Genomic DNA, 144,179 nt, shown 5'->3' on the forward strand with positions numbered 1-144,179 from the left:
CCCAGTTCTAGTATTTGTGTAACTCTCGATGCCAAAATTTGGGACAAGTCCTTCCAGGATCTTCCAGATGTATATTATGGCATATCTTTCTTGCCTACACTCTAAAGAAAAGAGTCTTAATCTTTTGTGTCTTTCCCAATAGCTTATATGCTGCATAGAGGTTATCTTCTTCATGTAGCTTCATTGGATTGCCTCAAGTTGAGATTAATTTGACACTTGTTGGTGACCATAGGTGGGAGCAATAGTCAAAGTGGCTTAGGACAAGTGTCCTCCACAGCACCATTATGGTTTCCTGATCTCTTGTTCTGAAATTCTAAGAATTCATCCGGTCAGCTACCTACATTTCATAGCCAGTTTAGCAACATGCACATGAAAGGTTACTTCATTACTCATGTAAATGCCCAGGTCTCGCACTGACTGTGCCTCTGGGATTGCAGTCCCTCCAGGTCCAGTGTATTTAATGGGTATTGCATTTAGTTTTGCAAGGAAGCTCTGAGAGAGGGACTTGCTTACATACTTTTAGAAGGATTACTGGGAATCCATCAGGGCCAGTAGCTGAGTTTGGGTTCGTTTCATCTATAGCCCTTATTACATCGTCTTCCTTTATATTGATGTAATCAATCATCATTGCCTCTGTTTTTATATCTGCAGTGTGTATATGTGTGTGTGTGTGTATGTTTGTGTGTATGTGTGAGTATATATATAAGGAACAACTATATAATGGCTACCGTCCCAGCCACCGCATTCATTTTTTAGACCCAATATGCAAACACAGAGACACAAGATAGCACCAAACAGGCAGGAGGAACCAAAAGTGATAAAAATTATTAATCTAACTCACAATGAACTAATAGCAAACCAAATAAATATACTCTCCAAAGGACTCAAGTTTACACCCACCCCACAACACCCCAACTACAATGAAATGAAAGAAGACATCGCAGAATTCTGTAGAAAATTACGACTTACTGAGGAGCTATATGACAAATTCAACGAGGACGAATCGTTGGTCAGAAATAGGAGTATCTACACCCCCTCAAAAGGTAAGAACAAAACACTTAATCGTTTCTGTGAACACATCTCGAATTACCCATATCAACACATGCACAAACAAAAACCCAAACCAAACTTCAGCAAAAAAGGATGGGCTGAGCTGAACAAATTAAAAAATGACAAAGCAATAACAATCAAAGAGGCCGATAAAGGGAGTACAGTTGTTTTAATGGACACGACATTTTACATAACTTTAGTACTATCTATGTTGGAAGACACAACATATTATGGAAAGGCACAAAACTACAGTCAACAAAAAATAATGAGGGATCTAAAATCCATGTTAACCCCATACAAAGAAGGGCTCACCGACAAAGAATATGACTATATGACCAATTTCACAAGTAAAACCAGTCAATTCTACGGTATTCCCAAGATACACAAAAGTGAGAAAATAAGTAATGCATGCAAGATAACCAGACAAAATAATTAAAGTCCCTAATCCTAATGACCTCAAATTGAGACCTACAATAGCAGGTCCCGCATGCGAAACCCACCGCCTGAGTAACTTTTTAGATACCCTCTTAAAACCACTCCTCAAACATGTCAAAAGCTATATAAGGGACGACCTGGATATGCTCAATCACCTACCTAATACTATAAACAAAAACACCCTACTAGTATCCTTCGATGTAGTCAACCTCTATTCCAATATCCCCCACAACCTAGGAATAGAGGCAATTCAATTCTGGCTAGAGAATCACGCCAACGAACTCCCACATCGCATCAAAAAAGAATTCGTGATAGAAGGGGTTAAATTCATCCTGGAAAATAACTACTTCGCCTTCAAAGACAACTTCTACCGACAAAAATCGGGGACTGCGATGGGTACGCGAATGGCCCCCTCCTTTGCCAACCTAGTCATGGGATATCTAGAAATCAGTCTGTATCGTAAGGTTCTAGAAAGATATGGCAGCCCTTTTTCCCTCTACATAGAAAACAACTGGAAGAGATACCTAGATGACTGTTTCATCCTTTGGCATGAAAATATTGAGAAACTCAAAGAATTCCAAGCAATTTTAAATGGACTGGACGTAAACATCCAATTCACGATGGAATTTAGCCAGCAACAACTCCCCTTCCTCGACATCCTCATTAAGAAATCTAATAATGTAATAGAAACAGATATATGCTACAAGCCTACGGATTATAAGCAATATCTTCCTTTCAATTCATGCCACCCCAGAATTAATATTCCCTTCAATCTTCGTCGAGATTTTCAATGGGTTTTCGTCATCGCTGACATCCCGCATCCTATTCTCGGCGCTGATTTCTTGGATAGGTTTAATCTATTGGTGGATGTCAGGCGTCGGAGGCTTCTTGACAGCACGACGTCGCTCTCTACGCCGACTAGGAGTTCCACCAATGCGGTCCTTAGCCCGACATTCTTTGTTGCTACCTCTGGAGACGCTTTTCACTCTCTTTTGGCTTCATTTCCGGAGCTAGTGGACATTGCCTTTCAACCGGAAAAGCCTACCCACTCGACCCTTCATTTTATCACCACCACTGGGCCGCCTGTATTTTCGCGCCCACGGCGCCTTGCGCCTGACCGTCTAAAAGCGGCTAGGGCCGAGTTTGAGCACATGCTCCAACTTGGCCTTATGAAACAATTATGAGCTATTCCATTATACACTTTATTATAAAAAATTCTTTTTGATAAGGTTCGTTATTTCAAGAGAAGAAACATGTAAAAATTAAAATTTATCTAATATAGTGGCATTTTCAAACTTCTTTTTTACAAATATATATATATATATATATATACATATGTATCCACACATATACAAATCCAATAGTGACCACAATATGTTTAGTACATTGACTCGTACTATGTACATAACTATGTACTAAAAGCCAAAAATCAATAAATATCAATATACATAAATATAAAGATAAATTTACACACAAGTACCAGTATATAAAAAATACAAATATGTACACACAAAAAACACTTATATCAAAATATATAAATACACAAACATTCATATACAAATACATATATTATGCACTTATACATAGATATACAAAAAATAATATGCCCATAACCCTTTACAATTTTGTATTTCTAAATATAATAAAGTAAAAAAGCTCTTAACAACTATTTATATCTATTTTAAAGGGTATTTAGAAATAAGTATTATTTGTATCTAGAGAAAGTATACGCCAGTCTATGAAGGCATGAAACATTTCGTTCCTTAAAATTGTTAATAATTGGTAAATTAGCCCTAATTATAAAGAAAATCTCATTAATGCATAATGAGCATTTTCTATTCCTATTATTATACGCTGGTGCAGATATAAGTATTTTCCATTGCAAATTATAATTGATTTTTTTTGCCCTTAAGCTCCCATATATATGCACCTAACCCTGTAGAATTAATCCTATTCCTATTTTTAAAAGTATATCTGTGATAATTAAGTCTCTGTTTCAAATTATTCTTAGTAGCCCCAATATATACTCTATTATCATATTGTGTACTTACTATGCATTGGTATACTACCTCCTTTTTCAAACAGTCATTATTGAAGACACAATTTTCCTTAATTCTACAATTGCACCTATTATCTTGCTGTAATTGCTTTACTTTATTATGATTACTTGCTGCTGTATTCTTATCAATATTATGATTATTAATATTACTATCATTATTACTTATTATTCCCATATGCATCGGCATATTATTATTGATAATATTGCTCTCGTTATATTTTACGTTATTATTATTATTATTATTACATACAGAGTTGTATATACATATATATGTATGTAGATATGTGTTTTTGTTTGTATATTTGTTGACAGTACATGATGGTTTTCTCGTCCACTTTCATGTGTGCATGCTTGTGTATGTGCGATTGGATGCATAAATATATTTGTATGTGTTCCATTAAATGCAAGTTTGCGTTGTCCACTGTATACTTTTTTGTGGAAGTGTGCGTGGATGTGTATGTGTGTGTAGGTGCAATTCGGGGGTGTTGGGTGAGATAGAGGATATGGTTGTTTATGTTTACGTAGTGCGTAGCTATATGTAGGTTTGCCTTGTCCATCGTTTACTTTTTGGTGCAGGAGTTCATTAAGTTGACCAAAATTACGACAACCAAGAATCACTACTGTTGCTCCCATCGGAACACAAGGTAAAATCTATAATGAACTCCTGCACTACACTTGACAAAACAGTGAGGAACGACTTACAGCTTATAATATATTTTTCGCCTTTTCAAGAACATGGATTCTATTGAATGTATATAGCATGGACTCTATTGAATGTATGTAACAATTATGAACTGTTCCATTATACTTTTTATGTATATAGCATGGACTCTATTGAATGTATGAAACAATTATGAACTATTCCATTATACTCTTTATTATAAAAAAATTCTTTTTGATAAGGTTCGTTATTTCAAGAACCGAAACATGTAAAATTTAAAATTTATCTAATATAGTGGCATTTTCAAACTTCTTTTTTACAAATATATACCCACTCGTATACGATCTATATTATATATATATATATATATATATATATATATATATATTCATATATTTCATGTGGGTTTAAAGGACACCTCTAAAAAGGACGGTCCACTCATCCTCTCTGCTGAAGTATTATCTGCTTTCGAGTCCATCAAGAAGGAATTAGTTTCTGTCCCGTTGCTAGCACATCCGATTCCCGATGCTTCACTCTCGTTAACAGTGGATGCATCGGACACTGCGGTCGGCGCGGTACTGCAACACACAGTGGACGATCAGACTCGACCTCTAGCTTTCTTCTCTCGCCAGTTACAACTGGCTGAGCTGCGGTACAGCACTTTTGATCGCAAACTCTTGACGATCTACCTGTCAATTCGTCGTTTTCAACATCAACTCGAAGGGCGAGATTTTGTGATCTATACTGATCACACGCCTCTTACGTTTGCCCTATCGTCTAAGACGGACAAACTCTTGCCTCGTGCTTTCCGTCACCTGGATTTTATTTCACAATTTACCAGTGACATTCGTCACATACCTGGAAAAGAGAACGTTCCTGTTGACGCTCTTTCTCGTCTTCCAGTCTGTTCCCTTTCATCACCTGCTGAAATCAACTTGACTACCATTTCGCAGGACCAACCAGCCCTGGCGACGTTAGATTTAACTTCGCCAAGGTTTTCTTGTTGCCAATTTGCATATTTTCCGCTTCCATCGGCTGAAGGAACTATTCTTTATGATACTTCTACTGGTTCTCCCAGGCCACTGGTGCCTGAGAATCACCAACGCTCAGTGTTTGAGGCCCTGCACTCCTTGTCGCATCCGGGCATCGCTGCCACACTTAAGCTTATCACTGCTCGGTTTTTCTGGCCGAATATGCGTCGCACAATTACGTCTTGGACACGTAGTTGCTCCCAGTGCCAACGCTCCAAGGTCCAGCGACACATTCGTGCTCCGCTTGGACAGTTTTCTCCTCTGGAGGCCCGTTTTCGCCTTGTCCACATTGACTTGGTTGGACCATGGCCTGTGAGTCGCGGGTTCTCTTACATCTTGACTTGTATCTATCGTTTCTCCCGTTGGCCGGAAGCCATTCCTATAGCAGACATTTCTGCTGAATCTGTTGCTCAAGCTTTTGTCTCTAACTGGATTTCCCGTTTCGGAGTTCCGTCCAGTTTAACTACTGATCGTGGACGCCAGTTTGAAGCTTCCTTATTTCGTGAATTGTCACGTATTCTAGGTGTGCATCATATTCGCACGATCAGTTACCATCCAGCTTCCAATGGGAAGGTCAAACGGTTTCATAGGCAGCTCAAGGCCGCTCTTCGTGCCTCTCCAGATCCGCAGTCCTGGACTGAATTTCTGCCCATTGTGTTTCTTGGTTGTCGTACTGCTGTCATAGCAGACTTGGGTTTTTCCTCTGCAGAGCTATTGTATGGTACCACACTAGCGTTGCCTGGTACGTTGTTGGTACCAGACATTTCACGGCTTAATGATCCGGCGTCATACGTCGCCAGACTTCGCACCTATTTTTCTAATCTTCCTCCCATGGGTTCCCGGGACCAATCTTCACCCTCTAATGTCCCGTCAGATATTGATTCTTGGTCGCATGTTTTTATTCAAGATGACTATGTCAAGGGACCTCTTGTTTCTCCTTACAGAGGACCTTTTCGTGTGCTTTCTCGCACACCCAAAGTTTTTAACAATCGATGTGAATGGTCGCTCGGAGACCGTTTCTGTAGATAGACTTAAACGAGCATATTCTGAGGTGTCCACATCTTTCGATGACACCGCTGCCACGCCCACCTTTGAACCTACACGTGCACCTTTGTCAACACCATCACTTACACATGCACCTCTGACAACACCAGCACCTACAACACCACCTTCGTTGTCGCAACCTGCCTCGATCAAATCCTATGTTACCAGGACTGGCCGAACTGTTCACTGGCCTAAGAAACTTGCAAAGACTATTTACATTTGACATTTTCTATTGTGAGTACAAACAATGGTGTATTCGTGACTGTCATTGCGTGATATTCTCTCAGAGAGGGATAAAGTATTGTACAAACGCTACAGAGCTCCCTTATCAGACAAAACGACAATTATAAAGTAAATGGGCATAACTGTAGCGAAAAGGTGAAATTAGAACGCTTGGACAATTAGACATGGCGGTCGTGCATACATAATGTGTACGTGTGTACACATTATATTCTCTTGTGTATTGGACATTTCAATGTTTTGTTATTGAACATTTCTTGAAGAAAATTTTTGTTTTTCTTTTGCATGCTCATTTATATTGTAATTACAATTTTTCTTGAGTTGTCATATTTTGTGCCTCATCTGTGGTAGATCGGTAGCTATCTTGTTTCTGGTGCCACTACAATCTTTATATTCTCGTGCTCCGCACTCAATGGGGAGCCTTGTAGTGACGCCATTTTGGGATGTTCATCTGCGCATGTGCAATGTTTGGTGTCTTCCGGTAGGCCTGCTGGGAGCCCCCTTATGCGCACGCGCAGTAATCAGCAGTAGTTAGCTTTTCCCGCTACTCGATCTCAAGACGGTCGACGAATTAAGACGTGACCCGACAAGGCGCCGAGCGGAGGCGAACCAGACTCGGCGGGCGGTGAAGACTGTTTCAACCATGGAGATTTAATCCAACTCTTCTGTTTCCTATCCTATCCCTGGCGTTCACGCTACCGATGTTCAGCGATGAAATATCTCCTTCGGTGAAAAATAAACTATTATTGTTATTTGTTCAGAGATTCGTGTTCCTGCCGTTTTATTCCTTTCTACAACATTGTAGGGAAATGTGTGAAGCACCCAACAAATGCATATATCACACATAGATAGATAACAAATCCTACAGGTATTTATATTAAATTTCATTTTTCAGGGAAAAACTCGGGTCTTGTGAATTTTGGAAGTCTGCCCCGCGCAATTTTTTTTTTCTTTTTCATACTCGTTTCCTACACATTTTTTTCTTACATCCGTTGCATTATTTTTTCTTTATTATGTTTACGGGTAAGCATTAACCGAATTTTGAATAACAAAAATTAAATATCACAAGGGGCATCAGAAATGATTGGATGGGGCACGGCCAAAAATCGATTGGGAACCACTGATCTAAGCGATTATTTGCTGAAAATTTCGTTAAAAAGTAATCTAAAATGGATACTATTTAACGAAACTTTCAACAAATAATCGCTTAGATCCTGTAGATTGATGTATGTAAAGATTTGTTGGAAGATGGGGTATACATCTGTAGTAATGCCATACAATAAAATATTAATTCTTTATAAACGAACAAAGAAGAAGTGAACGCCCTTACCTTGAAAGCCATGAGAGATCGCGTGTGTATGTGTGTGTGTGTATTTGCGTGCGTGCGTGCCTCTGTGTGTGTGTGTGTGTGTGTGTGTGTGTGTGTGTGTGTGTATTTCTCTGTCTTTCAAGATATGGAAAACGCAATTCGGATCTTTCATTCGCAAAATGTACCCCCTTTAATTTTGCTCAGATTGCTTTCAATTTTGGTGTATCGATGCAACTCTGAATTTTGATTACGATCAACCAATTACTTTGTCTCGTAAATTAAAGAATCTGTAAGGGTCTAGCATGACTCTGCCTGAGATTTGAAACCCAAATTCATCGGCTTGTTGCTTGTCAAAACGAGCGGGAAACCCTCCACACTAGGAGCTGTACTGGTCAAGGAAAGGTCATTCCTTTGTTTAAGGTTAACAGAGAGAATTTTCTATCTTACTCTCATGTGTCAGCTATGACCCAGGAGCAATACCGGCTGTTAGGTGTCAGCCAGACCAAGGAGCAATATCCGTTTTTGCATCAGCCTTAACCAAGAACAGCACTTCCCTTCGCTCGACATGCGAAGAGAGGCTTTCGGCCGCAAGAAAGACGATGCCGCCTCAAGTGAGAAAAGAATTTGCAAACTTACAATGCTGAGCATAATAAAAACTAACTTTGTTTTCTTTCTGGAGAAGATTCTAGCTCTTTAATCTGGAACCCAGAAGTTCAGTCTGCTTTTTTGACAAGTTTAAATCCTGCACAAGATCATTCAGATCTCCCTGACTCAACAAATGTGGTTCGCTTGTAGAACAATTAGGCTCAAAGTCTATGTCTTCTGTTTCTTTCTCCATATTTTCATCACTTGACTTGTCATCACTAAGTGTCATTTGTTTTTGAGGGTCAGGTACAGGGATGTGTTGACTGTGAAGTACTGGTCTCATAACAGATTGTAAATTAGAATATCTTACAGTATGCTCGGATTTAATGTTATATCTTGCATATTCGTCATGCAGAAGTAGCAACCTGAAGTGTGATCTTTGGACTCCCTCCAAATCAAAAGGACAGCAAAAGGCATACAGCATGAACCTTTGGCCCATACAGTGAGAAGCCTGACACAGGTTACACAACACACATGAGGGGCCCAGCTTTTATCCTGGTCACCCACTTTGCAATCAAAATAATGCACATAGCACTTTTTAATCAATAGTATGAATCACTATCTTTGTGACTTTGAATGTTAAGCCAACGCAAATATAGCAAAAGTTGCTTGCAATACTTATACAGTTTCATGGCATTATGAAGGTGAATGGAACATGTGAACTTAGTACACAACTGCACACCTACACTTCATGCACAGTACTGACAAAGCATCAATGATGCATCAACTCAGTATTGCCAAGCTTCAGGGACTCATTGACTCAGCTAGCTGGATTTATGATTTCACTAGGTTAATTCTATTCATAAACATTTAAATTAGCAGTATTTCTTAAACCGTTAGCTTCATATTTCAACAGCTTAACCGAAATATAGCTCACATAACAGGAACTGAGATGGATATCATGGAAGAGAGAAACTGTGGGTGATACAGATAATTTGACATTATTTTTGCATTCTGCATGCAAAAACATATAAGATACAGGTATTCTTTTTCTTGGAACAAATTCTTTGTTGACCAGTGTTATTCTTATTGTAGTTTACAAATCCAACCATGAAAACGTTAATCAACTTTGAAGTTTTAGAAACCGACACCCCCTTTCACACACACACACACACACACACACACATATATATATGAATGCATGAATGTACATATAAACTTATATTTGAATACATACATCCTCATACACTTATATATTAATGATGTACACAAATATATGACCAGTATACATATTATATTACTGAAATACGCATAAAGTAAACACATATAGACAAATATATAATACAAAATCAATATTATAAAAATCAATGAAGGGACAAAAGAAATAGTAAGATGACTTGTGTTGACTTTATTACGTATTTCAGTTTATTTAGAAACCTACAATGAACACATCATTTCACTTGACTCTTCCCTGCTTCTAGCTTTCGTTTCAGTTCATCAATCTTGTCTACCAATGTAAACCAGAAAGCCATTGTTCCCTGCATGGAGGTTTTGAGATCATTAAAGAGGGCAAAGATATCAGTCAAATGAGCCAGCTTGGCTAACCAATTCACATCTCTGAGCAATTGTGACCAATTTGGATCTTTGTCCTGAAGAACTTTCACAACCTCGCTGAGCACACTGTTTAGTTCTGTTGACATTTTTTTTTTCCAAAATTTTCTCGGTAAAGAAAGCAGCATGTTGACTTGCATTCTGGGGCAAGCGCCTTAATCTGGGTGACCACTCCTGAATGCTGTCCAGTCATTGCAGCAGCACCATCAAGTGGAGGTGCAATGGCCCAATGGTTAGGGCAGCGGACTCACGGTTTGTGGATCACGGTTTCGATTCCCAGACCAGGCGTTGTGTGTGTTTATTGAGCAAAAACACCTAAAGCTCCACGAGGCTCCGGCAGGGGGTGGTGGTGACCCCTGTTGTACTCTTTCACTCCAACTTTCTCTCACTCTTTCTTCCTGTTTCTTATCCCCGACTTCCTACGCAACTGCTGAGCCTGGATGTACATTCATCCTACCGTCGATGCTCTCGGTGTCGGGGGTTGACCTGCTTTCTCTTCTGCGGGTCTTACGAATAGCAAAGGACCACGTTTCGGACTTCTCCCACTCTGGGACGAAGACCACTTCGCTCAACAAACAAACAAGCAGCACCATCAGAACATACACCTACACAAAACTCGAAATCCAACCCACATTTGTTAACGATGTAATCGCTCACAGTCTTGAACACTTCAGAACTAATTGTTTTACTTGGTGGTGAAGCAGAGAAAAAAAAAGAACTCTTCCTTCAAATCACCTTTATGTTCAAAGTGCACATACACCTTCAGGATTGCTTGATTAGCAAAGTCTGTACACTCATCAAGTTGCTAAGGAAAGTACTTTGCTAATTTAATCTGTCCTATGAGCTGATCTTCCGTATCATGAGTCAGATCATGAATTCATCGAGCTATAGTGTCATTTGAAAGTGGTACCTGAGCCACTTTCTCTACCACCAGCTTGCCTCGCATTTACATACAGACATCTTGAATACAGCCTATTACTAGCATCCCACCAATTATGTATGACTTTTTAGCCTTTGCAATTCGAAGTGCTACTTTATAAGAAGCCCACCATGCACAAGTATTTACGTATGACACTTCAAGTATCTACTTTCTTTCAAAGAACTCTTTCAGCTTTGAACTCATTTCTTTATGTTTTGTATTTAAATGTCTCTTGAGATTTGATGGCTTCATTGAGTCTTTAGCCAATACATCTCCACAAATAACAAACAGTGGTTTTTGCATTCCCCCCATCATTTGTGTCTACAAAAGCAAATTGAATGTATGAGGAGTCATTTTTCCAAGTGACACTAGTATGAATTCTTTTTGCCAGCAATACTTCAGTTTCATTTACATTGCCGTCATCTGATTCAAAATTGCATTCAGCAACTGGATGTCTCGGCTTGATAAATATGTCCATAGGACCTTGCTTTGCCATCTATAAATTAGGAATAAAAGTAATTAATATTGTCGCAAATATTTCAGTGTTTCTATTATTTAACTTTATTTAGTTAAGGTAATTAGTTTTTTCTTTAATTATAATTATAATTGAATTTTTCTTCATTTCATTGTGTATTAAAAAGAAAATTATTATTCTGGTATAATCTTTGGAATCTGGTGAATGCATTGTTCTTAAATTGTATTTAAAAATTAAAGTTTAATATTTTTTTAATGTAATAATAATAAAGAAGCCATTTGTGTATTATTAAAGGGTCACATTCACAGTACACACATTATTACACCCACAATAACAATACACTTGTCCTGATTGATTTTTTTTTTCAGCCATTTCAGAAAACGGAAACGATAGGTAATGAATTTAATTAAAATTTTGTTCTCATAATTTTAGTTAAAATTTATCATATTACAAACAGGATAAAAATGTGAAAGTTAAAATTATTCGTACTTACATTCTTAGATCAGTGGGTTATGACAAGGCCCCAAATGACAAACGTATGATGCTCTCTGTTCAACTTCTTGATATAATTGCGGGTGATCAGCCTATTCACAAGGTTGCCAGATATCACCACTCACCAGAGTTTCAATACCTCAACTCACTCCCTTTTGATCTCTCCACATTGCTTGAAATAACTTCCTTTCTACAACTGCAAACACTAATATAATCTTAATACTACACCAGTAAGCTATGGTAAATAGAAAATATATTGTCGTATCACAAATATGCTACATTTACTTACACAATCTCTACCACGGTTGGTGAGTACCATGCTCCACCGACCAGCTGGTATGTTGTTTACTGTAGTGCATAAGGCAAAATTACTGAAATTATGGTAAACTGTTTGAAGCATGACAATTGTTTCAGCCTCCGTTTTTCCTAGCAAAATACAAAATTTCACGGAAGCATGCTGTTCCTTCGTTTCAGCCATTGTAAAAATTGATGAACAAGGGAGAAGCACTGCAAAACAAAGATGCACCACATGCCAATACAACGTAACCTGAGCATGCTGGTCGGTAGACTGATGCCTGGGGGTTGCATCAAGTTGCCTTTAGCGGCAGAAGCCTGAACTACAACAGGCTACCCACAGAGAACGTTTCCAGTTACTTTTGGAGACCTCCTCATGTATCATCAACATCATCATCATCGTTTAATATCCGTTTTCATGCTGGCGTGGGTTGCACAGTTTGACCGAGGTTTGGAGAGCCAGCAGCTGCACCAGGCTCCAGTCTGGTGTGGCAATGTTTCTACAGCTTGATGCCCTTCCTAACGCCAACCCCTCCAAGAGTGTAGTGGGTGCTTTTTACCTGCCACCGGCACAGGAGCTAGTCAGGTGGTCCTGGCATCGATCATGTTCGGATAGTGCTTTTTACGTGCCACCAGCACGGTAGCTAGTCAAGGGGTACTGGCATCAGCCACATTTGGATAGTGCTTTTTATATTCCATTGGCACGAGGGCCAGTCAGGCGGTTCTGGCATCGATCACGTTTGGATAGTGCTTTTTACGTGTCACCAGCATAGGATCCAGTCATGCAGACCTTGCATCGACCATGTTCGGATGGTACTTTTCATGTGCCATCCAGACAAGAGCCAGTAAGGGGACACTGGTATCAGCCACGTTTAAATGATGCATTCTACATGCCATGGGAACAGAAGCCAATCAAGGAGCACTGTCCATAGCTATGATTTTGGTTTTACTTGACTCAATAGGTCTTCTCAAGCATATCATATCGCCCGACACATCAGGGCTACTCTCAAATGGGCTGGACATGCAACACTGGCAATGGCCATGGCTGCGATCTTACTTTAGCTGCTGGGTCTTCTCAATCACAGCATATCTCCAAAGGTCTCAGTCTCCTGTCATTGCCTCTGTGAAGCCCAATGTTCGATGGTCATGCTTCACCCCCTCATCCCATGTCTTCCTGGTCTACCTCTTCCACTGGTTCCTTCCACAGTTAGGGAGTGGCACTTCCTCACACAGCTGTCCTCATCTATACATAACACATGACCATACCAGTGCAGTCGTTTCTCATGCACACCATATTTGATGCTTCTCAAGCCCAACATTTCTCTACTATCGTGCATGTAGACTGACATACATCCAGCGGATCATACTATTTTATTTAATTTGCTTTGCAGGAAGTACTGTTTCAACAAAGTCGTGTCTCGCCTTTACCTTCGAAACACAGAGTAGATGAAACAGAGGCTGCTGAAGAAGGGGGATTTTCCTTGTGTTGTATGTCTTGTACTCTGTTTTTCGTTGTTTAAAAAAATGTCCGTTTCCTTGGTTTTGTTTTTATGTTTTCGTTTCTTATTGTGTTCAACGTTTTTTTGGTGTCCTGTACCCATATATACATGTATATATACATATAGATGTAGGTAAGTACATATATGTATGTATATATGCATGTGTTTTATTTATTATTTTGTTATATATATATATATACTAGCAGTATCGCCCGGCGTTGCTCGGGTTTGTAAGGGAAATAACTATATAACCATTTTTAGAGAGTTATAGCCAAAAAATAGAAAAAAAATGCATTAAAAATGGAAAAAAAATTATGGTAAATTTTTTTTTAAATCGTTGACTCATCGTAGACATTTTTAGAGAGTTACTTCCCTTATATAATAGCGAAAAATGCATTAAAATGGAAAAAAATGATGGTAAATTTTTTTTTTAAATCGTAGACTCATCGTAGACGCGCGCTAATACCCAGAAGGGCTCGATATGAATCACGACTATAAGATACCCGGTTTTGGTTAAACTGCACTGCAAAATGTGGGAGTAGTTAGGAATCTAAATCATAGGAGACAGACACACAACTTCACTTTTATATATAAAGATATATATATATATATATATATATATATATAGAGAGAGAGAGAGAGAGAGAGAGAGAGGGAAAGAGAGAGGGAGGGAGTTGAAAATATGTAGAGAGAAAAAAATAAAAAGGAGAAGAGAAATGCCTTTGTTTCTTATAGTTTAATATCTATTTATAAATATATACATATTATATCAATATCGGGAATTCCAACCGGTTTTCACTATTTAAATTAGCTTTTCAAGGAACATTGTACAGTAATCAGTTCTCGTGACAGAGGGGTTTCGTCATTTTGGATGTTTGAAGAATAAGAAGAATGAGTCTAGGGAGTGAACCAAGGGAAGGCAACGTGGTGTATACTGAATCTTCAGTATCTTTACACCTTGTATATTTCTATATTTCTCTCTCTCTCTCTCTCTCTCTCTCTATGTGTGTGTGTGTGTAGGTAGGTAGATAGACAGACAGACAGGCAGACAGACAGGAAGACAGACATGCAGGCAGGCAGGCAGGCAGGCAGGCAGGCAGACAGACAGACAGACAGACAGATAGATAGATAGATAGATAGATAGATAGATAGATTGTTTATCAGATAACTGGTCAGTGATCGAAACATAGCCAAAATCAGAAGATCAACAGCTGCACAAACTTATGTTTCTGAAGCTCGGCTACAGAATGCGACAGTGACAACGACTACTGCTACTGTCATAACTAACATGCACTCACACATCTACCATAGACAGACACAAACCAAATTACTTGGTTTAAACATTGAGAAATTTGTTTTTTGTATTGTGTTTCATTTGTCACAACATTTTTTTAAGGACAAATAAATATTTTGTTTTGCAATTTTTTCCGGTTGATAAAAGATATACTAGTCACGCATTGTTGTCAGTTATTTTGACTGCACTCCTCCCTGATGTTTTATTATTTTCACCAAAACAAGAAACCGTGAGACATTGAACAAACCAGGTCATTCAAACTTAGATATCAAATCTCTTATCACAATATGAGATTTCAAATATCTTTTCCTCGCACTTGTTATGTCACAGGAATGTTGTACTGTGATGAACCAATCAGAGAGCTTCTAAAATATTTCTTAAGCAACTGTATAAGGATAAACAGGCTTCAAAACCAGAGACCTGGTTACTGTAACTAAACACATCAGTCTCAGTACAGAAATTCTATAGTGATTGGATCAGCGAATTAGCTAAGTGAGAGCTGATTGTCAGGTAGTGGTGAGTCATCAGAATAGAATCAATAGATTATAGTAAAGAAGTAATGACAAAGAACAATAGATTGGTTGGATAGTAAGAAAATTAGAAAAAGACAGTTAAAAATGGTATCGCAACCGATATGCTGGTATTACAAATGGCTCTCCAGCAGTTCTTCGATGCGAAATACGAGAGTTGAGTCGTGGAGCTAAGGCACATGTTCACAGGACATGAGAGTAGGAGCACCACTAAATGGGTCTAGATCGAAGAGATACGACATGAAAACAAAGTTACAAAGAGGGCTCTGTACAAAATGCTTAACAGTATTTCCCCCATTGCTACGTTCTGAGTCCAAATTCCGCCAACGTCGACTTTGCCTTTCATCCTTTCGTGGTTGATAAATAAAGTACCAGAAACACTAGGGTCAATGTAATCAATTAGTCACTTCCCCCAAAATTTCAGGCCTTGTGCCTTAAGTTGAAAGAACTATTATTATTATTATTATTATTATTATTATTATTGTTATTATTATTAAGTCGACAAGCTAGCAAAATCGTTAGCACACTGGACAAAAATGCTTAACGTCATTTCTTCCGCTTTTACATTATGAGTTTAAATGCCGGCATGATCAACTACTTTACCTCTCATTGTTTTGGGATCGACAAAATGTGTTTGGCCCAAGCTAACCCCTTATTGAAGAGAAGGGTTCTTCTGGCGTGTGTGATAATGTGTATGCCCTCATCACTAACTTCGGTGTATGACCTAACGAAATCCAGTGCCTTATAAAGGATCTTCCTCGATTTAGATATATATATATATATAGGTCCACTATGTCTAATTGGTTAAACTGAACCCTATCTCTTCCACTATTGGTTATAAACCATGTTATGTCTTCACTGAGGTGACGCCATAGGGCGCCAGAAGCCCTTCTAACAGCGTTATTGATTTTCTGATGAGCTGCTTGGTTTATGATCCTTGATCCTAATAAAGGCTTCTTTCTTCACTAGTGTCTCTACTCTATCCTCTAACTGTCATATCCTTCACGTCATAGTTAATGCCATCATAAGCTTGAGAGGTAACAGTCCAATTATGTAACCCTGCACTCTTCAGAGATGGCAATTATGGAATGAAATATGCCGACTGCTCTCCATTGTTGGCGGTGAACAGACACATCTGGTTTGTGGTTGCTCTGAAAAAGATGATGCAATGAGCCAAGCAAGGGTTTAGAGTTATGTCCCTTGATACCAAATCAACACCTCTGGGGGTGTTGCAAGGCGACAAGAGTTTTCAAGGAAAAAGTGTATGGAAAATATCTGTATGTTTTATGATTGGTGTTCTTCTGGGGTGAGGGGCACCAAAAGCCGCATATTTTATATTTTTTCTTTTGGGCTTCTTACAGTTTCCGTCTACCAAATCCATTCCTAAGGTTTTGGTTGGCCTGTGAATACAGTAGAAGACACTTGCCGAAGGTGCCACGCAGTGGCACTGAACCCAGAACCATGTGGTAGGGAACCAAACTTCTTACAATACAGTCACGAATTGTTCTGTTTCCCATGTCTGTCATTTTGTTAGTATTAGAACACATGAACAACTACTGGCCACTGCAATTTGCACAATTTGATTACAGTTTTGCCAAAGCTCTAAAATCTCAGAACCATCTGAATTCCATAATTGCTCTGAAAACTGTTGGGCAGCAACAAATTGATACAACAATTGATCACTAGAGAGCTGCTCCCATTCAGTTCCATAATAGATCAGTAGAGAAAAATCATGACATATTGAAAAGTTTAATTTGTTGTATTGCAATTTTGGCTTGCCAAGAATTATCATTTGGGGAAAACAACGAAACAGAACAATCAGACAATAAGAATAATTTTCTGACTATATATGAAGCAGTAGCAGAATACAATGATTGTGTAAGATCATATTTAGATTTCTATTTCTTTACTACCCACAAGGGGCAAAACACGGAGAGGACAAACAAGGACAGCTAAAGGGATTAAGTCGATTATATTGACCCCAGTGCGTAACTGATACTTATTTAATCAACCCTGAAAGCATGAAAGGCAAAGTCAACCTCGGCAGAATTTGAACTCAGAACGTAACGGCAGACAAAATACCGCTAAGTATTTCGCCTGGTGTGCTGACGATCACCAGTTCGCTGCCTTAAATCATATTTAGATTTCATGAATAAAAATGCCAACTGTACATTATCTGGACTTTCAAGTGATGTTCAAAATGAGATCATTAATAGAATAGCTGCTACAACTGAAGGTGAAATGATCAAACAAAACATTATTTGTTGCTGTTATGTTTGATGAGACTACAAATCTTTGAATGAAAGCTCAATTGTTATGCATCTTGCAATTTGTTGACGAGATGGAAAAACCTTGAGAAAGGGTTTTGGGATACACCAATGTCAGTAAAAATAGAAAAGCTGAATCGCTAACAGAAGTTCAAATATTTGTTAATGAATTCAATTGTGGCCAAAAATTCATTGCACAAACTTATAATGGAGCTGGGTATTTAAATCGAGTACAAAGCGCAACCACCATATTTGTAGATTGTTGTGCACATTCACTTAATTTAGTACTCTCTCAATTGGCTTCAAGTACTAGTGGATATCGAATTTTCTTCCATATTTAAAAGGAATTTCAACTTTTTCTTGAAGTCAATGACTACTGGATGAAATCTTTGGAAAGCGATTTCCAAAGTTACATAAGACATGTTGAAATTATTCATCTCGAACAGCATCCATTTTGTCCAACAAATTTCCTGAATTTTCTTAGTTATTTTCAACTATATTAGAAAATCCAGATGATAGCACCTCTTCATCGATTTCTTCGTCTGCCGTAAGGCATTATTTTTCAAACACGCCAGCTAAGTTGAATTGTCTAAAGTCGAAATACGCCTGTTGTTTTTGTCCTGTTATTATTATTATTATTATTGTTTTATGTATTTATATTCATATTACTTTTTGTTTTTTGTATTTATTTTCGTGTAACATCATCCATTTTTCTCTCCTTGTTTCGTATACATTCGATCCTTTTTCCAAGAAATCTAATGCTCGTAGCTTAGTTTTTCCTTGGGGCTGGCCAGATCAGAGCAATCTCAAGATTAATCAGCCGAAATTGTGAGGATGATCCGGTTCTTGACTGAAGATTAGAGGCTTCGAATGACCCGTCCGTTTTTGTATCTTCTATTTGAATGTTTTGCGTTCTTATCCCATTTTGTATTTTTATATATATATTTTATACATATATATATATATGTATGTGTATGTATATATATATATATATATATATATATATATATATATATATATATATAAGTATGTATATATATATGTATGTATGCATACACACATACACATACACAAGCATACACACACATACAAAAACACTAAAGTTAAAATTAAATAACTAAATAAATAGGTGGTCTAAAAATAAATAAATGATTAGATGATTAAAACTATTGCATAACGCTTTGCACTTAATGTGTTGTATCTGATGAAGTATATTATATTATACTATAAACATATTCTAACAATGAATAACAACTTATCTAATCCCTTATAATATCTTATCCATCGATTAAAAAATTTGTACTTATAATTTCCATCATAGAATTTCCCACTGTATTGCTCATATATTTTGGTAAATGCACATTTAATCCCCCTAATTAGACAGATACACGTTTTCACATTTACAATATACGGTTTCATACATTTGTAATACCTTCATCATCATCATCATCATCATCATCGTTTAACGTCCGCTTTCCATGCTAGCATGGGTTGGACGGTTCAACTGGGGTCTGGCAAGCCCGAAGGCTGCACCAGGCCAGTCAGATCTGGCAGTGTTTCTACAGCTGGATGCCCTTCCTAACGCCAACCACTCCGAGAGTGTAGTGGGTGATTTTATGTGCCACCGACACAGGTGCCAGACGAGGCTGGCAGACGGCCACGCTCGGATGGTGTTTTTTATGTGCCACCGACACAGGTGCCAGACGAGGCTGGCTGACGGCCACGCTCGGATGGTGTTTTCTTATGTGTCACCGACACAGGTGCCAGACGGGGCTGGCGGACGGCCACGCTCGGATGGTGTTTGTTATGTGCCCTCAGCACGGAGGCCAGTCGTTGCGGTACTGGCTACGATCACGTTCGGATGGTTTTCTTATGTGCCACCGGAACTGGTACCACAAGGATACAAATTCCATTGATGTTCATCTATTTTGATTTGGTTCGATTTGATTTGATTTGATTTGATTCGATTCTCACCTTATTTCTCGTAAATAATCTAAAAACCACATCCCCTAGTCATATCACTATAACCTATTAGATTATATTCACTAACCTATACGCTCATCAACTTTCTATTTCTATAATTCTTAATTTAATATAATTTAATTTAATTTAATCTAGTCTCAATATCAATTTTTACTTTCATATCTACCCATAGTTAAATGTGAATTATTTGTTTCTGTTTTCATACATATAATTTTTTATATAGTTTGTTTGTATTATCTGTTAACCACTAACTAACCATAGCAGTGCCATGGCCTTTAGCTGACCAATTAAATTACGTGAATGACCACAACCCCCTCCCCGTTACTTATAGGGATTCAGCAACTTGTTAACTATAAAATAGTGGAATAAATAACGGAAGGTAATACAGTATCTTGTTAACTGACCAGAGATTTAAAGCATTTACTAACTTAGTACCAAGTGCGGATGTTTACCCTTTGAACGGCAGATTGAGAAATTAATTTTTTGTAACTAAACACTTTCAAACTTCAGACACTGGTAGAATGTGTCGTATAAAACATCTTTCTAGAAACAAATACTGCCACCACATTTCCACTATTGAAACACTATTACCAACTCTACCACCACCACCATTGTAACTTTCAGCACTGCTACTAACATAACCACCAGTACCACTATTAATACCACCAGCCCCACAACTACCACTACTCCTACAACCAACACCAACACCACTCCAAATACCATGAACATCATCACTATTTCTAGTGTTATCACCACCACTACTACTACTCATACCACTATTTCTCCACCTCAACAACCACTACTACTACTACTAGCATCACTACCACCACTGTTACCACTGCAGACATTTAAAAAAAAGTGATAAACAAAACATCGAAAAACAATACTTTTATATTATTTTAATTTTATAATACAATTTGTTAGAGAGCAGCTTCCAATAAACAAACACTGGCTGTTAGAATCACAGACAGAAGATTGGTACTAACTGTAGCATCAGCAATAGATGACTAGTGCCAATTGTTAGAGCCAACACTACAACTTGTATGGGTCATAGACATAGGCTAACACCAACTGTTAGAATCACAGCTAATACACAGCTAGTACTAGCCCTAAGAGTCACAGCCAAAACACTGGCACCCATTATTAGGGTCACAAACAAAACACTAATGTCAATTGTATAGGCTACAGGCAAAAGTCCAGTGGTGCTTATTATAATGCACAGCAGTTCATCAGTTGTCACACAACAAAGACAACAGCCTGCTACCAGCTGTCAGAGAATAAGGACTGACTTGGTGCCAAGCATCAGACAAAAGACCTCTTGGTGCCAACTGTCACACAGCAGATGAGACAACAGTCTGGTGCTAAGACAACACAAACAGCAGTCTGGTATCAGCTGTCAGGTAACAGAAATATCAGTCTGGAGCCAACTGTGAGGCAACAAAAACTGATTTGGTACCAGCTATCACCTAACAGATGAGAAAATAATCTGGTGTCAAAACAACAGAGACAGCAGTCTGGTGCCAATAGTCAGACATCAAGGACTAACCTGGTGCCCAGCATCAGATAAAAGACCTCTTGGTGTTGTCACCCAACAAATGAGACAAAAGATGGGTGCCAAGACAACAGAAGATGCAAGCAGTCTGGTGTCGTCAGATAACAGGAATACAGCAGTCTGGTGCCAACTGTGAGGCAATAAAGGTTGATTTAGTACCAGGCATCAAATAAAAGACCTCTTGGTACCAGCTGTCACATAACAGATAACCAGGGGCCGGGACAACACAGACAGAAGTCTGATGCCAACTGTAAGACAATAAACATTGATAACATGCCAGGCATTAAATATATGACTCTTTGGTGCCAACTAATACACAACAAAGAAGTAGCCTGGTGCCAAGACAACAGAGACAGCAGTCTAATGCCAGTTGTTGCACAACAAAAACTGATCTGATACCAGGAATCAATAGCCCTCTCTTGTTGCCAGATGTCGCATAAGAGACAGCCTAGCAAAATATTCCCAACAATGTGATGTCGTCAATTTGATTGAGTGGTCTGGCTGGCTGGCTGGCTAACTCATGAGCCAGAAATGGGTGAAAGGGATAGACACAGAATTGAGCTAAGGTGAAGTTTGTGATGAACAACAGATAAATGACAAGATAAGTGAGAGAGAAAGTCTAAGTGTTGAATAATGTCCTCAACTGATCACCATATTAGCTGCAGGCTCTCCATCAGTAGATGAGGGATTAACCTCAGTGAGAGTAACAGTAACTTGTTGCTCCGGCTGCTGTTCCTGTTGTTGTTGTTGTTGATGTTGTTGTTGTTGTTGTTGTTGCTGCTGGTCTACTGTTTCATTTGTGGTTGCTAACTCTGATGTTTCTGCTACAGTTGCTGCTACTGCTTCAACTTCTGTGGTTGTTGTTGCTGCTGCTGTTGTTGTTGCGGCTGTTGTTGTTGTTGTTGCTGTAGTTGCTACTTCGGCAGTAGTTTCCATGACTGTTTCTGCAGCTGACAATGTTGTTGATGTTGTTGTTGTTGCTGTTGTCAATTCCACTGTGTCTGTTGCAATTGCTGCCTCCGCTGTTGCTAATATTGCCGTTTCTGTTGTGGTTGCTACAATGGCCTCTGTTGACTCCACTGGAGCTTCTTTCACTTCCATCCCCAACACCAGACCCGACCCTTCCACAACACCTTCAGTCAATTCCGACAATGACTGTTCAACAACAGGCGCTACCATCGTTGTTGTTGTTGGTGTCGTCGTTGATGTTGTCATGACATCAGCACTGACGAATGTCACCTGGCTAACTGTGATAGCCTCGCTGATTGGTACCGCGATGTGATGTTTCGTCATCATCAGGCTTTCTGTGAGATTCTGCCCAAGTTCCTTCACGTCAAGCACTCCTTCTTCTACTTCTCCATCCTCTTGTCTCTCCCCCCCACTTACTTCCCCTTCTTCTCCCACCGATTCTGAAACCCCTGTCCCTTCAGTCAGCACACAGCTGGGATCTGCACTGATATCCTCAAACTGCTCCGTCTGAGATGCAACAGCAATTTCGGAGCCACCCAAAGGATTGCTTTCAGTCAGCGTTATTTCACCATCTTCAGAATTTCCTACAAGTGAAAAGAGGACCGGATTAGTAAAGAGGGAGACATACAAAGAAAAATTTGGTAAAGAGAAAGATGAAAAATTGAAAAGGAATAGCTAGAGATTAAATAGACAAAACAAGAAACTATGACATTACAACCAGCCAGGAACAGTCTTCGCTACATTTGCGGCACCTGCCAGAGGGAGTGTTTGTCCAGGATAGGACTACACAGCCACAGCAGGAAATGTATTAGGACATGAAATGTAAAAGCCGGACTAGACTATTTTATGTGCAACTCCATTGTCTCCTGAGACAAAAAGGATGCCAACCAATATACAAACATAAAGGAAGACAAGCAGAGAGGCAGAAGAGACTACAAAAGAGAGTGAGAGGATTCATTGTGGCTATATTCCATAATCTGCCATATATATGCTATAACACCTCACCTGTGAGGTTATAAAATTTCACCTGTGAGGCTCACAATATCTTCAGAACAGATTTTAACACCTCTTTGTCTCTTCTTTTGTATTGTCTTTTTGTTGCTTTTAGAATTGTCCAACACATAGTGCTCTATGAACCCCATTTCATGCCCATCACAGTGCAGATAGGAAACCAATTTCAAGTCAGTGTTTCACTCACACTACCAAAATAGACATTGTGCACCCAATGAACCAAAGTGAAGTGAAATAGTGATCTCAAAATATAAAGCTGAAGTTGTCTGTGTATGGCAGGTTTGGTAGCCTTCAACTAACACTATCTCCTCTGAGACCCTGCAGCGCAAGTTGACCAAAATTGAGAGTATGATAGAAGAAGGCTTGCTCTTCATTCCATAGAAGAAAAAATTCAAATCGGACCATGTTAACACCAAAAATTATTTACATCAAAAAGGTGCTTTTTTTCTATGAAAATCCCTACTTTTTACGATTTTTTGACTGCTGTGTCACCATTTTTCGGTGTATTTCAACCAGAAAAATGTTCACTTAAAGAGAATAACAAGCTACATAATGCAAAATTTTTACCTTTCAAAAATTCCAATTCTAAAGGGTCGAAACAAACCCGAGCAACACCGGGCAATCCTGCTAGTAAAACATAAAAGGACCAGACACAAAGTAGATAGACAGTAAAATATAAGGGAATGGGGAAGAGTGGGGCAGAAGACGGAAAGAGAAAGTAAAATATAAAGGAACAAAGAAGACAGTGAGAGAGAGAAAGAAAGAGAGTATGATATAAGGAAATAGAAGAGAAAGGAAGAGTAGGAGGAGAGAGAGAATGAATAAAATATAAGGGAACACAAGAGAGTAAGAGGGGAAGAAATACATAAAGGAACAAGAGGAGTGAGAAAGAGATACAGTAAAATATAAGGGATCAGAAAAGAGAGACAGAGAGAGAGAGACAAAAATCATCATCATCATCATCATCGTTTAACGTCCGTTTTCCATGCTGGCATGGGTTGGACGGTTCAACTGGGGTCTGGGAAGCCAGAAGGCTGCGCCAGGCCCAGTCTGATCTGGCCGGGTTTCTACAGCTGGATGTCCTTCCTAACGCCAACCACTCTGTGAGTGTAGTGGATGCTTTTTATGTGCCACCTGCACAGGTGCCAGGGGAGGCTGGCAAACGGCCACAATCGGTTGGTGCTTTTTACATGCCACCGGCACAGGGGCCAGGCGAGGCTGGCAACGGCCACAATTGGATGGTGCTTTTTACGAGAGAGAGAGAAAAATGTAAGGAAACAGTAGAGAAAGGAAGAGAGAGAGAGAGAGAGAGAGTGAAATTTAAGGGAAAAATGAGAGAGAGAAAGGGTGAGAGATATAATAAAACATAAGTGAACAGAAGATAATAAGAGAGAAGAAACAATAAAATATGATGGAACAGAAGTACAGGGAAGAGAGATACATTTAAAATATAATAGAAGTGGAGGGAGGAGGAAGAGAGTGAATGAAGTATAAGTGAGTAGGGGAGCGGTAAAGACAGAAAAGAGAGAGGGTAATATGAGAGAGAGAGAAAATAATTAAATAAAACAAGAAACCTTACAAGAGACAGACATAATGAATCAGAATAAATTTCATCATCATTATTGTCGCTGCCAACATCACTAACATTATCATTACTTACCTGTGAGGTTGAGTTGTTCCACAGTGATGTTGACCTGCTGTGAAGTGTCCATGGGTATCTGTTGGGACCCTATTGTGATGTGCTGGCCATCAACCGACAGGGATGTAGGGATCTGGATTCGAGCTTCTGTCGTCCCTGTTGACGTTGCAATGGTTAATGCCTGCTCAATCATGGTAACTTCACATTTCTGCTTTTGATGTTCCTGTCAAAAGTGAGAGGTGGAGAGAGAGAGAGAGAGAGAGAGAGAGAGAGAGAGAGAGAGAAAAGAAAAAAAAAAGAAAACAAATTATATCACTTGGCCAATGAATAACATAATGATAAATCTTCAGAGATTTCCTAGAGGGTCCTAACTTTGGAATATTCTTTTCTACTCTAGGCACAGGGCCCGAAATTTATTTGGCAGGAGGGGGGCCAGTTGATTAGATCATCTCCATCATGCAACTGGTACTTAATTTATCGACCCCGAAAGGATGAAAGACAAAGTCTACCTCGGTGGAATTTGGACTCAGAACATAAAGACAGACAAAATACCTATTTCTTTATTACCCACAAGGGGCTAAACACAGAGAGGACAAACAAGGACAGACAAATGGATTAAGTCGATTACATCGACCCCAGTGAGTGACTGGTACTTATTTAATCGACCCTGAAAGGATGAAAGGCAAAGTTGACCTCGGCGGAATTTGAACTTAGAACATAGCGACAGACAAAATACCAATAAGCATTTCGGCCGGCATGCTAACGTTTCTGCCAGCTCACCACCTTCTAACTTTGGAATATTGACATAGACACAAGTATGGCTGAATGGTAAGAAGCTTGCTTCCCAACTACATGGTTTGGAGTTCAGTCTCACCGTGTGGCACCTTGACAAGTGTCTTCTACTATAGTCTCAGGCCGACCAAAGCCTTGTGAGTGGATTTGGTAAATGGAAACTGAAAGAACCCCATTGTATATATTATTTTATTCTTTTACTTGTTTCAGTCATTTGACTGTGACCATGCTAGAGCTCTGCTTTGAAGGATTTCAGTCAAACAAATCAACCCCAGGACCTTTTTTTTTGAGTTATGGAGATGTAAACGCACCAACACCAGTTGTCAAGCAGTGATGAGGAGACAAACAGAGACAGAAACACACACACACATAGATATATACATACGCACGTACAAATATGCACACACACACAAACACATACAACAGGCTTCTTTCAATTACCATATACCAAATCCACGCTTTAGTCAGCCCGAGGCTATAGTAGAAGACACTTGCCCAAGGTGCTGTGCAGTGGGACGGAATCCAGAACCATGTTGTTGGTAAACAAGCTTCTTAAGACATGGCAATACTTCTACCTATATGCATGTGTGTCTGTGTTTGTCCCCCTCACCACCACCACCACCACTGCTTGCCAACTAGTGCTAGTGTGTTTACATCCCCGTAATTTAGCAGTTCAGCAAAAGACACTGATAGGATGAGTACAGGCTTTAAAATAATAAGTACAGAGGTCAATACATTTGGCTAAAAATTCTTTGAGGCAGTGCTCTAGCATGGCCACAGTCTAATTACAGAAACAGTTAAAACAGAAGAGATAAAAGATACCAGGTAACAGTACTAACCACCAACCTATATTATTAATTTTTTTATAACTTGCTTTGTTTTGACTTTAAACAAAAAATAAATGAAATCATTTATATATATCAGACAATGCTTCTTCAAAACTACATTACTCTATAATGATAAATAATGGCAACAACAACAACACTTTCTGATTTAGATACAATGCTAACAATTTAGATGGGAGGAGGTCTTGGCTGGAATCACTGACTCCAGTAACAATTTGGTACTTTTTCATTGAGCCCAAAAAGACAGAAAACAAAGTCAACCTTAGAAGAACATTGGCAGAAGGTTGCACATTTGGGGAGTGGGGTTTGTCAGTTAAAGTGACCCCTGTACTTGACTCGGACTTTGTTTTATTAATGCTAGAAAGACAAAAGTCAAAACTGACTTTGGCAAGATTTGAACTTAGAACATAAAGAGCTGGAACAAATACTTCAAAAGCTTTTTGTTCAATACTCAAATGTCTCTGCCAATTCATCCAAAAATTTCTTTTGACTAAACAAAAGATTGTTTGTAATTTGTAATGTGGCTGATAGGAAATGTGCAGAAATCTGTTTTTTTTTTGTTTTTTTTTTTGTTGATGATGCTGTTGTTGTTGTTGTTGTTTGTGTGTGTGTGTACGTGCATGTGTGTAAAAAAGGAGGTGGGCTGTAAAGTTCATATGCTGACTATGAAGGTGTGATTCTAGAGTTGTGAAATCATGCATGCATTAATTACAACTCCTTTTATTAATAACTGCATTGTTTCTTCCCAGGTAAACTGACATTTGACTGTTCAAAGAAGACTTCAAAAGTAACAAGTAGTGACTTCTCTTGAAAATTGACAAAATTTGGAATTGTGGCATTATCAGGTACCTGCAGAAAAAGGGTTTAGCCCCCAGCAACATTTATGCTGACATGGTTGCTACATTACGGAAGGACACCCAGCTTTATCAACAATGCAAAAGTGGGTAGAGGAGAAGGGAAAACCTTGAAGATGACACCACCCTCCACTAAGACCTTGATCATGCTCACCACATGGTGATAAATGACAGGCATTTGACTATAAATCAAATAGCCAATGCTATAAGCATATTCCATGAAAGAGTTGAGAATAACCTGCACAATGAACTTGGCATGATGGAAGTTTCTGTTCAATAGGTGCCATATCTTCTGATACCTGATCAAAATGGCACTAGGCTGATCACACCACAGAAAAATCTGACATTGTCTGAGGCAGATCCAGCTGGTTTCCTAGAATGTTTCCTAACCCAGGATGAGTGTTGGGTTCATCACTTTGAGCCAGAAACAAAGACAATCTGTGTAGCTGAAACACCTCTCCTCACTTACTCTAAAGAAGACCATGGTAAAATTCCCGATGGTCAGACATGTTTTTGCAAAATTTTAGATATGAATATTGATTTTAAATTTTGGCCACAAGGCCAGCAATTTCAAAGGAGGAGGTAAAATGATTGCATCCTCCACAGTACTCAACTGGTACTTATTTTATTGACCCTAAAGGGATGAAAAGCAAACTTGACCTCAGCAGAATTAGAACTCAGAATGTGAAGATGGATGAAATATTTATTTCCTTATTGCCCACAAGGGGCTAAACATAGAGGGGGCAAACAAGGACAGGCAAACGGATTCAGTCGACTATATCGACCCCAGTGCATAACTGGTACTTATTTAATCGATGCCAAAAGGATAAAAGGCTAAGTTGACCTCGGTGGAGTTTGAACTCAGAACGTAACGGCAGACGAAATACCGCTAAGCATTTCGCCCAGCGTGCTAATGTTTCTGCCTGCTCGCCGCATTAAGATGGATGAAATACTGTTAAGCATTTCACCTGGCATGCTAATGATTCTGTCACCTCACCACCTTACTGGAAATGAATATTGGCAATGAATAATGGAAGTGAAGTTGAAAACAAAAAAGAAGCAATAAAAAAATTTAAAAAAAGAGAGACTTACAATGAGTAAACTTTCATTATGGAAAGTCTGACTACATTTATCACAATCCAAGGTTTTCAGATCAGAGTGCTTCCTCTCAATATGTTTCCGAATGTCCGTGAACGTGTAACCGAAGAAATCGCAAACTCCACATTTGTAATCTCGTTGACCTTTATGTCTGCTCAATGAAAGTGGCAGTGGAGAGAGTGAGAGAGAGAAATAAAGAGAAAATAAGAAGTGGAAGATACTTTTTGCATGGTCCGGGACTCCAAAGTGGGTCCAAGAACCAGTAGGGAACAACTGTTACAAAATAAGGCATTAAAAAACTGTTATGGATAAGTAGTTAACACGTGGCACCAAAGTCTTTCAACCATGAAGGAAAGAATAACACATTGCATCTTTTCACAGCTGAATGCTTAAATCATACCTTTTGACATGTAGCTCTTTGTTCTTTATGTGTCGGAATGCTTTTCCACAGACCTCACAGATGTGCTTCGGTTCATCATGTATGAGAACATGTTTGGAGATGTCTGACCTTTCACAACCTCTGAGAAGACAAACGGAAAAATTGTTGTTAGCATTATAAATCATAACAAACCTTAGTCCCTTTATTAACAACCCAACTGAGGCTATATCATGATATCTCTAATATTAAAACATTCCAAGGCAACATTCAAACTCAGAATGTTAAAAACCAGAGACAGTATAACATTGTATCTCTTTCTACTGTTCTAATGGTTCTGCCAACTGTTTCTAATTTAGACATAATCCCATGAATTTTCAGGTAATGGGGTTAATCAGTTACATCAATCACAGTACTTGGCTGGTTCTTTATTTTATTAATACCAGAAGGATGCAAGACAAAGCAAACATTAGCAAATAATAATAATAAAAATAAGAGTAATAATAATCCTTTTTACTACAGGCACAAGGCCTGGAATTTTGGGGAATGGAGAAAATCGATTACATTGACCCTAGTGTTTCACTGGTACTTAATTTATTGACCCCAAAAGGATGAAAGGCAAAGTCGACCTCGGCGGAATTTGAACTCAGAACTTAAAGATAGACAAAATGCTGCTAAGCACTGTGCCTAGCGTGCTAATGATTCTGCCACCTTGCCACCTTTAATAATTTCTACTTAAGGCACAAGTACTCAACTGGTATTTATTTTATCAACCCTGAGAGAATGAAAGGCAAAGTCAACCTTGGCAGAATTTGAACTCGACACATCAAGATAGACGAAATGCTACTATGCATTTTGCCTGGTATGCTAACAATTCTGCCTGCTCGCCACCTTAATAATAATAATAATAATAATCCTTTCTACTATAGGTACAAGGCCTGAAATTTAGGGGAGAGGACTAGTCAATTACATCGACCCCAGTGTTTCACTAGTACTTAATTTATCGACCCCAAAAGGATGAAAGGCAAAATCAACTTCAGTGGAATTTGAACTCTGAACGTAACAACAGACGAAACACCACTAAGTATTTTGCCTGGTATGCTAACAATTCTACCAGCACGCCACCTTAACAGGAATAATAATAATAATCCTTTCTACTGAAGGCACAAGGCCTTGAAATTTTGGAGGAGGGGACTAGTCAATTACATCAACCCCAATGTTTCACTGGTACTTAATTTATCGACCCCGAAAGAATAAAAGGCAAAGTTAACCTCAGCAAAATATGAACTCAGAACATAGCAGCAGACGAAATACCTATTTCTTTATTACTCACAAGGGGCTAAACACAGAGAGGACAAACAAGGACAGACAGATGGATTAAGTCAATTATATCGACCCCAGTGCGTAACTGGTACTTATTTAATCGACCCCGAAAGGATGAAAGGCAAAGCTGACCTCGGCGGAATTTGAACTCAGAACGTAGTGGCAGACGAAATACTGCTAAGCATTTCACCCGGCATGCTAACGATTTTGCCAGCTCACCACCTTAGTAATAATAAAGATGATAGTAATAATGGCTGTTATAAGATTAGAGCAATTAACAAGTGGGCTGTTGCTTTGATGAGATATGGGGCAAGGAATAGTATCTTGGAAGAAGCATGAATTACAAGAGATAGACCAGAGAACATGTAAATTAAGGACAATGAACAAGGAACTACACTCCAAGAGTGATGTGTCAAGATTGTATGTAAAGAGAAGGGAGGGAGGATAGGGATTAGTGTGTTGTGAAGGTCTCATAAGGGAAGAAAAAAATAGCCTGGTCTGGTATGTCAAGGGAAATAAAGAAGAAATGATTGAAGCAGTAAAAATGTGGGGAACCTTAAAAGTGAACAAAGCCATACATCCAATACAATTTTAAAAAGACAAGAGAGAGCAGATGAAAAGAATTTGGCAGGACAAGAAAATACACAGTCGGTGCTTGAAGAATAAAGATGAGATTGATTGGAATAGAACCTGGAAATGGCTGCAGAAAAGAGACTTAAAAGGGCCCACTGAGGCATTAGTGTGCAGCACTCGAGAACAAGCTCTCAGAACCAACTACTCCAAATAACACATTGATAAAAGCACTAGGATGTGCTCTGAGAAGTGAGAAAGTATAAGCCATATTGTTAGTGAGTGCTGTAAGCTTGCACAACGTGAATATAAAAGGAGACACGACAATGTGGCCAGATATGTCCACTGACTGTTGTGCGGTAAAGCAAACTTTGAGAGAGCCAAACAATGCTATGAACACAAGCCAGAGAGGGTAATGGAAAACGAACATTACAAAATACTCTGGGATTTTAACATGCAGTGCAGCCAAGTCATAGAGGTGAAACAACCAGATATCTTGACTCATCCATAAAGATGAAAAAGAAGTAAAAATAATATTGGGTTGGCAACTAAGTTCCCACCGTTGTTTTTTAATTTTGGAATTTATTACGTTTTTAAATTTTGGAATCTATTTTTTTTCAAGAATTCTATTTTTGAATCATTTTTTAATCTATTTTGTTTTTTGTTTTTTTCTAGTTAATTTTGGTTAATTTTTGTTTATTTTTAGATCATTAAAATGGAATGTCAAGTTAAGAAAGACGAGCATTTTCGACATCGCCTTCTTTTTGCTTTTAATCAAGGTTCTAAGGCCGCAAAAGCTGCTTGTGACATTTGTGCTGTGTATGGAAAGGGTGCCATAGCTGAAAGAACCACTCGTGATTGGTATGCCAAGTTCAAAAGTGGAAATTTTGATCTCAAAGACGCACCTCGTTCTGGTCGTCCAGATGAGTTTGATGAAAAACGATTAAACCAAATTTTGCACAAAAATTCTCATCAAACGACAAAGGAACTGGCAGAGAAAATGGAATGATCCCACACTGCTATAGAGAAGCATCTTCACTCGATGGGAAAGGTTCAGAAGTATGGAGCATGGGTTCCGCCTGCTTTAAGTGACAACAACAAAAACCAACGAGCCACAATCTCCACTGGTTTGCTTGCTCGTCACCACTCAATTCATGGACACAAGCAAGGATTTCATTACCAAATTGTTACTGGTGACAAAAAATGGTGCCTGTACATCAATATGAAGCAGCATAAGGAATGGCTTAACCTCAGTAAACAAGCAATACCACGCGTGAAACAAGATCTTCATCCGCATAAAATGATGTTGTGCGTATGGTGGGACTGGGAAGGGATTATCCATTACGAATTGCTTGAATGGAACCAAACGGTCAACGCGGAACTCTATGTTCAACAAATGGAACGACTCAACATGGCTATTCAAGAAAAAAGACTTAATCATCAGCAAGGAGTTCTTCTGCTGCACGGCAACGCCTGCCCTCATATCGCCAATATGACCAAGGAAGCCATTCAAACACATGGCTGGGAAGTGCTGCCACACCTGCCATACTCTCCTGATTTGGCACCAATGGATTTCCACCTTTTTCAATCTCTTTCAAATGCTATGAGCGGAGTTTTGTTCAATACTAATGCAGAATTGAGAGCTTGGTTGGAGTCGAAATCGGGTGATTTCTACCAATGAGGTGTTGAAAATCTTGTTGAATGTTGGGAAGAAGTTGTAAACAACAAGGGTGAATGCATTATTGATTAATTAGTTGTTATTTTTTATTAAACCTTTTAAAAAATTTTTATTTATTAGTTGCCAACCTAATAGATGCTGCAATACCAGGCAATTCGAGGGTGAAATGTAAGGAAACAGAAAAAGATTGGAAATACCAACCACTGCAGGATGAGATAGGAAAGTTATGGGGCATAAGGAAAGTAATGGTGATACTGGTGGTAACTGGAGTATTAGAAGCAGCTTCCAAGGGCTTTGAAAAACATATCAAGAATATTGGAGCTGCTGTCAGGCTCGAGGTCACCCAGAAGACAGCACTACTTAAAACCTTTGGTGATTTGTTGTTCCTGCTTTCAAGTAAAGAATAACCAGTAATTAAGAACTATCCAAGAGGCTTTCATCATCATCATCATCATCATCATTTAGCGTCCGTTTTCCATGCTAGCATGGGTTGGACGGTTCAACTGGGGTCTGGGGAGCCCGAAGGCTGCACCAGGCCAGTCAGATCTGGCAGTGTTTCTACAGCTGGATGCCCTTCCTAACGCCAACCACTCCGAGAGTGTAGTGGGTGATTTTATGTGCCACCGACACAGGTGCCAGACGAGGCTGGCGAACGGCCACGCTCGGATGGTGTTTTTATGTGCCACCGACACAGGTGCCAGTCGAGGCTGGCAGACGGCCACGCTCGGATGGTGTTTTTATGTGCCACCGACACAGGTGCCAGATGAGGCTGGCAGGTGCCAGACGAGGCTGGCAGACGGCCACGCTCGGATGGTGTTTTTATGTGCCACCGACACAGGTGCCAGATGAGGCTGGCGGACGGCCACGATCGGATGGTGTTTGTTACGTCCCCAAAGCACGGAGGCCAGTCTATGCGGTACTGGCTACGGCCACGTTCGGATGATTTTCTTGTGTGCCACCGGCACTGGTACCACAAAGATACAAATTCCATTTATGTTCATCTATTTTGATTTGTTTTGATTTGATTTGATTTTCACTTGCCTCAACAGGTCTTCACAAGTGTCACTTGCCTCAACAGGTCTTCACAAGTGTCACAAGAAGGAAGGTATGCACAGGTGGACTGTCTACGTCGCCGGGTCTTCGGATGGTGTCTTTATGTGCCACCGACACAGGTGCCAGATGTGGCTGGCGAACGGCCACGATCGGATGGTTTTCTTGTGTGCCACCGGTACTGGAACCACAAAGATACAAATTCCATTGATGTTCATCTATTTTGATTTGGTTTGATTTTCACTTGCCTCAACAGGTCTTCACAAGTGTCACGCGTGTCACACACTTGCCTCAACAGGTCTCCACAAGTGTCACACACTTGCCTCTGCCTCAACAGGTCTTCACAAAGTGTCACACACTTGCCTCTGCCTCAACAGGTCTTCACAAGTGTCATAAGAGGGAAGGTATGCACAGGTGGACTGACTACGTCGCCGGGTCTTTGGATGGTGTTTTTATGTGCGGTGCCAGGTGAGGCTGGCGAACGGCCACGATCAGATGGTGTTTGTTGTGCCCACAGCACGGAGGCCAGTCGATGCGGTACCAGCTACGGCCACTTCGGATGGTTTTCTTGTGTGCCACCGGTACTGGAACCACAAAGATACAAATTCCATTGATATTCATCTATTTTGATTTGGTTTGATTTTTGATTTTCACTTGCCTCAACAGGTCTTCACAAGTGTCACACACTTGCCTCAACAGGTCTTCACAAGTGTCATAAGAGGGAAGGTATGCACAGGTGGACTGACTACGTCGCCGGGTCTTCGGATGGTGTCTTTATGTTCATAATATAAAAAACAATGATGATGATAATAAAGATAGAACCCCTACAAAAATCAGCTCTGCCTGGAACTGCAAGAATCCTTCATAGGGTTCTGGAAGCATGATCAGTAAACAAATGTCACCTTAGTCTGGTGGCTGTGGACAGCTGACACTTTCCATCATACCCAACAAAATAAACTGAGGAGGTTTCATCAAATAATAATAATAATAATGGCTTCAAATTTTGACACAAGGCCAGCAAATTCGGGAGGCAGGAACAAATTAATTACATTGACCCCAGAGCTCAACTGGTACTTATTTTTATTGACCCCCAAAAAGATGAAAGGCAAAGTCAACCATGACTTAATAATAATAATAATAAAAAATACCCTGATGGAGTAGCAGGCACTGGCTTTCATGGCTTTTGATCTTAACTGATTGGAAATGCTATCATATACATGCTTTGTCTTGGTATACATGATGGACTACAGCAAATATTCTGCTCTATACCATAGATTTGATTGTTAGTTGCTTAACCATAACCAGTCAAGCACATATTGTCAGCCCTTAATGGCTTTGGGGTTTGAATAATTCACTTCTCGAAATATGGGTGTTTCATTTATCATCCTTAAACAAACCTTATTGCAGGACCTTTTGAGCAGGATGGGCTACTTAACATTAAGAAAATTCTAACTGGGCCCCACCTGCAGTCATGCACTGTTTATCTTGATATGAGATCACCAAGTCACACACATATGGTTGTGACGCATGTGCCTGGTGTACCTTTATCAGATGAGGAGTCAAGATTGGTATATTGGGCTTCGTATATTTGATAATGATAATGGTCTCAAATTTTGGCAAAAGGCCAGTAATTTTGAGGGAAGGGGTCAAGTCAATCACAATGATCCCATTACTTGACAGGTACTTTATTTTATCAGCTCCAAAAGGTTGAAAGACAAAGTCAACCTCAGCGACATTTGAACTCATGACATAAAAAGATGGAAGAAATGCCACCGAGCATTTTGTCCAAAATGGTAATGATTCTGTCAGTTCACCACCAACACAAACACCACCAGTTGTACTAGTAAAGTAAGTAACTGCAGAATATGGGTGAATGGAGAAACAAACAAGTATACAATCTAGTTGACCAGTCTTACTCAAGAAAGAACACATCCCTAGACATGATAACGATAAGACTTACATAATTAGAAGTTGTGTCAGCACTATGAAATACCAACAAAAAGAAAATAGCAGGAGGCAGACACCAGAAAAGGCTTCCAAGAGTGCTAAATCAATTATACTCTGGGAAATGCCAGTACACACAGGCAGCGATATCAAGGCTAATCTACCAGATATTGCTACCACTGACAACTAGGATGAGAAATGATATTTTTAACAAAGCACATTCATTAGCATAACTAAATAACCAGGTGAAGCATTTAGTCTGCTGCTCTAGTAGTTCTTATTGCAAGGCCAACACTTAAGTTGGAGCTTACCTGTATTCACAGTGTGGACATTTATAAGGTTTCTCTGGGTCGTGTATTCGGAGATGTCGCTTTAGATGAGCTTTCCTTGTGAACTTTTTGGCACATATTGTACATTCATAAAGCACTTCTGCAGGCAGGTGAACCATTTTCACATGCATCTTCAATATATACTGGTCCTATACAAATAATGAAATATATACATATATGTGTAAATATGTCAATCTTCGATATATACAGGTCCTATACAAATCATGGTGATGATGATATATATATATATATATATATATATATATAAAATAATATTAGGGAATATCATTCCAAACTTACAGGGAAAAATTCAATTTAGTAATACTAAGTCAAATTTCACAATATATAATATATGTATATAAATTAGAGAAAAACCACTTTTTATCAATTCAACAATGAAATAACAATGATATAATTAAATTATACCATATAGTAAAAAATTAAATATACAATAAAAACATATACCAATAATTAAGTAATGTACAAAATAATAAATAAAATGTATATAATTGGTAAAAGTGTTTCGTAGCTATATTTTCAAACTGATAATAGTAAAATCAATTCAATTTAAATAAAGGATTATAATATAAATGATTTTTATAATAATAAATCTAATTATCTGAATTATGATAAGCCTTATTTAGGTAACTATGGTCTTAATAAAAATAGGTATTATGATAATATAAATCATACATTTAATAATGGAATAAAAAATAAAAATAAAAATAAGATAAAACTTCAATTAATGATAATAATAAATTTAATAATATTACAAAAATATTATGTTTTTGTTTCTCATTGTGTTCAACGTTTTTTTGATGTCCTGTACCCATATATGCATGTATATATACATATATATGTAGGTATGTACATATATATATTAATCTTGGATCACAACATAATAGACCTGTCTATGTTTGGCTCAAAAGTAGCCAGAGACATACAGCCTAAAGGAAGCACCCCAAATCTCTCCAATCTGAACTTCCACAAAGCAAACTGGAAATTGATACAAAATGTGATCCTCAGATAGGACTGGCCTAAATGTCTCTCTACACTAGACTTTGGCATGAAACTAGAATATTTTATGTCTGTTATGCAAACCATATGCCAGAAGTATGTCCCAGAGCACAAGGATAACACAAAAAGGAACAAGATTCCATGGGAGAGGAAGATCCTCATATGACAGGCGATGGTTGCAACATTTGTGCACATTTATTAGCTTTGTTTTTGTTGATAAGAATTATCAACAACATTTCCTATTACCATGATTTAAGAAGGCATACAGAAGTATGCTAATGATCAGACATAATCTCTTGTAGGAGAGAAATGTAAAATAAAGTTTGTTATAAACAACACAAACACTTCATAATTTAATAGCTTTCAATGTTATACGTGTTAAACAGGAATCATTTTTATTTAATAAAATCTAATCATAGGTAAGCAGATTAAATCATAGGTAAGCGGCTAAATACAACTAAATTGAAAACCATTTCCCCTGACCATACTGGCAATTCTGAAAACTTTTGAGTGCAAATTTTATATGAGTAGAAGCTTTTTTTTAACAATTTTTATCCTGAAAATCACCTGCGTAAATTACACAGGTGTGCAAATTGCACAGGCTTTTACAATATACATTTATTTATTTACATATATATATATATATATTAATTCTTTAATGTTTCAGCTTCAAAGCTGCAGTCATGCTGGGCCACCACAGTTGACTGAGCTATGCCATTATTTGAGACCTCTGATACCTGGCATTTGGTCAATGAGGGAGTTTGATGCCTCTGCCCTCATCTGTGTTTTCTGACGTGAGGTAGGCTTGTCTGGAATCCCTGACACGAAGAGATCCAGTTTTGTTTTAAAGACACTTTAGTCACTGTCATGAGTCCAACACCCTAACCACTAAGCCATGCACCTCTGCTAGTTGTACAGTAGCACAACTACACTACACAATACATCCATGTTTTACAATTCCTCATACTAAAACACCAACGTTATCACATACAACATTCTAATATGTTCACACTAACACTTCCTATACAACACACTAACACTACTGGACAACTGAAATCAGTATCTATCTATCCGCTCAGTCAAAGTCGACTCTCGGTTACTCGTTGGATCAGTGTCCTCCAGTCAGTTCTATCCTGCGCTGCTTCTTTCAGATTGGCTATGTCCATTCCGGTATGCAACCAGTATAAAACACACTTATAGCCATATATCGTCACCACACAATGTAGCAAAAGATCAACTACATGGTCCTCTCAATCAGCTAAAAATAGCAGCCACATATCCCTGAAATATCATCCCACGGATTTTTTAAAAAATGGGGGGAAAATCCATACAAAAATAATGGCCACAGTCAAATGACTGAAACAAGCAAGAGAATAGTGATATACAATAAAAGTCAGGATAGCCACAGCTGGAATGCCTCTTGTTCACAGGCCTGCTCATTCAGGAATGGATTGGGATAAAGATCAGCAATAACAACAACACTAATATATACAAAATAGCTGCTCAACCAAAACTACATAAAGTATATCTACACAAATCACCATGTAATATTTGCCACTCAACTCACAATTGAGAGGTGTTAACAATCAACTCTCTCAACCATCTAAACAACAACAACAACAACAACTACTACTACTACTACAAATATTACCCTACACCACTGTTCAACTCACCTTGTATGTTTTTCCACACAACTCACAAGTGCAACCATCAGCACTGTGCCTCATCATGTGACGCTTGATTACATATGCATGTTCTGATGTGAATCCACACACGTGACATAGACACCGAGGGTGGTTCTCCTGCAAAGACACAAACAACAAGAACATAACCTTTTGCTTTACACCCGGCTTTCAAAGATAATAACAACAGTAAAAATGCAAAGTAACCACAAAACCGCCCTCACCGCCGCCGCCGCCGCCACCACCACCACCACCACCACCACCACCACCACCACCCTCATTACCACCAATACCTTTATTATCATCATCACCATCATCATTATCAAAAAGGTAAACATGAAGAATTTAGTCACACTGGTAGAAGTTTCTCCTCTGTTGAAACTAGGAAAATTATTGAACGATACATTGCTATAGTAATAAAATGATGACGACAACAATAAAGATGTTGATATCAATGATGATGATGATGATCATCATCATCATCGTTTGACGTCCACTTTCCATGCTGGCATGGGTTGGACGATTTGACTGAGGGCTGGCGAACCAGATGGCTGCACCAGGCTCCAATCTTGATCTGGCAGAGTTTCTACAGCTGGATGCCCTTCCTAACACCACTCCGAGAGTGTAGTGGGTGCTTTTATGTGTCTCCAGCATGGGGGCCAGTCAGGTGGTACTGACAACAACCTCGCTCAAATGTTTTTACATGTGCCACCAGCACAAGTGCCAGTAAGGCGGCGCTGGTAACGATCACGCTCAAATGGTGCCTCTTACATGCCACCGGCACGGAAGCCAGTTAGCCACTCTGGCAACGATCATGCTCGGATGGTGCTCTTAGCACCCTACTGGCACGGGGCACAAGTACCAGTAAGGCGACGCTGGTAACGATCACACTCAAATGGTGCCTAATGATGATTTCTGTTATTAGCCACAAGAGACAAAGGCATTTTGAGTACAAAACTAGAGTTATCGTCATAAGCATCATCATTTAACGTCTGTTTTCTGTGCTGGCATGAGTTGGACGGTTTGACAGAAGCTGGCTAGGCTGAAGATTGCACCAGGATTCACTGTCTGTTTTGGCAGGGTTTTTTATGGCTGAACGCCCTTCCTAACACCAACCACCTTATAGAGTGGCCTTTTTTTATTGAGTGAAAAAAGGAAAAAAGTCAACAAAACAAAAGATACAACAATAAAAAGTCTCACAAGAAACATTAGAAGAGATACTATAAAGTGGTCCGTAATCAATACAGCACGTGCCACATCTGCTGGTTTCCTCCAGTGGTACTATAACACTTCCTACACAACATCTAAAATGTCAATATAAAATCAATATTCGCTTAATTGTCTGTAGCGGCCTTGTTGCATGGCAAAGAAAAAAGAATTACATGAGTGGAAAAAAAAAAACTCTGTTTTGTTTTTTCAAGCAAATGATTCTGCAGTATTTATTCAGGCTCATTACATTGAGTTCAAATACTGCTGAGGTCAACTTTGCCTTTCATCATTTTGGGGTTTGATAAATAAAGTGCCAGTCAAGTACTGGAGTCAATGCTCTCAATTAATCCTGGTTTCAGGCCCTTGTGCCTATGCTAGAAACAATTAATGATGAGACGGATGCGGGGGTGGGATATTTCACTAGTATTTGATGAAGGGGTGCTGGTACCAGTCAACTTGTAGGATCTTCTTCTTCTTCTTCTTACAGCATTCACCCAGGGTGGGTTGAGCTGGCTTCATTCATCCTCAATGCTGTATCTCTCACAAACGCTGACCAGGCCTGGCGATTTGGGGCTAACGACCGCGTGATCTCCAACCACTCCTTATTCCAGCGGCGAACGCCATAGATATGGGGGGCCTAGGTTGGGTTCCAGATCAGCTTTGACTGTCATCAGCCAGGTTTTTCGTTGTCCACCACATCGCTTTCGCCAACCCTGAAGAGGAGCTGGGGCAATTGTTTCATAGATGAATTCTCCTGGCTGACGACGGAGGGCATGACCCAGCCAACGCAGATGTCTCGTTAGGATGACTTGTTGAAGGGAGGTGATTCTGCACTGGTGTCGCACCGAATGTGGGATCCAGTAAAATGTCTCTGTAATGACTGGACTTGACAGAAATGACAGCCAAATGACCTTCCAATCTTACTTTACTATCTTTGTGAAAAGCGGATACATTAAATAATGTATTCCTTGAGGAACTAAAAGACAGGAGAGGAAAATCTGGAGTATCTTTCGTTATAAATCTCTCAGATTGAATCAGGGCTCACTCGGGAATATGAAATCTACTAAGGGTTGCAGAGTTGAGAATCATGACTCTGTATCAGCAAACAGATATGTACATCACATACACACACACATACAATCGCATATACATACACACAATGTCACATACATATCAGGGCCAAGGGAAGCAGGGACAAATTGAAACAGAAAAACAAAGCAAAAATCTTGTGTTTCAGAATTTCGCTTTGTAACCACATGGTTTCAGGTTCAGTCGCTTTGCACAGCACCTTGAGTAAGTATTTCCTTATACAGGCCTGGGACACTCAATACTTAAATGAATTTATTAGATGGAAACTATGCAGAAGCTCGTCATATATGTGCATGCGTGTGTGTTTTGTGCATGTATGTGTATGTGTGTTTTGTGCATGTATGTGTGCGTGCATGTGTGTCATTGTGTACATCTCTATCTCTGTCCTTTCATTGCTTGACAACAGATGTAGATTCTTGTACAAAGACCAATCATCATCATCATTTAGTGTCCGCTTTCCATGCTAGCATGGGTTGGATGGTTCAACTGGGGTCTGGGAAGCCAGAAGGCTGCACCAGGCCCAGTCTGATTGGGCAATGTTTCTATGGCTTGATGCCCTTCCTAACACCAACCACTCCATGAGTGTAGTGGGTGCTTTTTACGTGCCACCGGCACAGGTGCCAAACAAGGCTGGCAAACGGCCACGATCAGATGGTGCTTTTTACGTGCCGCCAATAGAATAAATAAAATAGACTTAAATGCTAGGATCAATTTGTTCAACTGAACCCTTCAAAGCAGTGCCCAGCATGGCAGCAGTCCCATAATTAAGACAAATAAAAGACAGAATAAAAAGAATTAAATTCTTTGGAAACCTTACTTTGAAATGATTGTATAAATCTGTTTTGTCGAGGGAGACGTATGTACAACACTTGCATTTCTGAACAGTCTCCGGGTGGTTAGTTGACAGATGTTCCTGGAACTGCTGTTGGTAGTATGCCTGGAACTGGCATTTGTTACAACGCAAACGTTCCAAGTCATTCTCTGTTGCTTTCAAACCTGCCAATGAGATGAAGGAGAAAAGAGAAAAATATGTGATGATAATACTAAAAATAAAAATAATAATAATAATAATAATCCTTTCTACTGTAGGCACAAGGACTGAAATTTAGGGGAAGGGATTAAGTCGATTTCATCGACCCCATCATCATCATCATCATCATTCATTTAGCGTCCGTTTTCCATGCTAGCATGGGTTGGACGGTTCAACTGGGGTCTGGGGAGCCCGAAGGCTGCACCAGGCCAGTCAGGTCTGGCAGTGTTTCTACAGCTGGATGCCCTTCCTAACGCCAACCACTCCGAGAGTGTAGTGGGTGATTTTATGTGCCACCGACACAGGTGCCAGACGAGGCTGGCGAACGGCCATGCTCGGATGGTGTTTTTTTTTTTTTATGTGCCACCGACACAGGTGCCAGACGGGGCTGGCAGACGGCCACGCTCGGATGGTGTTTTTATGTGCCACCGACACAGGTGCCAGATGAGGCTGGCGAACGGCCACGATCGGATGGTGTTTGTTACGTGCCCGCAGCACGGAGGCCAGTCGATGCGGTACTGGCTACGGCCACGTTCAGATGGTTTTCTTGTGTGCCACCGGCACTGGTACCACAAAGATACAAATTCCATTGATGTTCATCTATTTTGATTTGATTTGATTTGATTTGATTTGATTTGATTTTCACTTGCCTCAACAGGTCTTCACAAGTGTCACAAGAAGGAAGGTATGCACAGGTGGACTGACTACGTCCCAGGTAGGGGCCACGGGTTATTGCCTGACTAGTCTTGCCGGGTCTTCGGATGGTGTTTTTATGTGCCACCGACACAGGTGCCAGATGAGGCTGGCGAACGGCCACGATCGGATGGTGTTTGTTATGTGCCCACAGCACGGAGGCCAGTCGATGCGGTACTGGCTACGGACACGTTCGGATGGTTTTCTTGTGTGCCACCGTACTGGTATCACAAAGATACAAATTCCATTGATGTTCATCTATTTTGATTTGTTTTGATTTTCACTTGCCTCGAAAGGTCTTCACAAGTGTCACAAGAAGGAAGGTATGCACAGGTGGACTGACTACATCCCAGGTAGGGGCCACGGGTTATGGCCTGACTAGTCTTGCCGGGTCTTCGGATGGTGTTTTTATGTGCCACCGACACAGGTGCCAGATGAGGCTGGCAAACGGCCACGATCGGATGGTGTTTGTTACTTGCCCACAGCACGGAGGCCAGTCGATGCGGTACTGGCTACCGCCACGTTTGGATGGTTTTCTTGTGTGCCACCGGCACTGGTACCACGCACAGGTGGACTGACTACGTCCCAGGTAGGGGCCACGGGTTATGGCCTGACTAGTCTTGCCGGGTCTTCGGATGGTGTTTTTATGTGCCACCGACACAGGTGCCAGATGAGGCTGGCGAACGGCCACGATCGGATGGTGTTTGTTATGTGCCCACAGCACGGAGGCCAGTCAATGCGGTACTGGCTACGGCCACGTTCGGATGGTTTTCTTGTGTGCCACCGGCACTGGTATCACAAAGATACAAATTCCATTGATGTTCATCTATTTTGATTTGTTTTGATTTTCACTTGCCTCAAAAGGTCTTCACAAGTGTCACAAGAAGGAAGGTATGCACAGGTGGACTGACTACGTCCCAGGTAGGGGCCACGGGTTATGGCCTGACTAGTCTTGCCGGGTCTTCGGATGGTGTTTTTATGTGCCAACGACACAGGTGCCAGATGAGGCTGGCGAACGGCCACGATCGGATGGTGTTTGTTACGTGCCCACAGCACGGAGGCCAGTCGATGCCTGACTAGTCTTGCCTGGTCTTTGTGTGCCACCGGCACTGGTACCACAAAGATACAAATTCCATTGATGTTCATCTATTTTGATTTGTCTTGTTTTTCGCAGGTCTTCACAAGTGTCACAAGAAGGAAGGTATGCACAGGTGGACTGACTACGTCCCAGGTAGGGGCCACGGGTTATGGCCTGACTAGTCTTGCCTGGTCTTCTCACGCACAGCATACTTCCATAAGTCTCGGTCTCTAGTCATTTCCTTAGTGAGACCTAAAGTTCGAAGGTCGTGCTTCACCACCTCGTCCCAGGTTTTCCTGGGTCTACCTCTTCCACAGGTTCTCTCAACTGCTAGGGTGTAGCACTTTTGCACACAACTATCTTCAGCCATTCTCGTCACATGACCATACCAGCGCAGCCGTCTCTCTTGCACACCACAACTGACGCTTCTTAGGTTCAACTTTTCTCTCAAGGTACTTACACTCTGACGATTATGAACACTGACATTACACATCCATCGGAGCATACTGGCTTCATTTCTTGCGAGCTTACGCATATCCTCAGCAGTCACGGCCCATGTTTCACTACCATGTAGCATGGCTGTACATACACATGCATCATACAGTCTGCCTTTTACTCTGAGCGAGAGGCCTTTTGTCACCAGCAGGGGTAAGAGCTCTCTAAACTTTGCCCAGGCTATTCTTACTCTAGCAGTTACACTTTCAGCACACCCACCCCCGCTACTGACTTGGTCTCCTAGGTAGCGGAAGCTATCAACTACTTCTAGTTTGTCTCCCTGGAACGTGGTAGAAGTTGGTCTCTGCACATTTCCAGTGTTTATTGCTCCTGAGCATCTGCCACAGACAAAAACTATTTTCCTAGTTAGCCTTCCTTTGACATTGCTATGGTATTTAATCTACTGACCCCAAAAGGATGAAAGGCAAAGTCGACCTTGGCGTAATTTGAACTCAGAGCATAAAGACAGACAAAATACCACTAAGCATTTTGCCTAGCAGCTAACAATTCTGCCAGCTCACCATTAATAATAATAGTAATAATAAATGACTTCAAATTTTGGCACAAGGCCAGCAATTGTGAGGGGAAGAGTAAGTCAATTACACTGACCCCAGTGACCAACTGGTACTTTATTTTATCAACCTCCAAATGAATGAAAGTAAAAGTTCACCTCAGTGGGATTTGAACACAGACTGTAAAGAGCCACAAGAAATACTACAAAGCATTTTACCCAACGCTCTAGTAATTCTGCCAATCCACCACCCTTTGATGAATTACATAATTAATTACATAAATACATGAGAGGTGTGGTGGTGGTGGTGGGGAGGACAATCTTTTATATCAACCTCTGTAGTGGGGGATTACTTTATTTTATCAATCCCAGAAGGGTGAAAGTCAAAATCTATAAAACTATATATATATAATGTAAAGTATAGAAGCCATCTTATCATGGCTAACCACATTGGGGAGGGGGTGTTACTGTAGCTTTATAGCCCCAAGAGATCTTCGCCTCTAGCTGGCTTTAGACATAATATCTGTGTCCTTGGAGTATTTGCAAAGGGAGGCCATCCCTTCCTTGAAAGCCTGAGTGATACGCTCGAACTAGTTTCGGGATTGTTGTCCCTCGTCAACGGGCGGTAACCACCAGGTAGCGATACTATCTTTATTATAGGCACGATGGCCTGAAAAATAGAGGGGACGATACAAAAACGGGACGTGGGGTACATAGAATAAAATAAAATATGTCATGAAATGAATTATGTATAATGAATTTGTATGAAATGTTTACAAGCCCCCCAAAACTTGTAAAATCATTGAAAATACAGTTCTGTTATACTGGCCGTTCATCTGTTAAGTACTCTAAAATATCTTCCTGTTCTATTAATGCAGGCAAACTCTCGTATCGAACATATTGCGTTATGTAAACACTTGAAAAAACACTTTTCAATTTTACAAATGTCTCTTTATCTACTATTGCCGACTTTACTTTATCATCAAATATTTCTGGGTTTAGCCTAACTCTTATTAACCCTTTCTTACCTGCCAGTCTTTTTTCTATTTCTTTATCTTTCATGTATAAAATTACTGCCTTGAGATTCTTTCCTACTGGTCTTCTTCCTTCTTTACATGCTTTTAACTTCTCTGACACTTTTCTATCCCACTTTTGTTCTATCGATAAACGTTCCTCTTCTATCTCTGGCTCTTTTATTCTCTTATCTTCGTACATACTATTATCCTTTTCCTCTATAGTCTTATTTTTCGTTTTTTTCTTTTTTTGAGTTGTAGGTGGTGATTCCACCCTCGCTCTTTTTCTATCTTCTTTTCCATCTGTTTTTTCTTCACCACTTTCTGCAATTTCTGTGTTTACACATTCCACCGTTTCCGCTTGCACCACATCTGTCTTATTGTTGTTCGATGTTCTAGTCGGACATGCATCTTTCATGTGTCCTCTTATTTTGCACTTGTAGCACACTGGTGGTCTCCCCTCCACCATGACTCTCAGTCGAGTCTCGTCGGGGAAAACCAACTCTTCTGGGATTTTATACAGATCAGGTATGGTTACATGAATCACAACCTGCACTGCATAACCCCACCATTGTACATCTTGAGATCTTTTACATTTAAAATTTCAACACCTTCTTTGCAGTTAAAGACAACTGCTGCTAATATTCTCTCCATTTTTAGCTCTGGCGAAATCTTACTTATTCTTATTCTAACTGCTCTTTTCCCACAATAACTCGGTAATAAAATCCATTTTTCTGATTTTAATATTTGCGTACCGTTCTTCTTCGCTTCGCCCTCGCTTTTAAAATGGACGACAACTGTCGCATATTTTCTACCTCTGTTATAGAAGGTAGGCTCTCCTTCAAGTTTCTGCAGACAACATTCAATCTCGGCAGTTTCTGCCAATTCTAATTTCTTTGACTCTACCTTCCATGTTCTGTATATTATTATCTGTTTTTCAGCTTCTTTAGCTTCTTCTTCAGGTGGTGTAATCCTTACACAGTCACCTTCCCTTTTCAAGCTGTCGAAGTAACTCTTCAAAATATCATTTTCTATTGTGACGTCTGCCAACTGTATTTCGCTTGTAGACAATTTCTTGCTTGCTGCTCCTGCATATGATTGGGTTTGCATTTTGAAGAAGAAAATTTCCCAAAACCCCAAACACTTCCAATAAATCACTCGAACTCACCACCTCCACTCAATATCAACGCAATCAACTCCAACGGGCGGCGGTCATTCAGCGACGACGCAGACGACACGAGAAGCAAGACTCAAAAACCAGGTAGCGATGAAAGTGAAGGCTCCTTTGCAAATAGATATAAGTTTTTCTAATGGCGTCTGCCACTGATGTCGAAAAAGGAACAGTAAGCATAATTAAATCTCAGAATGAGATTGAAACAGTAATCGCTCGATAATGTAAAGTATAGAAGCCATCTTATCATGGCTAACCACATTGGGGAGGGGGTGTTACTGTAGCTTTATATCCCCAAGAGATCTTCGTCTCTAGCTGGCTTTAGACACAATATCTGTGTCCTTGGAGTATTTGCAAAGGGAGGCCATCCCTTCCTCGCAAGCCTGAGTGATACGCTCGAACTAGTTTTGTTTTTCGACATCAGTGGCAGACGCCATTAGAAAAACTTATATCTATTTGCAAAGGAGCCTTCTCTTTCATCGCTACCTGGTGGTTACCGCCCGTTGACGAGGGACAACAATCCCGAAACTAGTTCGAGCGTATCACTCAGGCTTTCAAGGAAGGGATGGCCTCCCTTTGCAAATAATCCAAGGACACAGATATTGTGTCTAAAGCCAGCTAGAGGCGAAGATCTCTTGGGGCTATAAAGCTACAGTAACACCCCCTCCCCAATGTGGTTAGCCATGATAAGATGGCTTCTATACTTTACATTATCGAGCGATTACTGTTTCAATCTCATTCTGAGATTTAATTATGCTATATATATATATATATATATATATATATATACAGGTTGCAGTGAATAAACTGTCCTCCAAACGACTTCGGAATTTCCTGCAACTCTTCTAGGTGGCCTCCTTGTTTAAGTTGTTGAATGTTGCCATAAACCTTGCTTTCAGTTCATCTCTTGCTCAACTGCACCCCAAACATAATGATCAAGGGGGTTACAGTCTGGGGAGTTAATTGGCCAAATATTAGAGGTGATGTGGTTACAGGAATTGTCTGACAGCCATGATTCGGTTCCCCTGCTTGTGTGGCATGGTGCAGAGTCCTGTTGCTAGACATAGAGTCTTCCAGCAACCACTCCCGTGACCCAGTGCAGCACTACCACCTCCAAGCACTTGATGTAGGCCTCCGTGTTGAGTCTGATGCCATGTGGGAAGATGAATGGATGCATATCGAAATCACTAGTTATCACTCCAAACACCATAATGTTGACAGGATGTTTGATTTTTATCACTCTTGGTACATGTTTTGGGGACATGGCAAGCTAACAGTTGTTATGTGTGTTCACCATCTGATCCCAGCAGAAATTTTTCTCGTCTGTGAAAAAACAAAGCATGTTTGGTTGGAGGGGATGCTTGAGTTTGTTCAAAAGCTTTGTAGCACAATCTGCTTTCTTTTCCTTGATAGTTTGGGATAAAAATTGGCACTTTCTCATCTTGTATGAGGAATACCAAATGTTTTCATGCACTACCTGTCTGATAAGAAACTTAAACGCTCCCATGTCCCTGGCAATGGACCTGATTGACTTCGAGGGATTATTGTCAATCATGGCCTAGATCTCACCAACAAATTCAGGAGTTCTTTCCTTATCAGAACAGAGTGAGTTTTCCGAACTGCCATACCTTCGAAATCACTTTAGACTCATCCAACTCTTTTCAAATTCTCTGCAAAGCGATACAGCATGTTGTTTCCAAATTTCTGGCAGAGTAAATTGTGTCATGGTGCTGTTTTTCTCATAGATGGTGCCCAACTGACCCTACTATACTGTGAAATCGACAAAATCAAAAACAAACAATGCACAGAATGATTGCCTGTGTTGATGGTCACAAGACCATATATCACTCATGTGCTTTGTTTTCAGTTTTGGTATCTACAGCTCAATGCCATTCTTACCAGCAACCACATTGCAAAGTATACTGAATGCACTTTATCCTAGCACCAGCACTAGAGAGAGTGTTGTGACCTCAACAGGACTAAAGGTCGCTTGCAATCTTATGCTGTCTCCACTCAATCAGAACAGTATACTATTTGCATTTTATCATAGTACCAGCACTAGTGAGGTTGACTTGTAACAGATTGGCTAGAGAGTCCTTGCTATAATCTATCATGTGTTTCTATGCAAAAGATAACATCCAAGAAAGTGAGTGGAAGAGAAAGAGACAACAGAGAAATCAAGGAGGACAAGGAAGGTTACAGGAGGAAGAGAAGCATGTCACTAGAGAGTGGCTTGGGGAAGAGGGAGAGAGGACCAGCAGAACTGAAGGATTGATGCTATGGATTATCAGGCAGGGTAAAGGATAAAGACCCCTTTCAGTCACCTAGACAGTACCCCTCTGAGGCATAAGTCTGAGCAAGGTTGTTATGAAAGACCAGCAGTTGTCCATGCATACCAGACTCCATTCTCCATGCCACTGATGTTGTCGAAGGAAAAGACAAAGGTCAATACAGCTTGGCACCAGCAACATTGCAACTTATTTCTACGTCTAAGTGAACTGGGGCAATTATCAGCATCATCATCGTTTAACGTCCGCTTTTCATGCTAGCATGGCTTGGACGATTTGACTGAGGACTGGCGAACCAGATGGCTGCACCAGGCTCCAATCTGATCTAGCAGAGTTTCTACAGCTTGATGCCCTTCCCAATGCCAACCACTCTGTAGTGGGAGCTTTTACGTGCCACCGGCACAAAGGCCAGTCAGGCGGTACTGGCAATGGCCACGCTCAAATGGTGCTTTTTATGTGCCACCTGCACAGGAGCCAGTCCAGCGGCACTGGCAATGACCTCGCTCAGGTGTATTTTCACGTACTACCGGCACAAGTGCCAGTAAGGCAACGCTGGAAACGATCATGCTCAAACGGTGCTTTTTATGTGCCACTGGCATGGAAGCCAGTCAGCTGCTGCTCAAACGGTGCTTTTTATGTGCCACTGTTTTTGTGTGCCACCTGCACAGGACCAGTCCCAGCCACGGGCAATGACCTCGCTCAGGTGTATTTTCACGTACTACCGGCACAAGTGCCAGTAAGCAACGCTGGAAACGATCATGCTCAAACGGTGCTTTTTATGTGCCACTGGCATGGAAGCCAGTCAGCTGCTCTGGCAACGATCACACTCGGATGGTGCTCTTAGCGCTCCTGTAGCACGGATGCCAGTCATTGAATTTGATTTCAATTTCGCAAGCAAAGTTTAGTGTCCAATGAAGGAAAGGTACACATGAGTGGGCTGGTTACACCCCTGGCATAGTCCATGGGTTATGGTCTCACTTGGCTTGCTGGGTCTTCTCAAGCACTGCATATTTCCAAAGGTCTCGGTCACTAGTCATTGCCTCAGTGAGGCCTAATGTTCGAAGGTTGTGCTTCACCACCTCATCCACAGGTTCCCTCAACCGCTAGGATGTGACACTTTTTCACACTGCTATCCTCATCCATTCTCGCCACATGACCATACCAGCACAGTCGTCTCTATTGCACACCACATCTGATGCTTCTTCGGTTCAACTTTTCTCTCAAGGTACTTACACTCTGTTGAGTATGCACACTAACATTACACATCTAGCAGAGCATACTGGCCTCCTGAACATTGCCCAGGTTATTCTTATTCTAGCAGCTACACTTTTCAGCGCAACCCTCCCCTGCTACTGACTTGGTCACCTAGGTAACAGAAGCTATCAACTACTTATAGTTTTTCTCCCTGGAATGTGGCGGAAGTTGTTCTATGCACATTTTCAGTGTTTATTGCTCCTGAGCATCTGCCACATACAAAAGCTATCTTCGCAGTTAGTCTTCCTTTGATATTGCTGCACCTCTAATGTGTCCATAGCTTACACTGGGTACATCTTATAGAGTTTCTACCTATGCCTTTTCTACAGATCAAGCAGGGCTATCTACCAGAAGGGATTTGTGGTTTGTCTACCTTCCTACCTATTAGGACTTTGGTTTTAGCATAGGTTGACTCTAAAGCCCTTTGATTCTAATCGTTGTTTCCACACCTGAAACTTCTCCTCCAGTTCTGATAGTGACTCAGCAATTAGAGCATGGTCGTCGGCACAGAGGAGCTCCCAGGGGCATCCTGTCTTGAATTCCTCTGTTATTGCGGACACATTTCTCTCCTACAACATCACGATTCTTTCTCACACACTGTCTTGCAACATGAAACACCTCAAGTCTTTGGTCCTCACAGCACAGAATACTGGCAAATTTTTTCTTATCTGCTTCCCCTCTGGCTAAATAAACCTATGTCCTAGCTTCCCTTCTGGCAGGATGACACAATTCTCTGCTACCACCGTTCTTCCAGTTCTTCCAAGCCTGTTTCTTTTCTCTAATAGCCCTGTCAACAACATTGTTCCACCACCATATTATTTTGGATCGAGAGGGGACTTGGAACATCCACAGATCTGGTCAGCGGCCCTCAGCAGGTTGTCTTGTAGAAACCTCCAGTTGTCTTCTACATCGTGTGAAGCTATATCCCCTTCTATTTCAAAGTCTTCGAGTAATATGTCTCTAAATCTCTGTCCATTCGCAGGATCTTTAAGCTTCCAGGTGATGTGAAATAAAGTGATGTGAAATCAGGCATTGCTTACATTAATGAGACTGACAGAATAATAGAGCAAGTAGAGAAGAAACAGTGAATGATTGATGAGCAATGGGAAATTGATAAATTTGGTAAGGGATGGTGGAGCAATAAGGAGATGGATCATAGGGAGAGGAAATGAAATGGACATTAGGAAGATGGTGGGCAAATGCAGACAAGTGCACAATGGGTAGGAGACACAATAATGTACACATACAAGCATGTACATACAAATACATATACATGCATACATCTATACATATCATGCCTCTTCCCAGCACCCCATATATATATATATTATATATATATATGTTATATATATGTATATATATATTATATATATGTTATATATATATATAATATATATGTTATATATATTATATATATATATATATATATATATATATATGCTAGCCGTATGAAAGATGGCAAATCCCCAAGGACATACTCTCCGGAGAGCTTGCTAGGGGTACTAGGTCTGTGGGTAGACCGATCTTACGTAACAAGGATGTTTGCAAAAGGGACATGAAGGCCTGCAACATCAATATTAGCGGTGGGAGGCATTGCCGCAACCGCGGAGAATGGCGACGTACCGTAAAAAGGGAATACAAAGGAGTGACAGAGAGAGAGAGGAGAAATGGAAAGAAAGAAAGAGACGTAAACAAGAGACTATGGCACTACAACCAGCCAGGAACAGTCTTCACTACATTTGCGGTACCTGCCAGAGGGAGTGTTTGTCCAGGATAGGACTACACAGCCACAGCAGGAAATGTATCAGGACATGAAATATAAAAGCCGGACTAGACTACTTTATGCGCAACTCCATTGTCTCCCGAGACAGAAAGGATGCCAACCAACCAATATATATATAGTGACTGCGGGTGCTGGGTAGCACCTACATTGCTAGAAACAAGAGTCAAAAACTTTTTTTGTGGCTATAAGGGTCTTTGACTCTTGTTTCTAGTAAAGTAGGTGCTACCTTGCACCCTCAATCACTATTAGTGACAATTGAATTTTTCCTTTTTAGTTTTATATTGCATCTGGCCACCTTTGTTATTTTATATTATATATATGATACATCTCTATTAACTTTGGAAGTTGTGGCATTCATCCCCTTCCAAAGTAATTAGAAGAGTAAATGAAATAGCAGTAGGTAGGAATTGAACTTTTGTTGCTGGCTCAATATGCTTTTTCTAAAACAGTTCACCCTTAAAAAATTATAAAGTATGTAAAATAATAGGTATTGAACCCAAAAATGTATGATGCAATAATTACCGAGTTTGATTGGATCTTTCTTTGGTAAAAACATTGGTAAAAAGTTCTCTGGAATCTGGATAATGGTTGGCGGAGCACTACTAGTGATAACCTCTGTCGAAGACTCGCTGACACTCTTGCCTTCGTCTGAAGTAACTGAAACATTTCAGTTAAAGAATGAGAAAGGCATGAGAGCCGCATAACAATGCAGAATGAAGAGAAAAATATGTTTTAGTTAATCCAATATTTCAGCTTTAACAATGCCTAATCTTGAACTGAAAGATTCAAAGTGAAATGATAACAGTCTCATTTACTGATAGACTTGACAGAGGAAAGTAAAGGTCTGAGAAAAGAAAAGATGGAGAAAAAAGATGTTAGTGTTGTTAAATAGCTCTAGGTTAGTCTTGATGAACCAGGCCAGTAACGAGTAGAGAGCTGGTCGAATGACTAAGAGCAACCCTCAGGTCCAGTGCTCCAGATATATGCAGACTCCATCTAACTGAAGATCACATTATGTGCTAATGTAGGCTGCTGTGCAGCAGCCCTAGCAGATTCATTCTTTTTTTATATCTCTGTATGATAGTTGGTGGAGGCACATTCCAGGGAAAAAACTATAAGTAGTTGATAGCTTCCATTACCCAGGTGACCAAGTCAGTAGCGGGGGTGGATGCTCTGAAAGTGTAGCTGTTAGAATAAGAATAGCCTGGGCAAAGTTCAGAGAGCTCCTACCTCTGCTGATGACAAAGAGCCTCTTGCTCAGAATAAAAGATAGACTGTATGACGCCAGTATGTTCTGCTGGATGTATAATGTTAGTGTGCATACATGACAGAGTGTAAGTGCCTTGAGAGAAAAGTTGGACTTAAGAAGCATCAAACGTAGTATGCAAGAGAGACAACTGTGCTGGTATGGTCATGTGTTGTGAATGGATGAGGACAGCTGTGTGAAAAAAGTACCCATCAATCATTGGGCAATAAACTGCGCTTGCAAAGACCTGTTGAGGCAAGTGAAATCCTTGTTGTGGCCGATGACCGTACCGCCTGACTGGTACCTGTGACAGTGGCATGTTAAAAGCATCGTTCAAGCGTGATCATTGCCAGTGCCACCTGACTGGCTCCTGTGCTGGTGGCATGTAAAAAACACCATTCAAGCATGGTCATTACCAGTGCCACCAGACTGGCTCTTGTGCCAGTGGCATGTAAAAAGCACCATTTGAGCATGGTCGATGCCAGTACCGCCTGACTGGCCCTCGTGTCGGTGGCATGTAAAAAGCATCCGCTAAAATCTCAAAGTGGTTGGTATTAGGAAGGACATCCTGTTGTAGAAACTTTGCCAGATCAGATTGGACACTGATGCAGCCTTCTGGCTCGCCAGTCCTCAGTCAAACTGTCCAATCCATGCCAGCATGGAAAGCGGACATTAAACGATGATGATGATGATGATGACGATGATGATGATGATGATGAGTGTAAACTGAATGCTAAATGGTTAAAAAAAAAACTCAGGAACTGAAAGATTAACACAGAGGAACTGCAAAACTGAAAATCTCAAGGACTGAAAAACTGAAAGATTGGAGGATTAAAAAACTAAGGAACTGACAAATTTTTTTTAAAGAATTATGAAACTGAAAGATTGAAAAAGAAAAAGAGACTTGAGAAATTGGAGAACTAAGGAACTGAAGGATTAAGAAAAAAACTAGGGAACTGAAGAATTAAGGAACTGGAAAATTGAAGACATGAAGAACCGAGAAACTGAAACACTCACCTGATTGACTTGTTGAATTTTCAGCAGTTTTGGAATGTACTTTTGAAATTTCTTCATTATCATCTGTGGACCCATCTGTCTTTGCATTCTCGGTTGTATTGTCTGTGAAGCAAACAGAGAGGACATTGAGATAAATATATATATATATATATATATATAAGTTCAGCAAAAATTTAGATTCAAATGAATATGGTACTTAATTTAGATGCACCAGAATTCTGTATGGTGTTATCCATAAAAATCAGTGGGGTGATTATAATCAAAATAAGCAACAAGAATGACTCCGGTAAGTTGGTACGATCATTTCGTACTACATCATTTATTAATGTTGTAAGTATTACAACGTTTTAAAATGCTGAGCACTCATCAGCCAATTATAGAGGTTTTCCTTAATACAAAATTTTCATATCAAGTGGCAACATTAGAGAAGGTAGATATATAGACAAAGATGTGGATTTAAATTTTAAACATTTGAGGTAGTGGCCCATCAACTGACTGACTAAGATTCAGTTGTTCCAGACTACTGTAAGGTTCTGTATATATACATATATATATATATATATATATATATATATATATATATATAAAAAACACATCATGTTCATCAACATTTAAATGCCCACTTTCCATACTGGTATGGGTTGGATGGTTTGACAGTATCTGACAAGTTACAATGCCATGTCAAGCTCCAATGTCTGAAGTGAAGATGGCGCTAGCAACTGGCTGATACCTGTTTTCATCATCTGAGCAGAATGGAGTAACATAGTTTCTGTGGCTGGATACCTTTCTTAATAGTTGCCATGATAGATCGTTAGCCACTACACACATTTTTTTACTCTCCTTGTTTTTTCTGTGTCCCTTTCTGTATAAGAGCATAGGCTCGAAACGTAAAAGACTTTTTCTATTCCTGAGCATTATACTAATGCATCTGTTTGTTTTGTACACCACCTGTTTTCGTCTTTTGTTTTTTTCGTAAACTTTTCCTACCTTTCTTAATACCAATCACTTTACAGAGTATACTGGGTACTTTTTTCATGCTAATGACACAAACACACACATACACACACACTCATACATACATGTATGCTTTGTGAGGAGAAAGAAGAGAGAAAAAGATGATGGGATAAGGGGAGGCGGAGGAAGACAGAGTGGAGAAACAAAGAAAATGATAAAAATTCGAAGAAAAGGATGATGATAAAGAAGAATAGATTTAAAAAGAAAAAATGGAAGAACAGTAAAGACAAATGCATAGCGGTCACTTGCAAGCAAATGTGACTTGATAGTAAGTATCATGGTTCCGATAATTGTTTTAGGTGCCTATGAAGTCATGAGTAGAAGCAGATACCCTTCACATCCCTCCTATCTCTGACCATGCAGAATGTCAAAAATGCAACAACATGAGGGAGCGAAGACAGTACTAGCAACTGGCTGATACTGATTTTCATCATCTGAGCTGGATGGAGTAACATGAAATAAAATGCCATGCACAAAGATGCAATGTACCACCTAGCCCAGGAATTACCGTATGGTCAACAGCCAAACTACTAGGCCATATGCTTTCACTGCTGAGGATCAATGAGATAAAAGGAATGGTGGATCTTTTCATTTTGGCTGCCAATTTTCAAAAATTCTAAGTTTATTCATCATCATCATCGTTTAACGTCTGCTTTCCATGCTAGCATGGGTTGGACAGTTCAACTGGGGTCTGGGAAGCCCGAAGGCTGCACCAGGCCAGTCAGATCTGGCAGTGTTTCTACAGTTGGATGCCCTTCCTAATGCCAACCGCTACGTGAGTGTAGTGGGTGCTTTTTACGTGCCACCGGCACAGGTGCCAGACGAGGCTGGCAACGGCCATGATCAGATGGTGTTTGTTACATGCCACCGGCATGGAGGCCAGTCAGTGCAGCGCTGGCTACAGCCACGTTTGGATGGTTCTCTTACGTGCCACCGGTACTGGTATCACAACTACAAATTCCATTGATGTTGATCGATTTCGATATTGAAAGTTTTAAAATTTGGTACATTAATGTAGTTTTTGAAGCTGAATCTCAGGAGATATTTCACTTTGTCCAGAAAAATTTCTAAAATAGGTTATAGAGGTTTAAAGTTTGATCATTTTCACTCAGTCAGAAAACAGGACTTGGAAGCTGTCATTTTGTGCGTGACGTGTTTTAATATGAAACTGTAAATAAATCAACTTCTACTTTGAGGGGGATTTGTACGATTATGTAAAAACCAAAAAAAAGAAATTGGGGGGGGGGTGATTTAGGGCCTATTTGGCTGTTATTTTTAACATGTTTTAACAGCAGAACACAGCACCAATGCACATGCTTTTGCATAGAATATATTTGTCAGCAAGAGTTCTCATGTTTGGTTAGTTACTATGGAAACAGGCATAAATATATCAGTAGCTTATAATTGGCTAAAATTACCCAAAATTTTCGAACTTTAAAAGCTGATAATTCTTTATTTATTCTGTTGTGTCTGGGGAGAGTCATTCTCTTTTAGTGCCTTATTATTTAACACACTCACCGGTAAAATTTCCACTTATTTCCTATTTTTATTTTCTAAAATTTTCGTTGCGTCTTGCAACCTTTTCATGTGAAAATGAATTTCAAAGAAGTGATTAGCATATAAAATCATATCATTACAACAAATATGAGATCATTTTGAAGAGGATCTGAAGAGATTGAGAATTGACAGCCAAAACTAAAAAGATCCGAAAGGGTTCAGACAAAGAAGAAAATGGCTTTGAAGCAAGAGAAAGCAAAAGAAAGAGAGAGTGAGAAGCAAACAAAGATTGTGATACCTGTTGCTGAAATTACAAGGCTTTCTTGTTGTTTTTGCTGCTGCTGCTGCTTTGAAGTGGAGTCAGTGACAGTGATTCCTTCGGTATTCAATGACACTGGTAACATCTGATTATTATTGTCTTCGGTCCCTTGACCTTCTACTGATTTATGTAATATGGTTGGCAGTTGCTTTATCTGCTGCTGAAATGCCTGCATGTTCTGGATTCCCTGAGAGACAAAGACAAAGACAGGAGTAGGAAAGAGTTCTACAAACTGACCAACAGAGGATAATGGTGACATAACGATAATACGACACTTAATAGCAGTGGTGGTGGGCAGGATGCTGCAGTGACTGCAATGATGGCAATGGTGGTGTTGACAACAACGGCAGCAGCCATCCAAGAATTTGGACCGGGTGATCTTCATTTCTAGCGACTTCGAGGGACACCTTCCAGTGATGTCGGGCATCAACGAAGAGCCCTCAACTACAACAAGACGACCAAAGTCTTTTTTTTTCCAAGGTCTGGGGTCTCTTGCCCCTAAGCCCTAGACCATCACCTAATCGCCCTTACCCGTCTTTTCGCTTAACAACAACAACAGCAGCAGCAGCAACAGCATCAACGACAACGAGGATGATAATAGTTATGATGCTGCTGTTGTGTAGCCCTAGGTCAGCTGTGATTGAACAAAAGAACCACAATCAAAGACATTCACACTCCAGCCATAATCATTATGCCTTTTTTTAAGAGAATATCTAGGACTATAGTAACTAATGTATGTTTGTCTTCTCCTTTCTTCAAGACAGTAGGGCATTATTTGGCAGCTTATTTCTCGCATAACCAGACACATAAGGGCATGCATCCAGCTGTAAAAACCAAGCCAAAGCAGACCTCGCCAATGCTGGTGCCATATAAAAAGCACCCAGTCCACACTGTGGTTGGTGTTAGGAAGAGTATCCAACCGTAAAAATATGCCAAGGCAGACCTTGCCAGTGTCTGATGTCACATAAAAGCACTCAGTCCAAACTATTTAAAATGGTTGGCATAAGAAAGGGCATCCAACAATAAAAACCATGCCAAAGCAGACTTCACTGATACTGGTGTCACGTAAAAAGTGTCCGGTTCACTCTAAGGGCATCCAGCTGTAAAAACCATACCAAAGCAGACCTTGCCAATGCTAGTAACAATAGTGTGGAGTAACAATATGGGAGGAGGAGGAAGAGACAGCATCAACAATGATGACAATGACGCTATTGGTGATTGGTGGTGGTGATGGTGGCGTTAGTTGCAATGGGGCTAATTAGCAATTACTGTTCATAGATAGCGGACAGCTAAAGCCCAGAGAGGTAGCCAGGTTCTAAAGTTAGTGGTATGAAGTACATAAAAAATAAAAGGAGTGCCATGACATACAACAAATTTTTAATTCATTTCTCTTATATTACGTGTAATATTTCATTAGTTATAATAAATGTAATTGTAGGATCTTTTCCTTTTGAAGGCCAGATTTCAACACAATTTCTAGTTAACTAAACACTTTAAAACTTCGTATACTGGTAGAATGTGTCAAAAGAAAACATTATTTTCACTTGGCTTTCTTGATAAATTTGTAATTCGTTTGTTTAACGTAGTTTAATTTTTCGAATTTTAACCAATGAATCACCTCTATTTGAGCTGAAATCATTTGCTGCGTCTAAAAACCTGAGACAACATCCTGTAACTAACCCTCCCCCTCCCCCTAACCCTAAATTCTTTTTTCTTAATTGTTAAATTAATTTAATTGTTACGTGTGTAAAAAAAACTAAAGCAATGGAAAATAATTTAAACAATTAACATACAAAATAATTCTATGATTTTTATACACACGCTTTCCGTATACGTAAGGAAAGCATGTGTATAAAATTATAGAATTATTTTGTATGTTAATTGTTTAAATTATTTTCCATTGCTTTAGTTTTTTTTATACGCGTAACAATTAAATTAATTTAACAATTAAGAAAAAAAAATTTAGGGTTAGGGGGAGGGTTAGTTACAGGATGTTGTCTCAGTTTTAGACGCAGCAAATGATTTTAGCTCAAAAGAGAGCATAGGATTGGTTAAAATTCGAAAAATTAACTACGTTTAACAAACGAATTACAAATTTATCAAGAAAGCCAAGTGAAAATAATGTTTTCTTTTGACACATTCTACCAGTATATGAAGTTTTAAAGTGTTTAGTTAACTAGAAATTGTGTTGAAATCTGGCCTTCAAAAGGAAAAGATCCTAATTGTATTATACATTCATTAATTTCATGTTTCAATAAAATATAGGAGTGGCTGTGTGGTAAGTAGCTTGCTTACGAACCGCATGGTTCCGAGTTCAGTCCCACTGCGTGGCACCTTAGGCAAGTGTCTTCTACTATAGCCTCGGGACGACCAAAGCCTTGTGAGTGGATTTGGTAGATGGAAACTGAAAGAAGCCCGTCGTATATATGTATATATATATATGTATGTGTGTGTATATGTTTATGTTGGTGTGTTTACGTCCCCGTAACTTAGCAGTTCAGCAAAAGCGACCGATAGAATAAGTACTAGGCTTACAAAGAATAAGACCTCGGGTCGATTTGCACGACTAAAGGCGGTGCTCCAGCATGGCCACAGTCAAATGACTGAAACAAGTAAAAGAATATGTATGAGACTTACAACTACTGATACAGGTAACTAAAGAGTTAAAATAAATTCCTGGAAAGGTGCCAACTTTGAAAAACCATGGCTTTTGTGACCAGTAAGTAGTCAATCTTAATCTGCCAATGGTATCCCAAGATAAACATTCTACCTGACAGTTTTTCAAAGTTCAGTTAAACTTACTGGAACAGAAGCCATCATCAGTGTTTGACCACCGGATGTTGGTATAATCACAGCGGGAATTTGTGTTGGCAAACTGCTCGGTCCAGCCGGTGGAAACCGTCGAGGCCGACCACGTCCTCGTTTCATCCCTGTCAAATAAAAAAAAGAAAGATAATTTAGTAAACAGTAAAAACAATAGCCACTGCCATTTCTTTGCATGGATTTGTTAAAAAAACAAAAGACAGAATGAAAACAGAACATTAATCTTTATATATAAGGCTGAAGTTGTCTGTGTATGGCAGGTTTGGTAGCCTTCAACTAACACTATCTCCTCCGAGACCCTGCAGCACAAGTTGACCAAAATTGAGAGTATGATAGAAAAAGGTTTGCTTTTCCTTCTGTAGAAGAAAAAATTCAAATCGGACCATGTTAACACCAAAAATTATTTACATCAAAAAGGTGCTTTTTTTCTATGAAAATCCCTATTTTTTACGATTTTCTTACTGTTGTAATGTCATTTTTCGGTGTATTTCAACCAGAAAAATGTTCACTTGAAGAGAATAACAAGCTACATAATACAAAATTTTTACTTTTCAAAAATTCCAATTCTAAAGGGTCGAAACAAACCTGAGCAACGCCAGGCGATACTGCTAGTTACAATTAAAAATTGCAACATACATACAGGCATACCTCAACTTATTTTGTTTCAAATTACGTCTTTTTTGGCTTTGGGATTTTTCTTTATAAAGAAATTAAAGGGGGTAAAATAAACTTTGACTTCAGTTGATTTAACCCACTTTATGTTGGTCTCAGCAAACATATTAAAAGCATGAAACTTTGAAAATACATAAAAACCAATAATGAATTGCAAAATCATGAAATACATAGAAAAATAAGCTCAAATATTTTTTTTAATAGTTTTTCATGTTACATTGTTTATCAATTTAAGTTGCATATCTTGGAACCAATTACCAACATTAAGCTAGCACCAACCGATCGTGGCCGCTGCCAGCCTCCCCTGGCACCTGTGCCGGTGGAACGTAAAAAGCACCCACTACACTCACGGAGTGGTTGGCGTTAGGAAGGGCATCCAGCTGTAGAAACACTGCCAGATCAGACTGGAGCCTGGTGCAGCCTCCTGGCTTCCTAGACCCCGGTCGAACCGTCCAACCCATGCTAGCACGGAAAACGGACGTTAAACGAAGATGATGATGATGTATTTTCGTAAAGAGAAACAGGGGGGAAAGAGAAAGAAAGCGTGTGCATAATAATGAACTCAGTCCAACCCGTACCAGCATGGACAACGGACGTTAAATGATGATGGTGATGATGATGATGCTCAGGTGCACTACAGAAAAGATAGCCAAAACTCCTCCCTAAAATTACTGTCTTTATGCCAAAAATTTGAAACAGTAATTTCGTTATGTTTTTCAGCCTATAAAGCTGTGTTGTATGGTTGGTTACATAGTAACATTACTATCCTTGATCGTAAATTTTGTAAGCTTCTAAGTACGTTTTGCAGTGGTGAGTGACAGCACGGCAACTTAAGCAAAAAAATGTGGATCTTTTCGGTTTGAACGGCAGTTTTTAACATAATTCCTAGGTAACTAAAAAATTTTAAACTTCGTATGCTAGTAGAATGTGTTTATAAAACATCTTTTTCTCTTGGCTTTATTGAGAAAATTCTATAGTTGTAAGATATTTGTTGTTGTTTTTTTTCTTCTCTTCGATTTCTGCAATTTCAAACCAATCACTGACGTCTATTGAGGGAAAAAAACATTCTCTGTGCCGTATGAATATGTCCCACGTTTAAGAAACAGATTGGGTTTATTTACATTTGTGAAGAAAAAAATATACCCTTCCCCCCACCCCTAGCCCTAACTAACCCTAAAACAGATTGAAATGCAATAGATCGATACTAGGGTCATAATTATGGGTGACAATTTCATATGACACCGCCAGAAAAAACTGCCGTTCAAACCGAAAAGATCCAAAAATGTCAGCTTTAAAACTTTTTATTTCTAATTACTTCACGCGTTGAAAAGAGTTATTTCCCTTATATCAATAAACGCATACATTTACTTGAAGAACGGAAACAAATAATCTGTCGCAATTAAACCGATGTTGTAATTAATACTAATTACTACTAAATGGTGCATTTGAGCCATAACATAAAGGTAAAATTCTTGACGAATTTTCAACCTAGTTTCGATTGCCAGATGCCGTTATTTAACACCGGACTTTCAGAAAAGACAAATAACAATATAGAAATAAAGGGGTCGAGGTTTTTACTTTTTATATTAACTAGCAGTATCGCCTGGCGTTGCTCGGGTTTCTTTCGACCCTTCAGAATTTAAATTTTTGAAAAGTAAAAATTTTGCATTATTTAGCTTGTTATTCTCTTTAAGTGAACATTTTTCTGGTTGAAATATACCGAAAAATGGCGACACAGCAGTCAAAAAATCGTAAAAAAATAGGGATTTTCATAGAAAAAAGCACCTTTTTGATGTAAATAATTTTTGGTGTTAACATGGTCCGATTTGAATTTTTTTCTTCTACGGAATGAAGAGCAAGCCTTATTCTATCATACTCTCAATTTTGGTCAACTTGCGCCGCAGGGTCTCGGAGGAGATAGTGTTAGTTGAAGGCTACCAAACCTGCCATACACAGACCACTTCAGCTTTATATATAGAGATTTACAGGAGAGTTTTCTTTCTGCTTGGTATACTGGCAATTACCAAGGAAGAAATGATATGTTGACAATATTTCAATCAACGGTTTTTTTTTAACAGTGTACAATAGCCATATGTCTTTATTTTTTACCATTCAAGCTTAGTCAGTACAAAACAAGCCGTGAACATACGCCTAGTGACATGGATCCCAACCAAAAAGATAATTCATTCACCAAAACAAGAGAGTAACAACCTGTCAACTTTTTTCAGCACAACTCTCTCTTCTCCCACCCCCATTTTACAGTGAATGTGTCTGTGCGATGCCACGTAAAAGCACACGTGTGGTACCACGTAAAAATGTACGTGCAGCATCATGTAAAAGCGCCCGTGTGATGTCATGTAAAAATGCCCGTGCAGTGCCATGTAAAAGCACCCAGCACACTCTGTAAAGTGGTTGGTATTAGGAGGGGCATCCAACCATAGAAACCATACCAAATCAGACTGGAGTCTGGTGCAGCGCCCCCTCTCCCAGCTTGCTAGTTCTGGTCACACTGTCCAATCTATGCCAGCAGGGACAATGGACATTAAATAATGATTGTGGTTGATGGATGATGATGGTGGTGGTGGTGGTGGTAGTGGTAGTGGCGGCGGCGACGACGACGACGATTCAGGACTTTCTGAATGGTACACCGAATGAAAAGTTACTTTGAATATTTTTAGTAGTGCAGCCTGCCTGATGGTGAGCCCTGTCACAAGGGGTCTTTTTTTTTTTCGAGAAAGGCTGTCCATGCCAGGTATACAATTAAGATTAAAGAATTATTAGAAATATAAGATTTGAATTAGGACTAAAGGACTACAATTAATAATAAATGCATAGAGTTAGAACAGCATTTAAAAGATTAGGGTTATGACTAGAAGAAAAGTATCAGGATTAAAGGACTAGATTCGGAGTTGAGATTACAGGAGTGCTGTATTGTTATGCTTGGATGTTGACACTGATTATGATGCTAATGGTGTTGTTGATGATGATAATAGTCCGACTTACCAGGTCCAAGTAAAAATGGTGCAAGTGTAGTAGCATCCTTGGTGCCAGGTCGTTTCCTTTTTACTCCAGCAGGTGTCACTTCTTCGTCATCTGGGGCAGTAGCTCCTTCATCTTCACTTGAAATCTCCAGTATTTCGTAATCTAAAAGTGGAGACAAATATTTAGAGCACAGAATTTACGATGTACATCTTAGCGGGAGTGGAACAGGTAAAATCCAGGCCACATATGTCTCCTAGCTAGCAGATCCTCTGATCATCATCATCATCATCATCATCATCATCGTCGTCGTTTAATGTCCGCTGTCCATGCTGGCATGGTTTGACCGAGAACTGGCAAGCCAGTAGGCTGCACCAGGCTCCAATCTGATCTGGCAAGCTTTCTACAGCTGGATGCCTTTCCTAATGCCAACCACTCCAAAAGTGTAGTGGGTGCTTTTTACATGTCACCAGCATGGGAGCCAGAGAGGGGGCACTGGCATCGACCACGTTCGCATGGTGCTTATTATGTGTCACCAGCACAGGTGCCAGTCAGGCAGCACTGGCCACAACCATGATTTCGATTTCACTTGACTCGACAGGTCTCCTCAAACACATTCTGTCGTCCAATGATTCAAGCGTAGTTTTAAACAAGCCAATTATGCAACACTGGCATTGGCCGCAGCTGCGACCTCACTTTACTTGCCAGATCTTCTCAAACACAGCATATCACCAAAAGGTCTCAGTCTTTTGTCATTCACTCTCTGGTGAGAATGAAATCAATCTGGCAAGTAGAGTCACCTGATTGATAGGCTATCAAGTGGTTGGCTGGCTTCCTGAAGTTGGTGTTGCAGATCAATAGGTTATTTGCATCACATAACTCCAGTAGCTAAGTTCCCTCTTCATTTTGGGTACTAATTCCATGGCCCCCTCATGTACACCATGGAAGATACCAGGTTACTGTCCGACATGCCCATTAAAATCTCCAGCCACAAAGATGTGATCATTGTCACTCATCTTTGAGGTAGCTTGCAGAAGAATATCAGAAAAGTGGTTCTTCTGTTCATTTTGTAGGCTTGTGGGTCGAAGTCAGAGATAATTGTAGCTAAACTATTCTGCAAGACTAGCCTGAGCTTAAGCACTCTATCACACACCCTGACTATTTCTATGACCTTATCCACCCATTCCTCTGCAAGAAGTACGCCTACACCACCTACTCCACCACTGTTCCCTTCCCAGAAGATTTTATACCTATGTGCCTTGCTTGTGAGGACCCTGGCTGAAACTCCTCTCCAGCTTACCTCTTGTATACAGCATACATCAACACACCTCCGTTCAAGTATCTCTACAAACTTGTTAGACCCACAATACAATGTGCCTACATTGACAGTGCCAACTCTGAAAACTGGAAAAGGGATGTGGGAGGAAACATGGGAAGGAGAGATGTTATTCAGCACCTGAAAAGGTTTCCGTGATCATTTGATAGACATGTCACATTAGTTGTTCTTGCTTTTCACCTATCGTCATTCAAACATGTTAAAATTGTTGCCCCTACTAGAGGTGAGAGTAAGAAAGCATTGTAAATGAAAGTGTTTTGGGCATTGTAAATATATGTATTACTGGTGCTGCAGATCTAAATATAAATATGCCAATGTTAAATTAAGTAAGTGGGCTGCTATCTGGTTGGGTTAGTCCAGAGAGGGAGAGACAGTGAGGGGGTGTGCATTTTGGTTGGGTTAGTCCAGAGAGAGAAAGGAGAGGGGGTCAAAATTACCAGTATAAGAGAGGAGACTACCAGAATGAGAGGGGGATTTCCAGTAAGAGAAACGGGATTTCCAGTATTGGTGGTGGGGACGGAGAAGGGTGGGTGCATCCATGAACAAGAAAGAGTCATTTTTAAGAGAAACAGTACGAAAATATTTAGCCATAGTGAGAAATTAGGAAAGGATTATTTTAGAGAGAGAGAGATTACAATTTAGAAGCAATTTGAAGAATTAATATAAATAATTACAGTTTATAAAAGTACATATTAGTAATGATGTGGGTTAGTGAAGGGAGTGGGTGCATCCATGAACAGAGAAAGAGTCATTTTGAAGAGAAAACAGTAGACCCATATTTAGCCATAGTGCAGAAATTAGGAAAGGATTTTTTTAGAGAGAGAGAGATTACAATTTAGAAGCAATTTGAAGAATTAATATAAATAATTACAGTTTATAAAAGTACATATTAGTAATGATGTGGGTTAGATGAATGAATGAATGAAGCAATTACGTCATAACCAATTGGAAAGTCCATCATGTCATGACTATAAATAAAAAGTTCACATCATAAGTGTGTGATTATAGTAGACAGAAACTGAAAGAAGTCCTCTCTCTCTCTCATTCACTTTCTCTCTCTTTCTATGTGCATTATTTGTTTATATTTATGCTTCTTTGAAAAGGGTGAGATACAAACAGTTACATTGTTCTCATTTCCTCTGTCATCAAATCATAATCTAATGGCTTTGAAGCATCAAAGTTGCCCGGAATAAGATATTCCTTATTTGAAAAAAAAAAAGGTAAGGGTTAGCGCCAAGAGGAACATCTGGCTGCAAAACAAAGCCTTGATAATACAGTCATCTACCCCAGGGGTTCTTAAGACCCCTTTTTATCTATAGACCCCTTTGATTACTATTTTATTCTGTTGGACCCCAACAGCCAATCGATGTTTAGAAACTTCTTTCAAAATTCCTATTTTATTTTTTTCATTAACTAATGTAGGTTGTTTGGTTTTGGATTTGTTTAGCAAGATTCTTTATGTGTGTTCATGTACTGAAGCAAATTCTGTTGTGTCTGGGGAGAGTCATTCTCTTTTAGTGCCTTATAATTTAACACACTCACTGGCAAAATTTCCACTCATTTATTTTCCACATTTATTTTTCTAAACTTTTCATTGCGTCTTGCAACCTTTTCAGTAGTCGTTGACTTTGTCCATTATTCAAGCTGTGTTCTTTTTGTTTGTGCGCATGTGTGTGGGGCAGTGTGTGTGAGTGTGTGTGTGTGTGCATACACATGTATGTATGTATGCAAGTGTGTGTATGCATATGTATAAATGTATGTGTGTATGTTTGCATGTATGTATTCTCCATATTTGTGTGTTTGTGTTTCTATGTGTATGTGTATGCATGTGTGTGTGTGTGTGTACCGCTGTCTCCTTGTGTGTGCATGTTTGAGTGTGTCTGTGTGTGTGTATGGTTTTTGTTTCTATGTACTGTGTCTGTATGTATGGATGTGTATCTCCATATGTGTGGACGTGTGTCTCCATATGTGTCCTTGCGTGAAGTGAAGTGTGTGTGTGTGTATGGTCATTTGCATGTGTGTATGTGTGCTTGTTGTTCATATTACCTATGTACCTATCCATCTGTATGTCTACCTGTTTACTTTCATATCTATTTGCCTACATACATGTGCATACACACACACACACACACTTAGATTTACATAACAGCCCACTAACTATTCTACTTGCATATAAATATAAACTGTGGGTATGGGGGTATGATTATCTACAACATATATTTTCTATTAAGTACTGGGGATGTTTCATTTATGAGGACGTACTCCTGTATTTGTCTGAGTGTTGGGTCCTTTGGATGCTTGGATAAAATGCAGATGTCAAGTTGACCCAGATTGCCTCCATGTTGGCATGTTGGTAGAGTATGGAGGACTGGTTTTTGTCATCATATTGTCTCAAATGTTCATTTAGTCTTTCCACAATGCTCCTAGATGTCTCCCCTATGCATATCATGTTCATGTCATTACAAGCGCCTACTTTGCATCTTATGCTGTAGACTACATTTCTAGTTCTACAGTTAAAGCCAGGGCTAATCTTACATACCATGCAGTTATCATTGGTGCATATGGTATTCTCAAAGGGAGTTGTGATCTGATGGAGTTCCCTGGCTTTTCAACAATTTTAATGAGTTTGATCTCCTTCAGAGCATTCCTAAATCTACGGGCTAGTTCTCCATGGGCTGTGGCCTCAACAAACATCACTCCTTGATATTTGTCAGTTTTATACCACGTGTTCACCCTGTTTGCTTCGTCACAAGTTCTTTGTATCCTATTAAGTCTTTGCTTCTATATCTAGGGCTGGTACCACTGGTATCATTACGTATAATGTTATCTAAATGCTTCCTAGCACCCCTGTATACTTAAGCCCTATCTTTCTGATCATGTCCAGAGAATTGCATGTGGTGCATGAAGTTCTGTACATGTTTCTTCATTTCATAGGGTTTGCATAGTGAGAACACATTGTTCATTATCCTCACTATGTCTGCTATCAGTATGTTAATTTTCAAGTTGTGTGCCAAAGCTGAGTTCTTGTGAACAACATATTTCAAAGCTATGGGTTTCATGTAGGTTGAACTATATAAAATGTTAGAGAAAGAAAACTGTTTCTTTGAGAAAGAGTGTGAAGATTGGGATGATGAGAAGAAAATTCACTTAATCTTGAGGAAACTGGTACCAACAGAGCATGAACAATACAGCAATTTTGTACTCTCAAGAAAACCGTCTGACATAAAGTTTAACGATACAATAGATATATTGTGTAAAATTTTCAGGAAAAAAGCTCCTTGTTCAACACACAGTGGAAGTGTCTGAACATAGACAAAAATAGTAACAAGGACTACATCACAAACAGGAAATGCGAGAAGTTTAAGTTGGATAAATTAAGTCCAGATATGTTCAAATGCTACATTTTTACACAGGGTCTAACTGCTGAAAAGGACACAGAAGTCAGAACTAGAATTCTTGAAAAGCTGGAACAAAAACAGGATGTAACCCTACAAAAAGTGTCTGAAGAATGTGAAAGGGTACTTAAATTAAGACACGACATAGAGAAAATTGAACACAAAGGTTGTTTCCAAGTAAAACCAGTGCAGAATAGTCTGAATAGAGATAAAGTGTTTTCTAAAAAGCACAGTAAACATTAGGATATAAACCCACGTTTTGCATGTGGTGGTATGCACTGCACCTGAGGTAAAACAGTCCATTTAAAAAAGCAGAGTACTTTCATTGTGGAAATATAGGACATATTAAGAAGTGCTGTAGAATGAAAATGACAAAACATCAGAACAAAAGAAAAAAAATAAATAGTTTGTCATCGGAAAAAAAGGGTTATACAGTAATCCCTTGCCATATCGTGATTCACCTATCACAGTTCACCTTTTACAGTTTATTATTTAAGCCTACGCCGATTCTTCCATGGTGTTGTTTTGCATTTATAACAAAATAAATATAAACAAATTATAAAAATAATTTTAAAAAATATACAGTACAGTACTGTTTCGACTTCATGGATTTTCACCTATCGAGGGGGATTCTGGAACATAACACCCATGATAGTCAAGCGATTACTGTACAATGAACAGAAAATTCACACAGGTGAAAATTAAAAATACAAGTGTGAAATTGAAGTTCGACACAGGTAATGACATTATAAATGAAAAAGTGTGGAAACAAGTCAATAAGCCAAAATTGATTAAATCTAAAAAGGCAGCACATGGTGTTACAAGAAAAAGATTATATTTTATCGGTGAATGCATATGTAGCATAATATTTTGAGGTCAAATGAAAAAAACTAAGATATATGTATTAAAACTTTCACTTAATTTATTTGGCACAGAGTGGAGAGAACTATTCAATTTGTGTATGTTGTGTATGTGCCCATAGCCGTTCTGTTGATAGGACACAACAATATATCTCATAAATTAAAGTTAGGATATATAACATGTGCATCCTACCATCTTTGTTATATGGAAGTGAGGTATGGGTTATTTATCATAGGCATATAAGGTAACTGGAATGATACCATCAATGCTGTCTGAGAAAAATTTGGGGGATTAACTGGAAAATGGTCATTGGTAATGTGGAGGTGTTTGAGAGGAGTTGCAGAAGAAGTATCGAGTCAATGATTCTACAAAGAAGTTTGAAGTGGCAGGGTGAACATCTGATAAGGATGAGTGATGAGAGACTGCGCAAGCAGCTATTGTATGGTGAGCTGGAAGACGGCAGGAGACCAGTGCATAAGCCTAAACTAATATTTAAGGATTGCCTTAAAAATGCTCAATACAGACAGGAATTGCAGTTGGTGATTGGGAAAGGGAGATACAAGACTGGGATGGGTGGAGAAAGACAGTGCATAATGGTTGTTAGGGGTTTGAGAGGGAGAGAGTGAAGTATGGGAAAATTAAGAGTGGTCTTAGGGGGAAAGAATCTGTGAAGAATGAGGGAGTGTTGCTTTTTGTGTGTGGTTTGTGGGAGGAGGTATTTGAGTTGAGCAGCCATTAAAAATCTTCTGCCAGCCAGCACAGCTGTGCATTATGTAATAAAATGTGTAAAACTTTGGCTAGGCTTAAAAGTCATATAAGGGCATCACATGGCATCAATAATGAATTATTTCAATAAGTCTTTTTGGCAATGGCTTTTCTTGTGTAACATGGGTGCAGCTATGATATACATGTGTGTGTGTGTGTGTGTGTGTGTGTGTGTGTATGTAGTCTTTTACTTGTTTCAGTCATTTGATTGCAGCCATGCTGGAGCACTATGTATACACATACACGTATACACATACAATGGGCTTTCTATCAACCAAATCCACGTATAAGGCTTTGGTCAGCCCGGGGGTAATAGTAGAATACATTTGCCCAAGGTGCCACACAGTGGGACTGAACCTGAAACTATGAAGTTGGGAAGCAAACTTCTTAACTACCCAGCCACAACTGTGCCTGTATAATGGTTTCAGATTTTGACACAAAGCCAGCAATTTTAAAGGAAGGAGTAAGTCAACTACATCAACCCCTAGCATTCGACTGGTACTTATTTTATCAATCCAAAAAGGATGAAAGGCAACAATGAACTCGGCAGAATTTGAACACAGGTATAAAGCTAGAAGAAATGCTGTAAGGCAAACAGTGCGGTAACAATTCTAACAGTTTATTGCCTTACCTGAATCTATATTGAAATTATATCTCATTCATGTTAAAATAGAAAGACAAAAAAAAAAGATACAAAACCAATAGCAAAAACAAAAAAAAAGATAAAAGAGAAGAAAAAAAAAAAGGCAGGATCCTTCAGTCATAGAATTTGTCAGAAATATTACAAGTGTAAATACCTTCTAGAGTCTTTGCTTTCCGTCTTATTCTTCCACTTCGACGTACACCATCTGGACCTACAAGTATTGTTAACACAGATATGAGACAACGAACAATGAAAAGCAACAGCAGCTACAACAACAAATCATGTACAACTACAGCAGCCATTACAACAACTATTACGACATCACAACATGATTGCTATTTGTTCCACAGGCGCAGGAGTGGCTGTGTGGTAAGTAGCTTGCTAACCAACCACATGGTTCCGGGTTCAGTCCCACTGCGTGGCATCTTGGGCAAGTGTCTTCTGCTATAGTCCCGGGCCAACCAATGCCTTGTGAGTGGATTTGGTAGACGGAAACTGAAAGAAGCCTGTCGTATATATGTATGTATATATATATATATATGTGTGTGTGTGTATATGTTTGTGTGTCTGTGTTTGTCCCCCTAGCATTGCTTGACAAACGATGCTGATGTGTTTACGTCCCCGTCACTTAGCGGTTCGGCAAAAGAGACCGATAGAATAAGTACTCGGCTTACAAAGAATAAGACCCGGGGTCGATTTACTCGACTAAAGGCGGTGCTCCAGCATGGCTGCAGTCAAATGACTGAAACAAGTAAAGAGTAAAGACAAGTATAACTGGCACTTTATCGGTTACGACAACAAGGGTTCCAGTTGATCTGATCGACAGAACAGCCTGCTCTTTGAAATTAACATGCAAGTGGCTGAACGCTCCACAAACGTGTAGCTTTGACGTAGTTTTCAGAGAGATTCAGCATGACACAGAATGTGATAAGGTTGGCCCTTTGAAATACAGATACTGCTCATTTCTGTCAGATGAGTGGACTGGAGCAGCATGAAATAAAGTGTCTTGATGAGAATTGAACTCATGACCTTACAGTCACGAGCCGGATACTCTGACCGCTAAGCTATGTGCCTTCACCCACAGAAGTGTGCTCAAGAGTAAAGCAGAGAATAACTATGTCAGAGTCTAAAAATCCTGGATGGCTAATTTCTCTGTGTGCGGGCGGGCATGCATGCATGTGTGTGTGTGTGTGTGTGTGTTCACATGCGTGTGTGTGCATGTTTGCATGTGTGTCTATAGATGAAATGCATGTTCCTATCTGTATGTCTGTGTATGTGAATGCATTTGCTCGGATGGAGTGTGTGAATGAGATTGGTGTGTGTGTGTATGTGTGCACATGAATGGATACATGAATAAATATGAATATATGTGCATGTTTCAATGTGTGTGTCTGTGTATGAATGTATGCATGGGTAAATGTGAATGTGTGTGTGTGATTGAATGTATATCTGATATGCATGTATGTGTGAATACATAAGTATGACATGATATGTTTGAACGCACTCATTAAAATGTGTGAATGTGTGTGTGTGTGTGTGTGTGTTTGAATGTTGTGTGAGAGAGTGAATGTGAACATACATGCATGTATATGCATGTGTATGTATGAAAATGTGTTGAATGTGAAGTGCATGTAGGTGTTCATGTGTTCATACAAGTGTATGTGCATATGAGTGTGTACACGCACACATGTTTATCCATGTTTGCACTGCTGAAGCAAAAACAACCAACAAAAGAACTAACCTGTAGCAGACAATTCCAGGAGGCCCTCCGCAGCATTGGTCTGCTCTGTTTGTGCCAACATCTCCTGGCTCATCAGTGGAATTTCTTTGATGTCGTCAACAGCTACTGACTGGTTTTGCTCTGAAGCTGTCCACTCTTGGCTGCCATTCAGGGATATCTTTGGCAGCAAAGTATTTTCCGTTGTGCTTTCTGACAGTAACAGGGGGAGTTCAGGAGACTCTGTAGCCTCAGCAAGAGCTGGTTCTTCAACACGAGGCTGTTTCCGAGGTCGACCACGTTTTCTTCGGCCTGAAAGTGGAAGAAGTACCCAAGATAAGCTCAGTATGGCAGCTGTCCTCTTATCTCCAGGCAATAATAAGCCTGTCCTTTTCCTTAATGGCAAGACAACTTAGGAGAATTCTTAATTCTTGAGATTATCTTTCCTTCCTACATAGGGCTGGTCTTAACTGCCATTTGCTAATAATGATACAACTACGAGTAAAGACAATTTCAATAAATCAGAAATTTATGTTGTATGGTATTTGATAAACCTGTATTTGCAATATATTTAGCCAAGTTGGGAAACTGAGAGGAGAGCCTACTGTTAAGTATTTTTAATGTATAGTAAATGTGTCTTGAAGCTGGGGAATGAAACTAGATTGACATAGCAACACTGGAAGGTTGTGTTAAGAACCCTATTTATAGAGATAGTGCTAGTCTAGAGGAGTTAGTGGGAGCCTAGGTTGTGTAAGGATAAGATTCTTGCTAGGACTTACCTTCTGGTGGCAGCAAGGGATAAGCACACATCTGGCCTGTCTCAGAGTTTAACATCATCACACATTTTTTACCATTAATCACCACCTCTGTCCTCTCCGTAACAGCAATAGGACATGTGAGATCGGGTTTGCGACTCTGGGCTGCAGTAGTAGAAGTAGTATCAGTAGCATAGTATCAGCAGCATTATCAGCTGAAGGATATGCTTCAGTCATCTGATTGCTCTGATCTTCAGGGAGATCTTGCTTGGCGGAACTAGCAGTACTGATAATATTTGTCAACCCCATGGGATTCAGAGTAACACCTGCATCTTCTGCTTTCACATTTCTGGGAGCCACATTGTTGACACTAACACCCACTACTTCTGCACTCTCAGCTTCTTCATTAACAGGTTCTGCTGCAGCAACCAGAGTAGTCTGTTGTGGCAGCTGAAGGTCTTCATTCGACTCGGCCACCTGGAGTATATCCATGGACGTGCCGTCTGACACAACAGTATTGACCACTTCTGAAATATTAGCTTCCCCATCCTCAGTTTGGACAGTGTAGTTCTGAAGGTTGTTACTGGCTGACTGCATGATGACCGGCATACCATCGGAGCCGGCCACAATCAGCCGGTTCTCATCCACTTGAAGTGTGTCTTGTGTAAGAATATGATAGGTGCCAGGAGGTATTTGAAGAGTTCCATCCATGACTTGTTCTTGGAGGATAATCTGTGCAGCATCCTCAAGACTTATTGTCACAGTTTCTGCTGATCCCATTTCTTGACTCATGGAGCCATCAACACGGATGATACGGTTAACTTGCTGACAATCCATTTTAACTGCAGCAATCTGAAATGATACAAATGACAAATGTATTGTAAGTGTGTGTGTATGGGAGAGAGGGGGGAGAGAGAGAGAGAGAGATACACACAGAGGAAGCAGGCAGGCAGAGACATAACTATGTGGTTTAGAAGTTCACATTACAAGCACATGTAGTACCTTGGGTAAGTGTCTTCAACTATAGCCCCAGCCTGACCAGTGCTATATGAAGGAATTTGCTTGGAAAAACAGTAGGAAGACCATTGTGCGCATGTGTGTGTGTGTGTGTGTGTGCGTGTGTGTGTGTGTGTGCATATGTATGCCCAGGAGGATCCCTGGAGGTAGTAAATAGCTTCTATTACCTAGGTGACCAAATTAATAATAAAGGAAGATGTTCTGGAAGTTTTCTTTCTAAGAATGAAAGGCAAGATTGTATGAAACATGGGTTCTAAAGGCACTTACAAAAAAATTTGATATGGGCCATTTATGCATATAGATGGCCCATATCAAATTTATACGCATAAACAGCCCATATCAAATTTCAACACAACATTTGGAGAGTATTTAGCCTAAAAACAATGCTATGTTCCTGTGTGTTGACTTGACTACAAACACTAATGTTTTACGACTCCTTTTTCCAAATTTAGACCATCCTATACCCCTACTTCTATTAAGTAACCCCTTCCTCTATCCTTTGCCTACTTCTCCTCACCCCTTTCTAACCTGTCTTCCACCTTTTCTCTATTCTACTTGCATCTTTCCATCTTTCCCAGCCTACCCCAGGCACTCACAATTCCTTCAGTGTTCTGCTTTATTATAGCCAGAAATGGTTCTGATGAAAGTAGCATTAATTCATTTAGGTCGTTCAATTTTTCTCAACCGATCAATAGACCAATTGAGAAAACCTATCAGTAACATACCTATAAAGACTACTGGAAACAGCTGTAAGTCAAATTTGCTCTAATAAAGGAAGAATATGTAATGACCATTATTTATATATCGTGCCGGTGACACGTAAAAGCACCATCCGTTCGTGGCCGTTTGCCAGCTCTGTCTGGCCCCCGTGCCGGTGACACGTAAAAGCACCATCCGCTCGTGGCCGTTTGCCAACCCTGTCTGGCCCCCGTGTCGGTGGCATGTAAAAGCACCATCCGTTCGTGTCCGTTGCCAGCCTCGCCTGGCCCCCGTGCCGGTGACATGTAAAAGCACCATCCGTTTCGTGGCACGTAAAAGCACCATCCGTTCGTGTCCATTGCCAGCCTCGCCTGGCCCCCGTGCCGGTGACATGTAAAAGCACCATCCGTTCGTGTCCATTGCCAGCCTCGCCTGGCCCCCGTGCTAGTGACACATAAAAGCACCATCCGTTCATGGCCGTTTGCCAGCTCTGTCTGGCACCTGTGCGGGTGGCACGTAAAAAGCACCCACTACACTCACGGAGTGGTTGGCATTAGGAAGGGCATCCAGCCGTAGAAACACTGCCAGATCTGACTGGGCCTGATGAAGCCTTCCAGCTTCATCATCATCATCAATGTTCGACCGTGGTCGAGACAATGGAATTTACTATGTTACGCCAGACTTCACGGTCCATCATAGCATTACGGAGGTCCTGTTGCTGGATGCCTGTATCCCTGGAGATTACATCAGGGTAGGAGAGTGTGCGCCCTCTGGTGTTGCGAGTAGATGGCTTCCAGAGGAGAAGAGTAGAAATTACTTCTTTTTCAGCTCTACAACAATGTCCAGCAAACTGGACTCTCCTACCTTTCACAAGAGATGACACAGGTGGTAATTTCCCATATATTTGCATTTTGGTTGGATGGCGCCTCCACGAGAGATTTTGAGCTCTCATAAGGAGGCGAGTGTAGGTTCCATCCAACTGCCTCTCAAGCTTCACAGACCCCAGTTGAACCGTCCAACCCATGCTAGCATGGAGAACGGATGCTAAATGATGATGATGATGATGATGATGTATGTATGTATGTATGTATGTATGTATGTATGTATTCTCTTTACTCTTTTGCCGAACTGCTAAGTTATGAGGACATAAACACACCAGCATCGGTTGTCAAGCGATGTTGGGGGTACAAACACAGACACACAAACATATACACACACACATACATATATACACATATACAACAGACTTCTTTCAGTTTCCGTCTACCAAATCCACTCACAAGGCTTTGGTCGGCTGAGGCTATAGAAGAAGACACTTGCCCAAGGTGCCACGCAGTGGGACTGAACCTGGAACCATGTGGTTCGTAAGCAAGCTACTTACCACACCTATACAGCCACTCCTACACCTATATATATATATATATGAACAAGCAAGAAAACAACAATGTGAGGACGTGGAATAAGTACAGTGTTATTGGACGCTCAGGAAAGGAAAGAAAAGAAAGAGGATTTAACGTTTTGAGCAGAGCTCTTTGTCAGAAATATAGAAAAAGTCCAAAGAAGGGAAGACGGAGAAAGAAAATCGCCAACAATACACACACAACACATATATACATACACACACACACACACATATATATATATATACATACACAACACATATACATACATACACATATATACATACACAAACACACACAGACACATACATACATACATATACTTTATTCGTGGTGTTAACCAGATTACCATTGATCTCATGTCGGGAGAAATATCTTTCAACAGTTATTCGGGTCTGTACCTTGGGACATTGGTGTTTGTCTCTATCTTGGATATAAACACAAAACAATAGAATTATGTGAGGTCTCATGTGACAAAAGCTCTTGTGAGCTTATCATTATCATTTAATTGACACCTCTTGTGCTTAAGTGTCTGTCGAGACCATACAATGGAGGCATGCGTTTGCATATCATCATCTCTATTCCTTTCCTATTCAATTATATCCTGAGCTTGTTGCTGATGCTTTGTGAGAGTCTTCCGACTCTGTTGCCCCACTGAAATTCCTTACACACATGCATACACACACGTAGGCCCAGGAGTGTCTGTGTGGTAAGTAGCTTGCTAACCAACCACATGGTTCCGGGTTCAGTCCCACTGTGTGGCATCTTGGGCAAGTGTCTTCTGCTATAGCCCCGGACCAACCAATGCTTTGTGAGTGGATTTGGTAGACGGAAACTGAAAGAAGCCTGTCGTATATATGTATGTATATATATGTTTGTTTGTGTGTCTGTGTTTGTCCCCCTAGCATTGCTTGACAATCGATGCCGGTGTGTTTATGTCCCCGTCACTTAGCGGTTCGGCAAAAAGCGACCGATAGAATAAGTACTGGGCTGACAAAGAATAGGTCCCGGGGTCGAGTTGCTCGACTTAAGGCGGTGCTCCAGCATGGCCGCAGTCAAATGACTGAAACAAGTAAAAGAGTATTCACAACCACACATACACAAACATACACACACTTATCATCATCATCATCATCATCATTTAATGTCCGCTTTCCATGCTAGTATGGGTTTGACGATTTGCCTGAGGGCTGGCGAACCAGATGGCTGCACCAGACTCCAATCTTGATCTGGCAGGGTTTCTACAGCTGGATGCCCTTCCTAACGCCAACCATTCCGAGAGTGTAGTGGGTGCTTTTACGTCCCACCAGCACGGGGGCCAGTCAGGTGGTACTGGCAATGACCTCGCTCGAATGTTTTTACACATGCCACCAGTACAAGTGCCAGTAAGGCAATGCTGGTAACGATCATGCTTGAATGGTGCCTTTTAAGTGCCACCGGCATGAAAGTCAGTTAGCCGGAGCAACATACATACGCGAAGAAAGGGAGAGAGTGTGGTAGGTATATATAGAGAGGGAGAAAGTTTACTATGAGAAAAGCATAAAAGACAAAGAAAGACAGAAAGACGATATCTTTTCTGCTGCTGTCACAGATTTTGTCAACTACGAGTCCACAACATTTTATAATGGAAATAGTTATAAGCTAATAAAGTTCACAAAGTAACTGTTTATTCATTTGTCAGCTCATTTTCCCTATATGTATGTGCACGCGCATACACACACACAAATACATATCTATTATGAGCAGAAAGCATGATGAAGATATGAATTTGATATTTCTTTGTTTCATCTGTTACATATGTTTCAGTGTTTGGCGAGCTGGCAGAAAAGTTAGCACGCCGGGCGAAATGCATAGCCCGTATTTCGCCTGCCATTACGTTCTGAGTTCAAATTCTGCCGGGGTCGACTTTGCATTTCATCCTTTCGGGGGGTCAATAAATTAAGTACCAGTTACGCACTGGGGTCATTGTAATCGACTTAATCCGTTTGTCTGTCCTTGTTTGTCCCCTCTGTGTTTAGACCCTTGTGGGTAGTAAAGAAATAGGTAATTGACGATATCATATTATAAATGTTATTTATAAATGCAATTTGCAAAGAACACTTACTCATACCAAACACATCCTCAGACAGTGCTGAAACTTATCTGAAGACAGGTTCAGTATGATAAAATGCCCTTTGTAAGTTGAATTTATAAATCACTTAATAATTATCAAACACAGAAATATTATGTAACAGAGGAAATAAAAGAATACCAAATCTATGCTTCATGTTCTATCTTTTAGCTTTTACTTGTTTTAGCCATTAAATTGTGGCCATGCTAGGGCATGAAGAATGTTTAGTTAGATGAATCGCCCCTAGCAGTTTTTCTTTTAAGCTTTGTACTTATTCTATCAGTTTGTTTTACTGAATTGCTAAGTTATGGGGATGTAAGCACACCAACACCAGTTGTCATGTGGTGGTGAGGGACAAAAATACAGACAAGACACACACATCATCATCATCATCATTTAACATCCATTTTCCATGCTAGCATGGGTTGGACGGTTCAACTGGGGTCTGGTAAGCCATGGAGGCTGCACTAGGCTCCAGTCTGATTTGGCAGTGTTTCTACAGCTGGATGCCCTTCCTAACGCCAACCACTCTGTGAGTGTAGTGGTTGTTTTTTACGTGCCACCGGCACAGGGGCCAGAGGAGGCTGGCAAACAGCCACGATCGGTTGGTGCTTTTACGTGTCACCGACACGGATGCCAGTCAGGCGGCACTGGCATCTGCCACATTCAGACGGTGCTTTTTACGTGTCACCGGCACAGGTGTCTTAACTACAATTTCCATTTGATGTTGGTGTTGATGTACTTGACTCAATAGGTCTCCTCATAAATAAATAAATAAATAAATAAATAAATAAATAAATGTATGTATGTATGTATGTATGTATGTATGTATGTATGTATGTATGTATGTATGTATGTATCATCATCATCGTTTAACGTCCGTTCTCCATGCTAGCATGGGTTGGACGGTTCGACCGGGGATCTGGGAAGCCAGAAGGCTGCACCAGGCTCCAGTCTTATCTGGCAGTGTTTCTACAGCTGGATGCCCTTCCTAACGCCAACCACTCCGTGAGTGTAGTGGGTGCTTTTTACGTGCCACCTGCACAGGTGCCAGGTGAGGCTGGCAACGGCCACGGTCGGATTGGTGTATTTTATGTGCCACCGGCACGGAAGCCAGACGAGGCGGTGCTGGCATCGGCCACGAGTCGGATGGTGCTTTTTACGTACCACCAGACCAGGGATCCTGGCTGGTTCAATTCGATTTCGCTTGCCCAAACATGTCTTCGCAAGCAAGGGGGTTGGCATGGGTGCCTGTTGTACGGTCAGATTGGTGTATTTTACGTGCCACCGGCACAGAAGCCAGTGGAGGCGGCGCTGGCATCAGCCACGAGTCGGATAGTGCTTTTTACGTACCACCAGACCAGGGATCCTGGCTGGTTCAATTCGATTTTGACTTCGATTTTGATTTCGCTTGCCCCAACATGTCTTGCCTGTCGTCGGATGAGGTTCTATATCGACTTCGCTTGCCTCAACAGGTCTTTGTGTCCAAGGGAGGAAAGGCATTCATAAGTGGGCTGGGCTCACTTGTCCTGCCTAGTCTTCTCACGTACAGAATATTTCCAAAGGTCTCGGTCGCTGGTCATTTCCTCAGTGAGGCCTAAAGTTCGAAGGTCGTGCTTCACCACCTCGTCCCAGGTTTTCCTGGGTCTACCTCTTCCACGTGTTCCCTCAACTGCTAAGGATTGGCACTTTCTCACACACCTATCTTCATCCATTCTCGCCACATGACCATACCAGCGCAATCGTCTCTCTTGCACACCACAACTGATGCCTCTTAGGTACAACATTTCTCTCAAGGTGCTAACGCTGTCGAGTATGTACACTGACATTACACATCCATCGGAGCATACTGGCTTCATTCCTCACGAGCTTACGCATGTCCTCGGCAGTCACGGCCCATGTTTCACTGCCATGTAGCATGGCTGTTCGTACACACGCATCATACAGTCTGCCTTTTACTCTGAGTGAGAGGCCTTTAGTCACCAGCAGAGGTAAGAGCTCCCTAAACTTTGCCCAGGCTATTCTTATTCTAGCAGTTACACTTTCAGCGCACCCACCCCCACTACTGACTTGGTCACCTAGATAACGGAAGCTATCAACTACTTCTAGTTTTTCCCCTTGGAAAGTGACTGAAGTTATTTTCTGCAGATTTTCGGAGGTTAATGCTCCTGAGCATCTGCCACATACAAAATCTATCTTCCCAGTTAGCCTACCTTTGACATTGCTGCACCTCTTATGTGTCCATAGCTTACACTGGGTACATCTTATAGAGTTTCTACCTACACCTTTTCTACAGATCGAGCAGGGCCATCTTCCTGAAGACATTTGTGGATTGTCTACCTTCCTACTTATTAGTACTTTGGTTTTAGCTAGGTTGACTCTAAGGCCCCTCGATTCTAAACCCTCCTTCCACACCTGGAACTTCTCCTCCAGCTCTGATAGTGACTCAGCAATAAGAGCAAGGTCGTCAGCGTAGAGGAGCTCCCAGGGACAACCTGTCTTGAATTCCTCCGTAATTGCCTGTAGGACTATGATAAATAGGAGGGGGGCTGAGTACTGAACCCTGGTGGACCCCAACCTCTACTTTGAATTCTTCTGTGTACATGTTGCTAACCCTAACCTTACTTACGGCATCTCTGTACATGGCTTGCACAGTCCTCACCAGCCATTCATCTATCCCTAGTTTCCTCATTGACCACCAGATAAGGGATCGGGGGACCCTATCAAAAGCTTTCTCCATGTCAACAAAAGCCAGGTACAGGGGCTTATCTTTGGCTAGGTATTTCTCCTGCAGCTGCCTTACCAGGAATATAGCATCCGTGGTACTTTTCCCTTGCACGAACCCAAACTGCATCTCATCTAAACTAACTCTCTCTCTAATTAGTTGGGCTATGACCCTCTCCGTAACCTTCATTACTTGATCCAACAGCTTGATACCTCTGTAATTATTTGTATCTAGGGCATCACCTTTACCTGTGTAGCAGTTGACTAGTATGCTGCTACACCAGTCATTGGGTATGACTCCTTCGTGTATCACCTGGTTGACTATACGGGTGACTAGGTTATAGCCGACACTGCCAGATATTTTGAGCATCTCTGCAGTAATTCCTGATGGGCCTGGGGCTTTCCCTGTCTTCATGCTTCTAATTGCCTTAGCTACCACGGAACTATCAACTCGGATAGCTGGTCCCTCTGTTGGGTCAACATTCGGCAGACTCTCTTTATCCCATTCATTTTCTTTATTCAGCAACCTTTCAAAGTGGCATCTCCAAACCTCTCTCTTTGCATCCTCATTTAGCGCAAGTGAACCATCATCCATGCGAACACACTTCTCTCCTACCACATCACGATTCTCTCTCACACACTGTCTTGCAACACGAAATACCTCAAGTCTTTCATCCTCACGGCTCAGAACATTGGCAAATTTTTTCTTATCCGCTTCCCCTCTGGCTAAGTAAACCTGTCTCCTAGCTTCCCTTCTGGCTGTCTGATACAATTCCCTGCTACCACCATTCCTCCAGTCCTTCAAAGCCTGTCTCTTTTGTCTAATAGCCCTGTCAACCACAGAGTTCCACCACCATGTTACTCTGGGTCGAGATGGTACTTTGCTCCATCCACAGATCTGGTCAGTGGCTGTCAGCAGATTGTCCCGTAGAAATCTCCAGTTGCCTTCCACATTAAGTGAAGCTATATCCCCTTCTATTTCGTCAAAGGCTTCGAGTAGTATGTCTCTAAATCTCTGTCCATTTGCAGGATCTTTAAGCTTCCAGACCCTTCTCCTCCAAGCAGGTCTTCTTCTGGGCAACCATTTAGCTCTGATCCTTAAGTCGCTAACTACTAATCTATGTTGAGGAGTACATTCTTCACCTGGAAAGGTTTTGGCATTTATAAGCAGCCCTCTTTCCCTTTTTCTGGCAAGGATGTAGTCAATCTGGCTGGTGTGTCGCCAGAACGGTAGGTGACTAGGTGAGAGGTGGGTTTCCTGAAGTTGGTATTGCAGACCATAAGGTCATTTGCATCGCAGAACTCCAGCAGCCTGGTTCCCTCCTCATTTCGAGAGCCAAAACCGTAGCCTCCATGGACGCCATGGAAGCCCCCGACATGTCCATTGAAATCACCTGCCACGAAGAGAAGGTCACTGTCATTTGTCAACGAGGTAGTCCGCAATAGGGTGTCATAGAATTGGTCTTTTTGTCCCTCTGGTAGTCCTGGTTGAGGGGCATATGCCGAGATGATGGTAGCTGTCCTGTGGTGAAGGACTAATCTAATTTTAATTACTCTGTCACTTACTCTGACTACCTCGATTACCTTACCCACCCATTTCTCTGCAAGAAGTATACCCACGCCCCTGACCCCGTCAGTGTTCCCTGCCCAGAAAATCTTGTACCTGTGTTCCTTGCCTGTGAGGAGCCTAGCGGAACCTCCTCTCCACCTTACTTCCTGGATACAACATACATCCACACGTCTCCGTTCAAGCAGCTCTACAATCTCTCCAGACGTGTGGGGGGGGATGGATGGATGGATGGATGGATGGATGGATGGATGGATGGATGGATGGATATATATATATATATATATATATATATATATATATATATATACATACACACACACACACACATATGCATTCTTTCCATTTCCATCTACCAAATCCAATCACAAGGCTTTGACTATCAGCCCAAGACTATAGCAGAAGACATTTGCCCAAAGTACCATGCATTTGGACTGAACCCACAACCATGTGATTGGGAAGCAAACTTCTCACCACACAACCACACAAAGTTTTTCTCTCATTATAGATGCAATCTTTCTATCACATTATAGCGCTATACATGACACACAACCCTATTGGATCACAGAGCAGAGGGAGTTTGACAGGAATACTATTTGAAGCTGCAACCAAAACAGTCATTTTATCATGCACCTAATTTATCTGTTTCCACTTGTATACATACTCATATATATACATACATATATATACACACACACACACACACATATATATATATACACACACACACATACACTCACATGTGTATGTATTTATATATATAATGTGTGTTATATGTCTGTATAGTTCTGCATGATGAAAATCCCTTTTCCTTTTACATGTGTTTATAAAAAGATAACTATATTCCACTTTTAGTTCTTATGCAATAGTTTACTGGCTTTTTTATCTTTCTCTTCTTTTTAACAAATGTCTTTATGTGTGAATTAGATCACTAATGTTTGTAAGGTTCATTTTACCATTATCAGTACCCTTTCGGTCTTTTCGGGGTGAAACCATTTGTACTGACATGTGATTTTGGTTGGGTATTTTCTTTTTCTTTTTGGTGGGTGGAAGTTCCTAATTTTAGCAAACCTCAGGAACACCTGTTTTGTTTTTATTTCATTATCTTATTTTGCTTTTACATTTCACTATTAATTAGTCAAAGAAGGAGAATCATACCTATGATCTTTGTCTGCATTCCCAGTCTGGTGAGAATTAAGTGGTTGTTGTTTAGTTTGGCTCTCTTTTGATGTATGCCTACAGGAAAATTGTAAGCAAGATTGACTTCCAGAAAGCTGTGCAGACCTTGCAAAGAAACGATAGAGAAATGGTATTGGATGGGTCGGAAAGCTGGGACACAACAGCGATGATGAGAGGAAGAAAGGCACAAGTAGCATATAGTTTACTAATTCAGACTACCAACAGTCATTATAGTAGGGTTAGCAGAGCACATCAGTGAGTTAGTGATTGTAGTGTGTTGGGGAGTGAATGCTTGCTAACCAACAGTATAGCCTTTGCATTTTGTAGGGAGAAGATCACTGATTTTAAATCCTCTACTTCCATAAAATACGTGACATAACATCAAGCAACTCTTAATAGTATTCTTATTAAACTCCCTCTGCTGTGTGAGCCAAAAAGGTTCTGTGTGACCTGTAATACAAAGATCACATATATTATGAGAGAAAAACATTAACCATGGGTTTGGGGTTCCTTTATTTCATCTGTTACATAATGTTTCTGTGTTTGGTAATTGATGACGTTATATTACATGTTTTATATAAGGCAGCGAGCTGGCAGAATCATTAGCACGCCGTGCAAAATGCTTTGTGGTATTTCGTCTGCTGCTGCATTCTGAGTTCAAATTCCAACGAGGTCGACTTTGCCTTTCATCCTTTCGGGGTCGATAAATTAAGTACCAGATACGCACTGGGGTTGAAGTAATCGACTTAATCCGTTTGTCTGTCGTTGTTTGTCCCCTCTGTGTTTAGCTCCTTGTGGGTAGTAAAGAAATATATATTACATGTTTTATACATGCAATTCACAGAGATGTCATTGTTTCTGTATGTAGTTAGTACTTGGTCATTCTTCTTGCTTGTAAAAAGCTTTTTGTTGCCATGACATATGTGAAGTTAGGTAGATGTTAGGAAAAAATATAATGAAGTATTCAATGTATCACAGCTATATATTATTAACCAATGTAGTTAGGCAATAGCAAGAGTGGAAAATACTGATTGCTAGTCTTAGTCATGTCAGTGTTGATCACTATTTGGTTTGGATTCTCTGACACCAGGCTCTGCATTAGTTGGGGACACTCTTATGATATGGCACAATCACAGGACCAAAATACAGACAAGCATATCTGTTCCTCTATTATGCTCTTATGGCATTTCATAGCATCAACAACTGGAATTCATTATCATCATCATCATTTAATGCCTGTTTTCCATGCTGGCATGGGTTGGAAGATTTGACTGAAAAATAGTAAGCTGGGGAGCTGCACCAGGTTCCAATCTGATTTGGCATGGTTTCTATGGCTAGATGACCTCCCTAATGCCAACCACTCCAAGTGTGTAGTGGGTGCGTTTTACATGCTACCGGCACGGGCACCAGTTATGCAATACCAGCATCAGACATGACTATGACTTCACTTGGTTTGACAGGTCTTCTCCAGCACAGTAAATCACCAAAGGTCTCAGCCACCTGTTACTGCCTCCATGAGGCTTAACATTCAAACAGTGCTTTTTGTGTGTTACCGGCAGATTACTAGATTAACTCTAAAGCCCTTTGATTCTAGACCTTGCTTCCACATCTGAAATTTCTTCTCCAGTTCTGGTAGTGATTTGGCTATAAGAACAAGGTCATCAGCATAGAGGAGCTCCTAGTGGCAGCCGTCGTAAAATCCTGTTATTGTCCAGAGGACTATGATAAACAAGAGGGAGCTGAGGACTGGTCATTGGTGAACCCCTACTTGTACCCTGAATTCATCGCTATACTCATTGCTAACTTTCACTTATGGCTTGTACAGTTTTCACCAACCACTCATCTATTTCTAGATTCCGCATTGATCACCAGATAAAGAAGCAGGGACTCTGTCAAAGGTTTTCTCCAGGTCAACAAAAACCAGGTACAATGGCTAGATATTTCTCTTGCAGTTGTCTAGCCAGGAATATAGCATCAGTCATGCACCTGCCTGGCACAAATCCAAACTGCATCTCAACTATGCTAACTCTCTTCCTAATTAAGTGAGCTATGACCCTTTCTGTGACTTCAAACACTTGATCCAGCAAGCAGTTGACTATAATGCTGCTATACCAATCACTGGGTATGACTCCCTAGTGGACAACCTGATTAACTATATGGGTGACTAGGCTCCATCAGATATTTTAAGCATCTCAATGGTGATTCTTGATGGGCTGGGGGCTTTTCTTGTCTTCATATTCTTAATTGCTTTATCTACTAAGCTACTGTCAATTCGGATAGCTGGTCCTTCAGTTGGGACTCTCTTCCCATTGTGGTTGCTATTTAATTAATTGTTGATTTTCCATGTTGTCACTGCTTGAATAAATTAGTGATGGTGTTGACATTACTTGATGAAATTATGACTGGTTGCGCCATGCTTTCGAAGAATTGAGTGTGGAATAAAGAAAGCTCTAACTTGGAAACAGGTAAGACAAGAAATACATCGACTGTGAAATCTTAACTAAAAATAATCACCCATTTGACCCCTGCAAGCATGGAAAGATGGACATTAAAACAAAAAAATAAATAAATAAAATGGTCAAATCATCATCATCATCGTTTAACATCTGCTTTCCATGCTAGCATGGGTTGGACGATTTGACTGAGGGGTGGCGAACCAGATGGCTGCACCAGGCTCCAATCTTGATCTGGCAGAGTTTCTACAGCTGGATGCCCTTCATAACGCCGAGAGTGTAGTGGGTGCTTTTACGTGCCACCAGCACGGGGGCCAGTCAGGTGGTACTGGCAACGACCTTGCTCGAATATGTTAGTTTATGTGTGGAAACACCACTTACCCAGATATACTCTAAAGCAAGTCTTACTTCAGCTTTATATAAAGTTTAGTAAGTGATCAGAGCTGCTGGAGTACTCTCTGAAATAAAAGAAGCCTAGTTTCTAAGACAGAGTTTTGCTCTCATCATGATAGATCATATGAGATTGCGAAACCTATTATCTATATATCCTGCCTTGAAAGGTAGTAGTTGTGTTTTATTCATAAGTAGAAAGAGAGAACTACATGACTGCTTCTTTGTTGTGTGTAGTGACTGTGCCTTCATGTTGTTGAAAAAAAGACTAACTTAGATTATCACATTACTAAAATATTTTGGCAAATTAAATTTAATTGTTGAAGTGAATCTAACGGTTTTTGTTTGTTTCTTAAATGGCTTATAACACCTTCCACGCTGCAATTGTTTTCGTTCCAGCACACGATCTCAGATCAGGTCACTTGCTATGCAAGTACATCTCTGTAAATGTTTTTGAAGTTTGATTTAATGGATGTTGAATGACTGGTAGGATTGAAATTGGTTGCATGATGTTTCCCATACATAATCAAGTCCATTTTAGGCTTCTGACGAGACCATTTATTTATACAAAAATATTACAACGATAACAAAGGTTACTTGCTGGAGGCTGTATCTGATAACCAGGAGTGAGTTATATATGTAGGGTGTAAGCTAAGAATTAGATAGCTACATATTCGTGTTGTAAGAGGTGGGAAAATCGTAGACAAACAATTCCTTTTAACCCAATCAAGCAGTAACCAAGAAGCTTACCTATTCAAGGACCTCTGTTGCCTCTACCTCTCCCTACTGATTGTGATACACATCTCAATTAATAGCCAAGTTTTGCAGGAAACTCATGGAAATTCCTGTTCTAAATTGTATGCTTCAATGATCACAGTTGAAATACCATTGGCTAACCATTAGGCCAAGATTACCTAATATGCTGTAGCCTATTTTCATTACTGAGCTAACATGGTGTTAAATCTAAACCAGTGGTTCTCAACTAAAGTCCATATAAGATTTTTGGGAGTCCACACAACAATAAATTGGGGATTTACAAGAGCATTTTAAGGGCCCGAAAAAATTTTGCTTTAGATGTATGTATTGGTATATGTTGCTAGGTTTCTCTCTCTAACATTTTACATAGTTCAACCTACATAAATTGCTTGTGAAAACATTAATAAATAACATTCTATAAAACTAGTTTTTAAACATCAAATGGCTATGGGAGTCCATCAAAATAAAATAGCAATCAAAGAGGTCCATAGATAAAATACGGTTGAGGACCCCTAATCTAAACCCTGCCACATTTTCGAGGTCTGTATTCATGGAAGCAGTGCATGCTGGCGTGGGGTGTGTATATTACATGCAATTGCCAGGGAAAAGTAGCATACTTTGTTATCAAACAAAATACTTGGTCATTCCTCAGGTTGCATAGATTCTACTTAACACCATTACATGCAGTGATACTAAACAAAAGAAGTCAAAATTAAAACTCATTGAATTTTAATGAACAGCACTATTATATACAGCCAATGAAGGAGTCTTAATATGGTCACTAAATGTGCTAGAAAGAGCAGTTATGTCACCCTTAAATCACAGCCAACTATTTTAAAAAGGAATGTTTGATAATGTAGTCCTGAGTTCTATACATATGAATAAAAGGACAGGGTGGTCATGGTAGGAATGCTTTTGATCACAGATCTGCATAGTCAGGTTGATTTGGAACTAAATGATGACAATAACAGGGACATCCTTGATGACTTTTTCATTTATTCTTTTACTTGTTTCACTGAGTGAATTGCAGCTATGGTGGGGTATCATCCTGAAGGATTTAGTCAAAGTACTTGCTGGGTTTTTTTAATCTGCTACATACTCTGTTTCTTTTTAGCGTGAAATTTGCCAAATATTTCTCAAAGAAAAACAAACTTAACATGTACAATATCCATTAGGTAAAATTCAAACATTGCTCTCCATAAAACGATTCCAAGCTAATTTGGGGCTCTAGAAGACTTGTGTAGTTCGATTTAGGGCATTTTGTCATAGAAATATTTATATACTTAATAATCAGTTCATCTATTTCTTGACATTCAGGCTCAAACTCGATATTTGAAGCCTTGGATTTGTGTTCCATTTGCCCTCTTGCTGTGTTGGAATACAACAGTTTTACAAGTGGTATCAGTATACCACCCTCTTTATTGATTTTTTCCTTTTTCACCATATCGTGGCTAGATTCAGCAATAACAATACTGAATTCATGAGAAATTTTTCTTTCTTATGATATAAAAATACTGAAGAAAATATGATCTTTTCCAGGTGAAAATTAATAAAATTTTCAATTTTATATTTCATAACAATTATCTGCCCCTATCGATTTTTATAACCAAAATAAAGCAAAAAGTATCTTCTTCATGAATGTATGATTTTCAACACAAGTCAAGGTATAGTACTCCAGCACATTGAACAAGAACAAGGGCTACCATTCAGCAATCAAAAAGAAAAGAACAGGACAAACTTTGTGAATGGATGGAAATACCAGGGGGATTGAAGGACCCTGGCATATGTAAGTGTCAGATTTTGATCAAATCTATTTAAGAAGAAAGTTCACATCCAGAAATTTCAAATGATATATAATTTGCCATCAAAAAAATGTATTTTGACATGAAAATCATCATCATCATTTAATGTCCGCTTTCCATGCTAGCATGGGTTGGATGATTTGACTGAGGTCTGGCAAACCAGATGGCTGCACCAGACTCCAATCTGATCTGGCAGAGTTTCTAAGGCTGGACGCCCTTCCTAACGCCAACCACTCCGAGAGTGTAGTGGGTGCTTTTACGTACCACCAGCACGAGGGCCAGTCAGGCGGTACTGGCAGCAGCCACGCTGAAATGGTGCTTTTTATGTGCCACATGCATGGGAGCCAGTTCAGCGGCACTGGCAACGACCTCGTTCGAATGTTTTTTCATGTGCCACCAGCACAATTGCCAGTAAGGCGACGTAGGTAACGATGATGCACGAATGATGCTTTTTTACATGCCATTGGCACGGAGGCCAGCTTGTTGCTCTCAAGCAAAATGTTTTTGCTTGGTCAAACTGTGCTTGCATCCCTGGTACTTTATAGGGATAACTAATATATGGTAATCTTGAAAAAGACCAGTTTTAAAAACATTCTTGATAAACAAAATTAAAATAATTTCATATTGAACGAATGTAAAGAATGTAACACATTACAAAACCAAAAGATAAATAAGCAAGCAAGAAAGAAATTTTCCAAAATAGTTATCTAATAAATATGGCTTTATTGAAATATCGTGTAATCACCACTCCTTTTTCCATACTCTTTACTCTTTTTTTTTTACTCTTTTTACTTGTTTCAGTCATTTGACTGCGGCCATGCTGGAGCACCGCCTTTAGTCGAGTAAATCGACCCCGGGACTTATTCTTTGTAAGCCCAGTACTTATTCTATCGGTCTCTCTTTGCCGAACCGCTAAGTGACGGGGACGTAAACACACCAGCATCAGTTGTCAAGCAATGCTAGGGGAACAAACACAGACACACAAACATATTCACACACACTTATATATATATATACATATATACGACAGGCTTCTTTCAGTTTCCGTCTACCAAATCCACTCACAAGGCATTGGTCGGCCCGGGGCTATAGCAGAAGACACTTGCCCAAGATGTCACGCAGTGGGACTGAACCCGGAACCATGTGGTTGGTTAGCAAGCTACTTACCAAACAGCCACTCCTGCGCATATTTTTGTTTTCAAATGTTCGTACAACCAACAACTGTAATAATGCAATATCTTTGGGATAGTTATGCACAGAGAAATCTATAACTGTCTTACAGATACTGCAGACATCCAACAATTATTGACATACTACAAAACTCAAAAAAGGCCTATTGTGGGAGCTGCTGCTGCTCACACAAACACCAAAGACAATATCCGGAAAAGAGCCACCTGATTGGCATAAAGACATTCACCTGACATATTCCATCCTCTGGTCCTCTTTCTCCCTTTTCAACAACTACCATAATGGTCTCTGTTCCTCAGAGCTGACTGGCTTCAAGTCAACAATACTCAAGCATTCTTCAACCCACTATTTTTTCCTTATCATGATAACACTGCAATGCTTAATTTTGACCATTTTCAAGAGAAGTCACTACTAGTTACTTCAGAAGTCTTCTTTGAACAGTCAAATGTCGGTTTACCTGGACAGACACTCCCATGTCACAGGCAATGGACCTGATTGACTTGGAAGGATTGTTATCAATCATGGCCTGGATCTCATCAACAAATTCAGGTATTCTTTTCTTATCAGAACAATCAGAGTGAGTTTTCTGAGCTGCTGTACTTTTGTAATCACCATTAAACTCATCCAACTCTTTCTGAATCCTCTGCACTGTCCTCAGATTGACACCCAAACACTATGAAATGTTCACATTGGAGCTTCCAGTGCGAATGCCAAGCATGTCGTTTCCAAATTTCTGGCAGAGTGAATCGTGTCATGGTGCTGTTTTTCTCATAGATGTTGCCCAACTGACCCTACTATACTGTGTAATCAACAAAAGTAAAAACAATGTGCAAAATTTAAAATATAAAATGGTGGCAATTTATCCATAGTACCCTGCATATGTAATACTTGGTTTCAAATTTTGACACAAGGCCAGCAATTTCAAGGAGGGGATAAAATGATGACATTAACCCCAGCACTCAACAGGTACTTATTTTAATGACCCTGAAAGGATGAAATGCACAGTCAATCCATTGACTAGAAAGCAAACTTCTTAACACACAGTCACACTTGCACCTATATACGTGTATGTGAGTGTACAAATCATTTAGCATCCATCTTCCATGCTGACATGTGTTGCATAGTTTGAAAAGACCGGACAAGCCAGAGGATTGTGTTGAGCTCCAATGCCTGCTTTGGTATTGTTTCTACAGTTTAATGCCCTTCCAGCCATTTAACAAAATGTACTAGGTGCTGATTTCCATGGCATATGCACAAGTGAGGTCATCAAGTAACTTGCTAGACAAGACCCCTCAACTGAGTGGGTTTGTAATATTGAAGGAGGTGGCTTTATGCTAGGCATCAAAAGGTTAAAGTATGATAGAGAGACAGGAACAGGTGTCTTGCCGTTGAGGATAAACATGGTTACCCCAGTGAATGAATATGGTAGACAGAACAGAAGTTGTAGGAAAAGCATTTCTGCTTGAATTTCATTTCATTGAAAGACTATGTCAGCATATAGGTCAATGTCACATTATGGTATCGGACTCCTGCTAAGAAAGGCTATAATCAACAAATGAGAAAATAATCAACAAATGAGAAAATAATCAGCAGTAAAGAAAGAAAAGAGATGGTGCTGACGAGGTGTCAGGGTGTAGCGTCATGGTACAAGAAGCTAAATAAGAGAGACTAGGGACAGAGGATGAGAAAAGGTAAATGAGCAGGTAAGTGTATGAGAACATGAAAGGTGAGTGACGTGGTTAGAGATGGAGATAGAGGTGAATGCAGTGAATATTGAACAGAAGTGGAAGCATTGTAAATGAGGAATATCAACTTGGAGGGAAGGTGAAGTTAAATGGGAATGGGTGAAGGAGGAGGAAGAAATGATAAGTGACATACAAAAGAAAAAGAGTAGGAAGCAACAGTATAATAAAACAGTACAATTCTATATTTCTGAGATGAAATATGTAGCCAGTGCATGTTATGTTGTAGAGTGGTTAATGTTAGGAAGGGCATCCAGCCATAGAAACCATGCCAAACACACTAGAGCACAAGCTGATCATGTCAAACCAACATATCCATGCCAGCATGGAACATAAGTAATGCAATAACAAAGACAAATTTAGAATGTCTGAAAGAGGGAGATCAGGAGAGAAAAAAAACACCAAATAGCTAAAAAGAGTTAGCATATGTTTTGTGACACGTGGATCAAGGGTGTAAGGTGTTCCAGTTTGCTGGACAGTGCACTAGAGAAAATTGAAATATTATCAGGAACTGTGTATGATAACAGTACACTTGCTATCATTAACACTGATAAGAGAGAGGCATTGAAATGCTACCAAGAGAGGCTGCTAAATGTGGAGAAAGCATTGGGAGAAATAGAGCCTACCACATGCAAACCCAACAGAGGGAACAGTCATCCAAGTTGGCAGCAGTGTAGTAAATAAAGCAATAAGAAATGAAACTAAGGAAAGCAGCTGTGCCACTAGAGATCATCGCTGCAAGGCTTAAAATATCTAGAGAAATAGGGTACAGAATGGTTACTCTAATAGTAAATCAAGTAATACAGGAAGATATCATACTCAATTACTGGTACTGATAACAAAAGTAACTGCAGAAACATCAAACTGTTGTACAAGCTTATGAAAGTTACAGAATGAGTTATTGCAAAACTGATTAAGGACATGATTCATCTAGAGAAGAAGATGCGGTTTGGCTTTGTCCCAGGAAGAAGCCCTATTGATGTCATATTCCTTGAGAGTCAACTGCAAGAGAAATACATGACTATCTGGCATTTATTGATATAGAAAAGAGCTTTGACAGGGTGCCTCGCAGTGATCTGATGGTCACTAAAGAAACTAGAGGTATATCAGGGTTCAGTTCTCAGTCCCTTCCTATTTATTATAATCCTCCAAGTCATAACAGAGGAATTTAAGACTGACTGCCTTAGGGAACTCCTGTATGCTAATGACTTAGCTCTTATAGCTGAATCAGTAGAAAAATTGAAGCTAAAATTCCAGACACAGAAGCAAAATCTGGAATTGAATAGCCTTAAAGTTTTACTAAGTAGGAAAACCAGACTCTTATAGAATCAGATGCGGAAAAAAGTTGGTAAAAAGTTCCATAAGGTGTGCTTAATGTAATTATCAGACACAAAGGCCCTAGTCTAATCAACGCATGTAGGGGGATTTAAGGCAGACAGATAGAGAAGGTAGATTTCAGCTGCAGCAGGTACACTGGGGCAATAAATAAAAAAGGGCTTGGGAAATGGATTGTCTCAAATGCCAAGATTACTCCCAAGAAGTAGTTGATAGCTTTTGGAAATTAGGTGACTAAATTATCAGTGGATATGGATGTTATGAAAATGTGGTAGCTAATATAAAAATAGGTTGGAGAAATTTTAGGGAGCTTTCACCTCTGCTGACACATAAAGGACTTATATCAAGGGAAGGTTATATGATGCTAATATGTGAAGTGCACTGCTGCACAGCAACAAGATATGGTCTTTGAGTGTGGAAGATATACAAAGTATAAAAAGAAATGAGATGAACACATTGGAGGTGTCATGTTAGTGTGCATGAATAACAAAGTATAAATGAACTGAGTAAGAAAGAGGAGGTAAGAGCAGGATGTAGTGTGCAAAAGAAGAGAATGTGATATGAATGGAGGATAACAGCTATGTAAGCAAGTGCTTTGCACTTGGAGTGAATGGTACCTGTGGAAGAAGAAATTAGGGATGAAGTGGTGAAAAATGACCTTAAGATATTACAGCTGATGAAGTTGATAATCGAAGATCACATCAACTGGTGATACGGAGTGCTTCAGAAGACCCAACTTCCCAAGCAAACTCAGTATATGCACCCCTCCCTTGCCTACTGTTTTTTTGAGCACATATCAGTCTACTCATTCATGACTCATTCTATAACCTTACATTACACCATCATCTATTCTTCTAATTGCGGTGTTTATTTTCTACCATCTCATCTTCCCATCCTCCTTGTTATTCCCTCCATTACCATTCACTTACAATAAATCTGTTCCTTCCATCACTTTGGAAGGGCTGGGGCTTCTATGTGAAGCGGGTGCAGGAAACAGCCATGAACTCAGATTATTTGTCGGGTCTTCGCAGTCACAGCATATCTCCAGAGGTCTTGGTCTTTCGTCATTGCCTCTGTGAGACCCAACATTCGAAGGTCATGCTTGACCGACTCATCCCATGTCTTCCTGGGTCTACCTCTACCCTGGATTCCTTCAACTGTTTGGGAGTGGCACTTCTTCACACATCTCTCCTCATCCATCCGTAGCACACTCTTTCACATTACAAGTTGCAAGGTTACATCAATGGCACTGGTGCCACAACAACACCCCGTACATTCTGTCAGTGATTGGTAATTGATTCATGAAGCAACAATGCAGGGTTTGAGATGGATGTTTAGTTTTGCTGATAGTAAGGCAACATCAATAGTGCTGGTGCCACAAAAAACTGTACCCAATACATTCTATAAAGTAGGTGATATCAAGGCATACTGACATTGAAACCATGCCAAGAGTGAGACATTGGTAGATGTGGTTAAACTGTCCGACCATGCTAACATAGAAAAAGGATGAAAAATAATGATAGGTTTCACGTTCAATACCACTGCATGATAACTTGGACAAGTATCTTGTACAATAGCCTCGTTGATAGATGTTAGCTGAAAGCAGCCTGGTATAATTGTGCGTGTTTTGTGGTGGTGGCACCACCACCACCTGGCAGCCAGTGTTAGTTGGTTTACATCGCCATAACTGAACAGTTTGGCAAAAGAAAACAAAGTACCAGGCTAAAAAATAAGTACTGAGATCAATTTCTTCCACTAAGACATTGAAAGCAGTGCCCCAGCATAGTCATAGTCCATTACATATATATATCATCATCGTTTAACGTCCGTTTTCCATGCTGGCATGGGTTGGACGGTTCAACTGGGGTCTGGGAAGCTAAGAGGCTGCACCAGGCTCCAGTCTGATCTGGCAGTGTTTCTACAGCTGGATGCCCCTCCAAACGCCAACCACTCCATGAGTGTAGTGGGTGCTTTTTACGTGCCAAAGGAGGCTGGCAACAGCCACAATCAGTTGGTGCTTTTTACGTGCCACCAGCACGGAAGCCACTCAAAACGGCACTGGCATCGGCCATGTAGGGATGGTGCATTTTACGAGCCACCGGCACAGGTATCACAGCTACAATTTCCATTTGATTTTTGATGTTGATGGTGATGTACTTGACTCAACAGGTCTCGTCAAGCACAGCAGGTCACCCTACGATACAAGGTAAGTACAGCAGGCCGTCATGCGATTCAAGGCACTTTGGAAGGGCTGGGGCTTCTATGTGAAGCGGGTGCAGGAAACAGCCATGAACTCAGATTATTTGTCGGGTCTTCGCAGTCACAGCATATCTCCAGAGGTCTTGGTCTTTCGTCATTGCCTCTGTGAGACCCAACATTCAAAGGTCATGCTTGACCACCTCATCTCATGTCTTCCTGGGTCTACCTCTACCCCGGATTCCTTCAACTGTTTGGGAGTGGCACTTCTTCACACATCTCTCCTCATCCATCCATAGTACATGACTATTCCAGCACAGACGTCTCTCTTGCACACCACATCCAATGCTTCTTATGTCCAGCATTTCTCTCAGGGCACTTACACTGTTGTGTATGCACACTGACATTACACATCCAGCGGATCATGCTAGCTTCATTTCTTTCAAGCCTACACGTCTTCTGCAGTCACAGCCCATGTTTCACTAACGTGAAGCATGGCAGTTCGCACACATGCATCATACAATCTACCTTTCACTCTGAGTGAGAGACCCTTTGTCACCAGTAGGGGTAGGAGCTTTCTAAACTTTGCCCAGGTTATTCTTATTCTAGTGGTAACACTCTCTGAGCATTCACTCCCACTACTAACTTGGTCACCTAGGTAGTGGAAGCTATCAACTACTTCTAGTTTCTACCCCTGGAGTGTGATGGAATCTTTTTTCTGAGTATCAGTGGTGTCTATTGCCCCTGTGCATCTGCTGCACATGAAAGCTATCTTCTCGGTTAATTTTCCTTTGATGGTGCTGCACCGTGTGTGTGTATATATATGTGTGTGTGCGTAGTTGAAATTTACAATAAAAACATAACAAAAGACAAAAGACGGGTGTGTAAACAACAAACAGATGTATTAGTTTAATGCTCGGGAAGTGAGAAAGTCTTTTATGTTTCAAGCCTATGCTCTTCAAGAGAGAAAGGAACAGAGAAATAAGCAGAGAGAGAAAATAAAAATGGTTTAGTAACTAGCAATCAATCAAGGCGAATGCCAGACACGGGTGGCCAGACAGGAGAGCTAGGAAGAAGGTGAGATAAATAAAAGTGGTGGTGTCCCAAAACGAAGGTGTGCATGCATATGTGAGAGCATGTATGCACGTATGGATAGGGGCTGGTGACCATGACATTTGCAAGTGTAGGTGTGTGGATGATGGTGTGGATGCTGGGAAGTAGTCAGTGTTAGTGTGTACAGGGTGGTGTGGTATGGGGGTGTGACAAGATTTGTTGTGGTGTTGGGGTAGGGGGCGAGGGTGGAGGTGGGGGCTGTGTGGTATAGGGTGGGTGGGATGTATAGGGATGGTAGGGTAAGAATATGTAGGAGTAGGGTCACGATGGAGGGGGTGACAATGAAAAGAGAGGGTGAAAGGAAGAGGGTATGAGTGAAGAGAGGAAGTAGGTGTCAGAGCAAGAGAGGAGAGGTGGGTGGGAGTGAAGGAGGGTAGGTGTGAGAAGGAGAGAGGGGGTTAGATGAAGAGGGGAGGAGAGTTGATCCCATGTGGCACAAATGAGCAAAGAGAGATGTTAATTCCTGTTCACAGCAAAGACGGGAGTCCGGATGGTCCCTGTGCAAGGACAATCCAAACACAGACAGGTGTTGTAAAGAATGACTGGTAGAGCAGAAATGGCACGAGACCAGGGTGATACATATATGTGTGTGTGTGTGTGTATATATATATATATATATATAATGTAGCACCATCCGATCATGGCTGTTGCCAGTCTCGACTGGGCCCCGTGCTGGTGGCACATAAAACGCACCATCTGACCGTGGCCGTTTGCCAGCCCTGTCTGGCACGTAAAAAACACCCACTACACTCACAGAGTGGTTGGCATTAGGAAGGGCATCCAGCCGTAGAAACATTGCCAGATCAGACTGGGCCTGGTGCAGCCTTCTGGCTTCCTAGACCCCAGTTGAACCATCCAACCCATGCTAGCAAAGAAAGCGAACACTAAATGAAGATGATGATGATGAATGTATATATATATATATATATATATATACACACACAGACATGCAGGAAGTAAATAGACACTTTTAATTTTCAAAATTTCTCATCTAAGCGTCTTAATATGTTTTCAGCAGTGTAAAATTTGCAACGTAATTATTCTTTTTCATTCCAGGTGCCATTATATTAAACATTTGCGAAGAGTAACCATGCCACGCACAAAAAATTCAGCAGAACTGTCAGATTTTCAAAGAGGTCGTATTGTTGAGCAATCTGAGGCTGACCGTAGCGAAAAATTGCCTAAAATCTTCAAATTCCTCTTGCTAATGTTAATAGAATTATAGTGCAAATCAAAAGCCAAGGAAAAGAATCAACAGATTCTCGTCCCAGCCAACCTGAGCCCTCCAAAAGGAAGCTTCGCTGTTTGAAGGGAATTGTGGAAAACGAACCCTGTTCAAAGACTTCTGACATTGCAAAACAGCTAGAAGTTAGTCTGGCATTGCAAAACATCTAGAAGTTAGTCTGACATTGCAAAACAGCTAGAAGTTAGTCCAAGAACGTGTGCTACATATTTGCATAGGGTTGGGTATTTTGGATGAGCAGCTAGAAAACCTCTCCTTCAAACAATATCAAATAAAAGATTTGAAAATTACAGGTGTCTATTCACTTCCTGCATGTCTGTGTATATATATAATGTATATATATATATATATATATGTATGTATGTATGTATGTGTGTGTGTGTGTATATATATATATAATGTGTGTAGTCCTGCGTGGCATCTTGGGTAAGTGTCCTCTGCTATAGCCGACCAAAACCTTGTGAGTGAATTTAGTAGACGGAAACTGAAAGAAGCCCGTCGTATGTGTCTGTCCCCCATTATCGCTTGACTACCGATGTTGGTGTGTTTACATCCCTGTAATTTAGCAGTTCGACACTAGAGACCGATAGAATAAGTACTAGGCTTACAAAGAATAAATCCTAGGGTCGATTTGTTCAACTAAAGGCGGTGCTCCAGCATGGCCGCAGTCAAACGACTGAAGCAAAGAAAAAACGAAAGGAAAAAACACACATATATATAATGTATATATACACACATATATATATATATATATATATATATATATATACACACACATATATAATGTATATATATAGATATATATACGTTATATATATATATATACATTATATATAAATACATTTTATATACATATAATATATATATATATACATATATATATAATATACATATATACACATTATATATACATACACATGAAATATATATATATGCATTATATATATATATATATATATATATATATATATGCATTATTTACATCCAGTGTGTTACCTTTACCGCGCTATACTTTAGTGTACTTTTTCGGGATATATGATCCACGGAGGACATAAATGCTTTATACACACAAAATATATAACACATACATATAGTAATACATAAATATACGTACTTTATATAAACACATATGTATAACGAAACCATGTGTATATGTCATATATGTATCCACATAGTCACATATTCATATACTTATGTATGGTACTTTATATATATAAATATAACCCTATCATCATGCTTGATAAATTATACTAAATAACAAAAGGATGTGACTTTGGATTCGAACACGCAATGGATTTATGAAATAATACCTAGAAATATCTTGCTTCATAAATACAATTACATAATATATAAAATATAATATTATATATATATATATATATATATATATATATATATATTATATACTATATATATATATTCACTATCTCGGTGTTATTTGCTTATTCCCAATGCAGTTAACTATTATCGAGTAGATCTATAATCAAATGCCTTCCAACCGTAACAATCCCGTCTTTCAAAGTTGTACGTCAGACTACATTATGTGGTGAATCTGTTCAGTGGATAGAGTGTTATTCTTAGGGAAATATCGTTGTTATTTCTAACAAGTGAAGCGATCAGTAAAGGATTCCTTGTCGAGTCGACCATCTGTGTTTCTCCATTGGTCAGGTATGGAGTAGTGCGAGCCTGTTCTGAACCCGCAGTGAGCTATCTCGTATAAACAACCGAGAAAAAATACATGCAGATAACCATACGTACTGAATTACACGTCTATCTACATGAATAAAAGATCGCGATACTGGGAAAATATTGGAATATTTTTTAATCCTTTCTTTATAGTTATTTTATACACCATAACCTTTTATGCAAATGAAGTAAGCGCGGAATGTAAAGAGTACAGGTTATTTGACGATATAAAAGATTTAAATTTAATCTCCCATGCATTCTTCCGTTTCAAATAAAGTGTGGAAAATCGCAACGATTTGCGATACATTTACTTACTGTGTGAGATTTTCGAGGCTTTTGTTAAAAATAATAGTCAATCCGTATCAGTTCCGAGCAAATGGCGGAGCAAAACATCCCATAATTCAGAAAAACGTCATAAACAAAGAGGAGACAACTTGAGTGTAACATTTTATTATAGTAAAATACTTGCTTGGTTAGTGACAGGGGAAGATAATTTGTCTTAAGTATAAACATTAATCCACAACAAGGTGTCCCACCGTTGCTAAGGATGCCTAATGTCAAAGAATAAATAATAAGACTATCATATATACTAGCAGTGTCTTTTTTTTCTCTTTTGTGATAGCTTAAATCTCAACGTGTTTTCATATATGAAAAAGTAGTGTCTTAAAAGCAACACAAGGACTGTGTGTTTTTTTATATATGATAAAGGAATATATTAGAACATTGCAAGGACTGTTTTTGTTAACGTCAATTATATTTTATCACATTCTCTATAGAACCAAAATATTCTCTTTTTTTCTTTTTCATATCCTGCTTTTTCATATACAAAAACCTACTGAGAGTCTTAGCTATAACAAAAGAAAGAGAAACAAATAAGATTCAAAAATGATGGTTAAAATTTTACGCCACTAAAATTTTTTTTAGTTTAAGAATGAACACTTGATTTTAACGTCGACACAAAGGAATTGTCGAATATCGAACTCGTACTCTCTTTTATCCACCGTGGAAGGATAAAATCTGACGTTAACATCGGCGAAATTTGCATTGTCTTAAATGTTACAAGGTGCTTCTTTCCTATTATAACCAGTGGAATAATTTTCGTGCAACATGTAATACTTTCAAATCAAAACAGGAGTAACTACAGTTTGGTGCTCCGCAGATTTTGTTTTCTCATAACTTTATTAATAATTAATATTTTGTAATGAAATTTTGCAGAGATACGTTTTCGAAGATATACATGATGAATTTACAATATATTTTCTACTTGTACTGTAGTAAGCTATATGTAAATTGAGATTTTTATTTATCGTTCCTTCGAATTTTATGCTGATAAAATCGTGTACAATAATCATAAATCGTTATTGAATAATGAAACGGTTTTAGGCGCATATTTCCCGCAATTGTGTGTACCTTCTACAAAGTTCTGACGAAACGAAGTCGATGGAACAATTAATGTAGTTACACAAATCAAATTCCATTTAAGAACTATTTTAATTTATTAAAAGATATAGTTATGCACATAGTGCACAATTTCGAAGTATAAAGAGTGAAAATCCGGAAATGACGACTATAAAATCAGAAGGAAGCGAAAGTGATAATATACAAACATGTACACCAATGTATACAAAACTTATTTAGTGTTATGTGGTCATCACACTAGTAGTGGTTTTCTCATGCCTACACTTATATATAAATACAGGTGGACATGTATATATAAAAGGAATACAGACAAAATAATGTACTATCACACGCACGTGTTTTCCTTCTCTTATATGTACATGCACACATACATATTAGATTATAACCCTATCTACATAGTATAGTTGCATAGATGTGTACATCTGTATAGTTAACAAGCTTGCTTCGCAATCGCCAAGTTTCGAATTTGATTTTACTTCTGGCAGCTTATGCAGTTGTGTGTTTTTTTTTGGGGGGGGGGGTTCCTTGTAACTTTGACCCAACCTAAACCTTGAGTGAAATTCGGGAGATGGAAACCGAGTGGTGATCAGTCTGATATACTGTACCACCGCTAATTCAAAGGCTAACCTTGCCACATACCGTGTCATGCTGATTCTGCCTTAAGCTAATTCAATGAGTAGTTAACTCATGATTGCACAGCTCAAAACTCATTATCGAAGCTGATGGAGACCAGTTAATTTTAGGGGCTGTTTTTAAATATATACGTGTACTTTTACAGCAAAATACATCTACAAACTGTGCGTACACACACACACACATACATATATATATCATCAGCATCATTTAGCGTCCGCTTTCCATGCTGACATGGATTAGACGGTTCGACTGGAAATGGTAAACCGGAGAGCTGTACCAGATTCCAGTCTGATTTGGCGTGGTTTCTACGGCTGAATACCTTTCCTAACGCCAACCACTCCAAGAGTGTAGTAGGTGCCTTTTACGTGTCACCGGCACTGGCCACAACTACTATTTCACTTGGCTTGAGTCTTCTCAAGCACAGCAAATCGCCAAAGGTCTCAATCACTTGTCATCGCCTCCGTTAGACCCAACATTCGAACATCATGCTTCACCACCTCGTCCTGGCTCCACCCCTTCAACAGGTTCCCTCCACAGTTAGAGATTGGCACTTTTTTTATGCAGCTGTCGACGTCCATACGCATCATATGATTATACCAGCGCAGTCGTTTCTCTTGCACACCACATCTGATGCCTCATTCCATATGTGTGTGTGTGTAAACCTTACATCATACAAATGAGTATTCCTGCAACAGAAACATATGCAACTGGTTTCATACTCAATTTTATTTGCCATAATTCAGCAAAAAAAAAACGTAATTTATGAAAATAAGCAGTAAGAAAATAAAGAAGAAAAAAAGACGGAAATCAGTGAAAGCATAATCAACATAGAAGTATACACACTCTAAATTAAACATATGTCAAAGAAAACTCCTGTGTCCCTCTACATGCAATTAGTTGTGTGAGAAGTAGGGGACATAACTAGTTTTTTCTATATGGCTCGAGATGGAGAAAGAACAAGTTAGAGACAAGGGTTGAGGTGAAATAGGAAAATGTTATCACGCTTATTAATATCTAAGGGTAAGGAAGAGCCTTGAGGATACATTAGATTTTTCTTTGTGTTTACAAATGAAATAGAACCGTAATATTAAGGTAAATCCACAGAGAGAGATGGCTGAACTGGTGAATTTTATAGTAGAAAATAGAGGTGCCACGCAGTGGAACTGAACACGGAGCCATGTGGTTGGGAATTGAACGTCTTACTACACAGCCACGTCTGTTTAAGATGTGTAGCTGCAGTACACACTAAGAATGTATAGAAAATAGACTTCCTCGAGTGTTTAGGAGGATCCTTAGAAGTAGAAGATAGCTTCTTTCACCTAAGTGACCAAGCTAGCAGCAGAGGTGGAAGCTCTGAAAGTGTAGTTGCTAGAATACGAACAGGCTGGGCAAAGTTCAGAGAGCTACTACCTTTGTCTGCAACAAAGGGCCTCTCCCTTAAAGTGAAAGGCAGATTGTATGATGCCTGTGTATGAACAGCTGTGCTGCATAGCAATGAAACATGGTCTATGAATACAGAGGACATATGAAGGCTTGAAAGAAATGAAGTCAGCATACTCTGCTGGATGTGCAATGTCAGTGTGCATGTACGACAGAGTGTAAAGGATTTAAGAGAAAGATTGGGTACTAAAGGCATCAGATGATGTGTACAAGAGAGAAGACTCCACTGGTATGGTCATTTTTACTGTGTGTGGATGAGGACAGCTGTATAAAGAAGTGCCAATCTCTAATTGTGTAGGGAACCTGTGGAAGGAATAGACTTAGGAAAATGTGAGAAATGATCTTCAGTTGTTTAGCCTCCCAGAGGAGATGACAAGGAACCATCCATACATACAGGCATGTCCTTTACAAACATGCACCTGATTCCACATAATCTGTCCTCTGTCAAAACACCTCTACAACCCATTTTCCCAATATTCCTCCTATTACACTACCTATAATCACCACCTACTGCAGGCCTCTCCACACTTCCCATGTGCCTCTCTGCACACTCTCCATGCTCTAACATCTACCATACGTCGTTCCAAGCCACTCTATTTTCTCTCATCACTTGCTACAGCTATGTCTTCCCCATCTCTAAATATTTCCCCTCACACTTTTATGGAACATACTCTCTCTCTCTCTCTCTCCTCTGTACTATCTATATTTACTTCACTATTTCTTGTAGGCACATCTCCAAAACCATCTATTTCTCTATCTTTCTAACTTTCTCTCCTCTTCCTCCCCTTCCTTGTCCTTCTAGGGTATCCAAGTATCTCCTCTGTGGTAAGACAACTATCTCTGTCCCTCTATTATACTCTAACCTCTCACCTGGCTCACTGCCACTTCTTTCAGTTTCATCCCATCTCTCAGCTGAGCGGGCTTTGTCTTGCAAGCTACTTGGTGACACCACTGGTGCTGGTGCCATGTAAAAAGCACTCAGTTCACTCTGTAAAGTAGCTGGCATTAGGAAGGGCATCCAGCCATAGAAACCATACCAAAGCAGACAATTGAAAGCTGGTGCAGCTCTATGGCTGGCCAGCTCCTGTTAAACTGTTTAACCCCTATCAGCATGGAATACAGACATTAAATGATGATGCATTTCAGTTAAACAAAAACCACTTTGATATGTCATTTCGTTTGTGGCTATGGCTTAATAAAGAGTTTTATTGTGTTTTTCTTTATTACAAGATAGGGTTCTATTGTAATAATCCATCTTGAATTGATTATTCCTGAGAAATGTGGTAAATTATCCTCTCAATAACAGTTCTCGCAACTTCATACAAGTACATTCATACAGGAGAGAAGCTACATCACTTTAATATCCATGGTAGATCATTCTTTATAGATTATAATTTAACTATTCATAAATATATTCATGCAGGAGACCATATCACTGTGATATCTGTGGTAAACTATGTTGCTGAAAACAGTAATATAACTACTCACTAACAGGAGAGAAATTATATCACTGTGATATGGCAAATCCTTTTCTTGGGATTGTAATTTAACTATTCACAAGCATATTCATACGGAAGAAAACCGCTATTACTTTGATGTGTAAATCACTCTTAAAGTGGTAAAATGACTACTCACAAATATATTCAAGGAGAAAAACCATATCATAGTGATATCAATGGTGTGACTTCTGTCTGGTTTGAATCATCATCAATATTTTTCATCATCATTTTAATTTCAGCTCATTGGTACCAAATGCCTGAGTCGTCTTGAAACAAATTCAAACCACTGGTCTGAGGTATATATGCAAATAGCATAAAATCCATTTGCTGATATGAAACAGTACCACACAAGTGAAACAAAATTAAAGTTTAAATTAGAAGCAGCTCTAAGAGTGTAAACATTACTGATGTCACATAATGAATGTGTTTTGTTTGTCACTTTTTAGCTGTGGGATTCATCCAAAGAAAAGTCCCATTAAAACATCAAGTGTTAAAAAAGGACACTGAATATCTCAAACTAGCCACTTCCTTAACATACAATTGCCATTTTTGAAGTATCCAAACAAAATTTCAAATTCCTTGTAAATAAGTCAATAAAGCAATCTGTAACAATTTATATTTAAAAAGAAGGAATTATCTATTCTGCCAAATGTAGAATCTATTAGTAAAATATCTGAGCATATTTAAGGGAAAGAAAGAAAATAATTCTCAAGATATTTGACATAGTGATGTTCTCAAATTCCACCAAACAGGTAATTATATGAAAACTGACTGGAAGAAGCTCATAAGTGGAAGCTTGCCAAATATCAGGAACTGGTAGAGAAATGTGGAAATCAGGGTTGGCAGGTGCAGGTATGTTGCAACGCAACTGAAGTGGGCTGTTGAAGTTTCTTGGGGCATTCATTCTGCAAAGCTCTGACCAGGCTTGGAATTACTGATGCAGCAGCAAAGAGGAGGGCTGTAGATGCAATCACTGAAGCTGCAGAGAAGGCCACTAGGTGGCTTTGGATAAAGAGGGCAGAGCAATGGTTTCCTATTATGAGATGCTAGTTGGAACTTAGTCGACCCTGACAAAGTCGTGTGGATGAACAGGTCTGATGTTGAAAAACATGAAGCCCTCTGAGATCCCAGAAACATCACTGGTGATGCATCCCAGAGCATCCGTAAGATATATCTTAAAACAAAGACACTTGGTAAAAATGGAATTTTGTTCTCTAAAGAAGTTGAAATTTGTTTCCATATGCAGAAACACTTTCTCAAAATATAACTAGTACTTTTAAAGCAGTCAAATTTGTAATCCTTTTTTAATTTCAAATATATGCTTTCAGGCACCCCTACCACCCCACCATCCAATGCTGATTAAACCTCCTCAGTAACAAAAGTTATAACTACTTCTATAAAACTTTCTCAACATGGCAAGGAATTTATTTTGAGCAAATGCTTTATTCATTGTCAGCCTGCCCTTGATTCTTACCCTTTACTCTCTTTTACTTGTTTCAGTCATGTGACTGTTGCCATGCTGGAGCACCGCCTTTAGTCGAGCAAATCGACCCCAGGACTTATTCTTTGTAAGCCTAGTACTTATTCTATTGGTCTCTTTTGCCAAACCGCAAAGTTACGGGTACATAAACACACCAGGGACAGGGGGGGACAAACACAAACATATACACTACCAAATCCACTCACAAGGCTTTGGTCAGCCCGAGGCTATAGTAGAAGACACTTGCCCAAGGTGCCATGCAGTGGGACTGAACCAGGAACCATGTGGTTCGTGAGCAAGCTACTTACCACACAGCCACTCCTATGCCTATACATCTTCTACACATCTTATGCATATGTCACATCAGGTACATTGTATTGAATTTTTATTTACACCCTTTCCACATACTGAGCTTGGCCATTTCACTGATGGCATTAGAGTCCTATCTTCTTCTATTAAAACTTTTGTCCTAACGTTTATTCTGAGCCCTCTCGATTCAAGTTTTCTTTTCATATCTGGAATTTCTTCTCTAAACCTTCCATGGTCTCTGCTTTAAGAAGTAGGACATCAGTATATAGGAATTTCCATGAGCAACCAGTCTTGAAATTTGCTGTTGTGGAGTGGGTGGAGGCTAAGAACCAAGCCTTGATAAGCACCTACCTACCCTCTAAATTCCTCACTGATCTCATTGCAAACCTTCACTTTGCTGACTGCATCTCTGTACCATTGTTCCCAGCTATTCATTAGTTACTAGTTTCCTTAGTAACCACCAGGCTATAGATTGTGATACTCTGTCAAAGGCTTTCGGTGGATCAACAAATGCTAGGGAGGCTTAACTCTCAGCTAAGAACCTTTCTCATTGTTGTCACATTATGAACAAACCCAGACTGCTTTTTCTTCCTATTGAATTGTGATAAGATTTTATTTCATTTTCTTAACTTGGTATGTTAGTCCAATACAATTGCAACTGCTTCTTTCTAAAGGAGTTTATCATTTGCCCTTGTAACAGATGATGATTATAATGCTACATCAGTCATTAGGTGGACATCTCAATGTATTACTTGGTTGATTATGTAGGTGACTAGTCTGAGCCCTATTTTAACAGATGTTTTCAACATCTCAGTAACAATACCAGATACACCAGCTGCTTTTCCCACAACTTTGCATCCTTAACCCTTTTGAAACACAGTATTTTGGTATGTGTAGCCAAAAAGTCCAAAATTTTTTTCTGTTGAAACTGAAATTGATGTATGCATGTAGAAAACAAAGGATAAAGGCCCTTGAAACTACATTATGTAAAACTATATATATTATGAAAGCTTATAATCAGTACAATACATCTATCACAATAAGAAAGCCTAAAACAACACAATACATGTAAATAAATAAAATAATAAGCATAAATGTTTCTGTGAAAGAAGCAAAAATGTATTGAAAGACGATTTCTGATTGGCTATTACACTTAAGATCCAACCATTCACAACGTTTGTTTCATTGGATCGATGGATCAGCCTCAAAATCTTTTCTGCTTGAATCACTTGGGCCAATTAATCATCTGGTGTCCCAAGAGAGTTAATGGTCATTTTGATCATATATCTGTTTACCTCAGTGGCTGCTACATCTGTTGGTTGTATTTCAATTAGATCTGCTTCCTCCCACTCACTTTCCATATTCAACAATCACATCTAATTACATTTTCAAATCCTTTTCTTCCCAATGTCAGTAAGGGTCAGTAGGGCCACTATCATTTCAAATACATTTTTCTCCAACAACACCTTGGTTCATCCTGAAACTCTGCTTTGCAATATGTAACACTTTTGCCTTTGACCATCCCAGTACTGAACACTAGCAAACCCCCTTCTTTTGGCCTCTCTCATCATCACAATATAACCTAGCCATCTAGCTTTTCCTCTAGCAACATAGTACTAATTCCTGCTACTTTATTTCTTCCATTCTTTCTAAGCCTGTCTTTAAATTCCATGCCTCTATTCTTGGTAATATTCCATCACTACATTAATTTTCATCTAACTAAATCTAGTCTGTATCTTCCAGTAAGTTGTCTCATAAGAACTGCTTGTTGTCTTCTATAAACATATATAAGAACTGCTTGTTGTCTTCTGTAAACATATATTTAGTAGAAGGCTGTTTCAGTTTCTGTTTCCACACATTCCTTCACCAGAATGTATTTTTGTTTTTCAGTCCTTCTAACTTTTATTATAAAGTCACTGGTCAGTTGACTTGGTTGGTACATTATTCACCATGGGAACACTTAGTAGTTAAAACTGTCTATCTATTGTGTTTCCTACTGTTCATCTGATTGGAATGTGATCTAATAGTTGGTTAGTGGGTTTATTGGTTTTTCTGATGTACAATGTTGCAGCACACATTAACTTGCATCCACTCTAGCCTCTCTATGATCTTATCTGATCTACATTTCATTGTTACCAATATTAATAGTTGCAGATTTGAGATTTTTTTATCTGATGAGAGGATCTCCAGTGGTGAGAGACTCGATGCTTGAAGTCCTAAAAGGGTATGTGAGATGGCTTAATGACAGCTGGGGAGTTCTCACACATGGCCAGATGTGCACGACAGTAGCATGGTGAATTATAGTTCTTTATATGCAACTTCAATTTATCACTGAGTTTCGTAAGAGTTTGACCATGTTTTACTTACAAGCTGGATGCCCTTCCTCTCACTAAGCGCTTTCAGTGAGGATTAGGTGCATTTTATCATATCACAGGTTATCTGTCAGGATTAAAATGTTTAGTGATTTCATCACCAGTCTAGTGAAGGGGTCACTTGTATGGTGAGTTCACTATCTTCATAGCTAATGTGTAGCTATAGCCCAATGGAGTGTTCACAGTCTGGTTGAAATGATGATATCAGCAATAGCAGTTTGTTGATACTGTGTCTGTGTGTTCATTCAATAGTAATTGGTATATGAAGACAGACAAAACTCAACCTTGTTCAATAGTAAAGTTTATTCACAGCAGGGGGTTACGTACAATGCTAATGTCTTGCAGAAGATTTCCTGTAAAGAAGTTGTGTTCATGTAGAGATGTGTAGTGTTTTATAGAGATGTCTCTGGTGTGTTAACAGTAAATGAATGAATGCATGAAGACATTAGTTGTACTTTGTATATGTAGAAGAGACTTGATAGAAGGCAGTATGCTGGCAGAAACGTTAGCACATCGGGTGAAATGCTTAGCAGTATTTTGTCTGCCTTTACGTCCTGAGTTCAAATTCCGCTGAGGTCAACTTTGCCTTTCATCATTTCAGGGTCGATAAATTAAGTACCAGTTATGCACTGGAGTCAATGTAATCGATTTAATCCCTTTGTCTGTCCTTGTTTGTCCCCTCTATGTTTAGCACCTTGTGGGCAATAAAGAAATAAGAAGTATTTCTGGATCGTATGAAGATAACGGCATTGAGTTTGGTCTATTCTGCCAACATCCAAGGAAGAAAAATGTTCTTGTGTGAGAGAGGCCAGCGTAAATCGTGACAGAGCAAAGCAGCATGCCAGGAGTCCTTTGGAAGTGAAGCGAAGAAGTCAAAGAACTCAATAGAATCATGGAAGCAGACACATTATGTAAGAGACAATCAGATGTAGCAGAGAATGCCTTTCCGAGGGAGCTAATTAATTCAGCCAATCACAGACTGAGTAAAGCTGTAAACTAACTGTTGCCTGAGCTTACCTTGAAGTCCAAAAATGCATGTTTTAGATAAAGCTAATACAGACATGCTACAAATGTCTTGTTCACCCTGTGACAGTTTTATTCAGAGTGTCTGCTTACCTAGATAAGTTACTTTCACTACAGCTTGTGGCTTCAATTCTTCCCCACAAAAATAATTTAATTGAAGTTACTGCTCTTCAAGTTAGGCTGCTTTCACTTCAACTTATGAAGACTTGTCTTCTTTGTGAGACTTTCAATCAGCCTACAAGGATACATATATATGTGTACATATATGTGTATGTACACACACACACACACACATTTAGAAGGTTGTTTGTTACAGCTTGTCAGAGAGCAACCATCGGTTTCACACCTATAAAGTACTTAGCTGTGTAGGTGACTCATCAGGCTCATTGACCAGAGGTACCTAACTTCTCCCCAGTTGTAGAGAGGTTATGTACCTCTGGCCAACAAGTTGCCTATTCAGCCAAGTGATTTATAGGTGGGAAACCAGTGATCACTCTCTGACCGGCCATAACAAACAACCTTCCAATGTTTAAGAGCGTGCTTTTTTGGATATATGAAATGCTGACTGAATATACATGCATACATACGTACAAACATATATATATATGTGTGTGTGTGTAGACATTTATGTATGTATATTTATATGCACACACATGATAACTTACATATTTATTAATACATTCCAGCAGATATGAATGTAACTATGTTAATCGCTGTTGTCGTCTGCATCACAGAATATGGGTTCAGACCACACTTGATTCATAAGTACAAAGGATTCTGGGACAGCCAGAGATTTGGCATCATTTCTTGTTAGCTAGAAGCACACCTGGACCAATAAATCTTACAAGAATCAATGGTCGTTTTTATAATTTTGGTGAACAAGCTCTTGACTGATTTGTGCTGATATCTACCCACAGATAATAAATTGTTAGAAATATAGCGAACAGTGAAATTCAAAATGGTGACTTGCATATTTATTCTTAATATCCCAGTAGATTTGAATGTGAATATACTGATTGCTGTCATGTTTGTCACAGGAGAGCAGCTTCTTTTTTTTATGACAAATGATTTGAGTACCTTCACTTTAAATACATGCATTTGAAGAATACTTTAAATAACAACTCAAAACTCAAAACTATGGTAAAGTAATAATGTTATCTATTTTATAATCATTATTTCAAATTTTGCCACAAGGGCAGCTTGGGGGAGATGAGAATGAGTCGAGTACATCAATTCCAGTGTTCAACTGGTACTTCTTTTATTGACCCTGAAAAGATGAAAGGCACAGTCAACCTCAGCAGAATTTGAACTTAGAATGCAGTGATGGGCAAAATACCGCTAAGCATTTCGTCCAGCATGCTAACAATTCTGCCAGCTTGCCGCCTTAATAATAATAATAATAATAATAGTTAGTTGAGCAGTATATTCCTGGTCAGAACATTACTGACAGTTTTGCACTGACTATTGTCTTAGCAATATTGATGACCCTTCAGACATGCTGGCCAAAAGCTCATAGCCTCTTTTATGCTGGAGGTAAATATACAGTCCAGGGTGACTTGGTAATCAAAAAAGTGGTGGAAAGTTATAACATTTTCCAGTGGTAGGTGGGGAGAAGGGTTCATCATTATACAAACTTAATGGATTTTTCTGATTTTCAGATAATTGGAATGGTTGTATGAAAAAGCTTCCTACTTCAATTTCAATTTCCACAACTGTTATATACTAAAATTCACTTGTTCTCCCTCTCTCCACACACACACAAGCCAGGTAGGTAGGTAGGTATGTACGTACGTAGGCAAGCAGAGAGGGAGGCTGGTTGGTTGGTTTTTGTTGTAGGCAGGGCCATTCACTTCTCAGATTTCAAATTCAGTCACACAGGTCAATGAAAATTCCATGGAAACTTGTCATACACACACACATGTTTCACTATGGATTTTTGAAAATATTTAAACGTAATTTCTATTCTTGGAGAGCATCAAAAAAGAAACACGTTGATATCTCATTTGTGAAATTTGGATGAATATCTTAGGAAATATGACAACTTGAATAGTCATTGAATTGGTTGAAATCTTGCCTAATTGTCCTAAATGAATAATTAGCCATATTTGTGATGTCATATCTTTGAAACAGAAGTGATAAAGATCTTCAAATTACATAAATAAAATGTCCATGGTACAGCAGTTGCCTGCTTTATTTGTTTTTTTTTCTTCAGGTTCTTGAAAATGAAACCCTGTTTGGCAATTTTTAAGATATTTATGTAAAACCTATTTTGTTACAAGTAATAAATAATCAATTTTGCATTGTTTTCAGACCCAGCTAAATCCTAAAATACAAGCCAATGGGATTTTAGTTTTGGAGCATTTATAGTAGATATAGATCTAAATAAATCCTAAGATTATATTGTGATGATGAGAGAGGCCAAAAGAAGGAGGTTTATAGAACTAAATAAATCCTATGATTTTGGGATATGATACTATTTAAATAAAGTTTCAATGGATTATTAAAAATTATTATAAACAGCGCAGTTTCAAATCAGGACACCAACATAAATTGGGTTTTCTCTATTTTGACGAGGATTTTTCCAAATTCTTTCACCACAACCTTGGAAATGACAGAAGTTGTTTCAGAAAAAAATTTTGGAAAATTTGTGATCTTTTCTTCACCACCCACCTCCTTTTCTCCCACTCTGGCCATTTAATTGAAAAAAATTTTTTACTATACACTTAAAAATGATGGGAGAAGCCTTTTTGGTAAAGAAAAATAAATAGAATAAATTTGTAAATATTTTCAAATGAAAAGGTATGTGATTTAAGGGAGATTTAGCTGTTGTTTCTAGTACATCCCACGACCACCTGGTATCTTTCTCAGAATTGCCTATAGACCTAGATTAAAAAACAAACAAAATGTAAAAACTAATTCCTTGCTTTAAGCATTAAAAATATAAATTAAAGGCATTAAAAACATCTGTAACAGAGCAAATTCATTAGTAGGAGAGAGAGAAAAAAAACAAAAACAAATTTGTAAACACTATCACAAATTATCCAACTGTATTTAAAATTGGAAAAAAAAAACCTCCATCACATCTGGCTTTAATAGTCTACGAAATAATATTCATTGCACAAATTAATTTTTAATGGTGAAATTTGACCAATATTTCTCAAAAGAAAATTAAATTTACATGTACAAAAATATCCACAAGGCAAAATTCAAACATTGCTCTCCACATGTTAAAACAGTAAGAGGAATTAAACAACATTCTCAATACGATGTTTCCAAGCTAATTTTGGGCTCTAGAAAACTTATATAACTCAAATAGGTGCATTTTTCCATAGAAATATATGTTTATTTAATAATCAGTTTAAACATTTCTTGAAAATCTGGCTCATACTCAATATCTGAATTCTTGGATTTGTGTTCTGTTTGACCTCTTGCTGCACAGGTATACATCACATTGACGAGTAATGTCAGTACACCATCCTCTTTATTGACTTAGTGCTTTTTCACCATACTGTGGTCAGATTTGACAATGATAGTATTGAATTTGCCAAAAAGTTTTCTTCAATCTGATATGAAAATTGTGAAGGTAAAAATTAATGATAAAATTTTCCCTTTTATATTTCTTAACAAATATTTGACCTACCCACCATCAATTTTATATCAAAATAAAGCAAAAAATGTCCTCTTCCTGACTGAATGATTTTCAACACAATTTAAGGTATAGCACTCCAGTGCATGGAACAAGAACAAGGGCTATTGTTCAGCAGTCAAAAAAAAAAAAAAAAAGGGACAAACTTTGTGAATGGATGGAAATACCAGGGGTATTGAAGGACCCTGGCATATGTAAGTGTCAGATTTTGATCAAATCTATATAAGAAGAAAGTTCAAATGCAGAAATTTCAAACGATATATAATTTTCCATGGAAAAATGTATTTTGGCATGAAAATGATCAATCAAAATGTGTGTTTTTGTGTGGTAATGCTGTACTCTTCTCCCTTCTACAGTGCTCTAGAGTGATATCTGATATCACTATGGTGATATATATAAAACTCAACTTGTGTATCTGTGTGTGTTTGTGTGTTTAACTTCCCGGCACATCGCCTCCTAGCCAACAAATCGTAGAACCACCAAAAATGGGTCACTTAAAGTTTAGGCGAATGATAATTGAACTGCGCTATTTCTGTTCCGAAATTCATCTCGCAAGTGCAAAAATCGATAATGTGTTTGTTTAGGCCTTATCCAATGCATTGAATAGTGAACTTTACTCAGTCAAGATATAAAAACGAATCGCCGTAAGCATTGTTGAAATTCGGCAAAGAAATGAATTTTCGGGATGTAGCCTGGAGGGTTTTTTCGTATTAATCGTTTGGACTTTGTGAACACATACTAATTATCTCTCTCTCTTTTCTCTCTTTTACTTGTTTCAGTCATTTGACTGCAGCCATGCTGGAGCACCGCCTTTAGTCAAGCACATTGACCCCAGAACTTATTCTTTGTAAGCCTAGTACTTATTCTATCGGTCTCTTTTTGCCGAACCGCTAAGTTATGGGGATGTAAACACACCAGCATCGGTTATCAAGCGATGTTGGGAGGACAAACACAGACACAAACACACATATATATATATACGACAGGCTTCTTTCAGTTTCCATCTACCAAATCCACTCACAAGGCTTTGGTCGGCCCGAGGCTATAGTAGAAGACACTTGCCCAAGGTGCCACGCAGTGGGACTGAACCCGGAACCATGTGGTTGGTAAGCACGCTACTTACCAGACAGCCACTCCTGCACCTATCTATATATATAAAGCTGAAGTTGTCTGTGTATGGCAGGTTTGGTAGTCTTCAACTAACACTATCTCCTCCGAGACCCTGCGGCGCAAGTTGACCAAAATTGAGAGTATGATAGAAGAAGACTTGCTCTTCCTTCCGTAGAAGAAAAAATTCAAATCGGACCATGTTAACACCAAAAATTATTTACATCAAAAAGGTGCTTTTTTTTCTATGAAAATCCCTATTTTTTAACGATTTTTTGACTGTCGCCAATTTTCGTGTATTTCAACCAGAAAAATGTTCACTTAAAGAGAATAACAAGCTACATAATGCAAAATTTTTACTTTTCAAAATTCCAATTCTAAAGCAATGCCGGGTGATACTGCTAGTATATATATAAAGCAAAACAAGACATAAGAGTGTCTTTATAAGATATTTAATTACACCCTCTTATTCACATTTCATTAACAATGAAAAAATATTTGTTATATTAGGAAAATATTATAACCTGATTGCATTGTCAATTCTTCAGAGATTGTGTAATTCTCATTAGTGATCTTTAGTAGTCATACTGAACTGCTAACAGTATCATAGAATTGACTACTGCAACAGCTGTATAAAAGTAGGTTAAAGACTTAACTTTTATACTTAGTAGAAAGAGGAAAAAAGTATTTGTGTTGCCATTGTGTCTCTGAATAGAGTATATTTGTATTTAAAGTTATTAAGTTTTAGTGGTCAGCTTGATATCTCTGTGATTTATCTGTTAAATGTACAAAATTTTAATGATAATGCTGAATATTACAATGAAGCACTGATAAAAAAAATTGAATTCAATGATAAAATTAAGTACATTCTTCCTGACTAGCAGGACCTGCGAATATTTCACAGAATAAATAGTAAACCTATTGGGCTATTTCTGAAAACTTTATCCAAAAAACCTGAAAGTGTTGCCTGTGTTGTGTCTGTATCAAAAGACAGTAGCTCATCTGCTATGCTGTGGGGATGAGCTGGAAGAAGAGGGCCATGTCAATAGTCAAGGGACTGATCAGAAGGAAAGAGTGGAGGAGGGGGAAGGACAGGGTCAGCCATTTCTTGCAGCCAAGGCATTGTGAATTCACTTTTGGGTTGGTCAGATAGCAGCTGCTTTTACTGGGTGACATGGTAGGGCAGGATCGATGGAGTGACTACTACTAGACAGGCGAAGACAAAAGAAGAAGGTAGGTGAACCTCTTTTCATTTCCCAAGCATGACAAGCTATCTCAGTAATTGTATACAGATGTCATTGCCCCCTTCATATAAGATGGCAGAGAAGATAAGGATTGGCAGTGATGTCATCAGACCATTCTATGGTGAAGGTGATGTAGTAGCCTGGATTTGAAAGGTCAAAGTTGTGGTCAGGCTATAAGGCATTGAAGATATACAGAGCCTCATGGCTCTGTATTTGGAGGGGAGTGTTCTGACACTATCTTGAAATGGATGAAGATCAAGCAGCACTTGAGAGAGGCTTACACAGATGGAGGGTAGCTGCTTTTGCTAAGCTGAGAATGATCAAAAGGAGAGGGGGACAGGTCAACGAATATGCTGCAGAGGTACAGATGCTGGTTGTGGGGATTTGAGACAGTAACGCGACTGGCTTTTGTGAATGGCTTTCCCGATGATGTGGCAGTGCGACTACAACAGTTGCCAGGTGGCAACAAAATGGCAATGAGTGAACACATCACTGAAGTCCATGTGTTGACATAAAATACCAGGTGGAAGGCAGTTGTGATGGCAGCTGCAGAAGCCCCCAATGCTGCATGATGGCTGGTATTTTAAGTGCCAAGGACCACACATGGCGAGGGACTGCATGGAGCCTGGACTGGTTTGCTACTGGTGCAAACAGACTGGGCATATTGCTTGAAATTGTAGCTAAGAAAAGGTCATGGGGAAGTTGTTGCCTCTCAGACTTACCCTGCAAATGAGTAGAGGCATTGGTGAAGTCACTGCCTGTAGTTGAGGTCATGGTCAGGAAAATATGTTCAAGGCCTTCATGTACATGGGCCGCACGACGACTCTCATGACCCCGAGGGTGACAAAGAAATGGAAGGGGATGAGTAGCATTCTGGTAGTCGACAGCAGCAGAATCGAATGCAAGGGTAGCAGTGACGTGGATATAGTGGTGCAAGGCACAACGCTAAGGCTGCGGGTGATTGTGATCAACCACGTGGTAGATGGGATTGATGTGGTAATGGGGAAAAAGCACCCCACAACATAGGTTAGTAGTTAACAACTTCAGGATCAAAGCTAAGTGGCTACCCAGAAGCTTAAGGATCTTCTGAATGGACAGAGATTTAGAGACATATTACTTGAAGATTTTGACAAAAAAGAGGAGGATATAGCATCACATAATGTGGAGGATAACTGTAGGTTCCTACAGGACAACCTGTTGAGGGCTACTGACCAGATCTATGGCTGGTGCAAAATCCCCTCTTGACCTAAGATAACATGCTGGTGAAACGATGTAGTTGACTGGGCCATTAGGGGAAAGAAACAAGCATGGAAGGACTAGAAATGTGGTGGTAGCAGGGAACTGTATCAGATCATCAGAAGGGAAGCTAGGAGACAGGTTTACTTAGCCAGAGGGGAAGCAGATAAGAAAAATTTGCCATTGTACTTTGTCATGAGGACTAGAGACTTGAGGTGTTTCGTATTGCAAGAAAATGTGTGAGAGAAAATTATGGACGATGGCTCACTTGCATTTAATGATGTTGCAAACAGAGAGACTTGGAGACACCACTATGAAAGGTTGCTAAATGAAGAGAATGAATAGGAGAAAAAGTGTCTGCCAAATGTCAACCAACAGAGGGACCAACTACTGGAATTGACTGTACCTTGGTAGATAAAGCAATTAAGGGTATGAAGACAAGGAAAGCCTCTGACCCATCAGGAATCACTGCTGAAATGCTTAAAATATCTGGTGGTACAGGCTATAGTCTAGTCAACTAGGTGACACATAAAAGAATCATACCCATGGCTGGTGTAGCAGCATCATAATCAACTGCCACAAAGGTAAAGGTGACATGTTAGATAGGATTACAGAGGTATCAAATTGTTGGAACAGGTGATGAAAGTCACACAGAGGGTCATAGTTCAACTAATTTAGGGAGAGAGTTAGTTTAGACAAGATGCAGTTTAGGCTTGTGCCAGGGAGAAGCACCACTGATGCTATATTTCTAGTAAGATAGCTGCAGGAGAAATTCCTAGTCAAAAATAAACCTCTGTACTTGGCTTTCATTGACATGGAGAAAGCCTTTGACAGGGTCCCCTAATCCCTATCTGGTGGTCAATGCAGAAACTAGGGATGGATGAGTGATTGGTGAGTAGTGGTGGCTTGTGTATAGGAATTGCAGAACCCACTATTTCCACTTGATATTTTTGATAGCATTCAATATAATGAGTCCTTTTTTCTTTAATTCTTTCTTTTTATACTTGTACATCATACAATCCTTAATGTCTGTAACCATCCCCTAGTTTATGAAAAAATACAAAAATCCTTGTATAGAACTGTTCACTTCACAGTTCCAGTGATGCGGTGCTTGGCTGTTGTGTGCATCCTCAGAGTAAAAGGTAGACTGTATGATGCATGTCTGGAAACAGCCCATGCTACACAGCAGTGAAACATGGGCTGTGACTGCTGAGGACATGTGTAGGCTTGAAAGAAATGAAGCTAGTATGCTTCACTGGATGTGTAATGTCAGTGTGCATACTCAACAGAGTGTAAGTACCCTGAGAGAAAAGTTGGACAGAAGAAGAATCAGATGTGGTGCACAAGAGAGACAACTGTGCTGGTATGGTCATGTGTTGCATATGGATGAGGACAGCTGTGTTAAGAAGTGTCACACACTAACAGTGGAGGGAACCTGTGTAAGTGGTAGACCCAGGAAGACATGGGATGAAGTGGTGAAGCTCAACCTTTGAACGTTGGGCCTCACAGAGGTAATGACAAGTGACTGAAACCTTTGGAGATATGCTGTGCTTGAGAAGACCTGACAAATCAAGTGAGATCATAGCTGTGGTCAATGCCAGTGTTGCATAACTGGCTTGTTTAAAAGTACTTTTCAATCGTTGGGCAATATGCTGTGCTTGAGAAGACCTGTTTAGTCAAGTGAAACCGTAGTCATGGCTGATGCCAGTGCTGGCTGACTGGCACCCGTGCTGGTGACACGTAAAAAGCACCATTCAAGTGTGGTCGATGCCTATGCTGCCTGACTGGCATGTATAAAGCACCCACTACACTCTTTGAGTGGTTGCTGTTAGGAAGGGCATCCAGCTGTAGAAACCTTTACAGATCAGATTGGAGCCTGGTGCAGCCTCCTGGCTTGCCAGTTCTCAGTCAAACCATCCAATCCATGCCAGCATGGAAAGTGAACATTAAACAATGATGGTGATGAAATAGAAGCTAATTTTTGTGGTAGTTTATTAACCAAGTATGCTTCTTTTTTTTCATACTTACATCAACTAGTATTTGCTATAGAAATTACTAAAGGAGGCAAAGACTTATATAGCAAAACTATATATTAGACCTGGACACATCATGTCATGTTTCTACTCACTGATAACACAATATCCTATTCATATTTGAATCTCAAAATTTCTTGAAAATGTGCATGGGTGTTATGCCTATGTTTATGTATTTTATTTTTAAGAAAAATCACAATCTTCTAATCATCTAGTTCCACATGGAGATTGCACAATGCCCCAAGTGGGTGCTACTGTCAAGGAGTAGGTGATGTTATGAGACAGAGAGAAAAACAATATTATCTGATATATATATATATATATAAGCTTTGCTAATTTTTATCATGTCCTGTTTTGGGAAATGGCTTAGAATGCTTGTGTATACTACCATTTCAGAACCAGTCCTGGTAAACATTTCTTTTAAAGATCTTGGCAATTTATAATCTATAGAGTCAAGCAGGAAAGTTGGCAATATGGTAGAATCATTAGACTGCCAAGAAAAATGGTTCATGTTATTTCTTCTGTGTCTTTACATCCTATGTTCACTTCCTGTCTTTCATCTTTTTGAGATTAATCAAGTACCAGTCAAATACAGGGTTCAATGGCATTGACCAAGCATGGGCAACCTATTTTGGGGACACTGACATGAAATATGGTTCATCAGGCAGGCTGCACAAAAAAAAAAAAAAATATCCAAGGCAATTTTTTGTTAGGCATGTCATTCAGAAACTCTCGCAGGATGCAGTTTGCCTACGACTGGTACAGACTAAGCCCTCTTGCTCTCAAAATAGAGGTTAAATCAGAAATTATTAATATCACACAAGCTCCTTCCTCAATGGTTCACTTACTACTTAGCTTTGCATGTCATTCATAAGGCCATTTATTAAAACACATTTCTTCAATCAGGAACGACACAAATTAGGAGGCTGCTTATAGGAGAGACGTAGAGCCAATTAAACTGATTTTCGTACATTACTAAATACTTTAATGAACTCGAAAAGATAACTGAAAACTGAATATAAACGGGGCAGATCTAAATGCTGTTAGGCCTTAAATTTCTGTTCTAAAATAAAATATAAAAAAAAAGCTTAATTCGTATTCCATCAAGATGTATGTTGGTATTCATATTTTCACAAACGTATTAAGTATGTAAACAGGCAGCATAGAGTTGACGAAAAAAAAAATTGCATAACTGTATGTGCGTCGGAAGAGACAATTAATGGTTGAATAGACTCCAGCTGAGGATCAAACAATGGAGTTAGTCTCGTACCATATAAGGGCAAACATGCTTTTGCGCGGTCGCGATATAATGTTTTTTTTTATAAAACTTTTTATATTGTATTTATTTACTTCATAAGTCTATGTTATAACAAAATATTCAAATTCATTGAAATATTAAAAAAAAATTATTTCATATTATTTTCTAATACAACATCAGTTCCATTTTCATCAGCACTTTTCGTAGAGGCTATAAATGACTGGAGAGAAATTACAGGACAAATCGGATATGAAACCAATTCAGTGTAAAATAAGAATGGCTAATTTGTTTTAAAATTTATAATAAAGTATATATAAATATTTTTTATTTTGTATAAAGAATAAAATAAATTTAAGAAAAGATAAATGACTGAAAGGATTAAAAAATGAACGAAGCTAAAAGTGTATTTGGCTTTGCGTTTCGAGACTACTGTCGGTTCTCTCTATAGTGACGTCACGAGTTCGGAAAGTGTAGGCTCGACTTATGCTGTGTGTAGCTTACGAAGTAATATCCAACCTTTTGAGGATAAGATTTATTTGTAGAAAGGGTAATGCTTATTATAACCATTTTAATAGCATCATCATCAACACAACGAGATATATATATATACACCGAGACGATTTATTCAGATAATATATGTATATATCTATATCACTAAATCTACACCCTGACATGGCGTATGTAGTATTAGTAATAATGTCTAATAGAGAGAGAGAGGGAGAGGAAGATACAAGCTAATGGAGTCGTCGCAGGGCAAATGTGGCGTTCAAACATCCTATTAAAACTACTAGTCTCAAGCCTGGCTGTTGTAGATGTAGATAAACCGGCATTCGATCTTGTCAACTCGTTTAGACCCCCCCAAACCAAGCACTGAAAGGAGTGAAACGCACAAAATGCCAAAAAATGTATCTACAATACATATGTGTATATATGTATCTTCGGCTTGATACTATATACATATATATCTAACATGAAGCCAAAACTATCCAGATTAAATATTAGCCTTCGAATATATATATGTGTGTATGTATAAATGATAGTTATACACATAACGCTGAGTGCTGCGCAACTTAGTCGATTATATATATATATGTGTGTGTATATAAATATATATATATATATATATATATATAACCCACTTTGTATATACATAGAATACATATACTATTATTAATGGCAAACAGGCAATAATCGGGCGAGGCAAATGGCTTGCATTCTTTGAGAATACACTATATATACATACATATATATATGTATGTATGTATAGTGATATTAACATTTAGTTATATATAATATAAAGTGATATGTTTAAAACACCAGTGATCTGCGATTTTATATATATATATATAATCAAAAACTACAGCGATGTACTTATCCTCACAATCATATATTTATATACACACGTGTGTGTATGTTACGTTAGTATATATATATAATGTATGTATATACATGTGTGCATATAATGTTTTTTTAATTTTTTTTTACGTGCTGCAATGTATATCCCACGCTGTAAATGAATTATACATACATGTAAATCTACACATTTTAGCTGAATATATATATATATATAAATATATATACACACACACATATATATATATATACTCATATATATGATGTGTATGTATATATATATATATGTATTTATATACATATACATAATTTACTATTTCTCTGTTTTATCGGATCATCTTAGGGAGGACCTGTCTGCCCTTGTCGCAGTAGTACTTCTGCCACAGCACTACACCATCACCACTTTTATACAATACATCAAACCAAGGTATGTTTTGAAGACCAGCTATTTTACTGTAGCCATATTGTACAGGATCCAATTTGGTTCCCTTCCTTTCCACCGCCCTCTCTTGCTCTTCTCTTGTGGTTTTTCTTCCTATCGATTTCTTATTTTCCGTTACCCTCTCTTTCTCTGTATTTCTCTATCTGCCTTTCTCTTTGGTACGCTGGCGGAGTAGTAGGAGGAACATATATAGATCAATATCGTCTTCGCCACCACTCCATAAATTCGTACATACACATAAAATATATACACCACCGAGAAAAATCTTCACGTATACATGTGTATATATATAAAGATATAGACATATACATGCAAGATTTTTCGTTTATATTTTCTTCATTATACATCCATTACGAAGGCAACTCAGTTTCATGTATATATACACATGAACTCTACACTCATAAAAAAGAAATGTACATACTCGTTCTCTTTTTATACAGACACAACACGATTTTGCTATCTTACGTTGCTTAGGTAGCTTTAATCCGTTGCTGTTGGTGGTCAGTAAATAGCATTAACATCCTGCTTTAAACATTTCATCATCATCGTCTCCGTTTTTCCCGACCTTTTTTTTTCTTTCTACTCTTATATCGCTAACAATATCACTACCCTCATACGTAACCGAACCCCAAACATAGAAAGGACACCTTACTTTGCTTCCTGATTGTAACATCGTTTGCTTACTCTTCTACGTTTGTGTTTGCGGGTAGATGATGACGGGTAGTTTTACCTCATGTTACACACACGCATCTATTTGCATAATACATTTAATTGTATATACACCTTGGAGTATTTTTCGTGATTTTCTTGTCTAAGTAGACAGCCTTGTTGACTACCCTTCATTGTGGGCACTGCTACTGCAGATTTGAAGGGTAATAAATCCCCGTCCAGGTGGAGTGGGTATTCTTCTTTATTTTGTGTTAAATTTATATATTTTTATCAAAATTGCCCTTACACCTGGACTTTTAAACGTCTTCGAGACAACTCGTTACGTTACATATATGTGTGTATGCAATTATCTGTCAATCATTTTGCCGTATTGTGTATTCGTGCATATACATTTATGGGTGTGTTAGGTTTTTGTGTATTGTTGATGTGCATATAGCCATTTTAGGGTGTCGGTAAACACATAAAGGTGTTTCCCTCAATTCACCTCTAATTAAGGGTACCACACACCAACAATGTAATTACACCGGAAACTAAAATTTTGCTGTGTTTTTTTTTTTTTTGTTATCGGTAGAAGTAATTATTTTTTCTAATTCTAATGACAAATTTGCTTAATTTTATGTGTAAACTACATAGAACAAAACACCATTACAATCAAATTAGAAATAACAATTTGCAATCCGGATCTGCATATGTAGAGAGGCCATTATTAATATTTGTTAATCAACCGTAGTTTTTGTCTTTAAAAATCTCTCTCTCTCTCTTTTCCCTAAATCAGACGCTCGCGAACATCTATACATACATGTCTATATATTTACACATTGTCCGCACCCTCGCATCTTGTCCTGGGAAGTTTACTTGACGGATCTTCCTCACGGTGCCCTCTTTCTAGTAGAGAAACTTGTAATTGTTATCAATAACTTATGCTGTTTCCTTTCTCTTCCCCACACTTCCAGCACCACCACCACCATACAAGAACTTTAAAGCCCGTATTTGATTTTCATCCTTTAACAGTATGTGATGATACTGTTAAAGTTTTTCTTTGTTTCTCACGTATGTAATTATTGTGTTGTTGACAGTAAGTTTTTTTCTTTTTTTTAATCAAAGGAGAAATAATTAAAAAAAAAAAAAAAAAAGAAGCCTCACAAACTTACGATTACTCAATTTTCTGTTACCTACCCCGTGGTGGTTATTTAACCTTATTTTTGTGACGAAATCCCACCAAATTCGACTGGTAAAGAATTTACATACGGCACCGTAGAACGAACACCGGTCGGTTTAGTTACATTGTTATTTTGTTAAGAAGTACATATACATATGTATAACTCTACTTTTCGTTAGTCGTGATCATGAGAGTGCTTCTATTAGACGAACTACAATGTACTTGTGAGCTTTGTGTGTGTATGTGCATTGGTACCTTACAAACGTGTGGTACTATATATATATATGAATTTATAGAATCTCCCTTACCCCATATAGATACAATTATGTAACGAGAAATTAATAATACAAGCGACATTTAACATACAGATAACGTGTTTCTGTTATATATTTGTGTTTGTTAAAATATTGTTCTATGTATGCAGAGAAACACGTGATATTAAAACTTAATCAAGCAATTGTTTATCTATAATTGAAATTGCGTTTAGTTGCATTTTAAAAATGGATATACACGCTCGTTCGTGTATATACACACACATGCGTAGTGTTTTTAATTCCCACGTGTGTATAATAAAACGAATGTATGTAAAGCAAACTTCTTAATCAATCGTCCATTCCGTGGCATGTTTTTGAATTTAAAATTAAAACCATTTCTTATCTCTATACAGATTTTTTTTTCCTTATTAAAACGCTTCGTAATTGACGAATCTTCCTTATATATTTTTGTAGGTAATAGAGAGAAGAAAGAAGATTGCCTTAATTCTATAATAAATTCACGTGTGTTGGTTTCCTCGTTCCCCCTTGACACTGCCTCGGCTTGAAAGTAAGTATTTCATATAAGGGTTTATCATTTTGATAAACATACATTTTTTGCTATTGTTTTTTTTTTCCCCCCGTCAAAGTCACGTAGGTGTAATCGGTCTTCTGAGAAAGCTATTATTTTCTGAACTAGGTACTTAATCGGAACATCAAGCATCTCAGTTACTATGAGAAGGGGATGTTTCCCATATATATTTTAGTTGTTATTAATTTCGTGTGTTATTTTCTCATGTTGGGCACACTGTTTTTGAGTATCCGTTTTTACCACTTCATCACGCCATACTACATTACTTAACACCTATTATACAATACATAAGGTGTGTTACTATCGTCATTTCCTGCATTGCTTGCAGATTTAATCTAAACGTTCCTTGTGTGCCTTATAATGGTTAGCATCCCCCGTTTTTTATATATGTGATATACCTCTGCACCACCACCGCTCTAGACGCTACTCTTTAATCATTATGTGTATACACACACACATACATAGACGAGGGGGTGCTGAAAAGTTCCTTGCTTTAAGGGTGTCACGAAAAGCTTGGTTGGAGGTCCAACCTTTCGAGTTCTTCTACAGGGCTTAGAAAAACTGAAAGATCGCTGCAATGAGTGTGTGAATCTGAGAGGAAAACGTGTTGAATAAAATCATAATTAACTGATCCTGTATTTTCTTTTACCCAAAGCCAGGACCTTTTTAGCACCCCTTCGTACATTACACATGCACATATCTACGCACACGATGAATAACTAACTTATTTTTACACTATTCTATAAACTTCTATATTATTCTTCAGGTAAAAGCAAAGTATATTAGCCATTTGCTGTCTAGATATCATCTTAATAAATTTTGTTCGGGTTACTGCAAGTACCAACAGGAGATGCATTACTTCGTAAACTAACGAAGCATCTACTCCTTTCTCTCTACATAGAATGGGTTAACCACTAGTTGTTTAAACATTGACCCATTTATGTTTGCAGCAATGTTTATATTCACAATGCTTGTATTAGACTCACTCCCAAAAGGGGCAACAATTTTAACATGTTTGAATGATAGATTAAAACGAGAACAACTGATGTGATATGTCTGTTAACAAACGCTCATTGAGACCTTCTTTTCAGGTGCTGAATACCATCTCTCCTTCCTATCTTCCCTCCCACACCCCTTTCCCAGTTCTCAGTGTTGGCACTGTCAATGTATGCACTTTGAAAGGTAGGTCTGGTGAGATAGAGATTCTTGACTGGAGGTGTGTTGATGCATATTGCATTCAAGAGGTAAGATAAAGGGGAGCTTCAGCCAGGTTCCTCACAGGCAAGACACATAGGTATAAAATCTTCTGGGAAGGTAACAGTGACAAGGTAGGTGGTGTGGGTATACTTCTTGCAGAGAAATAGGTGGATAAGGTCATAGAGGTAGTCAGGGTGTATGATAGAGTACTTAAGCTCAGGCTAGTTTTTCAGAATAGTACAGCGACAATTATCTCTGCCTATGCACCCCCCCTCCAAGCAGGTCTACCGAATGAACAAAAGAACTGCTTTTATGATACTCTTCTGCAGGCTACCTCAAAGACAAATGATGATAATCTTTGTGACTAAGGATTTCAGTGGGTATGTTGGGAAGTAGCCTGTTATCTTCCATGGTGTACATGAGGGCCATGGAATTGGTTCCCCAAATGAAGAGGGACAAGACTAATGGAATTTTTTTATGTGAATAACCTGATGATCTGCAACAACAGCTTCAGGAAGCCAGCCAGTCACCCACCTGATAACCTACCAATCAGGTGACCACGCTGGCCAGATTGATTTCATTTTCACCAAACAGTGAGATACATGAAGAATGTACCCCTCAGTATAGACTAGCCAGAAGGGTGCCAAAAATCTGGAAAAGAAGGATTTGGAAGCTTAAAGACCCTTTATATGATCAGAGATTTAGGGACACCCTAATTGAGAAATTTGATGAGAGGAGGAACTAGACTTGTAACATAGAGGCAACTGGGAATTCCTGCAGGACAGCTTGCTAAGAGCCACAAATCAAATATGTGGCTGGTACAAAGTCCCATCTAGACCTAGGGTGATGTGGTGGAACGATGTTGTAGACGGAAGGACTGGTAATGTGGGGATAGCAGGGAACTATATCAGATAACCAGAAGGGAAGCTAGGAGATTGTTATATCTAGCCAGGAAAGAAGCAGAAAAGAAGTTTGCTATGTTCTGCGACGTGAGGACCAGAGACTTGAAGTGTTTCAGATCACAAGACTGTGAAAGAAAATTGTGATGTCATAGAGAAATGTGTCTGCATGGATGATGGTACACTTGCATTTAATGATTCTGCAAAGAAAGAGACTTGGAAATGCCATTATGAAAGGTTACTAAACATGGAAAATGAATGGGAGCAGGAGAGTCTGCCAAATATTGACCTGATTGGGGGCCAGCTATTTAAATCAACAGTAGCTTAGTAGATAAAGCAATTAAGGACATGAAGACAGGGAAATCCCCGGCCCATGAGGAATCATAGCTGAGATGTTTGAAGTATCTGGTGGAGTAGGATATAGCCTAGTCACCTGTATCAGGTTGTCCATGAGGGAATCATACCCAATGATTGGTGTAGCAGCATTATAGTCAAATGCCACATAGGCAAAGGTGATGCCTTAGGAGTAATTACAGAGGCATCAGATTGCTGGACCAGGTGATGGAAGTCACAGAAAGGGTCATAAGTTTGTTAATTAGGAAGAGAGCATAGATGAGATGCAGTTCAGATTTGTGCCAGACAGGAGCAACAGGGTTCTGCATTGTGCCACACAAGCAGGAGAAGCCAGCCATGGCTGTCAGACAATTTCTGCGACCACATCACCCCTAACATCTGGCCACCTAACTCTTCAGACTGCAACTCCCTTGATTATTATGTGTGGGGTGCAGTTGAGTGAGAGTCCAACAAAACTTGTAACACCAAAGATGAACTGAAGGCAAGGTTTATGGCAGCATTCACCAACTTAAACAAGGTGACTGTCCAGAAGAGTTGCAGTAGATTCCGAAGTTGTCTGTAGGCTGTGGTTGAAGCCAATGGCGATTTTATTGAATAAATTTACTCATTAGTATTTCAAGATATTTTTATGCAATTTTGGTAAATATATCTTGTTAAAATGAAATGTCAGTGTTATTTTAATTTTTGTGTAATTTAAGACGACATTTTATTCACTGCCCCCTGTATATATATATATATATATATATATATATATATATATAATATATATATGTATATATATATATATATATGTAGTCCAACCTACGTTAGCTTGGAAAACGGATGTTAAATGGTTGTGATACACACACACATGGTAACGTAAGTATATTTTAGGATTTTTCTATATTAGAATGTTAATTTTGACAGAGATAGTCTCCCAGCTGGAACATTACTGGAGCATCATCACTATGTTTCTACACCAGCATGTGGTTGGACTGGTCATCATGGTTACTACTCTCCTTCACTTGTCCAGATGACTGCGCTTTGCTCATACATTTCACTAATGAGTTGATGTCTGGTTAGATGCCCTTCCTGGCCCCATCATAAGGATGTGTGAGTGAAAGGTGTAGGTGTATGATGTTAGTGTTGAGGGTATGGGAGAGGAGAGGAGTGAGTGAATGTCGATCAAGATGGGAAAGATATTTGAACTGTTTGTATGAATGGTAGGTAGGTTTGACCACAATAGGATAGACCACCAAAATGTGTGTGACATTCTAGTTGATAACCCTATTGTATACAGTAACCTCTTATTATGCTGTCAGGTAGATGTGTCCAGCTGGTGTCTCTCTGTCCAGAGTATTTCATACTACCATGAGTAGGTGTGAACTTTGCCCGTTTAGACAATATTTTATGTTTCTGCTGGATTATTAACAGATTGAACATATGCCTTACAGTTGCTTTTGTTTGGTAACATAAATGTTATTCTGGTGTATGCTTTAAAATTTATGGAATTCCTAAGGCATTTCTGTTATGTATGACCAATTTCAATTTCACTGTAGCTTTGGGCCAACCATAATGGAATTTGATGTTGATAGAGAAAGAGACTGCAGAAAACCCATTGTGTGTGAGTGTTTCAGTATACATACTCCACACTTGCCACTGCTTGAGTGAAATAGTGGTGCTGAGGTTAACATTCCTTGTTGATATGACTATTTCCTGAACAATAGGTAGGTGTTGGTGACAGGAAAAGCATCCTGGTATAAGATCTTGCCTTAAATAATTCCCCATCCATGCTCACAATAGAATGGAAATGAAGTTAAACAAGGCATTCTTTATCAGTATAGTGGCTAAAAACAACCTGCTTTACACTGAAGCAATTCGGAAAGTCTGATTTTCATCATCATCATCATTTAACATCTGTTTTCCATGCTGGTATGGGTTGGATGGTTTGACCAGAGCTGGAGAGCTGCACTGGGTACCAGTCTAATTTGGCTTGGTTTCTACAGTTGGATGCCCTTCCTAACTCCAACCACTTTACAATGTATGCCAGGTACTTTTAATGTGGTACTGGCACTCTTGTCTACTCTTTTACTTGTTTCAGTCATTTGACTGTGGCCATTCTGGAGCACCACCTTAAAGGGTTCTTTTAGTCAAGCAAATCGACCCCAGAACTTATTTTTTGTAAGCTTAGTATTCTATCAGTCTCTTTTAGTGAACCACTAAGTTATTGGGACATAAACACACCAGCATCATTTGTCAAGTGATGGTGAGGTGGGGTGGTGTGACAAAAACACTGATACACACACATTCATACATACACACATACACAATACACAACAGGCTTCTTTCCGTTTCCGTCTACCAAATCCACCCACAAGGTTTTGGTTAGTCTGAAGCTATTGTCAAAGACACTTGCCCAAGGTGCCACACAGTGGGACTGAACCTGGAACCATGTGGTTGGGAATGTTTTGCTTTGATTCTAATTTCTGTTATTTTTTCTCGCTCTTCACCTCCCACCTTTTGAAATTCTTTTAACCAAGAGAGATTCTCTAGCTATTTTACTTTTTCATATGTTGCTATATATGTGTGTGTGTGTGTTGCTGTATTTTTCTCAAGTCTGCATTCAGAAATATATTGGACTTTTCTTTGTATTGTTTCCTTAATTCTTAAGAAGCAAGGCAGAATGTTATTGAGTTCCCAAATTGTGAACAAGTGCAATGTGTCTATTGATACTGTATGAAGAGGGAGCTTCTGTGTAGTAGCTTGATCTACTAGAAATAGCTGTCAGTTCTCCCTCAAATCACACCGATCTTAGAAAGAAGGGACACATTGGAGATCATAGTCCTTGATTTCTAGGTAAAAGACTGTATAGTAATAACCAGTTTTCTTTTTGTTTTTGATCATAGGTCTGCTGAATCAGGATTGACTTTATGCTAATATAATTACTATGTCTGCTATTGAACAGCTGTGAGATCTCAGTCATTCATAAATTGCTGCAGGGTTTACTTCTGCAGCAGCAGCCTGCCATACAAATGAACAATGTACAGCCTGGTGGACATTCGAGAAAATTAAGTAGTATGTGTGTCAGAGTTGACATAACTGTAGTATTAGTAGTAATAGTAGTAGTAGTAGTAGTCTTAATCAGACCAAAGGTTGGAAGGAAATGGTTGTGTGACAATAGTCTACTACTACTACTGCTATATATATGATTTGGTAACCTGTACCATGCTTTTTGCTAATTTTATTTTGAGTGCCTATGAAGTCAGCAGATATCGACATCTTAGCTCTTGCATCCTTGACTAAGAGGAACATTCAGGAGGTGGTTGTTGGAGGGAGGGAGGTTTGCACCTACACTCAAATAGTACTCATTTTCAGCTGAGTAAACTAAAGCAATGTGAAGAAGTGCTCACCAATGTAATGATGTGCTGTTTGATCCAGAAATTGAATTTGTGATCTTCTGATCATGACTTTAACACCCAAATCACTGGCTCATGCACCATCACACATATTTCTATGTCTATATATGTATATGCACAGGCATGGCTGTATGGTTAAGAATGATTGGATGTGTTTGATGAAAACTGTAAAAAGCCTCTTGTGTGTGTTTGCGTATGTATATATATATATATATATATATATGTTCTTTTATTTATTTCAGTCATTTGACTGTGGTCATGCTGGAGTACCACCTTCAGTTGAACAAATCAACCCTAGGACTTCTTCTTTGTAAGCCTAGTGCTTATTCTATTGGTCTCTTTTGCCAAACTGCTGACAGGGACTTAAACACACCAACATCAGTTGTCAAGTGATGGTGGGGGGCAAACAGACACACACATACATGCGAGTGGATTTGGTGTGTGTATATATATATATATATATATATATATATATATGACAGGCTTCTTCCAGTTTCCATCTACCAAATCCATTCACAAGGCTTGCTTTTGGTCGGCCCGAAGCTATAATAGAAGAAACTTACCCAAGGTGCCATCCAGTGGGACTGAACCTGGAACCATGTAGTTGGGAAGCAAGCTTCTTACCACATAGCCATGCACACACACACACACACACACACATGTAGTATTGAGACATCTGGTGGTTTGCTGTGCTTGAAAAGACAAGCCAAACTTTGTAAAAACATTGTTGCCCTTGCATACAGGCTTGTCCCTTGTAACCCTCTTTAGCTGAGCATCCCTAATCTGGGCTCATAAGTGTTGGTGCCGTGTTGTGTAAAAGTACTCTGTACACTCTGTAAAGTGGTTGGCATTAGGAAAAGCATCTAGCTGTAAAAACCATGCCAAAACAGACATGGAGCCTGAACAGCCCTTCAGCTGGTCAGCTTTTGTCAAACTGTCCAACCATGCCAGCATGGAAACCAGACATAAAATGATGTGTGTGTGTCTGTGTTGTTTGTCCCCACCACTGCTTGACAACCAGTGTTGATTTGTTTGGCAAACGAGATTGATAGAATAAGTGCCAAGCTTTAAAAAAATAAGTACTAATGTTGATTTATTTGACTAAATCCTTCAAGGTGGTACCTCAATGACTGAAATAGGTAAAAGATATATATATATATATATATATATATAGGCACAGGAGTGGCTGTGTGGTAAGTAGCTTGATTACTAACCACATGGTTCCAGGTCCAGTCCCACTGTGTGGTATCTTGGGCAAGTGTCTTCTGCTATAGCCTCGGGCCAACCAAAGCCTTGTGAGTGGATTTGGTAGATAGAAACTGAAAGAAACCTGTTGTGTATATGTGTGTGTGTTTGTGTTTATCCTCCACCATTGCTTGACAACCGATACTAGTGTGTTTATGTCCCCGTAACTTAGCGCTTCTGCATAAGGGACCAATAGAAAAGGTACTAGGCTTACAAAGAATAAGTCCTGAGGTTGATTTGCTTGACTAAAGCCAGTTCTCCAGCATGGCTGCAGTCAAATGACTGAAACGAGAAAGAGAATAAAAGAATATGTTATTGCAGGCAGGCTGTGTATTAAGAAGTTTGCTTCCCAGCCACATGGTTTTGGGTCAGTCTTACTGCGTGGCACCTTGAGCAAATGTCTTTATAGCCCTAGGTCAACAATAATCTTGCGAGTGGATTTGGTATACAGAAACTGAAAGACACTCCTTATATATATGTGTGTGTGAGTGTGTTTGTGTCCTCTTGTTTTGACATTGAATGATTTGTAAATGAATTTCATTTATTTCCATGATCCTGTGAAACCATATTTGGGCATAGGAAAATATTATCTTGCTTGGAAACTTGTAAGGGCATCATAGCTGTTGCAGGAAGGGCATCTGGCTATTGCAAAATCTGCTTCAATAAACTTTGTCTGACCTATGCAAGCATGGAAGAGTGGACATATATTTTGTACAACTGTGTGTGTATGTCAGGATATCCTATAATTAATTTTTTCTTCTTGGTAAATTTAAATGTTTATGTAATCTGTTGCTGATTTAACACCATCATATAACCACTACAACTGCATTATCCTTGGTACATGAAGACCAGGTCTTTGACCTGAGGATAACTCAGTATTTTCACATTGTTTTTTTTCCTATTATAGCAGTTGATAGGTTAGAGTCTCTTATGCCTTTTCTTCCACTAGTTTCAAATGCCTTACAAAGGTCGTAGGTGATATTATTTTTCCTATGATGAAGCTGCTAAAAAAAATAAAATAAAGTGGTGCAAGTGTTCTCAGATGGTTCCCAGAAGTTTTGAAACCTAAAAGTGACATAATCTTCTTCAGCAAGTATTTGCTGTCCAGTTCATATCAGCATAGAAAATGGACATAAAATGATAATACTGACAATGATTATAACTACCATTTAACTGATGCTTTTTTTATGTACTAAGTACCCTATTGACTTTGGTAATTATCTATTAATGAAGAGAACTCTTGTGACTAATGAAGAATTAGAAATTCATGTAATCTCTTATCATTAATCAACACTTCTAATAGCTTTGTGTAATTAATTAATTAATTAATTAGTTCTAATCATCTATGATTAAGCAAAATCTCTGTCCTGGAAATATCTGGTTGAATGTTTGCTTGGAAGTCCACAGTTTCAGCACCCTCAGTGTGCTGCTGTGTGTACTGCAGTCTGTTTGTGGTACTCTGCCGTATGCTTAGTGTTTAATCAGTGTGCGTGTGTTGTTGACTCATAGTCAAAGTATGTTTTATCTTCTACTTTGTTGCTTGCTCTTGAAGATTCAAGTGAGTCATGCCATTCAATTGAGATGATGAGATGGATTCTGTTCAATTCCTTGAGCTTCATAGGAGAATGTTTAGCAGCCTAGCACTATTTAAACCTAGTGTTGCTATTTTCTATATATATTATCTTCCATTAGTTATTTTAATTTGGTGAGAGGTGATAGGTATTTTTAGAATAATGCTCTATTATGATTATTGGCTGTGTTGTTAATGAATTCAGTCTAGAACCATGTAGTTAAGAGCTTGTTCACACTGTGTGGTACTGCAGATAGACATCCTCTAGTGTAGCCTCAGCCTGACCAATTCTTTTTGAGTTAAACTGGTAGATGGGTCAAGATACATAGGTATTTCTGGTTTCTCCTTGTCTTGATGCTTGCACTTTCATAAAAAACACAGTCACCATCCATACCAATGCTGTCATTGTCTAAAGTCTGTTACAAAAACATGTCCAGCCGGTGAACTGTTTATTGTCCAAATGACCAGCTGAAATATTACTTTCCTTGGAAACAGGCAAGGGCTTGTAACATAAAGAGCATCTTGCTGTAGAAAAATCTACCTAAGATTGTGTCTGCCCCATGATGATGATTGTCGTAAACATCCACTTGTGAATATTCAATATGTTCAGTGATAGGAAGTTTGGATTTGTGCCATTGGAATTGTAGAGGAATTCATTTTTAAACAGGGTACAGGGCCATGGAAATGTTTTAGTATAGGGATTGCTAAGCAAAGTGTGTTTAGTATAGGGTGTTTGTTATCTAGTTAGTGATACATGGATAAAAGCAGGAAGTCCTATGGCCAATGTTCCATTTAAGCTGCACAATTGTACAACCACTGTGTTGGTGCTGTGCACATAAAATGTTGCCAATCATTTTAATTTACAAATGTATACCTGATGAGCTGCCTAAAAAATTTGGCTGCTGCTCATTTGATTCTAAAATATTTTTACTCATTGCATTGAAAGTCCTACTTGGTGGTTACAAAAAATTAGACAGAGAACATAGCCTTTAGTAGTGATTTGAGTTGTTTTGCTTTTGAAATACAGCAAACTGTAAAACTATATTAATGTTCTAAGCTGTTTATGAATCATAAATGTGACTGACTGATAGTATCTCTAAGGATTGGAGCAACTCATTGAGATAACTTGGTTCTCTGTTTGCCAGATGTAGTTATTAAAACCTTTTTTTTACTTACTGGGTTTAGAATAAGGAGCAGCGCCTATGACCTTTGAGTCTGGTGCAACCCCTCTCCTGATAAGACCATCCAATCCATGCCAGCATGGACAACAGACGTTCAATGATGATGATGATATGTGTGTATCTATATATACATATGTGGATGTGTGTATGTATATGTGTGTGTGTGTATATATATATATATATATGTATATGTAACTATTTGTGTATATATATGTGTGTGTGTGTGTGTGTGTATATATATATATATATATATATACACACATAAACGTGCCTGTGCCATGTAAAAATTCCTATGCCAGTTCCACTTAAAATGCACCCAATATACACTATAAAGTGGTTGGCATTAGGAAGGGCGTCAACCCTTAGAAACCATTGCCAGAATGGACTTGGAGCCTGCAGCTGGCTAGCGCCTGTCAAACCATCCAACCCATGCCAGCATGGAAAACATGTGAAATGATGATGTTGATGATATATATATATGGCAGGTGACTTGATGCATCACTGGTAGGTGAAAAGAGCCAATTGAAATCATGGTTCCAGAAAGCTTTCAAAAGAAAAGACTGTAATTACATGAAACATTTATACATAAAATAGCTTTTACTTAAGCAAAGAAGATAATTAGTTGGACTTTTGAGTTCTTGCACCAAACTAAACTCCCTTCCTTAGCACAACTGTAATTGTTGTTTAGTTTTGGATTAGCCTGTTATAGCTAAGTAAAAATACTTAGCAGCCAAAGTATGTGTGTGTGTGTGCACATTCATATGAAAAGTACTGTTGTGTTTATCTTTACATTTATATGGTATGGTTTGTTTTGCAAATTTGAAATATTTTGTGAGAATTTTTGGAGAATGTTTAGAGCTGGACATTCCTTCCTTTTTATTCAGCTGAAGTGGGAGTGGTGTGGCTCAATTTTCAATTAAACCGACTGAATCAAATAATGTGTTTTATCTAATGACAAATCTGAGTGAGAGGAGAGGAGTAATACTATTTGAATGAATGGTGAAGCTGTGTTCAAAATAATAATGTGATAGTGCAGCACCTTAGTGGTACCTTCACACATGGACATGTATTGCTTTAGCCTTAATTTTTAAATAAAGTATTTAGAGAAATAATTAATTTCTCCATCATTAAGCAGGTATGTTCACACAACTCAAAATGTCCTGGTAGCACAGGACTGGCCAGAGCTCAGAAAATATATAGTGTTCTATTTAATGAAAGACAGAACAGTGGAAAGTAGAACTTACTGGTGTTCACAATAGATATTTCTACTTTGTTTTACTTTATTTAACCCTTTAGCCATATCTGGCCTAAATATTCTACCTGTTCTATTTTCAAACCAGCCAGATTTGGCCTCTCGCACCTACCTCATAATGTTATTCTAAAAGTGAATAAGAACATTGAAATCTTAAAGTTACAAGATAATGCATGGTTAATTCGAAACAGTGAATATATAAGCACTATATTTGACAGAATAATCTGAGTACTAAAGGGTTAAGCATGTTTGCTGATTTGGGGAAGATGGTTTTTATTTCATTACAGAGATTTCATTCACTCATCATGATAGAGGCTACAGAGGCACCCATTGCAGTGTATGTACTTGCTGAAGTGCAATATGCCCAAAGTGATATTGAAGTTAGTAATATTGGTTTCAAATTTTGGCACAAGGCCAACACATTTGGAGGAAGGAGTAAGTTGTTTATGTTGACCCCAGTGCATGACTGGTACTTATTTTATCGACCCTGAAAAGATGAAAGTCAAAGTTGATTTTGGGGCGGAATTTAAACTCAGAATGTAAAGATGGATGAAATACTGCTGCTAACGATTGTGCCAACTAGCCATCTTATTGAAGTTAGTAATATTGATAATGCTATGCTGTTTCTTTTGTCAGTTTGTCAAAAGGTGGATTTATAGTTTAATTACTAGTGTTGAATTTGTTCTCATACAGTCCAATATATGGTGTAGGAGTGTGTATGTGTGCGAATATATATATATGTTTATATGTAGATAATGATGTTATTTAAAGCATGTTTAAGAACGACAGATATACTGAGAATAGAATCAAATTTATTATCAAAGGAATACTCTGCCCTCACTTTGTCAAAACTTCTGGCCTTGAACCATTGGAAATCATTATTATTAAATATTCTACTGTACTCTGATATATTTTATTAATGATTTTTCTATTACCTTACTAGGAAACAGCATCATCATAATATTTATGTTTGCTTTTCTATGCTTGCATGAGTTGGAGTGCTCTTTCCATCACAGTAACTTGCTGTTTGTTTTTTTTTTTGTAAATTTTTTTATGAGGCTCAACAGTCTGAGATTAGCATTTACAACTGCTGCCAATATCTTCCTTAGTCTTCTTTTTCAAATATGTTATCTTGGTATATCTTAACCCATCTATCATTCATAATCTGCATCACATCTGTTCCAATACATTGTTGTATACTACAATTGATTCCTCTTATACCTGGTTTATCTCTCAGTTCGTCTGTACCACACCAGCATTACACATTTTGCTGATCAACAAGCATAACCATGATATACATAATTTCCCTCCACACAAAAAACTAGATGGTCATTAATGCCAATGTTATTTAACACACATACATGGCACCCTTGTAACAAACTAGGATTAGTTCCTGGTTGAAATAAATATCCAATCTGGTGATAATGACCATCACATGATTCTTGATTATAAAATGATAATAACAAAGGCAACTAAATGTTAGTTCATCCACAAGACAGTGAAAAAGTCTAAGAACATCAATGAACCTTGGATGCTTATTCCTAGTAAAATATCAAGGACTAATAAAGAAATGGGAAAAATTTATAATATATAAGGTTTCCTGTGTGCACAAATCTCTCTTTTTCTCAGTGTTTTACTTGACAATGGGAGGAAAAACATTCAGCGATATATGTGAAATTCATTTATTCAAAGCTGAGGTTTTCCTTTTACATTGTTCAAAATATGAGAAATGGAAATGAAACTCAGTAGTTTTAATGTCCTTTACATTAGCCTTCATTTTTACCAAAACTTGTGATATTTGGTGGTGGAAAGTGTGCAGGAGCCTCTGTTATATATATATATATATATTATATAATTTGGTATAAGAAGAGACAAAAATTTAGATAATCATTCTATATTTATGATTTACATATAACAAATTTACATCAAGACAAGGAACATATCCATTTATTATTTAGGATAGAAATAAGTTATAAGGAGGTAAAAATGTATGTGAAAAGAATAAATAAAGGTTGATATATTTTAAATTTAAGGTTAAAAAAATTAAGTATTAAAAGTTGTAAGATACATTGGTAGTAGTAAGTAATCCTAATTATGGATTTAAAAGTTCCAAAGAAATGTTTATAGAGGGTTATGCAATTCATATAACGCTCTATAACATTTCTTCGGAACTCCTCTAAACTTTTACATCCATTATTAGGATTTCTCAACTGCCGATGTATCTTACAACTTTTAATACTTAATTCATTTTTTTAACCTTAAATTTAAAATTATTTTTAATTGCTATATCAACTTTTATTTATTTATCCTTTTCACGTACATTTTTACCTCCTATAACTTATTTCCACCCTAAATAATATAGGGATATGTTCCTTGTCTTGATGTAAATCATAAATATAGAATGATTATCTAAATTTTTGTTTCTTCTTATACCAAGTCTGACGTCTCGGGTTTGACCTCAGCACTTCCTAGCAATTGTGTAAAAAAAAAAAAACTTTTTCGAAAGAAAAAACAATATTTTATATATATATGTTTATATATATATATACACACACGCATACACATACACGCACATATGTTTGTCTGTCTATTTGCCATGATAGATTGCTAGCCACGAAACCTGTCTTATTTTCTCTCCCTGTTCCTTTCTGTCAAAGAGCATAGGCTCGAAATGTAAAAAAACTTTCTCACTTTCCGAGCGTGAAACTAATATAGCTGTTTGTTGTTAACACACCTATCTTCGTCTTTTGTTTTTTTGTAAATTCTCACTATCTGTCTATCTATATATAATGCACACACACACACATTTATATATGTGTTTGTGTAAATATATGGTTGTGCACATGTGTATCAACCGTTAAAAGTCTGATGCTCTGCTGACTGAGCTGTGCAGGCATGGATGTGTGATGAGAAGTTTGCTTTCCAATTACATGGTTCCGGGTTCAGTCCTATTGCTTGGCACTTTGGGCAAGTGTCTTTTATTATAGCCTTGGGCTGACCAAAGTCTTCTCCTTGTCTTGACCTTGCATATAGTTGCAAATGATTGTTACTATTAAAGTGCTGTCATTCATTTCCAGTATCTTATGAGAACATGTGTGGCCATGGGGGAACTACTATCTTGCTTGGTAACATGAAAGGCATTGGGTCGTGGGAAATATGACTCGTGCAATCATGGGAAAGTGGATGTTGAAATGAAATGTTATTCAAACACACACACACACATTTAGATTACCAAACTGCTGGTATTTGCACAAAGATTGACTCTGTCTAGCTTTAGTTTATAAGAAGATGGGCAAAACAAGTACTATTCAAAGACGAGGTCAATATACTGCTGAAAACCCTAACAAACTAGGTTCTGGCATGACTGCAGTTGAAAGATAGACACTAGTAAATGGAAGCACTCCGTCGGTTACGACGACGAGGGTTCCGGTTGATCCGAATCAACGGAACAGCCTGCTCGTGAAATTAACGTGTAAGTGGCTGAGCACTCCACAGACACGTGTACCCTTAACGTAGTTCTCGGGGATATTCAGCGTGACAAAGAGAGTGACAAGGCCGGCCCTTTGAAATACAGGTACAACAGAAACAGGAAGTAAGAGTGAGAGAAAGTTGTGGTGAAAGAGTACAGCAGGGATCACCACCATCCCCTGCCGGAGTCTCGTGGAGCTTTAGGTGTTTTCGCTCAATAAACACTCACAACGCCAGGTCTGGGAATCGAAACCGCGATCCTATGACCGCGAGTCCGCTGCCCTAACCACTGGGCCATTGCGCCTCCACCACACTAGTAAAAAAAACTATGTAAATGTAAATATGCATTTAGCTGGTATACTTAAACAAGAAGGTATTCTTGCAAACATTTAGGTCAGGTTTCCAGTCTGAGACCAATTTACTCTCATCAGTCTCATGTTCTTGCAAAAGGTCACAAGTGTTATACTTGCTTTTTTGATATGTTATTCCCAGGTATTACTTAGTGAATTGAAAAAAAGAAGATAGTACACAATCCATGGTGTAGACTTTGTTCATATAGATATTTAACCTTTTTGCATTCAAACCAGCTATATCTGGCCAACATATTCTGCCTGTTTATATTCCCACAATGTTATTCTAAAAATTAACAATTACATCATTGAAATCTTGAAGTTATGAGATAACACATGATTAATTTAAAACAATGTGAATAAATAAACATAAGATTTGACAAAGTAATCTGAATGCTAAAGGGTCAAAGTGAGGATCTTGTTATTACTGGGGTTTCAATCTCTCTGAGCTTTCAGGCAACCAAAATTACAGCTTGAAACTCATGTCTCACTCTCTGTCACTATTTCTTCCACTCTGTTTTAATCTTCAGTCTACCTTAGTAATCAGAATAACGGCAAAGTTATTATATAATTATATATTATATAACTATATAATTATATATTATATAACTTTATATAAATATATATAAATTATATAAATAACAGAAGTTATTTCATGAGCCAGGCACATTTTGTTATGGCACTGTCATTAGAATGGTTTTTTGATATTAAACTAAAACATCCTTTCTATCTTGCGTCAGTTTTTATTGTGTGTTATTGTCTTTACTTGATGAGCTGCTTTTGCTGTAGCATGCAGCATTCAAGTTTCCTTTCTTTCAGTTTAATTCTTTGAATCCTTCTAAACTTTATTGAAGAACAAGATTATGCTTTCTTAGATACTCACCCTAATCTTTATCCTGGTTGCTCCATTCTGAAGTCACTTATATAATTTTGCTTGGCATAATTTTGACACCTTGAGAAAATGTAGAAGATTGATTTTTCATGGGTAAATGAACATCTATTGGTGTAGCAGGGCATAGATAAAAACTAGCAGGTTAAATTATAATGTCTTGTGGTGCTTTAACCATAGATGTTAGTTGGGTTATATCAAGCGGTCTGGCTAAACATTTCCAGATTTTTGGTAGGATGTTTTGTTAGTCAACTTCATTGAAATAGCTGGTATTTCTTTATGGAATTAAAAGTTATAATCCATTTGGCAGCATATTTCTGTTAAAATACACTGCCTTTGTTTCAAATAATTTGGAAAATATTGAAGAATTTAGCAAAATAACTGTCAAATTAAGCTGGTATTTGGAAGTAAGTTAACTCGAAATTTTTATGGACGGCTTTAATTAGATTACTTCTAAAGAGGAAGCTTGAACTAAAAATATAACTAAAAGTATAGGGGAAAAATATTATATTCAGGTTACACCCCTAGTATCGTCTAATGGCACACCAGTTGTGGAGCACTGGTGTAGATTTACAAGAAATTTTGCACTTTAATTAGTAGCTATATAGTTATATCTTTTTCTTATATTTCTTTTACTTGTTAGTCATTGGAACCACCTTGAAGAGTTTTAGTTGAACAAATCAACCCTAACACTTTATCTTTTTAAAGTCTTTTACTTATTCTATCATACTAAATTGCTAAGTTATAAGGATGTAAACAAACTAATACCAGTTGTCAAGTAGTGGTGGTGACAGTCACACACACACATACAACTGGCTTCTTTCAGTTTCTGTCCACCAAATCTGCTCACAAGGTCTTGGTTGGCCGGGGGCTCTAGTGTAGACACTTGCTCAAGGTGCCACTCAGTAGGACTGAACCCCAGACCATGTAGCTAGGAAGCAAACTTCTTACAAATAGCCATGCCTGTGCCTATAAGAATAATTTTCTACATTGTTTTAAGTTTTCAGGCTGATATTTTATGATGTAGGATTGTGTAAATTGTTACTAAAAGAATTGTAATCCACAAGTTTAGATAACTTCCTCATTGCAACATAAACAACCCCAAAATTACTACTAGAGTGGCTTCCATAAATATATATATATATATATGTCAAACATCATTTAATGTCTGTCTTTTATGCTAGTATGGGCAGGATGGTTTCACAAGAGCTGGCCAGGCTGAAGCCTGCATTAGACTTTTGTGACTGTTTTGGCAGGATTTTTACAGCTGGATGCCTTTCCTGACATCAACCACTCATCAGAGTGGACTGGGTGCTTTTAAGTGGCACCTGCACTGACAGGGTCACCAAGTGCTTGCAAATATATATATATATATATATATATTGAAATTTCTATTGACTACTGTTTCTGTAACATTAACATTTGTATGACCATATGTTAGTGAAATATACTTCCTCTGTATTAATTTTGAAAATAATTGAGAATTTGGATAGGTCTTGGAAATTTATTAGCTTCATCATATTCAGTAAGTGCTTAGAGCACATTTAAAGAGTTTATCTTTTACTTGTTTCAGTCTTTAGACTGTGGCCATGTGGGGCACTGCCTTGAAAAAATTTAGTCAAACAAATCAACCCCATTGCTTTTTTTCAAAGCATAGTACTCATTCTATTGGTCTATTTTTCTGAACTGTCAAGTTATGGGGACATAAAAATACCAACACTGATTGTCAAGCTGTGGTGGGACATGTACACACACACACACACAATGGGATTTTTTCAGTTTCTGTCTACCAAATCCACTCACAAGGCTTTGACCCAAGGTGCCACACAGTGAGGCTGAACCTGGATCCATGAGTTTGGGAAGCAAGCTTCTTACCAATTTCAATATGAACACTTTGAAATGTCAGGGTTTGTATTGGAACCATAAATGGGTCTCAAATAGGTTGGTACCAAAAAGGTTAAGTGAGTTTATATGTCATGTGGATGTAAAAAGACACATATTACCAATGTTATAAATTAAGATTTAATTGTAGTAAATGAATTCTCTGTATAGTGTTACAAAGCAAAGTCTTTGTTGATCAACATGAATCTTTGATATGGATAAAGTGGTTTGGATTTAAACCGGCCTTATCTGGCCCAAATATACTACCTGTCCTATGTTCACACTGGTCAGATGCAGCATACCATACCTACCCTCCAATGCTATTCTAAAAATGTACAATCATATCACAATTTCAAAGCTATGAGATAATACATAGTTAATTAAATACAATGTGATTGAAAAAGTATTACATTTGACAAAATAAACTGAATGCTAAAGGGTTAATCTGCCTCACTGATTGAGGAAGTGGTTGACACACCCACACAGAATTTGGACCTAGCATGGAAATTGATGTTGAAGTGTTGGATCTAGTATGGAAATTGATGTTGAAGTGTTGGATCTAGTATGGAAATTGATGTTTATGACCATCAACGAAGATGAAAGCTACCTAATCTGTTCCACTGTTGGCAGTAACTTCAAATGCTTTGGGTCCTACGTTGCTGACATTAAGAAAGATTTGTTGACAGGCAGAGATTTCTGGCACAGTATGGTGAAAGACATCCTCATTTCAATCACTTGAAAAGGTATTAGATGGGAGGGATATTTAGATATGAATATATTTGTGATTGTTTGGGCTGTCTGAGGCATATGATTGTACATTGAGGTAAAGTTAAAAGATTATTAGTAAATTCAATGAGTTCAAGCTGGTGTCCTCAAAGATAAATGAGTTGGTAGTCCTGTCAATATACCTTATTTCTTTAGAGCATTAAACCTTCCTCTTTCTTTGAGTTACAAATCTGTCTTTTGTAAATATTGTATTTTTATGAACAAAGTCCATCACCCGTTTCTGCCCAGGCTAGTTTTTTTCCTTTGTAACTCTTTTCTTCTACTTGTTTCAGACTGTGGCCATGCTGGGGCACAGCCTTAAAGAATTTTTAGTTGAATGAATTGCCCCTTTATTTTTTTTTAAGTCTAGTACTTATTCTATTGGTCTCTTTTGCTGATCTATTGGTCTCTTTTGCTGAACTGCGAAGTTACAGGGGATATAAATAAATCTTGTTGTGGTTTATCGATTTTAATGTTGTAATGTTACTGTGTATAAACAAGCATTTAAAGATCGCTATATTTATAGATCATGTCTTTGTAGAGCATATGGCTTACCTCATTCATAGTGTCATGTTTAACCCTTTTGAGACCAAATCAGCCAAGACTATCTTCATTTAATGTTACAGGCTCTGGGTTTTAAAGTGATCTAAATTAAAACTTGCTATTAAAATTTTCATGTCAAATTATGTTCCAAAGGTCTGCTTAATAATTATAGTTATTTTACTATATTCCTCATTATTTAAAAAATTAATTGAAAGAAAAACTGTATTTTAACAGAAGGGTTAATACTTGTCATTCAACTTCG

At 39.0% G+C, this 144,179-nt stretch overlaps 2 protein-coding genes across 6 annotated transcripts in view; one reads left to right on the plus strand and one right to left on the minus strand.

The window, feature by feature from the left end:
• Positions 1–20,662: 20,662 nt before the first annotated feature.
• On the minus strand, positions 20,663–100,223 carry LOC115215614. The gene is given in 17 exon segments (XM_029784837.2): positions 20,663–22,883; positions 24,971–25,172; positions 28,533–28,689; positions 28,939–29,058; positions 35,791–35,957; positions 38,499–38,627; positions 41,623–41,801; positions 52,644–52,778; positions 54,385–54,486; positions 57,194–57,401; positions 60,017–60,144; positions 63,713–63,853; positions 70,843–70,899; positions 72,430–72,717; positions 73,185–73,317; positions 73,320–74,012; positions 100,076–100,223. Coding segments are annotated over 16 exon segments (3,738 nt in total). The 5' UTR covers positions 73,998–74,012; positions 100,076–100,223; the 3' UTR covers positions 20,663–21,969.
• A 20,665-nt stretch (positions 100,224–120,888) lies between these two features.
• Positions 120,889–144,179, plus strand: part of LOC115215523 (serine/threonine-protein phosphatase 1 regulatory subunit 10) — a 157,209-nt gene continuing 133,918 nt past the window's right edge. Inside the window, exons 1-3 of one of the 5 annotated variants that reach the window (XM_029784699.2) lie at positions 120,889–121,009; positions 122,159–122,242; positions 124,814–124,907. The gene's annotated coding sequence lies outside the window, so the exon portion shown is untranslated. Of the gene's footprint in view, positions 121,010–122,158; positions 122,243–122,649; positions 122,671–122,854; positions 123,154–124,813; positions 124,908–144,179 lie in introns of those variants that run through there. The other 4 variants (XM_029784700.2, XM_036505984.1, XM_029784701.2 and 1 more) reach the window with 4 other exon arrangements.

This window comes from Octopus sinensis, linkage group LG9 (assembly GCF_006345805.1).
Source record: "Octopus sinensis linkage group LG9, ASM634580v1, whole genome shotgun sequence".
NCBI lineage: Eukaryota > Metazoa > Mollusca > Cephalopoda > Octopoda > Octopodidae > Octopus > Octopus sinensis.